General features: G+C 43.4%; 1 protein-coding gene, 1 long non-coding RNA gene and 1 pseudogene across 2 annotated transcripts; all 3 read left to right on the forward strand.

Moving 5' to 3' along the window:
- Positions 1-9,513: 9,513 nt before the first annotated feature.
- LOC139081392 (uncharacterized) lies at positions 9,514-13,059 on the forward strand. The gene is made up of 2 exons (XR_011536465.1): positions 9,514-12,774; positions 12,860-13,059. It is a non-coding gene; the product is annotated as an uncharacterized lncRNA (long non-coding RNA).
- Positions 13,060-20,467: 7,408 nt separating this feature from the next.
- Positions 20,468-32,621, forward strand: LOC103542909 (dual specificity protein phosphatase 5 pseudogene; annotated as a pseudogene).
- Positions 32,622-37,284: 4,663 nt separating this feature from the next.
- On the forward strand, positions 37,285-99,405 carry LOC103544518 (solute carrier family 28 member 3). Its single transcript, XM_070606958.1, has 19 exons — positions 37,285-37,358; positions 37,426-37,696; positions 62,695-62,793; positions 66,871-66,953; positions 70,185-70,276; positions 71,692-71,881; positions 72,973-73,117; positions 74,363-74,476; positions 75,318-75,395; positions 77,463-77,543; positions 78,850-78,930; positions 82,862-82,987; positions 85,091-85,221; positions 87,936-88,104; positions 88,502-88,699; positions 93,152-93,233; positions 93,962-94,060; positions 94,290-94,410; positions 95,177-99,405. Exons 1-19 carry the CDS (start codon positions 37,285-37,287, stop codon positions 95,301-95,303), a joined length of 2,361 nt encoding a protein of 786 aa, XP_070463059.1. The 3' UTR covers positions 95,304-99,405.
- The last annotated feature ends 14,965 nt before the right edge of the window (positions 99,406-114,370 follow it).

Consider the following 114,370-nt stretch of genomic DNA (forward strand, 5'->3'; position numbering starts at 1 on the left):
CAAGGGCAGTGTCAACTCCAAGGGCTCTCGAAGGGTAGAAGGAAGCAGCATCCTGTAGCTTAGGCGCAACTTATAAACCTGGCGTGTGCGTTGGCAAGTAATCAATGAACTCAAGTTTTGAGGGTCATTTTTGCAAGTGTTTCCTGATGTGTGGGGTACCACAGTCTCTATTTTATGACCACATTTGCAGTCACCTACAATTGCACTGCAGAAGAGTTAACATGTGAGTTTATAAACCTTTGGTATTATACACATACTATATCTATCATAATGTTAGTGTTTTCACAGTTTAGCTTCTTTCCTTCCCTTTCAAAGTAATTCCAACAGCAAGTGTGATTAAGTAAATTGTGTCCAAGAATTTTGCTCAGAAAAATACCAACTGCTTACCAAGTGCAAGAGTCAGATAGGTAGTATGAATAGATGAATGAGCTGGGGGGCTGCACCCCTGGAGTTCCTAACTCAGTAGGTCCTGGGGGGAGAGAGCTGGGAATTTGTAGTTTTGACAAGTTCCTGGGTGATGCTCATGCTGCTGGTCCAGAGAACACACTGCTGAGATTGAGATCCACTGCTCCACCTTCTGCACACTGACAGTCTGGATTAGTGTGGAATTCCATAAATGATTCCTGAGTGATGCCAAATTGGTATCTTCTAGAGCTTCCTTAGGGTAGTAGTTACTCTATCAGTTGAGAGGTTAATTGAGCACTAGCACCCACGTGCCCCTGAGGGCATACTCCTGGCATCCAGGCCTGGGAGAGCTGAGGCCTGCAGACAAAGGCAGGGCTTCCTTCTCTCTCTCCCTCCTCTCTCCACTCAGGCTGGACATCACACGGATGGCCAGGTGTGGGTTTTGAGCAGCTCGGTCCTGGGGTGCCACTGGCCTGTCCTAACCTTACTGTTTCCACAGCTAGACCCAGCTCTAAAGTGGAGAGAGGCATCTCAGTCCCAGGTCTGGAGGAAGTGGGGTGGGGAAGGCGTCCTGGAGAGTGTGCTGCTTGCAGTCTTCCATCTCCTTCCCTCCTGAAAGTCCGTGTCATTTTCACCTGCTGGAGACAGAATGGGATTAAAGCCAACAACATAAGACAGAAGGTCACCGCATTCATGGAATCTCAGGCCCTCAGGTTCTGGTCACCACACCCAGTACCACTGGAGGGAACAATCCTTTTGGCCCCTGCAGAGCATGGAGTCCCTGCCCTGACAGACATGCCCATCTGGCTGTCCTTCAAGACAGATCCTGCTCCATGGCGGATAATGAGCAGACTGTGTGTCCAGCCCTGACTCTTACCTTGATGGCGCTAATGCCAAATGGGAACATCCTGGCACCACCCTGGCTCTGGCTCCTGAGCTAGAAGATTTTTCAAGGAATAAGTGGGATGTGGCTAATTAAAAAAACAAAAACTTCCCTTTAAGAAAAACTGTTAAGAGCTTTCCAAGGTAAACAGGGAAGCTACTGGATGTTCTGCTGAAAGAGAATGGGGCATGTTTATTTGTGAGGGTTCATTTTCTTGCTAAATTCCATTGAAAGGCGGATGGAAAGTACATCATCATTTTGTCCTTTACAGAAAGAGATGGCAGACTGGTTTGGGGGGAAGTTATTTCTCTTGAGAGAGGCTATCTGGAACTCTCAATGATGGGAACATTTAAAACTATCCAGAAACTTGGGGTGGGCGGGGGCGAAGCAGCTGGTGTGATACCACAGTGTTTCTGTTGGGAAGGCGCCGCCCTTCTCACTTGAGTGCCTCATTTTAAGAAAGTACAAGCTCATAATTGACCTTTAAACCACCTCCCTCCACCTCTACCCTAAGGAAAGCACAGGGGACATACCGTGTTTTTGTAAGAACACTATTTGTTCTAAACATCGAAAGATAGGGAAAAGAGTCGTGCTTAAGTGGAGGCACTGAATTACGTCATCCCTTGCCCTCCCATCCCCCTTGAGAAAAACAGCTAAGGAACTTGAAGAAAAGTACCATTTCAGGTGGCACAGATTTCCACCAACACCAACAAATCTTCCCTAGGGGAGGAGAACAGATGCCTTGCTCTGGCTCTGTGGGCTGATGAAAAGTTTCTTTAAAGCCAATTCAAGCCACCTTTGGGCCACCAGTCATCCAACTTGTGGATTCTGAGACACTCAGACAAGCTAATCTCTACAGGGGAAGCACTTCTGTCCCCATTCACTCCTGCTCTTGGCCTTTCCACAAGCAGTGAACCACTCCAGGTCCAATCAGGTTCATGAGAAGTAAGGTGGCAGCAAAATCAAATGCTGAAGAGCTGGGCAGGGGTGATGTTGTCCACATTGGCACTGAATATTCCAGAAGCCCCAGCGGTGTGTGTGTGTGTGTGTGTGTGTGTGATGTGAACTAGAACAGAAGAGATGCAAGTCAGCATTAGCTGGTCCTCTGCGCTGATGGGTGGCTGGCCCCCCTAAAGCCATCACAAGCACACTTGATGTAATTTCTTGGTACTTTAATGTTGTAACAGAATGAAATCCAGCGAAAAGTCTTTTTTTCCTGAATTCCTTGAAACAGATCACATAAAACATTTGACGATGGGTCAGAACAGAGGTAACTTTTAGAAGCTTTTAATTAGTTCATTGACTCGAACTCCTCAGGACTGAGTCGGGGAATTAGCTTGCACAACTAAGACCACGGCGTTGCGGAGCGCTACGTGTTAAATGGCCGGGGCACTTGCTTCCTCCAAGTTCAATCCTCCTTAAGGAGATAAACCCAAGGGTTTATGGAAATAGAAAAGGAAAACTAGAAGATGAAGAGAGGGCTTTTAAATTTCCTATAAAATAACTTCAGGGTTAAATAATTATTTTTTAATTTCATTATGGGATAATTTAAACTTACAGAAAATAAACGTATATGCAAGACAAAGCAGTACCCGCCACTGTATTCATCACTGAGCTTCAACAATTATCAGCACATGGCCAATCTTGTCTCATCCGTATCCCCGCTGATTTACTTCCCTCTCGTATTGTTTTGAGGCAAACCTGTAAGTTAAATGTTGACATTCTCTCCCAGGTAAAAACTCCTTTAGGGGTAATCTTTCTTTTTTCTACCAGGACTAGAGATATCCAAAAGCTTAAGAATAGGAAGGAACTTGGAGAGACCAACTGTCCTGGTTACTGTCTTTCTCCCCTTACCCTTTCCCCACCCCAGATCCATTTCCACCATTCTCTGTCCTGCTGGGTACTGGCAGTGTGCCCATTTGTGACTGTATACCCACGCTCACTTCCCTCCCTTGTAAGTGGTGTTTCCCATTGGCCTCTGATTAGTTTCAGACAAGGGGAAACACCTGCAGGAGGTCTGAGGCTGGGAGGAGAGAGAGACTGGGGTATTTATTCCTCCCAGAGCCACAACTCTGCTCCCTCCTTCCATGGTTCTGGAGGGGCTGTGTCCCCACAGCTCCAGTTTCTGTCAGGTGTCCCCTCTTCCACGATTGAGGCTTTTGCTTCAGGCCTGGGGTGTTAAAGCTGCCCCACTGCTGCCTGTCCCTGAGTGCTTCACCATCCCTTGACTCTGACCTCCTGAGTCACTGTAAGAAGTCATGCACCCTGCACCTACCTCAGACATGACAGAAAGCAGATGCTTACGACTCTTGAATGGACCTGATTCCACCCAAGAAAATACTTAAGGAAAATACTTTGCTGCCCTTTCAAGCAAAGAAGTCATCATCACCATCTTTCAAAGTGGTTTCTTTCTCCCCGTCTTCTCAACCCTGTTCCAAGAAAATGCAGATAAGAAAAGAAGTCAGGTAGTTCCTTGTCAGAGTATGATGCCCTTTGTTGGACATATTTTCAAGTAATTGACGTAAAGGAAGAGAGATGGGGAAAGAAATGGTGTGCTCAGGGAAATGAGAAGAAGATTGTTCTTGGGAAGAAGATTTCCCTGGAAAGACACCCTCCTTCATGGGAAAGAGTTTGATTCTTTTTCCTGCAGGCCCAAGGGGTGCTTCTAAGGTGAGAAGCAGCTCCTGTCTCCATCCTGTACCCATGAGCTCTCAACTCCAGGAGACATTGAGGGGCCCCCCCTTGTGATGGGGCAGCCAGGGCAGGCTTCCCGGGTGGGCCCCAGCACATGACACATGAGGCTTCACAGATCTGGCAGCAGCCGTGCTTGTCGATGCATTCTCCTGGGGAGCAAAATCTAATTGTTTACCTCATTTCTCCATGGCAGTGCTGCCTGGGCTCAGTCTGAGAGCAGCCAGATGTCTCTCTGACTAAAAGCAACAGAGGCAATTAGACTTTGGGTGGTGAACATGACATAGTCTACACAGAAATTGAAATACAATGATGTACACCTGAAATTTACATAATGTAATAAACCAATGTTACCTCAATAAAAAATAATAAAAAGAAAGGCAGTTTTTTGTTTGTTTGTTTATGTTTTTGTGAGGAAGATTGGCCCTGAGCTAACATCTGTGTCAATCTTCCTCTATTTTTTGTGGGATGCTGCCGCAGCATGGCTTGACCAGTGGGGCTAGGTCCATACCTGGAATCTGAACCTGTGAGCTCCAGACCGCCAAAGCAGAGTGCATGAACCTAACCATCATGCCACTGGACCAGTCACAGAAAGGCAGTTTTAAAAACTTCAAAATAAAATAAAAGCAATAGAGCCAATGTAGAAGAGATCTTGAAAGGCTCCAGTTGTCAGTCCTAAATCTTGACCTTAAAATAAGAACTGTTCCTCTCCCAAGGGCCTCAGAAGTTGGAACCTCAAAAAGTTATGAGGCAATGACATAATTTTGGATCCAGTCAACATGTGTGACAGATTTCATAAGTAGGGAGAGGCCAAGCAGGGCTTCCCACAGGATCCCTTTACTGAGCTCCTACTGACTTCCCCATTAAAGGCTGAGGGCTCCTGGTCCACAGAGACCCAATTTACGTCCTCGGTTCAAGTCAAGCAACAAGCAGGACCCACCCAGATCTTGTCCCACCACTCTGGGGGATGGTGGTTACTAGTCAAGAACAGGAGTTGGAGCTTGGCTGACATTTGATAGATGTGAGCTGCATCTCACCCTGAAAGAGTGACAATGAAGAGATAGCCAGAGAATTCTTCGTTTGATTGGCAGTTATCTTTCTCAAGGAACAACACATACGTGGCTTTTCCACAGAAGCAAGTCCAGCCTCACAAACTTCTTGTGAACATTTTAAGAAATTATTCCCATGGCAAATGAGATGGAGAGAAGCCAACCTCGTTGAAGGTGATAATCCACTGCCGGATCTCTACTCATTGAATTCAACACCCTACTCATGCTGCACTCATCCTCTCCTCCCATTGTCTTATAAGAAATCAACATGTTTCTTTAGTCTGATCCAAAGATCACCTTTGTCTGGTTTGAAAACTGCTCAGAAAATATAGTTTCAGATTTCAGCAGAGTCACAACCTTCACTTGTCCTCCACCTCACACCCAATTTGCACAGCTCTGGAGGCATCTGAACATTGTCAATCTGAGATCCAGCCAGGGTGGTGAGGTAGCAGTTACTCACCCATGGTTTCATCAAGTGGTCTTACTGAAAATCTGAGATTCATTGCCTGATTTATTATAGTTGCATTGAAAAAAGCCCTGGAAACATAGACTCGACTGGTGAGAAATGGACAAAGTCCACCCCTCTGGCTTTTCCCATAGCTTTACGGAACTAGTACCATTGGGTAAGGTTAATCTTATATACATAAATCTTCCACTTGCTAGCCCCAAACCACAGAAATGAAAATGAGGAGGTGGCTAGAGTTTGTCCTTACATAGCAGAAAAAGCTTTTCATGTAGAGTTATTCTATGTTTTGTTAACTAAAGGGGAAAAGCACATATTAGAGCAATGCACGTATCTAACAGTGGCACACTCTGCACATCCTGGACTCTGCTCTTCTGTGTCTTCCAATTATTGCCACAGTAGAGTGTGACCAGGAATCTGATATGTAATGTTTAGACTGAGACTGTGGTTCTTAGCTCAGGAGTGACTCCCAGGAGCCCACTCCTTGCTCAGCCAAATCAAATGCTACTTAGATGTTTTCAAGAGTTACAGCATGTCCACACTCAGAGTCTCCTTTGTAAGTACAGATGATGCACAGCTAGGGAAAGCAAGGGTTAATCAGATAGTACTGTGAAAATTTTAAGTTCTCTGTATCTCTTGTTTGCCTCCTCATTGGCTTCCCTAAGCCAGCTGGTGGCACTGATACCTTGACCTCATTCTTCCTGGATCTGATCAACTATAATGGCCTCAATTGGCACCCACAAAGTGCCATCTTAGACATAATCATCAGTAGGAATTATCACATCTCCAAGATTTCGAATACCCCCTCCAAACACAACCTTCTTATGCCCCACTATGAGTCTAGCTCACCCCAGGTGGCACCCTAGGCTGCTTGGTCATCTTTTCATTCATCTTTCAAGTTTCCTCTTGCATTCTTCACTTGTGTTAGGCTGACCCTTCCCAAGACCCAAGTCCCACCCACTCTTTCTCAGAGGGTGACCCCACTACCTAATTTGCTGATAAGATACTGAGTTTCCCCAGTGTCCTTTCTCTTGGTGTCAAAATTCCTCTCTATCCTCTAGACTGTTCACTTGTCTTCTGTCTCTGAGGAAGGTCCGTCTCTCCTCTTGGCCATTGTCAACTCTCCATCTAACGCTCTTACTCTTCCCTCAGGATATTTCTCCACCAGTCTCCCTGTCTTCAATATTTTCGTCACATCTCCCGTCACCCTCTGACCTCCAAAATTCTTCCCAACCAAAAACCTTCCCAAGCACTTTCCTTCCCTGAGTGACTCTAAAAACATGCTTTTTCCTCCTACTATTTGGAAACAAAATGGAGAAAACCTCGTGACTTTGAAGCTTGTGTAAGAGAGTCAGCATAGGACAGCTAAACTGTGCATCTCAAGTCTGCATGCTTCTTAACTTTAGAGCAAGCTTTGGCTTTAGAACAGATGAGAATAGAGGGACTGCCAGGATTTTTGTATTTATGTAACACTTGATCCTGGATGCCACTAAAGGATGTTGGTATCTCTGAGGGACCCCAGGCACCTAGTTCAAGCCTTGGAAAGAATAGGTCCCAGATGCAGTGTAGGATTATTTGTCATTCTGATATCTAGAAGGAAAAGGGGTCAGCTGGACCACAAAAGGCTGATATTGTTGCCTGCTATACTCACGTTCAAACTGTTAACATGTTCACCATCAGAGTGCCTTTCTCTATGGAGCGGGTAGAACAGACTGCAGTATTCTGTAGATTGGAAAAAATGGAGGTGCAACAAGCACCTCTGTTAACAACAGCTGGAAACACGAGCAGATTAACCTCCCAGGACACAGACTCTACACTGACTTAGGGAACAATGGTACCAGTCCTACTGAATAGTTCTTTGTGGTACCAGCCCTGATATCAGTTTCCCTACATTAAACCCAGCTTCTGTGGGGTTAAAAGCAAAAGCGCCCATCTCCTTTCCCTGCTTCTTTAGCTACATTCATCTGTAAATATCGGTTTCTTTAACCTTTGTTTCCCTGAGCTTCACAACACAAATAGAAGGTACAACCTGTTAAAGCCAGTTGGCCTCACTGTTGGGCTCACACTAAAGTTTTGGCTAAATACATGTCTTTGAAGTTTACTTACAGGGAAACTGATATCCAGAGAATATCAAGAAACTGAAACTTCCCAGACCCCAACTCCTCAGCTTCCTGGCTCCAGAATCCACCAGCCACCACTGAGCCACACAACCAAGGACCCTCACTTGCAGCTTCCCTCATCTCCCCATCCTCTTTCCTGCAAGCAGCCTCACAAGGCCAAAAGCAGGCTGGCAGGAAGGTGCCAACCAGCAAGGCCACATGCCCCCCCTCCCCTACCTAAAACCCCAAATAAAAACCCCTACCTTTTTCCCTTTGAGGAGGTGGACCTGAGTTTTAGCTCCCATCTCCTCATGTGGCTGCCTTTTGATAATAAAAGCCCCTTTCCTTGCCACATGCCTGGTGTTCCAGTTTTTTATTTTTGGTCCCTCTTATGTGATGGTAAATGAACCTGTGTTTGTGTCTGGTAACACTTGCACCAGGTGCTGTGTAAGTACCTTACACCACTATCTTACTATCTCCATGAAAATCTGTGAGGTTGGTGCGGCTTTAACTCCATTTTACAGATGAGGAAACCAAGACTGCATGAGGGTGGCTTAGCCACTGGGCGGGCTGCCTGAAGTGAGAGACTGTAACTTGAAACAGCTTCCAAATTTCCTCTTCAATTGATGGTAATCTGGAGATTCAGGGAAAATAAGAGAATCTAACAACTAGATAGAGAAAAAGTACTAATAAATTGCTGCTATGGAAATGGGAGAAAGAGATTAAACAAAAGGTAGAAACAAGTGGAAGTTGAATATATCAAGTGAGTCAGTAAAGGTTTTGACGATAACAAGGGGTAACATTTATTGGGTACCTACCATGGACCAAGCACAATTCTAAATGTGTTACATGAATTGCACTGAATTCTTCCAACAACCCTGTGAGAATGGTATAATTTTTGTCCCCATCATACAGACAAAGAACTGAGGTACAGAAGTTAAGTAAGGTTCCTAAGGTCATACAGCTACTAAGTGGAAGGACAGAATCTGAACCCAGACAGCCAGACCCCAGAGCTGTAATATTATTACTTGTAACCAGCAGAGCCTTATAATATTGCTTTAAATCTTTCCATCCCCATGACATGGGAGCTACTGTGCACCCTCTTCTAACATATGAGGGACATGCAGTGTAGAGAGGTTGTGTATTCATCCTGCGATCACATCGTCGGTGGGGGGCAGAATCGGGTACTACATCCTTCCTTCTAGAGCTGTGCTTCCCCTGTGCATGGCGTGGACACTGATCACTGAGGGATGTGAATGGATGCTACCAGAAATAGAAGGATTTCAAGATCAAACATGTTTGGGGAAACTCTGAGTTAAGCAAAATTAAACAGGCTCCCTTTGAGCAGCTTCATAAACCCGAGCGGCAAACTTCCTCATTTTCATTTTATCTAAATCACGTTTAGGTATGTTTGTTGAATTTGAAATCATTGCAAAACCTAGAATGAAGGAATTCTCCGTGTAATGATACAGAAAGACGGTTTTGAGATGAAACAGCATCTAGAGATGAGCTGCGCCTCAGTGTGCACGGAGTGAACCCGTTAAAGAACAAGCCTCCACGTGCACTGTGCACTGGGAAACCGGAGACATGCCCAGAGCTCTGCAGTGACAGCTTCCTGATGGGAGATGGGGGTTTGTTCCAACATTGTGGTGATGTTTGAATTTCTGATTTTCACTTCAGGAATTTGTTTTAAATTGCAAATTGAGATAAAGTGGTTGCAATCCTCTAACACAAACTCTAGTTAAATATGTTTGCAAAGCATGGTGGTAAAGATAATTTCCGAAGGAACAAAAGCCATTTAGGGTCCTGGTCAGGTTACACCTCATGTTCCTGTTCCCTTCTGATGTCTGTCCAGGGACCCTGCTGACTCACATCTGTGCTCAGGTGTAATCGCAGCTGGGATTCTGTTTTCTATTCTGCTTTTTTCACTTAATGGATGTCAAAGAGTCTTCATTCTTTCTGCCTCACTTAGTCTGTGCCTCCTGGTTGGGTACTGAGTATTTCCAAATTATATTGTTACAAAAGTGAGCTATGAACATGTTTGAATATACTCATAGCTTTGTTTTCTCTTGGCTTTGTAAAGGATTTCCTTAGAATTCCCAAGAGTAGGATTCTTGGGTCAAAACCTATAAATTTCTGTGGCTCTTGATTGCCTTTCAAATGGACTGTACTTATACTGCCACCAGTAATATCTGAGTACCACTTTCTCCATTTACTATATAATTGTCTTGATTATGTACTACACATTCATATACTGTATAATTATTTTTGTGAAGATTGCAATAGTCAAATGGTACATCACTGAGGTTTCATTTTGTATTTCTTTCATAACTTGTGACTCAATATTTTCTCTTAAGTATGTTAGCATGTGAAAGGAAGGAGAGTTTGGAAGCAATGATACCAGCTCTGGAGCCAGATTGCCGAGCTCAAAAACTGGGCACCATCGTTTGCCAACTCAGGCTTAAGTAAGCCATTAGCCTCTGCAAGCCTCAGCTTCTTCACTGGTAAAAAAAAAATAAAATAAATTTTAAGCAATTTAGTTCTGACATAATGAGCCCTTAATGAACATTAGCAGTTTATTCATTATTACCGTTTATATTTTCTCTTGTCTAGACTTTGTTCACATCTTTAATTCACAGGTAAAGGTAACATTTTCAGTCCCCCAAATGAGAAACTATAATTCTGGTTTGCTAACAAATACCTAAATACTCTCAATTTAATTCCACGCCAAACATGCATCATACAGAAGAGAATCCTAGCTTCTGGGGGGAAAATACAACCATAAATAATCTGTCTGCTTGATCTCAAGGATTCACAAAATGGTTATTTGCTGAGCCTCTGGGGAAATTATAGGCTTGGTCAATAGAGTTAAAAACTATTCAGGGCACAGCGCATCCATTGTCAGGCTGAAAGGAACTTTGGAGAGCATCTAGTCCTGCTGGAAACACCAGCTCAGAGAACAATCACTAGGTTGTGGGGTGGGGGTGGATTCTGTGGGCCAATAAATTAGTAATAAGAATAAGAAAGTGGTGACTATCAGGATACAGTTGATGGAGAGGGAGGGTCAAGGATGATTCAGAAGTTTCGGGCACACGTAACTGAGTGGAATAGGATGGTGACACCACTTACGGTGTCAGAGTAACACTGGAGGAGGAGCAGGTTGGCACGAGGTGGGGAGGGAAGATGGTCCCATTTCCTCCTGACACCAACCGATTCCGACACCCTTCAATGGGTTCCTACTGCCATGGGGAAAATTCAAAGGAATCATCAAAAAACATCCTGCAAGTAATAAGTGATTATAGCAAGGTTGCAGGATACACGGCGAATATATGAAAGTTAATCACCTTCCTACATGCCAGCAAAAACAAATGGAATTTGAAATTAAAAACATATTACTATTTATATTAGCACCACCAAAAATAAAATACTTAGGTATAAATCTAACAAAATATATTAATTCAAAATGGACTGTGGACCTAAATGTAAAATGCAAAACTATAAAATTCATATAACATGACTTAGGAGAAAATCTAGATGACCTTGGGTATGGTGATGACTTTTCAGATATACTACAAAAGCATGATCCACGAAAGAAACAATTGACAAGATGGACTTCACTAAAATTTAAAGCTTCTGCCCTGTGAAAGATGCTGTCAAGGGAATGAGAAGACAAGCCACAGACTGGGAGAAAATATTTGCAAAAGACACAACTGATAAGAACTGTTATCTAAGATATACAAAGAATTCAAAACCAATAAGAAAATCAAAAACCTGATTCAAATTGGTTAAAAGACCTGAGCAGAGACCTTGCCAAAGATTATATACAGATGGCAAATAAGCCTATGAAAAGGTGCCCCACATCATACGCCATCAGGGAAATGCAAATGGAAACAACAACGAAATGAGCTCCCACTAACCTTCCGTTAAACCCTGGTCCTGAGAAAGACCCAAGGGGCCTCATCCAAAGCCACATTCCCCCCTTGGCCTAAACCCTTCCAGCCTGGAACTTCAGCCCCTAATTCACCTGGCTACGTCCTCCTTATTGTCCAGGTCTCATTGTAAAGACCACTTTCTAGGGAGACCTACCCTGAGTAATCCCCTTCCCAATGTGCATATGTTATTTTATATGTTCATTATTCTGGTAAGACAGAATCTTTGCCTTCTAGGCAGATTACTCAGAAAGAAAGAAAACCTCTTTATAACCTCTTATTAATAATAGACCAATAATCTAGGAAAATTTTGTCATCCTTACAGAGAGAACATCAAATTCTGGTTTTGTATCAGTATAATATTTGATGCTAAAGCTCAAAAAAGCTTCTTGTAAGTGAAACCTTAGGCAGCTTTGACAATGACAAACAAAATTCCCTCTGTGAGAAACTTCTACAACTTTCTACGTCCCTTCTGGATTTTCCTGCGCTTTTCTTTTTCTCTTCCTGGAACAACCAGTCATTTTACTCTAGGGTAAAATTCTTTTCCCTTTCTTAAATACATCCTGATTCATGGCGTACAAAGTTGTTCCTTTCCGGCATATTTCTCCAGGCAGAGTCTCACCCACTGTTATGGGCTGAACTGTGTTCTTCTAAAGTCCACACATGGACGTCCTAACCCCCAGCACCTCAGAGTCTGACTGTAGCTGCAGACAGGCCTTTAAAGAGGTGAGTAAGTTAAACGAGGTCATTGGGGGGCCCTGACCCCATATGACTGGTGCCCTTCTAAGAAGAGGCGATGGGCACAGACACACACAAAGGGAAAACCTGCTGAAGACACAGGGAGAGCACGGCCGTCTACAAGTCAAGGAGAGACATCTCAGAAGAAACCAACCCTGCCGACTCTTCACCTTGGACTTCCAGCCTCCAGAGTTGTGAGAAAATAAAATTCTGTTGTTTAAGCCGCTCAGTCTCTGGTACTTTGTTATGGTAGCCCAGCAACCAACACACTGAGAGGAAACTGAGGCAGATGGTTGTGACTGTCTGCCATCCACCAGGGTACTGTGGCAGACCAGCCAAGGACGACGAGGGATGGGTGGTTTTAAGATCAGTGTAAGTTCTCTGCTCGGAGCCCAGTCCCTTACAGACAAGCCCCCGCCAGGGGATTTGCTAACAGGTTTCTGTTCTGGCCAGAAGGAAAACTCTGAGCTCCGCGGATGTCTGCTGCTGTATAATGCATGCTTCCCAGGCCTTCAAGGTGAGAGTTTTGGGAAACTTCTTAGAAGTGACTAACTCTTCTATTTTTAAAAACAAGGTAACATACCGTGAACTTACTTTCACAGAGTTTTTTAGGTAAATGAAGAAGTCGACGTGTTCTCCATTTCACAGTGAGGGTTGGAAGGTCGCCTGTCAGCTCCTCTGCCCCTCCTTCAGCGTGACCCTGGAGAGGACCTGCTTAGCCTCGGCCCCAAATATGCGCTGGAGTCCACCTTCATTAATTATAGCTCATCCTTCATAATTAAAGGACTGCTTCGAGTCACAAGTTGCTTCTTTTCCATTTGTAATTTAGTTGTGTAACACTAAGAAAAATGTTTTCCCCAAAAACTATGACCTGTCCACAAAGCCAGCTATCCACAGGACTGAAGGTATTGCGTGGGGGGCGCAGGGGTGGGCTCATCCCAGGCGACCTGCAGAGTGCCCAGTGCCCGCTGAAATCTGAGCAGTATTGGCCGTTCCCTCCCTGTAGCCACGCAGGAATGCGGGCCCAGTGTGGCCAGAGCTTCTCTTTTTTTCCCAAAAAGTCTTTATTTTTTAGAAAATGTAAAACCTGATTTTAAATTTTGGCTCATTTTTTCAATTTTTTTTAAAACACAAGGCATCAAATCAAATTGGGTTCACGCATCATCCATTTTCAGATCTCTGTCTTAGAAACTGCTGTACCTGGTGATTACATCCTCAGGTGAATGAAAAATTCTGACCTATGATGAACATACTGTACATTTTTCATGAAATGAGGTGGCGGGAAACAGAAATTGATGCTGTTGAAATCAATCTCTTGTTTCTCAATTTGCGTTTTCTGTATGTGTAAATTATTGCAAGCACATTAAGTAAAGGAGTCTTTTATGGGCCACCAGAGGAATTGTGGCACTATTTTTTAATATTCATGCTAATGAAAAATATATTCAAGGTTCTAGCTCAGGATGGCAAATGCCTAACTCCCCGCCTTTCAAGGGAGTTCCCGAATGGCCATTCCTAGGAATCCGGTGTGTTCCTCTTGGGCCTGTCTGTGTTCTTCCCCACATTGGCTTTGACACAGGAGCATGGCTTAGTGGTGTCGTGTTTCCTTGGTGCAGATCTGTGGCCAGTGCCATGTATGGTTAGACCAGAGTTTCTCAACTTTGGTGCTTTTGACGTCTTTGGCCAGATAATCTTCCATTGTGGGGGTTGTCCTGTGCATTGTAGGATGTGCAGCAGCATCCCTGGCTCTAATGAGACAGCACTACACACCTGTTACAATGGCCAAATCCAAAACACTCACAGCACCAAGTGCTGGTGAGGATGCGGAGCTGCAGGAACTCTTACCCATTGCTGGTGCGAATGTGAAACGGTACAGGAACTTTGGAGGTTTCCTGCAAAACTAAACATACTCTTACCACATGATCCAGCAATCACGCCCCTTGGTATTCATGCAAATGAGTTGAAAACTTATGTCCACACAAAAACCTGCACACGGATGTTTATGGCAGTTTTAGTCACAATCGCCAACACAAGGAAGCAACCAAGCTGCCCTTCAGTCAGTGAATGCATATATCAACTGTGGTATGTTCAGACAGTGGAATATTCTTCAGCACTTAAAAAAAGCTATCAAGTCATGGGGAGGGAATTTAAATGTATATTTCTAAGTGAAAGAAACTAATCTAAAGACTGCCTACTGTATGATTCCAACTATTTGACATCAGGAAAAGGTAAAACCGTGGAGACTATAAAAAGATTAGTGGTTGCCTGGGAGCAGGGGAGAGTGAGGGATGACCAGGCAGAGCACAGAGGGTTTTTAGGGTGATGAAATTGTTCTGTACGATACTATAATGATGGAAACATGCTATTATACATGTGTCAAAATGCATAGAATTTACAATATCAAGAGTGAGCCCTAAGGCAAACTAGACTTTGTATGAAAATGATGTGTCCATGTAGGTTCATCCACTGTAACAAAGGTTCTACTCTGGTGAGAGGTGTTGATAGTGGGGGTCGCTGTGGTGGGCAGGGGCAGCCGGCACATGGGAACTGTGTATTTTCTGCTCAGTTTTGCTGTACACCTAAAACGCCTCTAAAAAAATAATGTGTGTTTAAAAGGAAAAACAGTATTGGCAAAACAGAGCTCACTAGCTAGTTTGGTTATCTAATCCTGCAGAACAAACGACCCAAAACTTAACAACAACATGATTTGTTACTTCTCATGATTCTGTGGGTTGGCTAGGGCTCAGCTGGGTGTTTCTTCTTCTGGGAGCTCAGCTGGAGCCGAAATGTCCAAGACACTTGGGGCCTCTCTTCGTATGGCCCCCTCTCTGACAGGGTGGCTAAGAGCAAGCGTTCAAACTACGTGACATGGGTGCTGCAGATCTCTGTGGGCCCACTCTGATCACACAGCATCGCTTCTGCCTAATTCTATTGGTCAGAATTACAGGTCAAGGCCACTTTAGTAGGGAGGGAAAACAAGTTCCACCTGTCAATAGAAGGAGTAGCAAAGAATTGGTGGCATTTTTAATCCACCACATTATCGTATTATCAGTGATAACTTTTCAATCTAAAACCCCCTACATATACTTTTTTTTCCTCTTCAAAATATAGCTGTAGTCCATGCGGAAAACAGCTTAGCAAATCACAGAAATTTCCCATGCAGCTGTATTCTTTATACATTCGCCTGAAAAAATGGCAGACCCTAAAATTTTTTATCTTAATTGTGAAAAAGGAGAAAGAAAACACCAGTAATTTTAGAGACAAACTAAAATAATTAAATACGTAATTACTTTTGGTAACATTTGCCAATTTTATGATGAGTAAATCCTGCCTTAAAAGGAGTTTTCTGAAAAGAAGTGAAAGCTTATTCCCAGAATCTGAGACGTATTTACTAATTATTGTGAAAATGCTCCAGTGTCTTTAAGGTTTTCTTACCTCTCTCTTCAGAAACTTTTAGCATGTCTTTTTCTCCTATACCATCATTGTACCAAATATATAATTAAAAACATTTTTTTCAGGAGGCTGGCCTGGTGGTCAAGTGGTTGAGTTCACATGCTCTGCTGCAGCAGCCTGGCTTCACAGGTTCGGATCCCAGGTGCAGACCTAGCACTGCTCGTCAAGCCATGCTGTGGTGGCATCCCCCATAAATAGAGAAAGACTGGCTCAGGACCAATCTTCCTCACAAAAAAAGAAACAAAACATTTTTTTAATGGGAAAGAAGTCTGAATTCTTCTGTTGTATAATTCTGACTTTTCTGCTCCATATTATCCTTCCTAATGAAACATATATTCAAAACAAGCTCCAAAAATCATAACTTTCCAAATTAGAACAATGTATTATCAAATACTCTGTGACTGAGGAAAGAGGTGGAATGTGGTGGTCATGCCTCGCAAAGAACCAGATCCAAGTGCACGAAGCAGGGAGCAACCCAGATTTTCTAGAGAGGGTGGAATTCTCCTGCGCCCAGCACAACGCCTGAAGTGAATGTCATTTTCCCGTTTGCGTTTCTAATGCCAAATATCAGTGAAGGAAAAAACAAAGTGGTAATGTGCCACCTTGTGGATGCACGAGGAATGGAATTATTGTAGGGGGAGTTTTTTTGTTTTTTTTGTTGGTGAGAATTTAACATTGTATTTTTATGGGGTTTTTTTCCAATTATGGAAGCAATAATTGTTCTGTGCAAAAAACACAGGAAAAACGTGAAGAAGAGTGGATCCTCAAATATAACTGGAGTATATGAAAAACATTAGTAACTATTCCAATCTTGATTTGGAGTGCACCCTATTGAAGCAGCAAATAAATGAATGAATTTTTCTTAAAAAAACCTGATTTTTTAGGTCAGCTCTTGGCCTCTAGGACTGATCTGACATTAGGATCTGATCTTCCAAAAACATTATTAACGTCCCACTTGGATAGAAGGTCATGCTAACATTTTGTTTACATTCCATACAGGAGGAAAACATTTATTAGTACTACTGATAACTCTCTGGTGCCATGTGTGGTGTGTATTCATTACACAATCAACTCAACAAACATTTCACTATGAGTTATTATGGGATGGTTGGATATAGAAGACCTCAAGATCAGTAAATTCCCAGAAAGGGTGATCTTAGGTCCACTGTCAAAGGCAGAATTCAGAGCTGCATGGCACTCTTAGTATTTCATAGATTCTTCATGTTCTTTTTTTAAAATTGAATATATTTGACATATAACATGTACATTTAAGGTGAACAGTAAATTTAAGGTATACAACATGTTGATTTGATACATTTATATATTGTAACATGATTGTAACATATTTAGCACTCTATCACATCCATAATGACCCCTTCTTTTTAGCAGTTGACATGATTAAGTTCTATTCCATGTTCTTTGGGGTTTAACAAACCCCAGGCTCTAGGTCTGTTTCTTTTTCCGCAAAATGATTGCATTAGACCAGATCAGCAATTTTCAAACTGTCTCCTGCAAGAAATTCCAAAAATACTTGATCCAAATTTCATTGTAAATATTTATTTTATGAATTTAGTTTATACAACAGTATTCTAAAATGTACATTTCCTGAATTTGGTATGTCATAAAAAGTGTATACAGTGATATGAACCAAATCTGGACTTATCAGAGACTTTCAACATGTTAACGTGTTCTCATTGAGTAAATTTATACTGTACAAAGTAAATTTTCTAAGTTTAAACTACAAAATACATTTGTGGTAATATCGCTTTTCTTTCTTTCTATTTTATACTGAGGTTTCCTGTGAGATTTTACATGTCTGTTTTCAAGACTGGAATTCTGAAGACCCTGACACCTCACTCAGCTCATTTGTATTGTAGTGTCATTATAATACATTCTCTGCAGCAGACCAGCAGGTGGTCACAGTAAAAACAGCTAATACTGAGGGCTCACTGTGCATAAGACACTGATTTATCTGCTTTCCATGCATTGACTCTTCAATCCTTCTAATGCTTTACGAGGTGGCCGTTGTTACTACTCCCATCTGATAGTCAGGAAACTGGGCACCAAGAGGTGAACTAATGCCCAAAAGAAGTGGGAAAGGCAGGGTCCCCCTTCTACCTCCTCCTCAGCTCTGTCAGCTCACAGCAGCGTCTTCCTGCTCTGGTTTGAATATTGCACATTCCTGCCTCAGAACTGAGACTAATGGAACTGGCCCCAGCTTGACACCTTTTCCTACCTCCTCTCTGTTTAGCTGATTCACACCCATCCTGAGGGTCCAGCTCAAGTCGCCCCCTTTCCAGAAAGCATCGCCCAGTGTACCTAACTCACAGGGCTCCCCAGTCTCTCTGGTCCACTGTAGCATTGGCTCATACCAGGAGGCCTGTTCATGCAAAGGCCCAGGGATGAGTTAGAGGAATCACAAAAGTTCCTGAGAGAAGTGTGGGTGTGATAAGGAGGGCCCTGTGAAGAATGGTTTAGCTTAGACTTACCCCATGACATAGGCGGCATGCAGAGGCTTTTGGTGTGGCTTGATCAGATTGGCATTTGAGAAAGTTCACTGCAGCATGAAAAATTGATTGGGATTAACTGGGGTCAAATCTAAGGCATGGCAGAACCAAAAGGAGGCTGTAAGAACTGGGTGGGTAACATGTTGGATTCAGTTGTGGAGGGGGAAGAGAGAAGGATTGGGAGAGACTTGGTGACTTTAGATATTGAGGGTGTGAACCCTTATGTCAGACTTACAGGCATAAAAAAAGTTAATCACTCTTGATTGAAATGAGGATAAGTCCTAAATTTCTATCTTCAACTCTGACTTCACTCCAGCTCCATCCTCATAAATCCAGTTGCCGCCTCCTCCTCCACATGAGTGTCCAGTAGGCATCTCACTATCGGCAACACAGAAACAGCCCTGGATTCCATAATTGGTCCTCTCCCAGTCTCCTCCTCAAATCGCCTGAACTCTAGGACTGAGTTGATGCACTCCACTAACTAGAGAATCTGAAATTCTGTAGTCAGTAACCTCAGTAACACAAAAAGTACTAATAAGCCAGATAGTCCCTGGAAAAGGTAATTTGATTCTTCTAACTGAAGAAAGGAACATAATATGATTGGAATAGGTAGGATGTGCCTCTCCAGCAAATTTCCAAACCACAAATATCCCTTAAGCAGTTACTAGGGACTTTTTTTTCCCAGGGCTGAAATTTCAGAAGGTCACTTTGTCTATCCTTTTGAGGTCTACCCTAGGGTGGAACAGATCAGGGTGGGGTGGAGCAGAGTGGAGAATGGAAACAAACAGATCTTTTAAAATGGGTTTAGCCAAGCCCAGCCAGTAGGGCTCATAAGGCATTCTCAAAGGGTATAAGGTGTAGGGGAGCAGAATTCGCCACCCCAGAATATGTCCCTTTGGCTTGATTTTTTTTTTTCTTGCTAGATTAGCAGTTTATTATAAAGGATATAACTCAGGAACAGCCAGATGGAAGAGATGTATAGAGCAAGGCACGTGGGAAAGGTCGTGGAGCTTCCACGCTCTCTCTGGGCATGCCATTCTCCCAACATCTCCACACGTTCACCAACCCAAAGGGCTTGATTATTTTTGAGAACAAAAGACTCATGAAGAAACTTTGACCTTCCCCCTAACTACCTAAAAGAACTTACGATAGAAGACCTGTTCCAGGAAGGCGCTCTCACCACAGACGACTGTAGTGTAACATGAGCTAGCTGTGGGGGACAGGGGAGACCTGGCAAGGCCTCTGATCAAAGTCCTCTCTATGTCCCATTGTCTCTGCAAGGCATGACAAATGTTTGTTTACTAAACATTTGCTTTTCCATCTCCTTGTGAACTGCCTTCCTCCACTTTGAGGTCCCAAAACCACTACTCCCAACATCCTCTTTTATCTTTAGCTGAAGGTGGTATTTAAGGTGGTGGCTTTGGCTATTCTGGTGAGTTACTCAGTTTTCCTAGGTTTCTTCCATGTATACAAGTTATTCAACTTTGTTTGATTTTCTCTTGTTGTTCTATCTCATATCAATTTAATTCTTAGACCAGCATCAATGTAAAATAACCAATATCCATTCTAGAGATAAGAGAGATAAGGTAAGTTTTACTTCAGCCAAATTTAGGATTGTAAACCCTAGAAGGCATTTTCCAGGAAGGAAGAAAGCATTCTGGAGAAGCATGGTTCTCAGTACAGTATCCTACCTCTTTAGAACAAAGAACATACAGTAAACACGCCCAGGATACATATTCATCAAAGTTTCAAAGAGCTATTCAGTGGCAAATTAGCAGGTCAACATGACCCTAATGTTGGGGAAAAGGACTATTAGGGGCGTTACCAATAAGGCGTGACAGATAAGGTGTTACAGATACTGGACTAGGAAGGGAATGCCTTCTCGTCTTAAGAGAATGCATTCTTTAACAGTTAGAGCAGAGGTACAGTGTGTGTTTGACAGGCCATAAATCAGGCCTTTTTAGTTCAAGCCAAATCACTTTGAACCAGAAGTTATTCCATATATCTCAATACATGAAAATATCTTGTCACCGGCCAGAAGAACCTAGAAGGGTAGAGGAAAGTTTCTTTCTCCCCTACAAAGGCATTCTCATAGGTGAGCTGGGGGGCAAACTTGGAGTCTGGCGTCCACTGGACCCACCAAGAGGCAGACGCTGGAGAGGGCAGAGACCATCCTCCGCTCCCACGGTGAGTGCAGAGAACAGAATTTCCTTTCCTTAAATGCGCTTCTTCGTGTAACTCAACAAGCGTGTGATGGCTCATGTTCTGAAGAAGCCCTATGGCCCTATTTGCAAGCTTATCCTTAAAGGTCAGTCTGGTTTGGGATTAATTGTTAACATTGAGCTCATTTAACAAGTGTCTCTTGAGGGGAGGGAAGCTGACATTTATTGAGTACCCACTCCATCCCGGGCACCGTGTGATCTCATTTAATCCTCACAATGAAATGCTGGAGTTCTTGAGACTAATCCTGAACCATTTTCTCCCGTTCATTCTACTTGTCTACTCACATTCCTATATCTAGCTTGACTTCTGAGGGCCACATCAGAACTCGCTCAGATTTTCTTTTCCACTTGTCTGCTTAAAGGTCCCAGGAGAATCTCAAACATTTCCAGGCCTCTCCCTGTCCTGCCCAGCCCTCCCCACCAAACTGCTAATCTTACCTTTTCTGAGTAAATACCTTTATCTTATCTCAGTAAATGACAGCCAAATTATCTTTAAAGGCTCCTTATCTTTTCCAAATTGCCACTGCCCATCCATTCTCCTTTACTGAACACCTCCCAGTGGCTTCCCGGAGTCCTTGGAATAGAATGCGATGGTTTAAGGTGACCCCTCCCATACTTTCACTCTGCCTTCCCGGGCTCTAGCCAGGAAGCCCGGCAGGTTCCAGCTTCCTTCCCACGTCAGGGACTTCATTCCCACCGCAGTCAGAGAGACCGTCCATGAGATTAGTCTGTAAATTTTTTGCAATTTAATACTTTAAAATGAGGCTTTTCCTTTGTTCTTAGTCTCTGACACCTGATAAAAGATGTTTTAATTAGGACACCCTGTTTTAAACCTTGATTTGTATTCGTATACACGCTTCCTCCCAAACATACTCACACAGCAGATAACAGTGCAAACGTTGTTCTGCAATTTGCTTTTTTTTCCTATGTACCTCATCCTTTCTAACTTCTGCTTACCCTCTCATGGTACGAATGCACCATAATTCACCATTTCACCTACAAGCTGTTCAAATGTTTTTCTTTTATTAGTGCTACAGTGAATATCTTTGTACACAGGTCCCTGAGAATTTGTGTGTTTCGGTAAGAAAGATTCGTCCAGGTGTAATGTTGGATCATATGAAACGTGCCTTTTTAAATGTCATTCTCTCTGGCTGCCCTGAACTGAAGTCTAGAACTGAAAGAGGGATTAGAGGGCATGTGGTCCATCGTGCTTTGTAACAGGAGAGAAAATCTTGGTACAAAAATGCCTAGCTGGCAACTGAAGATCGAAACAGGTCTAGGATGGGGAGGAGACTAGAGATGCTGGTTTGGAAGGTCCCTCCGAGGCGATGCTGGGGCTGTGGCTGTGAGTTTCTGAGAAAGACAATATCCAGGGGTGGGAGCAGGAGGAGCACTTGGAATGCAGAGAACTAGGATGGAGCGTGTTCAGGAAAGAGCAGTGCCAGCAGCTGAGCGAGGTGTCGGGGCAAGGACGGAGCATGAGACCTAAGGAAAGACACTTGGGTTTGGCAAGGAGGGTTTTTGGTAGAGTCGTCTGCTCTGAATTCTCAACCAGCACGTGTTCGAAATTTTCAGCACAGAAACAAATACCATTTATTGGCTGTTTACTCCTAAGGTCCTCTAAGCCAACCCTAAGACAGAGGTTAAGGACCCTGGGCACACAGCTGGGAGGAGCTGAAGCTTGTTTTCTGAACTGCAGCACCCCCTGTCTCCCTCCACACATGAAGCCACATGTCTCCCCTGAACTAGTTAGAAGATCTGAACTCAAAGTACGGGGTCGACTGGTCTTCCCCACGCCCTGGGAAGGGCTTCTGGGGTACCCAGGGCCTCAGATCTTTTCCAGATTGCACTCAGGCCCCGCCCATCAGGCCCACCCACACAGGCCATGGCCACAGCCTCCGGGGCATGTGTCTTTCTGATGACGATACTTGTGTTTGAGTGAGTGGGTCAAGAGAACAGCAGTCTGTCTGCGGGGTTAAAGTCTGGACTGCGGTGTCTGCTCAGGCTCGACATTTGACTTCACCACATATTAGCCGGGTAACATGGACCCAGTGACTTGACATCTCTGAGCCTCAGTCTCCTTGTCTGAAAAGAGGGGGAAAGGATAGAACCTGTCCCAGATTTGTTGTGAGGATCGAATGAGGTAGTTTATATGATGAGCTTAGAATGGAAAATGCTCTTCAAGCACCCGGAGGGCAGGGACGAGCCAAGAGGCCGTGGGGCACAGGCGCAGGGCACAGGCCTGTGCCCTGTCTGTCTGGGTTTGAACCGGCTCTCACACAAAACTAGTGAGCTGATTCCTCTGTACTTGAGCGGCCTCATCTGTGAGGTGGGATGCTGACCAGCACCGCAGACTGCTGTGAGCATCGGTGGCGTTTAGAGCAGAGCCTGGCACACAGTCAGCACCACGCGAGCGTCTGCTCTTATCCACCATCCTCTCTCCGCCCGTCAGGATTGTGTCTGGTGCCAGGTGGGTGCCCTGTTTGCTCAAACGCATGATGAGTTATCTTTAAGAATTACTGGAAAATGTCTTCTTTGCAGTTCACTATTTTGCATATTCATTCAAGAAACTTACTGAATTCTTAACAGCAGCAACAGCTAGTACCACCTCCCACTGACGAGGACTTCTGGAGTTCTCTGCCTAGTGCTAGGGTGTGAGGAGGAAATTTTGAAAAGACAGTCTTCGCCTTCAAGGATTTCATGGACCAGCAGAGGAAATAAGGAAGGAGGAGGATGACAGCAAAGTGCATTTAGCCCTGGGCGCCACACCACTTCACTGTCTCGTTCAATCCTCACAGCCGTGAGTGAGTCCCGACACAAACAGAGGAATAGATGATACAAACAAAAGTAAACAGGGCAATCCCCACACGAGACTTAAAATTCCCCATACAGCCCCTTCACTCCCTTTGGGAGTGGAAAGCTTTGGATGCCCAGACCCCTGTGTCTAGGTGTTCTTTTTGTTCCAATTATTAACCTCGCTTTGGTTCTCTATACATAGAGCAAATGTACTGCCTGTGAGGGTCATTTAAGGATGGAGAGCTTCCCTCTAGTGTAAAATGGAAAGGCAGTATAAGGGACTGTGAAACTTGGAGGTGTGTACCGAGGTGGGTGTCCTAGGAGGTAAGTGGATGCCAGGAGTCTGGCCTATGTCACCCAGGGAAGCCAGAAAGACATCACAGAGGAGGCAGCCCTTGGGAGGAGACACTCCAAGGGTGAGGGAGGCTTTGCCTGATGGATTGCATGTGGAGAATGAAGGGGAGGCAAGGGCGTGAGGATGATATTCCACACAGAAAAATCACATGTGCAGTGCAGCGTGGGAAAGCCTAGTGTGACCTGGAGAATGAATGAAAGATAATGGGATCTGGTGGGAAAGGACCAAGGTCTTACCTACCTGGTTTAGGTGTGTTTTTTTTTTTTCTGTGAGCAATGGGGAGCCATTGAAGAATATTGAGCAGGGGAGTGACATGATTAAATGTCCATGTGTGAAATACTTTTTGGGCAGTTACATGATGACGAACTAGAAGAATAAGAACTAGAGGCAAGAAGTTGGCAAGGAAGCTGTGGTTATGGTTTAGGTGGGAAGAGGTGAGTGTCTGAACTGGTCAGACACTGAAGAAATAGAAAGGAAGCCGGGGATGGAGAGGTGAAAACTGGGATTGGTTGGGTGTAAGACGTGAGAGTTAATTACCAAGCTAAGCTCTCCACCAAAGTTCTGACTTGGGAAGCAGGGTGGATGGTGATACCACGATGCCACATAGAGATGAAAGAAAACAGGAATGGGAACCTGTCTGGGGAGTTTCGGTTTTAGTCACACTGAGTTGGAGGTGCCCGTGGGGCAGCCAGGTGGAGCTGTCCAGTGGGCACTTTCCAGATGTGGGTGTGGAGCACCTGCCTTCCACAAACTTGGATTTTATTTCTGTCTTTTCCTCATTCCCTCCTCCCTCTCTCCACTGTGCTTATGGGGTCATGGATTCTTAAGAATGGTGATGAAAGCTCAAGACCCTTTCTTCGGAAAACGCATGTGGACACGTGTATAAGAAAACCTCTGTCCTCCCCCTGGATTTCTCCTTTACTCTCACACGACTACCATATTCACAGCACTTCTGACACCGGATGGGGGGGCTTCCCCACACCAAGCGACTCTGCGACACTAGGTGGGTGTCCTACAATTTAACTCAATTCTGACACTATCTACCTGAAGACAGCACCAGATCCCATAGGATAAGGGCTCAGTCTCACAAGACTGTCCCCCTCCCACTTCAGATGCCAACCACAAGTCCAGGTGGTCACCTGTGCTTCTGACTGATCAGGTATAAATCAGAGGTCCCCATAACCCCCTCCTCAGGTTCAGTTAGTTTGCTAGAAGGCTCACAGAGCTCAGGAAAACAGTTTGCTTACTGTTCACCAGTTTCTTATAGGAGTATATGATAAAGAATGCAGGCGAATATCCAGATGGAAGAGATGTTTAGGGCAAGGTATGTGGAAAGAGATGCGGAGTCTCCACGCTGTCCCCAGGCACACCACTCTCCCAACATCTCCAAGTATTCACCAACCCAAAAGCTCTCTGAACCCTGTACTGTTGGGATTTTTGCGGAGGCGTCCTCATGTAGGCATGATCAATCCTTGACTCCATTTCCAGCCTTTCTCCCCTCCCTGGAGAATGGGGAGGTGGTGCTGAAAATTCCAGGCTGCTAACCATGACTTGGTCTTTCTGGTGACCAACCCCCATCCAGGAGCCATCCAGGAGCCCACCAGAGTTGCCTCATTGGAACAAAAGATGCTCCTGGTGCTCTTATCACTAGGAAATTAGGGCTTCAGGAGCTCTGCGCCAGGAGCAAGGAGTAAGACCAAATATGTATTTCCTATTATAAGTCACAATATCACAACATGCACATGAAATGTTTGCTTAATTTCAGGAGATACTATTCAGGGACCTTAACTGAGAAACTAAGTCTCACAGGCTGGTAGAGTAAGAGGAAGCCCTGGGGACATTGACACTCCCAGGGTGAGTGGAAAAAAGAGGAGCCACAAAGGCCACTCAGAGGGAGTGGCCGAGGGAGAAGGAGCACCAGGAAGGGGTGGCTTGAATCCAAGGAGGGCCAGGATTCAGTTTCAGAATAAGGACTGCCCAGGGTTTATAGATTTGCAATAGAAGGAGTGCTGGCAACCTCAGTGGGTGAAGGTTCTGTAGGGTGATCAGGCATGAATTGCTAGGAAGTGACCTGCAGATGACGAAGTAGACTTAGGGGGTGTAGCCTCTTCTCTCAGTCAGGGTCTAGTTAGATCTGGGGTCATTCTTCACAGACCAGCATTGAGCGCCCTGCACGCTGTAACTGCTTCTACCACTGACAATTAGCCAGTAACTGATATTTATTTAGACAAAGTCTCTTTAGAAATGAAAGTCAGGTTTGAAATTAGAATACTTCGAAGAAAGAATGAGGTCTGAGAGCACAGTGAGTGGAGAAGAAAACAAAAGGTACAGAAGATCCAATTTACCAAGAATGATAACTTAGTCTCTGCGGATTCATGAATTTTTTTCCTTTAAAGACTAAAATCTGATTTATTCTCCTATTTCACATATGAAATCAGAAATTAATAAACTTGTGGTGGGAAAAGTCATTTCCCTTAGAGGTAATGCACAAATCAGATATTATTCCCTCTTGGCAAAGGTGGCAGAAATGCATTTGTTTTATAAACTGAGCTAAAGGAGATAAAAAACTATTACTCAACTTTAAGATATGCACGCATTTAAATAATCCCCCTCTACAGTGAGACTAATTCAGTGTACATGTGGGTAGCAAAGGTTATAACTGAAAGATGGATGATTGGGCAGCAAGGAAATGATTAAAAAAAAGAAAAGAAAAGGTTTTATTGTACAGAAGGGTGTGAAAATAGCCTAGTGTCTTGCTTCTTGGAATTCATGCTCCCTGTACATAAATTACTATTCTTCCTAGAACTACAAGGAAAGGCCCTTTTGTTTCTGGAACGCCACTGAGCAGACTCAAGCTGATGCTTTGGGCGTCCAGGCTGCAGGGCTTCCCTCCACTTCTCAGTCATGGTCTCAGACGCACGGTGACCTCCATGCACCAGGCCCACTTCAAGGCCTGATCAAGACTGTGAGATCTCTATGCAGTCACAAAGTCCTATGAATCTTTTTTTTGTTGATTAATATGCAATTGCTTATAATTACGTTCTTGCTTATAAGAGCAATAACAGCTAACCTTCCATAGCTCGTTCTGTGTGCCAAGCATTAGTCTGCATGCTTTCCATGTGAACTCACTCAATCTCTATAGCACGAAAAAAGAGGGGTTGGCTGAGTCATTGCCCAGCGTCACACAGCTAATCAGTGACGACGGAGCTAGAACTGAGCCCAGGTAATCTGTTCTCAACCGCTATCACCTTGTTCTAATCCATATACTCACTGCACAGAACGCCCAAGAGTGAAACAATAAACAACCACGTTCCCACCAGCCCGAACTGACAGTTAACATTCCAATCCAATTTGCATTATGACATTTCTTTAACAGATCCAAGTAGTACATGCAGATAAACAACTCTGTCGTCAAGGACCCTGGGCCACCAACGCAGCCTTCCTTCTCTTGCTTTAAAGAGGCAAGCACCGTCACGAATTTAGTTCATATTCTTCCAATCTGATTTGTAGTGATGCCACAGGCACTTACACATAAAACGTTCCCCTTTATTGTTACCTGATTGTTAACCGTCTCCTGTTTAAGGGACACTAGACTGCTACTCCTTCCTCCCCTAAAAAATCCTGCACTTGTTTACTGTGCTTGAAATACCACTCCATGAACCAAGGATTGAAATAAAGCCTACACTGAGATCCAGGGATGGATGGGGTTCCGTCTGGAGAAGAGGCTGTAATGCTGAGGCCGGGCTGTGTGGAAGAACATCCAGGTGGGACAGCGGAGAAGCAAGGAGTGCATCTACAGATGTCTAAAGAGCTGGAATTCCGTCTCTGCCCCCAGGGCTGCCTTAACCATAGACTACCCCATCTCAGGTGACCGCATCCATACAGGAGCTCAAGGCAAAATCATTGACCTGGTCTTCGGTTCTGTTTCTTGCATTCCAAGTAGATCAGTAGATTGAGTAGATTCCAAGAGATCTTTCTTTGTTTTGTTCACTGATGACTTCCAAATGCCTGGCTCATGATCGGCTCTTAGTAAATATTTGTTTGGGAGCTGGAGATGCCCAAGCCTTCAGGGCAGACAGCCTGGGTTGGGTCGTCTGGCTCCAGCAGGTTCTGCCTGTGTGCCCAGGGCAAGGTGTTTAACTTCTGAGGCTCGTGGGCTGTTTTGGTCCTGGACAGGGTAGGCACTCCATCATAATTCACTGGGTGTGTCAACTCTGTACCAGGCACTTCTGCCCATCTCTTGCCAAGGCTGTGCTAAGCATAGTCTCCTCCCCCTGCTTCCTTCCCCACCCCACTCTGGAGCACCTGAGGTTCTCTGCCTTAATAGGCTCCTTTGTGTTAAGCCATGCCCATTTAGAGGGAACAAAGAGAGGCAGGGCTGGCAATCAGAATTTTCTGCTTACTTCCTGTGACCAACGCAGCAAAGGGAGTGTTGTGGGGAAAACCCAACCTGCTGTGTAGAGCGACATATATTACCCAGACTTACATCAGGCCTCTCACCCACACTCCAAAACGGCTTTGGAGTTTCCCCAGCTCGGTCTTGTTGGAGACAAGCAAATATACCCATCTTACAGGCTGCAGACCTAAGCCCCATGTTTAATAAGACCAATCAATATCCAAGCTGATAACTCAGTGAGGATTTTTGAACAATTAAACCAATGTTTGCCAAACCCTGACTATGAGTCAGGCGCTGTTGTAGGTGTTGGGGATGCAAAAAGGAACAAAACCAAGATCTCTGCCTTCCTGGAGCTTCCCGCCCAGCAGGGGAAGCCGGCCATCCATGCGGCCAATAAGTGCGTTGCACTGCTTCACAAGGGGTTCTGTGCCAAGGAATTTTTATTCTGGAATAAGAATTATGATCATAAAAAAATTAAAAGATTTAGCAAGCAAATATTTGTTCACTAAATCCCGGAAGGAGTAGAATCAGGGCAGCCATGAGTTTATTTTGGAAAACTTAAGAAAAATAAGGTCAGTGTGCTGCACACTGAGTGGGGGAACCATCACACTTTATTTTATACACATTGTGACCCAGAGTTTTAGAACACGGTCATGCTGAATAAGCCCTCCTATCTGGTCTGTAGCCCCTTTCTTCCCCATATGCCACACATCTGAGGTGAGCTCCCCGCTGCGCACCTCTCTTCCAGGCTCATGCTGATGAAACTGAGGGTCAGAGCCCTTGGCTGATGCGGTCAGGTCCTGCCGGTGGATTAACGATGGGAGAGTCTGAGCCTGGGTTCTGACACCTTAATGGGTTCTCAAATCATCCCCTGCTGGAAGTCTAGAATCTCATGGGCTGGACTGGGGTGGGGGCATGAAGGGACATATATAGATATGTCTATATATAGTATTCATTTATTCAGGAAATAATTATTTACGATAATAATAATAGTTAATTTATTGAGTATTGTAAGTGCCAGCCCTGGTCCAACAATTTCACACATGTTCTTATTAGATCCTCACAAAACCATAAGAAGTCTAAGAAACTGAGGCTCTGAGAGTTTACTGCTTAAGATCCCAACCTAGAAGCCCGGGGCTTAGGGTTAGAACCAGGTAGTCTAGCTGCAGACCAAAATGCACAGATACAAAGCCAGAAGTGAGAGTATGTCCCGCACATCATCCCACGCGAGAAGCTCGTGACACCTGGTGGAGCCCCTGAAAGCAAATTCTCTGTTGGGATTGGGATTGTTCTGCTGTTTCACTGCTCCCTGGGCCAGTAGGACGTCTGTGTGCCGGAACTTGGGCTCCACCCAACGTCCAGCATCCCACCAACCGTCCACTCAGTAATTCAACACCAACTGATCGTGCTTGCTCAAGGGGTCTCCAGATCATGCTTTTTGAAATCTATCGTTCTTTTTATATTTGCTGCTGGCATTGTTACACAGAGTAAAGCTCCTCATCAGCTGGGGCTATTTGGTTACTTTGAAATGTAATTTCAATATAAATGCTCACTTTTCCCTTAACTATTTTCACAGTAAGAATTAAGCCTGCTTAAATGTCAATAAATACGAGGGTTTTTTCCAGAGTTTTCTTTCTTAGGCATCATTAAGGACTCATGAGTTTTCATAGATTTGATGTTTTCAATCCACTATAAACATGGATTGGTCTCTCTCTCTCTTTTTTTTGGTGAGGAAGATTAGCCCTAACATCTATGCCAATCTTTCTCCATTCTGTATGTGGGACACTGCCACAGCGTAGCTTGACGGTGTGTAGGTCCATGCCCTGGATCTGCACCCACGAACCCCAGGCCGCCAAAGCAGAGTGAGCACATGAACCCAACCACCATGCCACCAGGCTAGCCCCTAAACATTGTTTTCTCTGATGTTAAAATTGCTTCTACTTTTGGGGCCAGCCTGGTGACGTAGCAGTTAAGTGCACACGTTCTGCTTCGGCGGCCTGGGGTTCGCTGGTTCGGATCCTGCATGCGGACATATGCACCACTTGTCAAGCCATGCTGTGGCAGGCATCCCCTAAAAAAATGGGCATCCCACATAAAATGGAGGAAATGAGCTTGGATGTTCACATAAAATAGAAGAAATGAGCACAGATGTTAGCTCAGGTCCAGTCTTCCTCAGCAAAAAGAGGAGGATTGGCAGCAGATGTTAGCTCAGGGCTAATATTCTTCAAAAAAAAAAAAATTTGCCTCAACTTTGATTACTTTTGAAGCCCTTTTCAGATCACTCCTGTAGATGCAACCTCAGTGAGGTGTGAAAACGTCCTTGTTTCTAGCACAAGGATTCCTAGGTGCAAGTGTCAGGTTTCTTTTAGGCGGATGGTCTTCAAAAGCCGAGACCTGTGCCTCCAGAGCTCCTGTATAGCTCCTCTCCAAGCTGCCTCCTGGCCAGGCCCCTTCCTGGACACAAGGATTCTATGGTGCACAAAACAGTGTCCTCAACTAGACGTGGGCTGGCAGAAGGACTCGGTGGTCTGGGACAACCCTGCTGAGGAGCTGAGACCCGAGCAGTGAGAAAGAACCAGTCCAGGGATCAGTTCAAGTTCAAGTACAAATGCTCCAAGGCCAGAGCAGAGTCTGGAGGGCCTGGAAGGTTTGTGAGCAAGGAAGAGAGGGGGACAAGATGAGGTGACAGCAGGCATTCTGCCCTGTTCCTCCACTAACAGAGAACAATGGCAAACAATATCTCAATATTGCAATCCTCATAAGAGGAAGCTGAGAATAGGATTTCTTTCTTATTTTTAGCAATTAAAATTTAGTTTAAGTGAATGAATGGAAGTTACCTGGAAGGATTAGTTTTGATAAGTTTTGAATCCTGCTAATGAATGCTAACATAGCAAATGATAAGTAACAAACTAATGTCAACAGAAAAACTCAATAACAGGGGCTGGCCCCGTGGCCGAGTGGTTAAGTTCGCGCGCTCCGCTGCACGCGGCCCAGTGTTTCGTTGGTTCGAATCCTGGGCGCGGACATGGCACTGCTCATCAGACCACGCTGAGGCAGCGTCCCACATGCCACAACTAGAAGGACCCACAACGAAGAATACACAACTATGTACCGGGGGGCTTTGGGGAGAAAAAGGAAAAAATAAAATCTTTAAAAAAAAAAAAGAAAAACTCAATAACAGGTTTTCTTGCTTAATTTTGCCTAGTTTTGTGTATGCATGATTATGATTGTTACATCGTATATGTAGGACATATTCCTTTTCTGCTCATAAATAGCTTCTAGAACAGGAGATTAAGCAAAATTAAATATCCAAATTTACCAGTCAAATAATGCTACAACTTCCAGATGTTCCAGCACCTGGTTTAAGAGCCCTGACACTATCTCATCTTTCCACCGATGTATGAAACAACTGGGTACAGACGGGTGGGGCTGAAAATGGAAGTGAGTTCAAGATGTGATTTACACATTTACTTTTAGAGTTAAACAGATAATTTTAAGGACAACTTAAAACATTTGGGGTTCATCCCTAAATTCCTTAAATTTATTGTCACTGATCATTACCTGGCATCTCTATAATTTTGAGCCATATGCTTGACCTAGTATTGACAGATCTTACCATTTTATGGGCATGTTATGTAAGAAGAAAGCCCTAAATCAAAAATTTTATCCCACATCAATAGCAGCATTTTTGTTGTTGTTGTTGTTATATAAATCCTTCCCAACTCTGAACTGAGATAATAAAATTCGCATGGAATCTGTGTTAAAACCACATGGGGGGAAATATGTTGGATAATATATGGTATCAGAGACTTCAAAAATGTAAATTAGGGCTTCTGAGGTGTGAGTAGCCCAGTCAACTGCCACAGCCCTAGGGGTCAAAGCGGGTTAGGAGACCTTCTACTGGGAATCTCCTGAGTGTTGCTTGGATGTAAAACCCATTTCACAAGAGAAGATCCAAATGAAAAAGCCCTCATTAGCCAATGTGGGAAACCAGTACTCAACATCAGCTACAGGCTGGCTTATGAGTAGGGTGGCCCAGATGAAATCTTTCTATGCCTCAACTTTAAGTGCCCACCATGCATGCAAGTGCAAGATCCTTGCCAACCTGTACATCACGGTCCTGCTGACTCACAGTGGACCTCTTGAGGCCTGCATGGCCCACTTGCACTGCAAATGGATCCCCATGGAAGACAGCCACGCAACTGACATTAGCTCCCACTTTCAATAAGCAATAGACTTCAATGACTGTGTCAGGGGAAAGGGAGGCAGGTCCTGGTCCTCTGTGAGACTGGGATCCCCCGCTGACCCTCCACCTGCATGGCTTACATCACGAAGACCAAGCAGTTGGCCTGAAGGAGGCCTTGGACTGCATTGAGCAGAGGGGTGTGATCTCACCCAACTTTGACTTCACGGGCCAGCTCCTGCAGTGTGAATCTGACATGCTCCATGCCCACCCCCGGGCTCCCTTCTGCCAAGGGATGCAGCCGGCTCTTCATTTACAGCGTACTTGCGGCCACTTGGCCCTGACGTGCAGGGTCTTACTGCACATGCCCTGCCTCCCTGCTGGCACCAGTGCCCACGCACTCCACAGTCTCAGAGCTCAGCAGGAGCCCCAAGACCATGGCCACATCCTGCTAAAACCAGGATAGGGAAACCAGCCCAGCCCCCTGGGATGTTTTTTAAGACTCTGGACATTTCCTAGTTGTGCAAGACTTCACTCTGTCCCTCAGCCCCAGAGGGATAGGGAGTGGTCACCAGGCTTGCAGGCAAACTTCAGACTGACCTCAGGGACACGTTCACTTGACCGAAAGAAGGTGAAGCCATTATGAGAGCACAGCGTGTGTAACTCCTGTACTTCCAGACCCCCTGCTCTCTCAGGAATACCCAGTCCTTGCACTTCAAAGTTCGCCTTTTCATTTCAAGTGTAAGGCAATAAAAACCTGCAGCAACCAGGGAGAAAGCAGTTGTTCGGCCAGGCGAAAAGGCAGCTACGAAGCCAACTCATTTTGAAGCAAGCACAATTTCTACCTTATTTTCTTAACCTTGGCAGCCTCAGTTTCTGTCGCTGTTGCTTGAGGGCATAAGCTAATCACCATCCTGTCAGGAAAGTAATGCTACAGGGTTTGTGGGGACACAATATACATGCCGATTTGAACCCTCAAATGTTTTTGGGATTCCCTCTTGGGCCCAGTGGAAGCAGTTGGTTGAAGCAGTAAGACATTGACTCTCAGTTTCCTTTTCACCGTGCATTCTTCCCTGACTTTGGACTTGGGCATGATTCTTATTCATAAAGCTTTCTCATTACATGTCTCCTCAAAACGACTCTTGTATCATTTTGAAAGGAGCTTTTTAGGTCATAGACCAAAAATCAGCCCTTTGAGGTGATGGCAGTGGATACCAGGAGAGAAGGACACCTGCTATGTATTCTGGGTCAGTGGCACTGAAAATGCTCATTCCCCCAGCTTATTGTCCTTGTCTGTCTCTTGTGACACTTGTTTTCTTCCCTGTCCCTGTGGGTTGTCCTTCAAGCTATTGACCTCTGGGATTTGCAGATTTCACAATGTGGCGCTACTTCTTTTTTGTCTGTAGGTTATTTCTCCAGAGGAAAAGCCAATAATTTCCTAAAATTCATGTGAATGTGAAGAAAAGCAATATGTTATTGGTGGTTGTTTTTACTGTGTTTTATAGTGCAAAATATAGGATATAGTACAAAATATAGAAAAGTTGCAAGAATAACATAAAAACTCCCATAACTTAATCAGATTCACCATTAACATATTGCTTCACTTGCTTTATCTATCATACTCATACATTTACAGGTTGCTTTTTCATTGAACCATTTGGGAATAAATTGTAGACATTGTACCTGTTTATTCCTAAATACTCCAATGTCTATTACTTGAGGACGTTTTCTTACATAACCACAGTATGATTATCAAATGAGGAAATTTAACATGAGTACATTACTGTGAGCAAAATTCAAATTTGATCAATTGTCCCTATATTGTCCTTTATAATAAACATTTCCCTTGGTCCAGGACCCACCCCACGATGACGTGTTGCATTTATTCATCATGTAATCTTTGGTATCTTGTAATCTGGAATAGTCTCTCTGCTTTCATTGTCTTTCATGACCTTAACAATTTTGAAGAACACAGGCCAGTTATTTTGTAAAATGTCCCTCAGTTGGTTCTAATGTCTTTATGATTAGATTCAGGTTACGCATTTCGGGCAGGAATACTGTGAAGAGATCTTGTGTCCTCCTCAGTGCATCACATCAGGAGGCACATGCTGTCACTTTGTCCCATTCTTGGTGACCATTTGGTTAAGATGATGTCTTCCAGGTTTCCTCATTACAAAGTTTCTGTTATTCTTTTTCTTTGATTAACATGAAATTTGGGGGAAGACACTGAGAGGCTATGTAAGCGTCCTTCTCCTCATCAAATTTTTCCAGCTGCTAGTTTTAGCATGCATTCATGATTCTTGCCATCATGGTCACAGAATAGTGAAGGAAACATATTTGAGTGTTCCCTTTTCCAGAGATTGCAGTATTTTTTCCAGTGGCTGCCTTCTTTAGCTGATCATCCAAAACCAACCACCATCCCCTCATGAATCGTGTCCTATTTTCTCACCCATGAAAAGAGACAGAGAGTCTTTCCCACACAGAATGACCAGCACTGTGGTGCTTAGGAAGCAATGTCCACATGTTCAAACCTTGGGCTGGGTCCGTGGACCTTTAACTCACACCAGATTAACTCACCTCATCACACCAGACGAATGCAGGTGGCACTAACGCTGACCCCTGTTATGGGTAAGAACTGGGGAAAATTTATATACAGACCCAACCCGATATGAAACTGTTTTTTTGTAGACCTCTCACATGGCAGCCTTTTTCTCTGAACACTGCAAACAGATCATAAAAAATTAAAAGGGAAGATTTTTATCTCTGGAAATCTCATTTTCCCAGACTCTAGAAGGGGCTTCCTGGAAAGCCTTTGTTCGTCCACAAATAGTATGTTGCTGTTACCACAACCCAGGCCAAAGTCAGCGCTTTTTCTTCACTCCCTTCACCAACCTTCTCTGACTAGATACAGCAATAACGTACTTCCAGACACTTACTGAGCCCTAAAAGTCTACTCTGGGTTCTCTTTTTGGGGAGCTGCTGGGATTTCCCCTGGAATCTTGAGTGTACGCATTCTGCCCACACATGCCAGACTCTTTCCAGGCAGCACCTCATTTAACCCTCAAGCAGGATCCTTGTCAGACAGGTGCAACTATTAACCTCATTTTGCAGGAAACAACAGATACTTAGAGGGATAACTGGTAAGTAACTTGCCTAAGGTTCTAGCTAGTTAGTGTTAGTGAGTGGCAAAGCCTGGATTGGAAGCTGGACTGAGTCCAGAGCCTGCACTCTTAACTGCTACCTTATACTCATCCAAGACAAACCCAGGATCTTCTTGGCAGGGCCAGGAGGAGGCTGAGCTAGGCAAGGTGCCTAGGGAGCAAACTTTAAGGAGGTCCTCACTCTCAGGAGCTAACCCTGCACTTGCACGACACTGAGAGCGGGTGCCCCCTTAAAATTTGCGCCTTAGGCTCTTTGCTTACTTCACCATCCTCCCAGCCCCGGTTATGAGGAGGGCTGGCCGGTGTGAACTGGCCTCCCTAACAACTCAGTGAGACTCACACATGTTCCTGGGATACATGGGAATATAGAGATTTCTGTTCGCTCCCTTTGGTCAATGGACAAACTATTCATCCTTGAGCCTACTCTGTTCCAAGCACTCTGCTAGGAACGGGAGAGAGCAGAGACTAGGATGGGGACAGTCCCTGCCCTCCTGCAGCCTGCAGGTTTAAGCATTCCTTTCCAATGGAATCAATATGGCAGGCCAATACTTGGGCCTTCTTAAGAATCACCTCACCTAAGCAGTGGCACATTTTTTGAGGATTTCACAGTACACAGAGGGGTCAAATTCTGCTGTCCTGACAACCACGTTGTGTCATTCATTTTATTCAAAGGGGGCCCTTTTGCATTTACTTTGCCTGTGGTTTGCTTTCCCCATTAACAGAATGAGCGCTTTGGGTACTAACTCAGTTGTGCTTCCCCGGGGCTTTATTTCTTTCTAGAACTTAGCACTTGACAGGACTAAGTTTCAGAGGCGTGGGCTCAAATTATGGCTCTGCCTCTTACTACTTGTGTTCTTGGAAAAGTCACTCTGTCTCCCTGGGCCTCAGGTGCTTCACCTGTGAAATGGGGATATTAATTCCTCATTTTCAGAGTTGTAGTGAAGATGACATGGAAAAAACAAAAGCACCTAGCAGGACATGTCTGTGCTAGTTCTCTGCCCTTCTTTGTTTATTGGTCGACCCTTGTGCCAAAGTCGTCCTTCCCAGGGGTCTGACTAACATGATGCAGACACTCTGAACAATCTTAAATCACAGCTAGGTGTTGTCCAGGCGGCAGACTCTGTGGCCGGTCTTTGACCCCATTCTTAGGTTGGGCTGTATATAAGTCGGCAGGCTGGGTTCAGCTCTCGAGCGGTAGTTTGCTGCAGTAAGTGGTGGAGCCAGGCCTTGAATCCAGGCAGTGTGGTTCCAGCAAGCGCTTAACCATGTACATATGTGTACATGGCTGTACCAGGAGAGTCACAGTATCATGCTCTTTATAGGAAACTCAGCAATGTTTAAACAAGAAAATAACAACCACCCATAAAACCACAACCCAGAAATAACCACTAGTAAATTTGATATTTTCTTCCATTCTTTTGTCCACTATATGCAGTATTCAATCTATTCTGGTTTTTCACCATCTTAAGTATTTTCCACATTTCCACACAGGTCACCCAATTATAATAATTAATAGACACATAACAGTTCATTTGAAACTTACTGGGGAAATTGCTATCTTGAAGAACTCTACAGCTACTAATTTCATAAAGCAAAGAAGCCTTTTATTAAGTGAGCACTTGGTCACCCCTCACTTCTCTGCCACATATTTGCAATTCTAGAAGTTCAATTGTTAAAAGGGATCTGGTTTGCAGACAGGGATGTAGTAAAAAGGCTTTGGAACCCACCAGACCTGAATTTGACTTCTCATTGTCCCTTTGTTAGCCAAATGGGCCTGAGCAAATTGTTGACGTTCCCACGCCTCAGTTTTCCTTGTTCTGAAGATGAACCACGACCACCATATCTAAAGCACGGAGCACATACCTAGCACGGAAGGTGGTCGCTTGGTGGCAGCCGGCCCTGACCTTCCCGGCCACCCCCCACCCCAACTCCTAGGCTCCAACACCACCCACAGGAAATGGACTGTTTCACTCCTGACTGTAGAGAAAGCGTCCTTTTCTGTTTTGTGCGGTACAAGAATTTCTGCCTGAAGTAAGCATGGGCAGGCAACTGGGGACAATGAGAAAGCTCAAGGAGGTGGGTGGACCTGAACTGGAAGGCTCCACCCTGTCCCCACCACTCCCACCCCGCCCAGACCAGGGGATTATTGTCGAAGTTCCGAACTGAAGCAGCGCCCAGCTTCCCCAGCAGCAGGTGGCATTCTGACACCAGCAGAGGCTGTGTTCATTTTCGCAGGTGCAGGACACCTCCAGACCAGACGTCTGAAAAGATTTCAGCGCCCAGACAAATCCACGAGCAGCACAGAGGCCGTGGAGCTGGAGAACACGACAACCCTCGGAGCGCAGGGCTGCAGCAACCCTGGCTACCAGGTGAGCAGGAGTTTCACCTCATGTTTAAGACCAAGCAAGTGGGAATCATGCTCTTTCCTTGCCTCCTTGTCAAGTTCCTTAACTAAAGCAGTGGGGCTGTTGGAACACAATAAGGTTTTAGTGACACTCTTTAAGCCTATTATTTGTTCTTCTTGGGTTGACAAACCTGAAAAGTCTCTTTTAATGGAAGCTGTTTTGATCCCTGACTTGCCCTGTCATTTAGAAACAAGATTGTCTTCCCCTTCTTTTGTTTCGGGCTCACGGGCTCCCCCCGGGATAAGGTATTCACCTGCAGACATTTTCCCTAAGAACCAGTGGGAAAGGATCGGGGGATCCAGACCCTCAGGGACCGTCTCTTAAACCAGGCCCCGGAGCCTTGTCAGATGGTGGCCTGTGTGCCTGCACCTGTGCAGCTGGGTTGTGCAAACCAGTCTCACATCTTCAACCAAAAGTCGCTGAGTGACTAACGCTACTTGGGCGAGGGCTGGTGCCACAGGGCTCCAGAAGGAGTGCTGACACCAGGAAACACTGGCTGTTCCGACTGGGTCTGGGCTGGGATTTTTCAGGGCTGTTCCTGGGTGTGCTTCCTTTCCTGAGCTGACACTCAACATGGGAGCCCGCATGAGCAGATGTCAGCAACGCCTTGGGAGTCAGGTCACTAACCAGATAAAATAAACTTTTAGGCACTAGCAAAGAAAGACAAAAGGAAGGTAAAGGGGCTTTGACACGAGTCCTGAGTCTTCTACCCATGAGTTATTATGACTTCTTTGAACCTCAGTTCAGTTGTCTGCACAATGGTCCCAGTGATGCTCATCCCACAGGTTATTAGCATATAGAAGGAACAATTTTTCTTTTACCCTCTTAGATTCAGTGCGTGGGGTCTTGAATTAAAATGACATATGATATGTTAACAGGAGAAAAACGTACAAATTGTATTAATATTTCTAATTTTACCTGGATGGGACTTCACAGAAAAAAAGCTAAAAGCCCAAAGAAGCAGTAAGACACAGGCCTTATATACCATTAACAAAAGATGATAAATTGTGGAGAAGCGACTAGACAAAGGAAAGGGCGGTTGGGCTTTTAGAGCAAATAAACTGTGGGAAAGTGACTAGGAAATATTTGGGGAAAACTAATGGAAGGTAAGGTTTGTTAGTGAGGTTTGTTTATGCAGTCTGATCTTGGCATCATCTCTGTCTCTGGTGATAAGGGTTTTTCGCCTCTTTCTGGTATGGGAGAAATTTGTGCCCTGTTTTTAGGCAGATAGAGGAAGAACACAGAGCTTTCTGTGTCTTCTTTTTCTCAACTGCCTTCAGCTCAAAATAATTCTTATGCCAAAGTGGCATATTTGGGTGTGGCATGTCCTGATCCCCTTCATAAGGGTTAAATGAGAAAAATGCACGAAGCGGAGGGCCTGTTATGATTCAAGAGAGTGGGAAGGATGGGACGGGATAAAGAATCAGATTGAACAGGGCAGTAAGATGAAGGCATCTGCAGTGGAGAAGGCGCCCTGTCACCAGCGCCTGGCTGCTCAGAGTCAGTGAGGAGGACACGCACCTACCAACCGTGGCCCTGCTTTCTATCCCTCACTCTCTTCTAACAAAGCAGAGCATCTCCAGGCCTCGGGGTGCAGAGCAGGGCACGTCAGAGCCAGCAGAGTCCACACACCAACGCCAAGGAGCGGCGGCCAGGTTATTTCTTCCAATGCTTGCTTTTCAACAAGCATTTCCAGAGACGTGTATTTACTCAGCAGAATCATTAACTGCTCCCCAGATAAGGCCACCTCTGGGAAGAGACTCCAATTCAAGGAGGAATAATACAGTATTCTTGCCCTCCAGGAGCAGGACAGGAAGAAATAAATAAGCAATTGTAATATAATGTGATGTAAAACAAAATGAAAACAAAATGATGCGGGAGGTTGGTACCCAGTACATGGTAAATAATTATGTGGGTGGAGCTGGGCCAGCTGGGGAGCCTGTGACGGTGTCACAGAGGGAGAGAGGCCACCTGTTAGGACTTAGAGGAGGGCCAGGAATTTCCCAGCTGAAGAGGAAGGATGTCAGCAGAGCATTCAAGCAGAGAACTGTCTGCACAGGCCCAGGGGCCTAAAAGAGCATGTGTCCAGGATGGAGAAGACGTGGAGGTGGCACTGGGGAGCAGGGAAAAGGGGTAGACTGGCACCAGATCACATGGCCCCCTGTGTGCTAAGGCATTTGAGAAGGAATCCATCAAAATCTACCCTATCCGAGATTATTATTGAGTACTCTACCAGCTCCACTGAAGGTGGACATAAATGGAAAGAGAATTGGGTGTGGTTGGGACACCTGTTAGGAAGCTGGTCTAATCTGAACTGGGTTAGAGGCGGTGGAAACGGACGCTGGGTGGAAGTACTAACACTGCTGAGAGGCCCCCTCGACGTGGGATCAGCAGGAGTCAGGGTGAGGGAGGAAGAGCTGCTCTGCTTATGAATATTTCTCTTTTCTCCTCAGTAAGGAGGAGAATAATATCCCATCTTGGGGTTGAGAGAATTAAATGAGTTAACATATGTTAAGAAAAAAAAAGCAAGTAATATCTGCTAAAATAAAAGAGCGCTGCCGTAGTTCATTTGGGCTGCTGTAACCAAGCACGACAGACTGGGTGGCTCATATTTGGAAACTGATTTCCCACAGTTCTAGAGGCTGGGACGCCCAAGATCATGGTGCCGGCACATTCGGTGTCTGGTGGGACCCACTTCCTCATAGACAACCATCTTCTCACTGTGACCTGACATCGCAGAAGGGACAAGGAAGCACTGCGGCGGTCTTTTTAATAAGGGTACTAATACCATTGATGAGGGCTCCACCCTGTTGGCCATCACCTCCCAAAGGCCCCACCTCCTAATACCATCACGTGGGCATTAGATTTTCAAATAGGCATTTTGGGGGCACAGGAATATTCAGACCATAGCAAGTTCCTAGTGCATGGTGTGAACATGGTAATGGTAGCTCTTGGTGCTGGGGCAGGTTAAAGAGGGTGATAAGAACATTTCCAGCTTGAGACATCAGCTTGGAAGTGATTCCCCTTATTTATTTATTTATTTATTTATTTAGAGGAAGATTAGCCCTGCGCTAACTGCTGCCAATCCTCCTCTTTTCGCTGAGGAAGACTGGCCCTGAGCTAACATCCATGCCCATCTTCCTCTACTTTATATGTGAGACACCTACCACAGCATGGCATGTCAAGCGGTGCCATGTCCGCACCCGGCATCCGAACCGGCAAACCACGGGCCACTGAAGTGGAACTGCGAACTTAACCACTGTGCCACTGGGCAGCCCCATGATTCCCCTTATTTAGATAGGAAATCCACAAATTGGGCTGGAGCAAGGAAGAGAATGAGTTCATTTTGAGGCCTGTTGGTCGAAACTAAGGTGATTCTGAGCATCTAGATAAAGGTGGAGATGAAACAGGAAGCTTATGCATATCTGCATCTGGAGCCTGGGAGGGACGTCATCCATCTGGGAGCTGTTAGCACAGAGACGGGCCGAGGGTGTGGATGAGACCACGGGGAGGGAAAGCCAGGAAGCACCAGTGTTTAAGGGGCAGGAAGGTGAGAAAAGTCAGAGGATGAAGCAGAGAGACCACAGGGAGAGAAAGAGGAGCAGAACCGGGAGAGGGAAGGGTCCGGAGAACTAACTACAGGGTCAACAGCAAAGCCTCCTCCGTGGAACCGAGGAGCCCACAGAATGAGGCAAGTTCATCTGATTTGTCAACTAGGAGGTGACTGGTGACCCCGGGGTGTGGGGAAGGAGGGGGGTGTTCGTGTTATGAGCAAGAGTTAAGAGACTGGGGAAAATGAGGGCAGAAAGGACTCTCCTCTGGCAGAGAGGAGAAGGGGGAAGAGAGACGGGCTCGGGCAGGCAAGATCAGGAATGTAGGCAGGGGGCTGTTTTATTTTTATTTTAATGTTTTTCTTGTGAAACATAACATACAGAAAACCACATAAAACCAAATATACAACTTATTATAAAGTGCCACCCAGGTCAAGAAACAGGACACTGTCATCCCGTAGCTCGGAGGACGCCCCAACCCTGCACAGTCTGTCCCCACTGCCTCCCTCCCCCAGGGCAGCACCCGCCCCACTTTGTGGTGAATCCCTGCTTGCTTCACACCTTTGCTTCCAGCTGTGAATCCTCAAGCACCACCTTTGCCTGTTTTGAACTTTATCTAAGTAGAAACTTACAAGAAAAATTCTTTGCTTATCGTGAAATATTTATATGGAATTAGGCCAGATGAATCTTTGTGCATCTGGTTCCTTTGCTCAGCTTTGTGTTTCTGAGACTCAGCCCGGCGTTGCATGTCACTACAGTTCCTCCGCTTTCGTTGATACACAGCATTTTCCTTAAATATTACACAATTTATCTATTTCACTGTTAGTGGACATTTGGTTGGTCAAGTTTGCAGCTTTGGGGGAGCTTCTACCAACAACACAGCTGTGAACAGACACTCTTTACGTGTCTCCTGGTGCACATGTAACGAATTCAGTCTACAGTCATACTTAGGAGTGGAATTGCTGGGTCATTGGGAATGCGCATATATTTTCGACTTTAGAAGTAATGACTAAGTGGTTTTACCAATTTACACTCCCATCAGCAGTGTGAGTTCCTGTTACTCCATAGCCTCACCAATATTTATCTGGCTTTTTAATCTCAGTCATTCTTGTAGGTGTAGACTAGTGCATCATTGAGGTTTGATTTTAATTTTAATTTAATTGTTGGCCATTAGATGCTCACTCTATGAAATACCTGTTCATGTCTCCTGCCCATTTTTTCTACTGGATTTTGTCTTTTTCTTGTTGATTTAAAAGAGTTCTTTGTTCGGAATACAACCCTTTCTCAGTTTAATGGTTTACAAATGGCTTCTACCACTCTGAAGCTGTCTTTCACTCTCTAATATCTTGATGAACAAAAGTTAATTATGTTGTGGTCCCATTTCTCAGTTGTTTCTGTTTTACACATGCTGCTTATGAAATCTTTTCCCACACTGCAAGATCATAGAGACACCCTCTCATAGTTTCTGAAAGCTTGTTCTTTCCCTCTACCTTAAGCCCTCCAGCCCCTCATGAAATTGATTTTTATGTAGTTTAAGATAGATTTGAAGGTTTTTCTTTTTCTACATGGACATCCGATTATTTCAGCATCACTTGTTCTAAAAACCATCTTTCCCCACTCGACCAATACCACAATTGTCAAATGTCCATATTTGGGGTAAGTCTTTTTAGAATAGGGCAATTGAAAGATTTTTCCAAACTCAAAGGAGGAGGGGAAAGGATTCAGAGAAGAGGGAGAGATGAAAGTTGACCAAAGGAGAGGTCTGATCAAGCTCAGAATTTCTAAGGGTAAAAATTCAGGCAATTTTGAAAGAACATTTTTACTAAAGGATGTCCCTTAGAATCCCAATTCAAGTTCCCTCCTGCCCGTGAGTTTGCATTGCTCTTGCCACAGGTGGCCCTCAGAGGCACAGAGCCTGTGCTTAATCTGAAGGCAGTTGGGTGGGACCCACTTATGAAAGTCTTGAGATGGGAGTAGACAGGAAATGACTCTACCTCTGCACACACAGAGGAAGGCTGACCCACTGCGTGAATTGCCTAGGAAGCCAGTCAGGTTGGGAGAGTTCGTTGAATGTAGGTCAAAATTTGGGGGGTTATGTAGGTGTAGAACATTGATGCAGACTTCTAACCCAGATACTTTGAAGATAAAAGTTCTGAGGTTGGAAGTAATTATGCAAAGTAAAGAAGAAGAGAATTGTTTCTCCAACACACTAGTCAGGAAGCCAACATGACTCACACTCGGGTTATTGAGTAGGTTTTCACATGGTCAGGACCAGCTTCGCTGGAGCTATCGAGATGCTTTTTCTTACCCACAAGTGAATTAAAACGTAGAAAACACATGACAATAATTTGCTTTTGTGAAAGAGGTTTAAAAAAATACATTTTCTACTCTTTCCCCAAATCTGTATGATGACACTTAGACTTTCTTATTTCTAGGGGGAAACAGCCCAAATGACTGTAACCTGTGTCACTTCCACTACATCTCAGAGGGGAAGGATTTAGGACTTTCTTTTCTTTTTTCTTTTTCTTGTGAGGAAGATTAATCCTGAGCTAACATCTATTGCCAATCTTCCTCTTTTTTTGCTTGAAGAAGATTAGCCCTGGGCCAACAACCGTGCCAATCTTTCTCCAATTCATATGTGGGTCACCCCACAGCTGACAAGTGGTGCAGGTCCACGACCGGGATCTGAACCAGCAAACCCAGGCCGCCAAAGTGGAATACACTGAACTTAACCACTATGCCACGAGGACGGCCTGGGATTTCATTTTTTCCCTCATTCAATCATTCCTGAAATGGTTCCCTTTAAAAAAGAGGAACCACTTACTAATCAGTGGTTAAGGCATTGATAGGAAAACAGGAAATCACTACTAATGTGGATAAACATAGATATTTGCTGAGGGCTAAGGCAGGACTGTCTAATAGAAATATAGCACATCCAAATTAATTTAAAATTTTTCTATAAGTCCACTAAAAATATAAAATGAAACAGGTGTTAGTAATTTTAACAATATATTTTATTTAACATAATATATTGAGGATATCATTACAACACGTAATCGCTATAAAAATTATTAATGAGATATTTTGCATTCTTCATACTGTCTTTAAAATCTAGTGTGTTTTACACTTAGAGTACATGCCAATTTTAATGCTAAATTTTTATCAGACGTATTTGATTTGTATTTGGATTTCTTAAAGTTTATAATTGAAAAAGTCAGTTCATACCCAAGTTTCAAAGTTACTTAAATGTTTTCCAATAAATGAACCTAGTGTCCATTTTTAAATTTAAATTTGTTGAAATTAAATAAAACTAGCATTCAGGGCCTCACTTGCACTGATCACATTCCAGGTACTTAGTAGCCACAGCTGGCTCAAGACTATGGTACTGGATGGATCAGGAAAGATTCACGCTTTTGGTTTTGGAGGACACAACACACAAAATCCGATGATCTGCGTCGTTCAAGGACTTGATCACTCAGTCACAAGGTTAGACGTCAAGTAAGATCCTGAGATTTGTTTCTGTGAGATCAGTAATAATATGACCTCTTTCATTCCTGATTTTAGTAATTTGTCTTTTCTTTCCCTTGGTCTTTTGTCTGGAATTTTCTTTGTTGGGAGGTTTATTGTTACTAATTCAATCTCCTTTGTTATAAGTCTGAGATTTCTATTTCTTCTTGAGTCAGTTTAGGTAATTTGTACATTTCTAGGAAGATACCCATGTCATCTAGGTTATCTAATTTGTTGGCATACAGTTGTTCATAGTATTTTCTTAATGTCTTTATTTTTGTAAGGTTGGTCATAATGGCTCCATTTTCATTCCCAATTTTAGTTGTCTTTTTTCTCTTTTTTTCTTTGTCAGTCCAACTAAAGATTTGTCAATTTTGTTCTTTCCAAGAACCAATTTTTTGTTTCATTGATTTTCTCCACTGTTTTTCTAGTCTCTATTTAATTCATCTCTACTCTAATTTTTATTATTTCCTTTCTTCTTCTAGCTTCAGTTTAGTTTGCTGTTTTTCTAGTTTTTTTACAGTGGAAGGTTAGGTTATGATTTAAGATCTTTCTCCTTTAATAATATAAGCAATTACAGCTATAAATTTGTCTCTAAGTGCTGCTTTAGCTTCATTCCATAAATGTTGGTATTTTATGTTTTTACTTCCATTCTTATCAAATTATTTCTTAATTTCTCTTTTGATTTTTTCCTTAATCTATTGATTATTTAGGAATATGTTTTTTCAATTTTCACATATTTTATAAATTTCCCAAGTTTTCTTCTGTTATTCGTTTCTAGTTTCATTCCATTGTAGTTGAAGAAGATACTTTGTGTGATTTCAATCTTTTAAAATTTATTGATACTTGTTTTGGCCTAATATATGGTCTAGCCTGAGAACGTGCCATGTGCACTTGAGGAGAACGTGTATCACACTGCTGCTGGTGGAGTGTTCTGTATGTGTCTGTTGGGCCTGGTTGGTGCGTAGCCTTGTCCAATTCCTCTGCTGCCTTACTGATCATCTCTGGTTGTTCTATCCTTATTGAAAGTGGCGTACTGAAGTCTCCATTGAATATTGAATTGAGTAGAGTATTGAATTCTGTCAGTTTTTGCTTCATGTATTTTGAAGCTGTTTTTAGGTGAAAATATGTTTATAATATTAGACCTTTTTGATGAATTGACCATTATAAAAGTCACTTTGTCTCTGGTAACAATTTTTGTCTTAAAGTTATTTTGTCTGATATTATAGCCACTCAAACTCTCCTTGATTATTATTTGCATGAGGTATTTTTCCTATTCTTTTCTTTCAATCTATTCAGGACATTCAATCTAAAGTGTGTCTCTTGTAGACAGCATATACAATCATACACCACATAACGACGCTTCAGTCAGTGAGGGACCACATAAACAATAGTGGTCTCATAAGCTTAGTACCATATAACCTAGGTGTATGGTAGGTTATATCATCTAGGTTTGTGTAAGTACATTCTATGATGTTTGCACAAATGATGAAATTGCCCAACACATTTCTCAGAATGTATCCACATCATTAAATTATACACAACTGTAGTTGGATTGTGTTTTTTATCCGTTCTGCTGATCTCTGGCTTTTAATTGAAAGCTTCAATCCATTTTACTTAATGTAATCACTGATAAGGTAGAATTTACATCTGCTATTTTGCAATTTGTTTTTTATATATCTCATGTCTTTTTTCCCTTCAATTCCTCCATTGCTTCCTTCTTTGGTGTTAAATAGATATTGTCTAATATACCAGTTTAATTCTTCTGTTGTTTCCCTTAGTATATATTTTTTAAGATATTTTCTTGGAGGGTGTCCTAGGGATTAAAATTAACATCACAGTTTATAAATATCTAGTTAGGACTAATCCCAACTTAATTTCAGTAATATACAAAAACAGTATAGCTCCATTCCCTCCCCCTCATTTATGCTATTGTCATACAAATTACAAATTACATCTTTGTACATTATAAGCCCATCAACATAGTTTTATAATTATTGCTTTAGGCAATTGTACTTTAAATCAGATCAAAGAAAGAGGTTATAAATAAAAATAGATTGTATTTACCTGTGTAGTTGCATTTACTGGTGTTCTTTATTTCTTAATGTGGATTTCAGTTACTGTATGGTGTTCTTTCATTAGAGCCTAAAGGGCAATTTTAGTATTTCTTGTAGGGAAGATTTGTTAGGAGTGAAGTCTGTTTTTGTGTATCTTGTAATATCTTATAATTTTTAAAGTTTAGTTTTGCTAAATATAAAATTCTTGATTGACAGTCTTTTTTTTTCCATCTATGTCATCTCATTGCCTTCTGGTCTCCATGGTTTCTGATAAGAAATCAGCTAATCTCTTTGAGGATTGCTTGTATGTGAGTTTCCTCTCTTTTGCTGCTTTCGAGATTATCTCTTTGTCTTTGGCTTTCAACAGTTTGATTATGATGTGTTTAGGTATGGATCTCTTTGAGTTTATCCTACTTGGAACTTAGTAAGCTTCTTGATGCTTTTCGTTCATTAACTGGGGAGTTGTCAAACATTATTTCTTTAAATATTCTTCTTCCTCTTTCTTTCTCCTCCTTCTGAGACTGCCACTCTGCATATATTGATGTCACATAGGTCTCTCAGGCTCTGAATCTGTTTGTTTGTATTCTCTTTGTGATAAGACATTATTATTCTCATGCTTTCCTTTGGTTCTTTGTATGTGGTATCCTTTAGCTTTTTGAACATATTTAAGACAGTTGATTCAAAAGTGTGGTCTAATAAACCCAACATCTAGGCTTCCTCATGGACAGTTAGTTTTGACTGCTTTTTTTCAATGTATGGACCATTCTTTTGCATTTCTTTGCATATATGACAATTTTTTGTTGAAAATTGGACATTTTAAATAATGCGGCAACGCTGGAAAACAAGTATCTTCTTTCTTCCCCAAGATTTGCTGCTGCTGCTATTGTTGTCACTGTCTGTTTAGTTACTTAACTGAACTAATTCTATGTAGTCTGTATATTTTGTCATGTGTGGCCACTAAAGTCTCTGCTCAGTTAGCTAAATGATCAGCTAAGGATTACCCATAAATTTTCAAATGCCTGGAACCAATAAGTCTCCGAGTCTTTGCTGAGGGCTCTGTGTGCACGCTGGGGCCTTGCCTTCAGTGTTCAAGCAGGAAGTTTACAGCTCTATGTTCACCTTTAACTCCTGCTTCTGTTGAGTCTCAAGATCAGCCAGAGAGAGAGCTTTGGTCCTTGTCAGATCTTTCCCATCGTGAACACAACCCTGGCACATGCTTGGGCTTCTAGACTCCCAGGAATGTCAAAGCTTTTCAAAGCCCCTATGGTTATCTCATTCCCCAGCTTTTCCTTTAAATTTTTGCCTAGCTTGTTTTCTCCAACTGTTATCACAACCTCAGGCAGCTGCCTATGCTAAACAATTGCCCCCTGGAAAATAGTACTGCATGACATCTGAGTCACATTAAATAAAGACAAGATTTGAGAGTGAGATTTTCTAAGGACCTGAAAGACAGGTCAAATAATGGCAGTTATCTGTGCCTTGGACTTTGAGAGAATGCAAACCTCATTTTGCCCACTCCATAGGTTGTTAGGCTGCTCGTTTTCGTTGGGATTGCAGAGTTGTTGTTTTTCAAGGCTAGCATGAGTCTGAGGAGAGGGGAAAAGGACTAGGGAATTAGGATGCCACAAAGCTTGCTATTCTCAGATTCAATTGTTTTATTGGAAACAAATAACACTCTCAGGATTATTGCAATACTGCTTAATTTCCAGAGTTCTGAAAAAGATATTTTGACAATTTTACCACTGTTCTTGGTGCTTTGATGAAGGAGAGGAGTTTTAGAGGTCTCTATTTCCCCATTCCTGCTCATGTCACCAACAACCTTATATTTAAACAGCAAAGTCATGCATGTCATAAGGGAGTATGTGTATGATCAAGTGATGAATGGTGTTGGCCACATCTCTGGTTTCAGGGAAGTGAAAGTACCCCAGGCTGGAATGCATCAGATGATCAGTCATGATTAGAGCAAGGACTGAGGTTTGAGGCTGTCAGCCACCACCGTTGCCTTTACCAAAACTGGGGGAAGCATTCAGGCATCCAATGGTCACAGGAAAAGGAAAGGAGAAGAGGGAGATTAGATTCTATCTTTTTCTACCATGAGTCTCCCAAGAGAGATGCCCTCCTGATACCAAGAGGCTTCTTCTGAGGCTCTACATGTTGACTGCATGTAGTAAGACTTGGTCTCTTATCCATCTCTGGTCCTTCATGGATTTCTTTATAGATGTCATGTCAGTTATGACTAGAATTCCCTGACCAGCCATGGGAACACCAGTTTCAGTTGACTCACAAGGCTATGTGTTCTGAAAACACATCCCCAACCTTCAGAGTGTAGGCTGCAGAGGTTTTCAGAAAAATACTCTTATCTCAGTTAGGACAGAACCAAGACTTGTTACCATGCTCTAGCCATTTATTTATTTGTTTGTTTTCACTACTGATTATAAAACTTCCACCCCACAGTCCCTCAATTTAGAATGAGGGTGGTGGCACCTGCTGACCCATCTTATCCAGGCAGTGTTGATGTTGATGAGACCTGGCCCTGGATGCTAGCTAAACTGTTATTTGTCAAATTGAAAAACAAAATCAAAGTTGGGAGCATTTGGAATTTTATACAGAAAAGAGAATTGTGAGTATGAACCCTAAATCTCAATCGTGCCACAGAAGTATGGAACTCTGTCTTCAGATCGCACGTATAGGCAGACATAGTGCAGCATGATTTCCACTCAAAGAGAGGATCCCTATTTGGAGGCAGCTAATTCCACTACACACATGGGCTAAGGTGTTCGACTCAGAAGCCACTTATAGCCTTGGTGTGCCTAATCTTTCTTTGTTTTTCCTTTGAAAAAGAGTTTTAAAAAAGATGGTATATAAAGGTTCTGGTCACTAATTCCAGTGTGTGTGTATGTGTCTAGGGGGCTGGTTTTCTCACAAATTCAAGCCATTCTCCAACACCAGCTGGGTATCTTACAGTTCACCAAAATTCGGACACTATCTATCTGCAGATAGTGTCAAATCCCACAGGTTAAGGGCTCCATCCTACAAGACTACCCTCTCCCACCCACCCACCCCCAACTTCAAATACCAGTTGCAAGTCCAGGTTATCATTTGTACTTCTCACTGACTGGCTATAGATTTGATGTTCCAACAACCCCCTCCTTGGGATTGACTGATTTGCTAGAATAGCTCACAGAACTCAGAGAAACATTTACTTATTAGGATACCAGTTTGTTATGAAAAGATAGAACTCAGGAACCACATTACCAGTTTGTTATGAAAAGATAGAACTCAGGAGCAGCCAGATGAAAGAGATGCATAAGGAACGTTGTGGGAAGGGGCACGGAGTTTCCATGATCTCTCCAGGTGGGCCACTCTCCTGAAATCTCCACCTCTCAGCAACCCGGAAGCTCTTCAAACCCCCTCCTTTTGGGGTTTTATGGAGGCTTCATTACATGGGCATGATGGATTAAATCATTGGTCATTGGTGATTCAACTCAATCTTCAGACCCTCTCCCCTCCTAGAAGGTCAGGATGGCACTTAAAGTTTCAACCTCTAATCACATGGTTGTGTCCCCTGGCAACCAGCTCCCATCCTTAGGTTACCTGAGTGCTTTCCCAAAGTCACCTCATTAATGTAACAAAAGACATCTTTATTACACTCATCACTAAGAAAATTCTGATGGTTTTCGGAGCTCCATGCCAGAAAAGGAAAGAAGACCAAATATATATTTACTACAAATTAAGTATCACAGTATGCATGTTTTGTGCCCTTGGGAGGTAAATAGAGAGACAGATTTCTTATGAAAATCCTGTGAGTCACATGGTTAAGGAGCCTCCTGCGGGTGTTCAGGAACAAAGTAGATGATTACCAGGAATGATTAAGTTGGGAAACAGGGAAAAGTAGCTGAAGACTTCTCAATGTTCCTTCCAATCCCCTGGTTCTATAAATTCAAGGCTTTGTTTGCTCCAAGAGTCAAAACTCTTTGACATAAAGCGTGACATTTATTGATTCAATAAAAATTTATTGAGCTCTGGGGCTGGCCCCGTGGCCGAGTGGTTAAGTTCGCGCGCTCCGCTGCAGGCGGCCCAGTGTTTCGTCGGTTCGAATCCTGGGCGCGGACATGGCACTGCTCGTCAGACCACGCTGAGGCAGCGTCCCACATGCCACAACTAGAGGAACCCACAACGAAGAATACACAACTATGTACCGGGGGGCTTTGGGGAGAAAAAGGAAAAAATAAAATCTTTAAAGAAAAAAAAAAATTTATTGAGCTCTGACATGGGGCAAGGCATTATGCTAGGAGCTGGAAACACAGCTACTCTTTGGTTAAGATTAGTTAACAATGGCAAACGAGCACAACACAATTTGTAAAATTGCTGTTCATGACAGAAGGTGATCTCATCTAGACTGAGAATTGGGGAGTATTTTCCAGATGTTCCAAATGAATACTTACAGACTTTCATTTCTTTACTCACTCATTCCCAAATATATATCGAGCACCTATTCTGTGCTAGGTGGAAGGAGTATATTCAGTAGGGCACAAAGGATATAATTTCCCAAGCTACCGTGTCAAGAACTACTTTTTTCCATGTTACACTATGTGAAGTCAAGGCCCTGAATGCAGAGGCATGAGCAGGGAGACAGAAAGGTGGTAAAGAGAGGCAGATGGGAATAGAGGCCAGTTCTGATTTACCTCAAGGCTCTTTGCTAATTTCAAAATCCTGGTCCCAAGAATCCAAAACCAATGATAAGTTTAGGTTTAAAACTAAATTTCTATACTCTGTGGACTCAGGAACATTCTGTAATAAACTAGCCAGCCAGGTTATAAGGAGTTGTAACTAATGTAATGGTATAAACTTCTCCATGAAATGAGATCAGAAAGCAACCCGTTAATGTGAGGCAAGCTCTGTGCACCATGAGAAAGTGTCAGTCATAGTCCAAAAGGGCCAAGACAGACATACATATCTGCTCCCCTTCCAGACCATCCAGTTGCCTTATTCTCCTGAACGGCTCAAATTTGGGAGCACACAACACTCCAATACAGTTGTGCAGTTGTCCACTAATGGGTCCCACTTCCTTGTCAGTGTCCCTCCCCTTCAGTTATACCACTTTACAACTTTGCTAGCTTTTAAAAGATTCTTATTTTTCTAATTAAATTTATTTCATCCTAAATTTCTCATCCACCCAAGTCCATTGGTTCAGAAACATTTGCAAGGAGGAAGCTGGTTACAGAACACTGCTCTAACTTGTGCAGCCAGGGAAGCTTGAAAAAAAATTGCCTAAACAAGGGCCAGACCCACGCAGATTAAGTAAATGGGGGCAAAGGTCTAGTTACACGCTATGTTGGATCCAGGAAGGAAGGGATAGAGAAACAAAGACACACACAAAGCCAACAAAAGACATTTCTAGGAGACAGCAAAGGGTAAGCTTCCTGTTGGCCCAGATGGCAACTTCCTTGTTCCCCTGCAAAGCATGAGATCTTCAGGTCAGAGAAGAGGGAAGAAAGAAGTAGAGGAGGAAGAATTGACAAAGCACAGGTGGGAGTAAGAGATAGTCCACAATGATCCAAGTCCTGACTCTACTCTATGCGGCCTTGACCTTGGCTGGAGATGACAAGGGCTTCTTGTTAGGGAGGAAGTGGGAGAGGGAGGAAAGGGATGAGCTTCTGAAAAGAGCCAGACTCGGGTGGGGAGTGACAATAGACACAGATGATGAGGCCACATACTGGATCATTATGAAGACGGCAAAACAGATTCTTTGGGTGAAAAGTTGAGGTTTCAGAGCCAGACTGCCAGGCCCACCGTTCAGGCAAGTTACCTAATTCTGCACCCTTTTCTCCATCCAAAAGTAGAGACTAATACCCTGCATCATAGGACTGTTGAGAGATTAAACTGAAGCTTCAGCACCTAGCATTTGCTCAAGTGTCAGCAACTGTCAATCAAACCATTTAGTTGGGGGATGCTATGTTGGTGCAGACCAAACCCAAATTTGAAATTTGGGTGTGAAGTCCACCTCTTCTAATAGAAAATACTGGAATCCACTGATGGAAAAATTATGAGAGATGCCAACCTGTAGCTTTGAATTGTTACCATGTCAGCCAAATGTAAAACTCAAGTCCTTTAGGTCCCTGCCAGACTGGGGCCACTTGGCTCCCAACATCTATGTCACTTCACAGGATTTCATGAAGTTATTTTCAAACATTCAGGTTCATTCTGATCCACTTCTTATGTAGTCAAACATTTCTTAAAAAATGTTTATAATTCTGTAAATTTATTCCATGCATTTCTAATTAACTTACATTCATTTAGCACGCTTTGGAAACAAATGCTTGATGGCCAAGGTGATTTTAGAAATCACCAAAAAGCAACTTTTTTCTGAATGTGAGCAAATGCAAATGCCTAAGACATAACGATGTTGCCTCTTTTAGTGTTTCACCATCAACTGCTCTGGCATAAAATAGTTCAGTTCATAGTAAGGCTAATATTTATGGAAATGACCATAACTCTCCAAATAGCACAAGAGTAAGGTAGGTACAACCAACCCAGGCTTCATCTTGCAGGTGATTCAAGACGTGTTTTATGCTTTGGCATAAAACACATCTTTACATGAACAGGGCTGGAGTGTGGCTAAAGCATGGATCAAATGTAGACTTGAGGTCAATGTCACTGAACTTGCAAGAAGGTCCCAAATGATGATACTCACTGTACAAGCCAATGATGGCAAAAGCAAAATGGGATTTTGAATAGCATAGGGGCTATTCAAGATGATACAACATGATGAAGTTGTAAGATGAAGGTATCATTAATGATTTCTAATATCTCTTGACACCTCCTGTGTCTCTCCCTTCTTATTTCCATTTTTCTCCTTCTTATTCCGTCTTACTCCAATAACAGACTTTAAGAAAGAGCTGAAGCCATGTTTCCTGCTCTTAATTTTAGAAGTAAATCATTTAGTGATTTGTCTATACAAATTGCTTCACAGACAGCTGTTATATTCTTCATATCTTTTTGTATGCATAAATATTAGATGGTGTATAATGTTTCTTAACTTAATCTTTGTCTGAAGATCAGAAGCTCTACAGGAAAAAGACTCCCCACTGCTGGCCTGGTGGGCCAATGGTGAAAGCATTATTATGATCAAAAAACAATCTATAGTCATTTTGCAGTCTGAATTTTGACCTCTTCAGACAGACTGAAGATTTGCCCACTAAAAATAAAGCAGAGAAGGAAATGGGACTAAGGAGAATCTTTGATTTTAGTTTTGATTGATAGATTCAGAAGATTATATCCTTGTTTCTTTATGTTTTTCTCAACTATAGGAAGACGTTTTGCTGGTAAGAGTATTTTCAGTGCTCCCAGGACTAAATGGGTTACATCTTTGAAATTTCAGACACAGCCAAGTTCATTCCAGTTATAGCACTTTCACCTTTTTAATAGTCTGTATCATGACTATAATTAAATAACCAATTGTATAATTTATGGCTGACAGGTTTTCTTCTAAACTCCCTGAGAACAAGCAGCATATATGCAATGTCAGCAACCAACACAGTGTCTCTAGCCCACAGTAGGTGCACAATAAATACTTGTTAGAGGAATGAATGAGAATGTCTGGGATGGAGCCCCAAGGAAGTATTCTTAACATTAAGAGTTTAGTGAAAAGGCTGATAAGGGTACAGGAAAGGGAGAAGAAGTCCGGGTGGTGGGAAGAAACTAGACAAGCGTGATATCACAGAAGTCAGGGATCAGAATATATCTTAAGAAGGAAGAGGTCCACTGTGTATGATGAAAACTGGATTTAGAGACCTGGAAACCATAGATGACTTTGGCAAGGGTGATTTCCATGGAGTGGTAGAAGTGGAAGCCATAGTGGAATGGGTTGAAGAGTGAATATGAGGCAAGAAATGCAGCCAGTGTCTTAGTCCATCCAGGCTGCTATAACAAATCACCACAGGCGATTGGCTTATAAATGACAGAAATTTATTACTCACAGTTCTGAAAGCTAGAAGTCCAAGATCAAGGTGCCAGCATGGTCACAGTCTAGTGAGGGCCCTCTTCCCAGTTGATAGCCAGCCCATTCTCGCTGTCTCTTCACATGGTTGAAGGGGCTAGGGATTTTCGTGGGGTCTCTTTTATGAGGGCACTAATTCCATTCATGGGGCTCCACCTTCATGACCTAGTTACCTCCCCAATGCCCCACCTCCTAATACCATCAGCTTGGGGGTTAGAATTTCAGCATAATGAATTTGGGGGGACACAAACATTCAGGCAATAGCAACCAGTAAGTGTAGATAGAAGATTGGTTTTTAATGGGAGGAGAAAGGACGCTTATCTATGAATTCTTGGCTTCAGGGCAATGAAAAATTGATAAAGACGCAAATCTTCAAGAATCAAGCGAAGGAGTGGTTGAGTAAGGTGTGTTGGGGGAAGCACAGGGCATGGTGCCCGGCCCAGAGTCAGGAGTCCAGGTGCTGCCATATTGCTTTCAGGATTAGCTTCTCCATGGGTGTCTTGAGACTTCCGGTCTTCCCTCTCTCAAATATATAGTAGAAGTTCTTCTGGGAGGGTCTTCCTCTATTCAGGCAAATCAGCCTAAGTCAAGGAAAGGCAAGAAACAATAACAGGACATTAGAACCAGAATGAAATAATCACACAATATCAAACTCAAATTATCAACACAAATATCAAAAGCTACCATAAGAGTGAAAGGCAACCGAGCAGGAGAGGGGCAGTGATGTCTTGGAATGTGTGATTCTACATGTACATGACTTTTAGCCCCGGGATCTGGAAACTGCACCTAAAAAGGACATTTTAAAAGATACTTCAGCGCATTTGGAGAAATTGAACTCCACCATTGGTCCTGACTTGGTTGGGGTTGTGATGAGCAGACCGCTTCATTATCAAAGTAGGTTTGTCTCTTTCTAATTAGTAGGTAACCTGGGCGGTGATATTTCCAGGCTATGTGAATATTCAGTTCCCCAACACATTTCACCCAATGGTTTTAGCATCCATTGAGGACCCTTTTCTGAATCAATTGTACTTTGGGAGCTGCAAAATGATGATTTTCATTTCTTTAACATTCCTTACCTCACATTCTTCCTAAAAGAATAGATTTCTCTTTTATTCTTCTTTTTCTCTCTGAGTATCATTATGGACTAACATTCTCTTTTACTCATTCTTTTATAATCAATTACCAACATTATTTTTTTCTTTGAACACTTTATTATGAAAATTTTCAAACAGACAGAAAAGTTGAAAGAATTTCATGGTGAACACCTATACACCACCACCTACATCCTGTAGTAATATTTTACTACACTTGCTTTCTCACACATTTATTCCTCTGTTCTACCCTCTATCCACCCACCAATCCATCTCATTTTGTGACACAAGTAAGTTTCAGACGTTATTCATGTTTTTGACTTTTTCGTGCTCAATTTGTCCCAATCTTGGCTAGTGACCCTAGAATTCTTTTTGACAAAAGTTGAATTTATACGTTGGATATAACCACCCCAGACAATATATGAAGTAGGCATTTGCATAAAATTGAGACCTTAGTTTAGCATATTAATGCTTTTAATTAGGTTCCTGCTTTCAGAGCCAACAGATTGCCAGAATCAGAAGTGGGGCCAAGCGTTGGCCTTCGTGGCAGCTGCATCTTACAGCCTAGATGGAGTGGGGCCTCCAAGTGGACATGTCATGCAGCAACCACTGATGTCCAGCCTACATGAGCCTGTCTATTCTGGCACCAGAATTAACGTTGGAAGCTAATCTGCATTTCATCTTCTAAATATAACCCAGGACTCTGATGAATTCTGAAGAAAACATGACCACTTTTAGAAAAATCATATGACATCAGCCTCAGAGGCAATTAAAATTGCAAGATGCTTAAACATCACCCATCTGCTGTTTATTTCAAGAACCTATATGAACACCATGCTAAGGCCTATATTCTTGGCTATTATTTTATTTTCCCCACTAATAGATTTACTGGATGATAATATGAATGGATCCAGAAGTAAAACCAAGATATCCAATTTCAAATAAGAAAAAAGGTCCATACTCTCAGATGTATCCATTTATAGTTGCTTCATAACTAAGAGATACATTCTTGTGGGGGAGGGGCAGGGGAGCATGGCCTGAGGGGGTAAGGGGCACTTCGTTCCACAGACCAAGAGGAGGCGGAGCTGCTTGTTTGAAATGGACGTGAAAGATGCAAAAGGACCCTCACTGCATGGAGTTAACACATGCAAGTAGTAAAAAGAATTCTTAGCTGTTGCAAATATCTCAAATGTAATTTACACCCATGGCATTGAAATTAAGGTAGTTAGAACTTCCCACTGGACTTTGTCTGGCATTGTGTGTGTGTTTTTAATGTGTTAATAAAGATGCATATATGTTATTTTATCACAAATTAATTTTAATCTTTTAATAACTGTATTTTGATATAATTGATTTCCTTTTAATCATATATATTTAATTTTATGTATTTTAAAAGATTCTGAAAGGGTCCATAGGCTCCACCAGTTGTCCTGCTTTAGGACCATTCCCAGAAGCTCCACGCGGCTTCCTTCACAGAGGAGAACGTAATCACAGCCGCAGGGCGGTTTGGAAATGTGCCTTTATTCTGGGAAATCTTACGTTCTGCTAAAATTCAGGGCTCTCTTTCTAAAGGAAACGAGGAAGAAGAGACACTGGGGACAGCTAACAGTCTTGGCCACAGTATGTTTTCTATTTGGGTAAAGAGTTCAACAGATGTTCACTAAATTCATGTTATTTATCTTGGTCTTCCTCATCCTTTCTCTTGCCCACTTGATCTGTCGCAGACCTAAAGCTTCCCTCAGCCTCTTTCCAAATGTGTCTCTAGGTATTTCTCTCGTGTTTCCTTTATGTTCATCTATGCCGTTTGTCTGTAGAGAGCCCTGCTTCTCGGAGTGTGAGATTGTGTCCTGACCACCGCCTCTTTTTGGATGTGTTTGTTGCTTTTCTGGTCCTGTATTCGGGTTGGTTGAGATCGTGACCACCGCAGGTTTACCCGTCTGAGTCATCTTCAGTCAAGGGCTGTGCTGTTGTCGCTCCATCTGACTCCATCAAATCCACTGTTGATTTGCCAGATGTGCTCGTCTGTTCCTGGCTCCTCTCACCATATTTCATGTTGTGCTTTTTAAAAGTCTTTCCCCTGTGTGGTTTGCATGTTCTTCATTTTTGTTTGGTTTCCTCTGAAGACTTGTATTGTTTTGTTTTAATTGTTCCGTTTATAACCAGATCAAGATTATGAGTGGTAATCACAAAATTTTTTTCTTCCCTTCTCTTCCACCACCTGATTTTAGCTGAATGTGTATCTTTGAGCGTTTACCTTTCTATCTTCAACACTATTACTTACAATCTCTTTCAGCTCCTAGAAGTTGGAAGATAAGGAAACTGGTCTACTTACTCTACCTTCCACATTCTCTCTTCCTTCTCCTTCAAGTACCTTTCCAATTATCCTTTCTACATTGTCAGGGGTTATGTTTACAATTTGTTCTGGAATCAGAATTCCTGGAGTTGTTTTAGATTTAAATTATTGAATAGATTCAACACACACTGTCACTGCTTTTGCCCTAATTTCTCCATTTGTCATTTGTTTGGCTGAAGTTCCTCCTCGAGCTTCCTCAAGCAAGCTCGCTGGAGAAACCACATTCTAGGAGGACTTGCGTGCTCACTTTATTTTGTGAATCTGATGTGTACGAACTTCCTCTCACTTTTCTCCTCCAGGCACAGAGCTCGGCCTCTTTCCCCTTTCCCTCACATCCTGGACTTAGAGGTTCCCTTTGCCTCTGGCTCACAAGGATCCTAAGGGGAGAAGATCATCAGTGTTCTGTAGCCCTGACTCCCTGTACCCAATTCAAAGCCCCTTCAGAGCCCTCAGGGCGACAGAGAATTGTGCCAGGGAAGTGTGACAGTGAGCCTCAAGCTGACCAGGTGGTTCCCTCCCACAGCACTGCTCCTCTTCACTCTCGGTCTATAAGCCCACCCAGGCCAGCCGGAAAAGCAGGAACACCCCAGGGAGGAACGGTCTAGCCAGCAGCCACAACTCACATTCAGGATTCCTTAAACCCAGGCCTGGAGGCAGAAGTTACAGGAGCAGGAGGATCGGGGCCATGGGAAGCTCAAAGACTTCAGGAATGCCGCCTCTGAAAATGCAATCACTCCAAGGCAAAGCCCATGCAATCTGGAGGAAAACATTGTAGAGAAATGGCCTTAAAAGAATCTGACATTTGCAGATTATAAAGTAAAAAAAAGCAAAAAGGAGGGAGAGAGGAATGATGTCAAGCAGTTGAAGAGATCAGATTCACGAAACAGAGGTTCACTTTTCACCAGCCAAATTTCAACAACAGAGAACAAAGTGACTGCAAATTCTCCAGAACAAGCAAGCGAGTAGTAAAGTAAACCATGCAACAACAGAGAGGTCAATGAGCTCTCACTATGTGTGGCCCTGGAACAGCCCCACAGCCCCATGAGGAAGGTGAGGAATCCTACATTCCCATGAAGAAGGGCATGAGGCCTCGAGAAATTAAGGCTGGATTTGAACGCGGGTAGGACCATGTAACCCAAGCTTTTCGTCACAGTGGAGCACCAAATAATATAGATAATTTATCAATATTCCAAAAAGCAGTCACCTCAGGTTTATGATGAGCTCTTCCTATGGCCTATTTCTGTTGCACTTTGGAATTTTAAGTTACTGTTTGAGGCAGTTGCTCTGGTCTAGTCCCATCCTGTGCCCAGAGAAATGGATACAGAAAGATCATTGAAGAAGCTCAGAAAAACAGAAAGTGGAGATGTATTTCTGACACCTTGATTTAGGTACCGAAGTCTTAGAATATTAGAACACAAGGGAACTGTCTTGGAGAAGTAGAGAAAGCTGTCCTGTACTGTGGTCTCTACTCAGCTGCAGAGTCACTGTTTTAGCTGCTTCTATAATCAGCTCAACAGCCCCTAGGAATGCGTTTCCCATCCTTTCAGAAACGGTTATTGAGCACTTCATGCCTGGCACTGTGCTATGCAGAGAATGGGGGACAGAGTCTCTGGCTTCTCGGCTTAGAGTCCAGTGGGTGTAAATCTACAATAGAGATTTACACAGTCCCCAGTACAACTGACATCATCACATGCCCTCTTTTGTCACAGGCGTTGGGACTCTGACATCTGTGGCGACATTTCAGGCGTCACCCTTCTCACAGTGCACCACATTGACTGCTTCTAGGAAGACTGTGTGAGTGTCAGGCTCTAGAACCAGTTAAAGGTCTTCACAGCGACTCCTCGGGGTCCTTGTCAACATCACATTTGCCTGCTGGACAAGTCCCGTCTTCCCATAAACCTACACGATCTCCGTCCAACCAAAGGTCAGGAGGGAAGTCTCCTGGGGGTGAAGGTGCCTGTTCTGGCCCCAGGCCTCAAAGCCAGGCTGTGGCCCCTCAGCAAGGCCAGTCCCACAGTCAGAGCACGCCAGTCAGAGCAGTTTCTACAAAGATGGAAGAAGGGCTCCCCTGGCACAGTGATGTTGAGTCTGCAGCAGAGAAAGCCTGGCCACAAAAGCTGAGACATGGAAGCCACATGTTGCCATCAGGGCCACAAGGGGAGGGAGAGACAGAGTGAGTGGTACAGACACAATTGGAAGAACAAACATCAGACTAATCATGGAGACAAGACGTGTCCACAGATGCAGGCGTGCCCACTCATGTTATTTAAAGGATAGCCTCTACCTAAAACCAGTTATTGGGTGGGAGGGCCAGTATTCTGGCTTCAGAAATGACCACCAGAGCCCAAATAGAGTTTAAAAGTGGCCACAAGCATTTCAGGAATCTCTCACCACCTCTGTCATTTCTACTCTTGTCTTTTAATATCTAGAATTCAAATCAGGTATGCTTCATTGAAAGGGAGTTTAACCTTTAGGTGCACTACTATGCGCTTAGACACTCCCAAGGCCAGAGGGTCTTGGCCCAAGGGCCAAACACCACAGGCACGATGCAGTCTGTGGTTGAAAGGTCCGAGTTCAGATCCCATCTCAGCCATTCCCGGTTGTGCAGCTCAGTCAAGAGATTACTTACCTTTGCCTTAGTTTCTTAATCTGTAAAATGGAGATCACAGTACCCACCTCACAGGCCTCTTAGGGTCAAACACAGAATTTTTAAAGGGTTTAACCCAGTGTCTTGTACCTACTAAATATTATATCAATCCAGGTGAAATAATAGCAAAATCCAAAAATAGCAAAAGAGGAGTCTGTTTCCTGCAGATACAAGTCAGGCAGTAGGAAGGAGAGAGCTGGAGGGGAAGCACTGCTCAAGGTTTTCAGGACTCAAGTGCCCCCAGCTCACCACTCTGACATCAGCAGGACCAGGCCCTTGTGCTCATGGCCCAGCTGGGACCCTCCACACACCAGGCTGCAGGATGGAGGAAAGGAGGAGAGGGACAAAGAGCACCGACCAGCCGTCTCCTCAGGAGCGTCCCTGAGCTGCCCCACTCAGGGCTCCACTTCCACTTACATTTCATTACACATGTAATTAGGGACCCTGAGGACTAGCCACTTCAGCTACCTGTGTCCTGTTTTTCTACCAATTTACTCTGCATTTTATTGTTGACTTTTTATTAAGGATATTTTCAGCATCCATGAAAGTAAGACTAGTAAATGAGTCTCTAAGCATCCATGAGCCAGCTTCAGCAATTAGCAACACTTTGTCATCTTTCCATACTGTACATATTGTCCCTCCCTGCCATATCTGTATACCAAGTTCCTAGAGGTCTTACACTGCTGTACCAGTTAGTGCAAAATTAAAATCACTATGGTTCATTAATTCCACAGTAATTGTTAGTGTCTGCCACGTGCAAGGAACTGTGCTAAAGCAAGATGTAAACAACTGTAACACAAAAGGGCAGTTTGGCAACAAGACATTTATACACAAATCATGAGTGTGCTCGAAGTTAGATTTTATTCACACTTACACACTCTTGTCTTTCAATAAATGGAAAATGCAACACAAGTTGGAACTGTAATTTTGTCTAGATCCTTGGGGCCAGTCAGAGACCTAAAGTTAAAATCAAGTCATATTCTTGTTCTTTTTTCAAAGACAAGGTCACAGCTGACAGAGCTAGCAGGGGACATTTCCTGAAAAGAGATAGGGACCCACTTGACACCATGTGTCTATCTGTTGCCATATAAAAAGTATCTTATAAAAAGGAAAGCTGGGATGAGATGGGAGAAGAATTGGATCCCCCTCCAAAAGAAGTTAAAAGAGAAATGATCCAGGCGTTTGTCACATCTGGAAACAGCAGCTGGGGGTCAGCACACCCCTCCCAGAGCACACCTCACTCAGTTCCTCAAAGTAAAACCAGCCTCACAAGAGGAGGCATTTCCCCTGTGCTCATACTACCAGAGACTGCTTTAAACCAAACACAGCACATTTTAACACACCATAAATCCAACACCTAAGAATAAAATTACTGGCCTAGGGTTTACTATATTTTGTTTTATTTTATCAGTTGAAAGCCTGTGTGATGTGATGGAAAGGAGACTGGAAACCTGCCCCCTGGTCGCAGCAGTGCTGATTAGAAAGTCCCATGGTCTGGACGAGGGCACTTGTCCTCCTTGCTCTCTGCCTCAAGCTGGACCACACCAATCTTTCTATCAGAACAAAACAAAACAAAAATCATCTGTATGTCTTCATGAGCCAAGATTCACTGGTTCTTTCTTTAACCAGCCAACTCATCTAAACTCCTCGTCTTTGCCGTCCCACTCCTCAGAAGTTTTCTAGGTGTCACTCATTGAAAAAAACATTTGTTTTTTGGTTCTGACATTTTATTTTTGTAATCTGTCCTTTTTTCTTAGAATGAAGAAGACTTTCGTGAAAACCAGAACACATCAGGAAACGACAGCTCACTGAGGAGCAGAGCTGTGCAGAGCAGAGGGCACGGAAAGGCCAAACAGGTATGGGAGGAGGGCGGTGAGTGAATCCGTTACCGTGGGAACCGCTGTGCAATAAGCACCTGAGAGCTACAGGGACAGAAAGCATGGCGCTCAGCTGGCACTGGGAGGAATGAATTAAATCGTCATTAGAGTGTGTAAGGCAGAGTCATGAGGAAAACACACAGGCCTGAACAAAGATTTTGTGTTTACACACCTGTCCTCAGAGTTCTCCAATGGGGAGGGTACGCAGGCTTCCTCTGACACCTCACTATTACGAATCCCAAGCTCCATCCTAAGGCCGAAGGCACTGTCTTAACAAAAGCATCTCAGTTTTAAGGTAAATGAGGCAGATGAGAAAGGTTCTAAGACATGTTCTAAAACTGTCCATCACGCCCTAGGGTTCCTCAGTGACACCTAAGTTTACAGAGCAGGCTGAGGCGTTCTTTCACAACGCCACTTTTATTTTTTTTATATATTGAATTCTGGGTGGAATCTCCTTTGAAGAAAGCATTCTGCTGCTAAAAAGCAAACAAATTATCCACGCAGCTCATCCTTTTTTTTTTTTAAGTAATTCTGGGTGCCTACTCTTGAGCTATTTATTGGGAGAGTTTTCATATGATAAAAAAGAATAACTTGTTTGAAGTAGAAAATTTGGAAAATTATTGCAGTGAAATTTGGAAGACAAAAAAATGACCTGTAATTCCAGAAAAAACTTAGCGCCTACCATCTTGGAATATGGCCTTTCAATGCAAATATACAACCACACGCACATGTTACCTATATTGGGATCATGTTATACACATTATTACTATCTATTTCACTTAATATAGTTTAAAAAGCGTCCATTTCACTAAATATTATTCAAGAGAAAAAGAGAAAACAATGCTTCTGTCCACACAAAACCTGCACATGGATGTTTATAGCAGCTTTACTCATAGTTGCCAAAACTTGGAAGCAACCAAGACATCCTTCAGTAGTTGAGTGATAAATGAACTGTGGTACATCCAGGCAATGGAATATTCTTCAGCACTAAAAACAAATGAGCTGTCAAGTCATGAAAAGACATGGGGGAACATTAAATGTGTATTACTAAGTAAAAGAAGCCACCTGAAATGGCTACACACTGTATGATTCCAACTATACAACATTCTGGAAAAGGCAAAACTGTGGAGATGGTAAAAAGACCAGTGGTTACCAAGAGAAGAGGGAGGGATGACTAAGCGGAGTGCAGAGGACTTTTAGGGCAGTGAAACTACCCTTTGTGATGCTATAATGGTGGATACATGTCATTAAACGTTTGTCCAAACCCATAGAATGTACGACACCAAGAGTGAACCCTAATGTAAACTGTGGGCTTTGGATGATAATGATGTGTCAATGTAGGTTCATCAATTGCAATAAATGTACCAATCTAGTGGGAGACATTGATAATGGGGGAGGGGGGGTGGGGTGGTGACTATGCATGTGTGAGGGCAGTGGATATATGGGAAATCTCTTTTCCACTCAGTTTTGCTGTGAACGTAAAACTGCTCTAAAAAAGAAAGTCTTCTTTTTGTTTGTTTAATATTGTTTCACAAAAAAATCAAAAACAAAAATTAGATACTTTACTATCATAAACGGAAGCATGAAGACTGAGGAGCAGCTGCTGGATTTGGCAACAGTGGTCCTTGGGTGACCTTGGCAGAAGCCGTCTCCGTGGAAGCCCCATCACAGGGGGCTGAGGGAGCAGGATGTGAGGGAGCGGGTCACGAAAAGTAAAGGCAACTCTTTCAGGTGGTCTGGCTGTGAAGGGAAGGAGGGGCCAGATGTCCATGACTGTGGGGTCAAGAAGGGGGTGTTGTTGTTGTTGTTTTGTTTTGTTTTAAAGATGAGAATGTTGGGAAAAAAGAAAAGAAAACAATAATAACGTTAGAAATTCCATAGATAGTAGGTAACTTGGTAATTTCTCTGTAAGAAAATAATAATTATGATCATTTATATCAAAAATTTACCAGGGCTGGCTCCGTGGCCCAGTGGTTAAGTTTGTGCACTCCGCTGCAGCGGCCCAGGGTTCGGATTCTGGGCGCAGACATGGCACCGCTCATCAGGCCATGTTGAGGCGGCGTCCCACATCCCACAACTAAAGGGACCTGCAACTAAGATATACAACTATGTACGGGGGGTTTGGGGAGATAAAGCAGAAAAAAAAAAAATTTACCAAACTTTGACTATTGACCAAGCTAAATGTTCAGGAAAAAATGAATAAGACTTGTGTTCACCCCCGACCTTAGCAGCTGCAGCTTGGACTCAGCTGGTCTCTCTTGCAATTGTCACCTCGCCTTCCTAGTTCCCAAGGCCCAGGGAGAAAATGAAGGCTGTCTAAGTCAGAAGTATAATGGAGTTTGGCATCGAAGGGCTATGTCATCTTTGAGGATCCCTTCAGCTCAGAGACATACTAGTGACTCATTTCTTAATTTTTATTGAGGTACAGAGAATCAAAGGCCTCATGGGATATGACAGAAAACTAAAGCTGAAATTTGGCATTATACCTCTTAGAGCATGTTCAAAACTGCTCCACATCCACATACTTCCTCCCCACGTCCCCTCGCCATTGCTTACAATAGCTGGACCTAAGGGAGACATTATTGCAGAATGGAGGGAGGGAGGAAATCCTCTATGCCATCCCAAGAGTACTATGGATAATGGATATTTAGGAGCTCAAACAGTATCTGGAAATTTGTCCATGAAAGATGGTCCAGGTATCCACTTCACTCAGTTAATCAGAGCAAGGGCTAGCAGAGTAAGGGAAATAGTTCCCTTTAGCCTGACTGATAGCAGAACTCTAGTTCCCAAGGGGAGTTTATTAGCTCTTGAAGATACCAAGGCTTAGGCTGCCAGGAAAATAAAACCAGCCTTGGTCTCTGCAGAAGAGGAAGAAATTTTCCTCTACTCTTCTAGGTTCTTCTGGCAGGTCTAAGAATTAAATTGGCATGAGACAGATGAGCAGGAGAAAAATCTGACGAAGTTTAATAACATGCATACATGAGAGAAACCCAGGAAAACTGAGTAACTTGCCAAAATGGCCAAAGCTGCCACCTCAAATAGCATCTTCAGTTAAAGACAAAAGAAGATGTTAGGGGTGAGGAAAGTCAGGGACTTCAAAGGGAAGGAAGGCAATTCACAGGTAGGTGAAAAGAAGCAAATATTTGGAAAACAAGTGTTCATTTGGCCATGCAGAAACAGAAGAACACAGAGGGAGCCCAACAAACAGGCTTTTCTAGGTTCCTCCCCGTGTATCATCTAGTTCATATTATGCCAAGGTGATAGCTTCCTGAGACAGGTATTCTTATCTGAATTATTTTAGGCAGTTAAGGAGGAGGTAACAAGAAAAACTTTCTGAGTTTTTTGTTTCTTAAAAATAGTCAGCCTAGGGCCTGGCCCAGTGGAGCAGCGGTTAAGTTCGCACGTTCTGCTTTGGTGGCCCAGGGTTCACTGGTTCGGATCCCGGGTGCACACATGGCACCACTTGGCAAGCCATGCTGTGGCAGGCCTCCCACATATAAAGTAGAGGAAGATGGGTACGGATGTTAGCTCAAGGTCAGTCTTCTTCAGCAAAAAGAGGAGGATTGGCAACAGATGTTAGCTCAGGGCTAATCTTCCTCAAAAAAAAAAACAAGTCAGCCTAAAATAATTCTCATGTTGAAGAGACACATTTTGGGGTGGCAAATATTGCTCCCCTTCATCTCAGTCCTTTGGAAACTGGGGCTGGCAGAGTATAAACAGAGATTTACACAGTTAGCACCTGCCTGAAAACAGAGCAGTGGTTGAATGATTACGGTAAAGGCAAGAGCAAAATACAGAGGTATGAGCCTGTTCCTAAGGAAAAGGAGATAATACCAACGGCTCCTTTGGAAATAAAGGAAGAGATGTGTGATCTGGATTTTTTGTGACAAGGGGAAAAAAATATCTCTGCAGTAGATGGTAGGAGCCATCTTCTTGCATAATGATTTAAAAGGGCCTTTTAAAAGTTCTTTGCCAAAATTCTGAGCAAAAGAGTTCAGGGCCCATTATGCCCAAGATTCTCATTATTCCATCTCTGCTCCACTGTTTTATTTCCAGGATGAAGAGCAGGTCACCATTGAGCTGGATTCTCCAAGAAACAAAGAAGATGCAAAGGATGACCAAGAGACACATCCAAAAGGGTACAGGTTTCAACAGAGAAATAACCACACCTACCTCCTAAACAGAGTGGTTGTTTTATCCTCATCTAATTTTTTTTGAAGGGTTTCTTTTTGTTGTTGCTGTTGAGGAATATTGGCCCTAAGCTAACATCTGTTGCCAATATGCCTCTTTTTCTTCCCTCCCCAAAGCCCCAGTACATAGCTGCATATCCTAGTTGTAGGTCATTCTAATTTTTCTACCTGGGTCGCCGCCACAGCATGGCTTGATGAGTGATGTGTAGGTCCATGCCCAGGATCTGAACTGGCAAACCCCTTGCCACTGAAGCAGAGTGCACAACCGTAACCACTCCGCCATCATATATGGGGCTGGCCCCACATCTTCATCTAATTTTTAACATTTATTATGATTTATCAGAGATGGTCACCATCACCAATCCCCCCTCCCCACTACTCACCCAACACCATTTTCAGAAAAATTAATGGAGCTCTAGGATAATCAACACGGTAAATTCAAACTGCTGATGCCCTGGAACCCAATATCCAGACAATCTTCTAATTAAAGGTGTAAATTACCAACTAATTACTGCAGTCCATACAAAGTAGTTAATTCACCTTCCCAGTGTCAATCAATAAGCAATTGTTTTCTCAAAACCCAATCCATTCTAAATCCCGACAAACTTGCTCTTAGTGCCCTGAAGGTATTCCAGGTCCTGATCACCCATTAGGTGAGAGAGGCAAATTATTGTCTTTAGTTTTTGGATGAGGAAAGTGAAGCTCAGAGAAGTGACTTTACCCAAGGTTAGTCAGCTAGAGTGGAACAAAGCTAACTTACAACTTCGGCTTCTGATTCCTAGTCCAAGACTGTCTGGTACTCTATCATAACACTGAAGTATTTGTCAATATTCTAAACTCCTATTTAAATTTGATTTAATTCCTAAGTCTCTGAGGAACTTTGTTTTTATGTATCGGAAGATATCTCTGGAGTTGGTCAGAATTAGGATTGAACTTTCTTATCACACATACACCATCAAGAATATTTACCACCTCAGGGGCTGACCCCGTGGCTGAGTGGTTAAGTTCGCACGCTCCACTTCGGTGGCCCAGGGTTTCACCGGTTCGGATCCTGGGCGCAGACATGGCACTGCTCATCAGGCCACATTGAGGCGGCACCTCACATAGCAGAACTGGAAGGACCTACAAGTAGAATATACATTTATGTACTGGCGGGCTTTGGGGAGAAGAAAAAGAAAGACTGGCAACAGATGTTAGCTCAGGGCCAATCTTTAAAAGAAAAAAAAAAAGAATATTTACTACTTCAGAAAGTTGAGCTTAGTTTCATCCTTCACTTTACTTTCTGAGTCTCTGACGCTGGGGGCTGAGAGATTCTCTTGGGTGGTCAGAGGCACTCAGGTTTCACCAATGTCAACGGGATAGAAACAACCCCCAGGAGACTGGGAGGTGTTCAGCCTAGAAAACCAAATGGCTAAGCGTCTATTTCTAGCTATTTTATTTTATGCAGTGTCAGCTTGCTGTAATGTACACACATTCCCTGCAATTAAGAAATCTGATACATCCACCCTAAAGCAGGTGGACGCGCCCTATTAAATGTTGCCCTCACCACTGCTACTTGTTAACACTATGTCCATGACTGAGGATAATGCATCACCAGCCTTTCCTAAATTAGACCATGAAAAACTTAGTCTTTACACATTTATATTCCTTCAATGTCTTCTAGAACAGTGTTTCTAATTCTCAGTACAGATTCACACATGATAATGACAAAAGTTTCATGAACTATATCTACCATCACTCTGTGTGTGATACACTCTGAGATGTCCTCTTCTCCCTTTTAATGAGGGTTATCATGCCCTGTGTGACTTCACAACCCACTACAGGGTCCCAACCCACAGCTGTCAAATACTGTTCCAGAAAAGCAATGTACACTCCCATTGCATGCATCCAGTAATTCGACAAATGCCTGTCAAGCATCCTCAGTGTCCCAGATGCTGATGCTGTAGGGCTCACAGACATCCATTTTCCAGGAAGTTGTAGTCAGTCAAGGCTCCATAAGAAAACACAATCAGAGAAGACAGTCGGAAGAAAGCGCAGAGGATGCCTCTGCCTGAGCAGATGCAAGAAGCCTTCATAGAAGCAAAGGACTGAGCTGTGCCCTGAAACCTGAAGGGAGCTGAGACCTGGACATGTGGGCCTGACTGTGGGAAGGAGGGGACTGGAGGCCTTAACAAAGGGGAGGGGCAGTCCCAGCTAGGGCCAGGGTCCTGTGCGGTCCTGGAGATTGGGAATCTTCCTATACTGGACGAGAAGTGCTTGTTTTAGAAATGCTGTCCAGTGGCTTGTTTTAGAAATGCTGTCCAGCCTCAAGCAGAAGGAGAGGCTTCAGTTAGGTGCATCATTGAGGAAAGAGGCACCTGCAGGGAAGCCAGTTCTCAGAGCAGGTGTGGAGGGGACCGGGAGCATCCCAGGAGAAGTAGAGGACAACAGTTGTGGGTACGGCCATGTGGCCTCTTCACACTCACTTATGGGTGGACACCTTCCTCCCCAGACGAAGTGATCAGATGCAAACATTGCTCCCACACCACCTACCACCCCATAATAAATCTCCAGACAGAAACAAAGACATGCCAAAAATTCCAGAACTTTCTGAGAAAGCTATATTACAACATACTGGTTAATAGCTCTCAGATGCACAAAATCCTACTTTACATTTCAAGCACCCAGTGAAGTCTGTCAGCCTCCCACTAAAAAGTATGGTGAGCGAGGACAGGGAACCACCCTCTTAGCCAAACTTTGTCGAACCAGAAGGGATGACAGTTCATTGGATTTTTATTTTTTTTAAAATCAACATTTAATGACAGTGGCTTAAAAGCTAATGGAGGCCCTCATAGTCCAGTGACAAACACCCTCGTCCTATGATTTATTTTCAGCTTTTGGTTAGTTCTCCGTCTCCCCTGCTCCATTTCCAGGAGCACGTTTTCTCATCTCTGTAACCCCTCAAGGGCTGGCACATGCAGTTCAGCAAATCCCATCCATTCAGCAAAGGCAGATCCAAGCCACGGCTGCTTTTAGTCTAAAATGAAAGGAGTTTCCCGTTTCTATATTGTAGAACACACACTCATGAGTTTGATCGTTTGCTTGCTTGATGTACAAAGCCCCATCCACCCTTAGCTGCCAGTTTAGTTCATGATTTTGGTGTTGACTTCTGCCTGCATTTTTGCTTTTGTCTTCTTACAGGTATCTGGAAAGGAAGTATGGTATGATTCGGGATTTTTATCAAAAACACAAAACCACCTTTCGGTACATCTTCTGGGGCATCTTATTAGCAGGTAAATAACAAAGGGGATAGAATCGAGTGTCTCTTTCTGTGGATCCTCAAAATATGAGGTTTCTGTGGAAAGAAAATAAGTCTCCCCCCTGCCCTGGACCTCACGGAATCATCCAGAGAGGGAGAGAATCAACCAGGAAGCCCCCGAGTGGGTTGTCTCAGCGTGGGACACCTGTGCAGAGCGGTTCCCTGTCCAGTTTTTGTACCAGCAGCTAACTTTTTAGGTCCCCTACTCCTGTGGCCTTTGTGACCATGGTGTGGATTTGAGGGTTGGCTCATCACATCCAGGTAAGTGGAAAACATGACAGTAATCACAAGGCAGAGACCTAATGGCAGGGGAAATATAAGCAATTAATACTCTACGTAAACACAACACGAAGAGGAGCCTGGGGTCAGGGAGCCCGCTCCCCTTGCCTGAAGGCGGGACCACACTGTCCTCACAGATGAGTAGGTCTCCAGTTTTGTTCCCTCCCAAGCAAAGAGCTCTGTAGCCCATTTTAAAGAGCACTCCTGTCTCTAAGATGGGACCCTCCCACCCAAGTCCAGAGACGTTAAGCCAAGACTGCTGTACCCCGAGGTCAGTGGGTCTGCTGGCGGTCACACTGCAGGAACAGGGAACAGCCATAAACTTTCTGTGTTCCTGGCCAGATGGTGTCTCAGGCTTTACACGTCATATGACAAAACCCACATAACTCTGCCTTATGGGACAAAAGTGCACAGACAGTGTGGCTGTGTTCCCATGAGACTTTATTTGTAGAAGACAAATACAAACATACGAATACAGCTGTACTGGCCACCTACAAAGCACGTGGCAGCCAGATTTAACCTCGGACCATGTTTGCTGACCTTTAGCAGGAAACCCTGTTGTTCTTATCCTACAACCTCTTCTTCAAAAGCAGCCCCCTTGGTAATTGCCGCACCCCTTCCCCTTTCCTGTAGAGATCCCAGGACACTTAGAGATTGTTGGTGGGCCTGTTTTCTTACTCAAGCTTAGGCCAAATCTGAGCTGCAAACCAGGAGAATCAATACCTTTAGTCAGTGGTGGCTTCAACTCCTGGCCTTTCTCTGATGGAAGCTCGCCTGCCGAGTCTGAATGCCAGAAAAAAGTGGGTAGTACTGAGTGAGAGGCCCAGTGATGAAGCATCAGGATTCGAGCACTCAGAAGGTTCTATGAGAGAAAAAGACCTAGCACGCTGTCCTCCTAGCGTTCATGGTGAGACTTTTAGGACTTGCCTGGAAAAACATCAGAAGCCCCCAAAATCCACTACTTATAATCAGAGGAGCCCACAGCCCTATCACAACCACTCCCACCTTCAATGCTCCCTTGCCTGAACCTCCCCTTTGCTGAGCCGATTGGTGCTGTGGCTGGTCTCCAGCTGGTGCTGATGGGCCCCATCTGTGTCTGCTTCCCGGCAGGTTACCTGGCTGTGGTGATCGCCGCGTGTGCCCTCAACTTTCACCGAGCCCTTCCTCTCTTCGTGATCACCGTGGCTGCCATCTTCTTTGTGGTCTGGGATCACTTTATGGCCAAATATGAGCATCGAATCGAAGAGCTCCTGTCTCCTGGCAGAAGGTTTCTGGACAGCCATTGGTTCTGGCTGAAGTGGTAAATGCAGTTGGTTCTCTTACTGCTGTTGAGAGCGATCTTTGTCCTTTTGAACACTCTTCCAAAACTGTGTTCTGAAATTGCTTCCTCATTTATGGGATATTGAAGCTAGAGACAACCTAGGGAATAATCTGCTAAAATGCCTTCCTTTTACAAACAGGAAATCAAGGCCTGGATAAGGTGAGGACTCGTTTGAAATGTGTTCAAATGTCCCTACAAACTGCCTTAATTGCAAGTTCCACTAAGTGATAAGATGTTGTCCAAAGGATGGGATGGTTCTCACTTGGGGAGGTGACCCTCTCCTCTAGGCATGAAGCTGGCCTCTTTGGGAGGAAGGGTCTGTGAATTACTAAAGCCAACCCTCTCCTACAGGAGCCGGTGGCCTGCAGGTGACCACTCAGGGTGTTTCTCGCAGCCTCTCTCTGTGGGACCTCCTCTCCCACCAGGTGGCCCTGCTGGGTAGGACCCAGGGCCCATTCTCCCCAGCATGGCCCACCTGGGATCTACCAGGAACCTTCACACATCCTTGGCCTAATAAACCAGGATTGTGCAATCCCAACACAGCACCCTTTCTGGTTCTGCCATCCAAGCCATGAGTCAGCCTTGTCAGGCCCACCTGCTTTCCCAGGGAGTTGAATCTACCGTAAAGTCCGACTTGGCTCTCTGGGGCTCTGGTGAGGTCCCCCAACTGCAGAGAATGCATTTCAAGTTCTCCCTTAAATGGAAGAAGGTAACGCCTCTCTCATCTTCCAAAATGGAGGTGAGACTCCCTGTAGATCTCTCAAAGAAATCACCAGACTTCTCTCCAAACATCCTTTCTTCTCTCCGACCCCTTTAGATGTTCTTGAAGGGCCCAAGGGCTGTGGAATGAGGGGGACACATTGCTTAATGTTTTGTCTATTTCCCTTTATAGCCACAACAAAAGAGGGTCTGTTGCAGTTTCTAGAAGCATAACTTCTGGCACCAGAGCCTGTTACTCTTAATATTTTTTGTTTGTTAGTTTAAGCCTGATTAAGATTTTCAAGTTAGCACTTGAATGCTACAAACAATGCCATGAATACAACAAACAGGCCCCTTTCTGGTTCTCTCAGGGTGATTTGGAGCTCTCTGATCCTGGGAGTTATTTTCTGGCTGATCTTTGACACCGCCAAACTGGGCCAACGGCAGCTGGTGTCCTTTGGTGGGCTCATAATGTACGTTATCCTGATGTTTCTATTTTCCAAGCACCCAACCAAAGTAAGTATCAAATTGATGCTTTTTGGGTTTTTCCCTCTTTTTTCTCATGTGTAAATTGCTCTAAATAATGAGTGCAAGAGAATTTAACTTATTCAGTATTTTTCTTACCTTGCTATGATATTTTGAGTGCCTAGGGGGCGCTTCTACTTTCATAGAACTGTCACTTTCTCATTGTTTATTCTCAGTAATTTTCTAGTTACACAATCAGTGAGATGTTCTGTGTTGTTAAGTCCAACTTCTACTTGTGTCCCCTCCTCTCCCCATCAAACACACATTCAAAGAAAACTCATCCATTTTGATACAGATTTCCCCCGACCAGTAAATAATCTAATATTCTACCATGAGATTCTGCAGTGCATCAAATTTCCATTTGCAATTTTGGCTATTTCACTCCAAAACTTTGTCCTTAAACAGTTTTGTTCACATTAAATTCCCTTCTCATCCTTGTTCTGTCAGTCAGTAACCCAATACATGGGCAGGAATTCTGAAACATCAGTTGTTCACAAATGATTCATAATGGCAAATCCTGGAAGATTTTACTGTCTAAAAGGTTGACCCCTCAAAAGAAGGCATGAGTCAGAGACCAAAGTCACCTAATATGATCCAAATTCTTTGCCCTGTGAACATCTCTGCTGTGTTCTATGCCTCCAATCCCATAGTTCTTTGCAGGCCACTCTTCTCTGCACAAAAAATGAAAGCAGCTGAATGTCCATGACTCTGCTCTCCCTGGGTCTGCGTTAGAGATAATTGGCTGCTTTACAGTGAAATGCAAGCCCCTAGAGAGGGTGGAATTTCTTTCACTTAATTCACTTACAGTTTGTCAGATCAACAAACCTAGGACACACGGAGAAGTCATGTTCTGCCTCTCCATCTTCTAGACAGGGCATATAATTATATGTATTGAATATTGACAGCATGACCATCAAGGCTAGATCCTTCCTCCTTATGGCCCTGGTAAGACTACTCTTTGGGTCTAAGTTGTTTTATCATGACATAATGATTACATACTCCCCTGAGACTGAAGGCTTCAAACTCAGGTTTAGAAAGAGGGAATACCACCCTGAGATTTCTGCATATTAGCCTATCAAGGGACTCTCTGCTCATGACTGCTTGGGCCTCCCAGAGAAGGTGGGTCACAGGCCACATGTGAGAAGCTTCTGAGGAAACAGTGATCCTCTGGGCGTTTATGCTGAGGTCAGCATTCACCCTCTAATAAGATACGTCTCTCTCCATCTTTCCGCATAGGTTCGCTGGAGGCCTGTCTTTTGGGGAATTGGGTTACAGTTTCTTCTTGGGCTCATAATACTAAGGACTGGCCCTGGACTTATGGCTTTTCAGTGGTTGGGCAAACAAGTTCAGGTAAGTTGGGTTCAAAAGAACATCTTACTTTTATAGTGCTTTCAACATTTGAATATGATATGTCAGAAATAGGTTTATTTATCTCCATGAGTTGACCCAAATTGTAACTTCATAGCATGAGTTAGACAAATAATTTTATGTGGAAAATGTTAATCTGTCCAGGTTATTGATATTATTGTTGCCCCTCACCCATACCATCCACTACATCTCTTCCCTATCCCGATTGCCCCCTTCATCCTGCCCAAGGGGTGTCACACTTCTAAGACGGTTCCACAAACAGAGAGACAGACTCTTTTTGCATCTAGTGGTCAGCAGTGCCACCTATGTGCCATCTATTTCTTCTGGAGCAAATTGCCACACCTAAGTTACTCTTCATCACCCTAGAGTCAGATTGAATGTTAGAAATGCTGGATGGGGGCCGGACTGTGGTGCAGTGGTTAAGTGTGCATGTTCAGCTTCAGTGACCCAGGGTTCGCCAGTTCGGATCCTGGGTGCAGACATGGCACCGCTTGGCATGCCATGCTGTGTAGGCATCCCACATATAAAGTAGAGGAAGATGGGCATGGATGTAGAGGAAGATGGGCACAGATATTAGCTCAGGGCTAATCTTCCTAAAAAAAAAAAAAAGAAAGAAAGGCTGGAAAGTCTGTGCACAGTCATAGTTGAAAAATACACTTCCGTTCCACCCACTCAAGGGAGAAAAGCTGAGAAAATTAACTCTCCAAGTCTATCCAACAAGTTTGCTGGGTCCTCACCCTCTGCAGAGGCTGGTGGGTCCTGGGGACAGTAACCACTGCCTCAGGGGTTATAATGATCTGCTCTTGTCCTTTCTTTAACTCAGACCTTCCTGGAGCACACTGACGCTGGTGCTTCCTTTGTCTTTGGTGAGAAATACACAGACCACTTCTTTGCATTTAAGGTAAAGTCAAACCCTTTTCTATGGAGCCATGTCCTTTTCAGTAACTTCTCAGTCTTGGTAGATGTTCAGATAGGACCCAACTACCAGAAACCAGGCGTACAGCTGCTGGGCACGTCATAGGTGCACAGCACACCACTGTCCTTTCTCATTGCAATTTTATCTGAAGTCAGTGGGTTGCAAATGTTTTGCTTTGTTACTATAGCATTAAGGGAAACATGTAGAGGGGTCAGAAATATTGGAATACCTTTGGGGGGCTTGTAGCGTGGTCTGAGATACTTATGAAAAATCATACAGGGCAACAGTATCTGAGATTTCAGGGAAAAGATCATTAGGTACCTGGCCATGAACAGGCATATGGCCACCAACGGCTGCTAGGTCCAGGATCGGTGACAGATCTGCGCTTAGCCAACCCTCAGTCCCAGGCCAACCAGGACAGCTGGTCGTCCACATCAGCCTCTGTCCTTCCAGAACCATCCTCGTGCTAAACCGTTCCCATTTTCCTTCAGCACAGCCTTTGCCTAGGGAGGCCTGGGGGCTGGGCCTTCTCCCAGCCAAAGAGGGATGTTATTTTACAGGAGAAAGGCAGCCTGGCCCCATGCCCGGGCCTCATCAATTGCCTCTCTGGGCTCCCACAAGCCCCAGGAAGTCACTGTCCTCTGGGAAGTCCCTACAGATGCCTGGTAACAGTCAGAAAGATGCATTTGGCTTTTTCTTCAGCTTTCCTTTTTTTGGTGTATCATTGTTCCTACACTTCTAAACTGTCTTCTCACTTAGAGACTCCAGATTTACCTCCAAATTACCCCCATTTCAGTTAGGCCAACTGTTAGGCTGGATATTTTTTCAAACTGCTGATTTGATGCTTTGGTGCTGAGATAACTAAGCCATCTCTGAAAGGTCAAGTGTTTACAAATTGAGATGGAAATATACTCATATAGTGATCTGAATCCAGAATTGGAAAAAATAAAGTCACAAAGAAGGCGCGACTTGCTGCCCAGACTGCACCAGTGTCTCAGCCCTCCCACCCACTCTCCCCAGGGCAGTAGCCTCCATCCTGTCTGCCAGCACAGAATCCCTGTGGGCACATTTGAGAGATGAGCCCCTTCGACTCCCTGACACTTTCAGGAAGGCTCTGCCCACCCATTAAAGCCAACAAAAGCATGTAATTGCGTGGGCTCTGAATGATGGCGCAGAATGTCTTGTAATATAAAGTATTAATAGAGTTTCCTAAATTGGATCCTGTACAAATTGTCCTAGTGATTCTGAGCCTCTGGTCACAGCTTGTCCTTGGCAATTTAGCTGGGGAGCAGAGGGGAAGGGGTGTGGAGGGGTAGGGGTGGGGAGGGACTGAGACCACAGCTCTGTGTGGTTTCTGCAGGGGAGACACGGCTCCCTGTAGACGCTGCATTGAAGGCACACAAAGAGCCTCAGGAAAATAGGATCTAGGAAAGGACAACCTTTATGAACACAGAAGTAAGCTAGTTTCCAAAGTTTAATCTTTTCTTAGTGATTATAAAGTCTGTAAGTAAAATAATTTTCATTCTAAAAGCTCAAAGAGTGGATGCTTCCTCCATAGGAGGCACTGTGTGTGAGGACCTACTATGCTCTGTCTGATCTGTGCAGCCACTTTGAATAAGGATGAGGTTGCTCACGCTTAATCTTGACCCGGGTTACTCTGCTAATAAGTGCTGAAGCTCATGACTGTTTAATATCAGAACAAGGACATCTGCCAGTGGCCTTCAGTTTAATGGGCCTAATTATTACAAATTCCCCCAAAACTTCATTCCTTCTCTGAGACACTAAAGGAAGAAAAGATCATTATAGTAGAGGGAAAAAATAATGTCAAGTTTCCGATGAAATATACTCAAGATTATCCAAGCAAATTAGGATAAGAGACAGTGGATGCAGCAGCTGCCTGATAAAAGTGTTGTTTCGTTCAAGAGGAGTTTCCAGTATTTTTATGACATTTCAGAGGAGGAAAAGGAGGTAGAAAGAAGGAGACTAATCTGAAACCTACTAATCCTCCTGAGGGCAACGTTAGCCCACGATTGCTTCCATCTCCTCCCCCAGGTCCTGCCAATCGTGGTTTTCTTCAGCGCGGTCATGTCCATGCTCTACTACCTAGGACTGATGCAGTGGATCATTAGAAAGGTACGGGACCAGAGGGATGGGTGACAGCTGTAGAGCTGATTCTCTCAGGGACTAAGTCCTAAATACATTTTATTTAGCGTTTTCCAAAGTGCGGTTCTCTTCGTACCAAGTTCCACCCCGGCTCCCAAGATATTCTACACGCGTCCCTAGAGGGAGGTTTATCTCAGGGACTTCTGACAGGGCTGTGACTTGCAACCCCCTGATATCTTCATGAAACCTTAGCAATTTCTTCTTTAGCCACAGAATTGACTCCCACAGGTCCCACACCTGCTGGGGAAAACAGCACTGTCCTCCATCTGTCCTGTGCCTTATGCAGTCACTGCTTATCTGCAGGAGGTTCCAAAAGGGGGCACTCTGGTCTGGAAGCTGCTAGGGAATCAGAGCAAGAAGGGGAAGCTGCTTTTCACTCCTGAGGGAGTTTTATAAGCACACTAATCTAAAAAAAAGTTAATCTCATTCCTGCTGGCCCAGCAACTGTCAGTCCTACAGTGACATGTTAGACCAGAAATCTATGAAATGTGTAAGCTGGTTTGAACACACACAGGGTTTGGGCACAGCCCAGCCCTCCTTTGATCCCTGTCAATAAATAAAATATATATAGAGAGAGAACCAGAATACTGGCAGAATTCAGCATCAGCAAGAGCATCAGGGCCCACAATTTTCTGATTGTTGATTTAAACATTCAGAATTACTGTGCTCATGTCTAAGGAGAAAGAATGCCACAGGAAGTCCCCATTCTGAGGTGGGCACCAGAGTCTCCATGTGGAAGGGCCACCGCGAAAGTAGGACCATAAACCGTGTTTGATTGAATGTTAAACAGGAAAAGCCAGATGTCAACTACACACCACTACTTATTAGCTGGGTGGTTTTTGACAAAACAGCTAAACTGTTCTGTGCCTCAGTTTCCACTTCTATCAAATGGGCATAATTATAGGACCTCCCTCAAAGGGTTATTGTCTGGATTAAAGTGTTACTCAGATCAAGGGCTCAAAACTGCCTGGAATGCAGTAAGCCTGCCATGACTGTCAGCAATTATTATAGCTTATGACTCGTCCACAACATTTCAGAGGAAATTCATTCACATGATGTTGAAAGTATGTACAATGACTCAGACTTACCCCTCCAATAGGAGGGTGTGATTGGCCTGCTCTAAGGACTAGGTAAGATGTCCTCACAGTTAGCACATTGCTGGCCTGCCTACAGTTGTTGAAGGCCTCTGCGTTTTCCTCCAAAGATTTTATCCCTACTCTGAAGCTTTGTGTATATAAATAGCTCTTCACTGACTTTGTCCCTTGTCCCCTTTTAGGTTGGATGGCTCATGCTGGTTACTGTGGGATCATCTCCTATTGAATCTGTGGTTGCTGCTGGCAATATATTCATCGGGCAAGTAAGTTGTAATATCAAAAAATAAAACAACAAAAAACACTTGCTAAAATCTACAGTCTTTCCAGAAGGTGGAATAAAAAAATATGATGGCTTTATTTCTTTTAATGTAGAGGGAAGAGTGTCAAAATAAGGACCCCTGAACATTGACAAAGTCTAGATTCCAGAGAAAGTAAAAGAGAGACAGAGAGAGAGAGAGAGCCCTTCCAAGAGTGTTAGTGCATTAATGTCGCATTGGGGTTCTGGAAATTTTTTTTTTTAACTTACAAATTCTTTTTATTTAGCATTATTAAGAGATTTGCATGATATGGGTGGCAGTTTGAGTCTGTCTCCTGAGAGCTAAAGTTGTTGCAAAATAATTTAGACACAATGAGCTTTTATTAACCCTTTGTTAGATAAATAACTTGTAAATATTTTTTCCCAATTAGTGGGCTGTTTTTTTGTTTCAATCCTATTTTCCCTTGCCTTGAAGAAGCTCTTTAGTCTGATGAAGTCCTATTTGTTTATTCTTTCTATTGTTTCCCTCGTCTGAGGAGTTATGGTGTCCGAAAAGATTCATTTGAAACTGATGTCAAAGAGTGTACTGCCTATCTTCTCTTCTAGAAGGCATTGTTTCAGGCCTAATCTTTAGGTCTTTGATCCATTTCGAGCTTATTTTTGTGAATGGTGAAAAAGAATGGTCAATTTTCATTCTTTTACATGTGGCTTTCCAGTTTTCCCAGCACCGTTTGTTGAAGAGACTTTCTTTTCTCCGTTGTAGGCCCTCAGCTCCTTTGTCGAAGATTAGCTGTCCATAGATGTGTGGTTTTATTTCTGGACTTTCAATTCTGTTCCATTGATCTGTGCACCTGTTTTTGTACCAGTACCATGCTGTTTTGATTACTGTAGCTTTGTAGTATGCTTTGAAGTCAGGGATTGTCATGCCTCCGGCTTTGTTCTTCTTTCTCAGGATTGCTTTAGAAATTCGGGGTCTTTTGTTGCCCCATATGAATTTTAGGATTCTTAGTTCAATTTCTGTAAAGAATGTCATTGGGATTTTGATTGGGATAGCATTGAATCTGTAGATTGCTTTAGGTAGTATGGACATTTTAACTATGTTTATTCTTCCAGTCCATGTGCATGGAATGTCTTTCCATCTCTTAATGTCGTCATCAATTTCTTTCAGGAAAGTCTTGTAGTTTTCGTTGTATAGATCTTTCACTTCCTTGGTTAAATTTATCCCAAAGTATTTTATTCTTTTTGTTGTGATTGTGAATGGGATTGAGTTCTTGAGTTCTTTTTCTGTTAGTTCATTGTGTAGAAATGCTACTGATTTATGTACGTTGATTTTATACCCTGCAACTTTCCTATTGCTATTGATTGTTTCCAATAGTTTTCCTATGGATTCTTTGGGGTTTTCTAAATATAAGATCATGTTGTCTGCAAACAGTGAGAGTTTTACTTCTTCATTGCCTATTTGGATTCCTTTTATTTCTTTTTCCTGCCGAATTGCTCTGGCCAACACCTCCAGTACTATGTTGAATAAGAGTGGTGAAAGTGGGCACCCTCATCTTGTTCCTGTTCTCAGAGGGATGGGTTTCAGTTTTTGTCCATTGAGTATGATGTTGGCAGTGGGTTTGTCATATATGGCTTTTATTATGTTGAGGTACTTTCCTTCTATACCCATTTTATTGAGGGTTTTTATCATAAATGGGTTTTGGATCTTGTTGAATGCTTTCTCTGCATCTATTGAGATGATCATGTGGTTTTTGTTTCTCATTTTGTTAATGTAGTGAATCATGTTGATTGACTTCCAGATGTTGAACCATCCCTGTGTCCCTGGTATAAATCCCACTTGATCATGGTGTATAATCTTTTTGATGTATTGCTGTATTCGGTTTGCCAAAATTTTGTTGAGGATTTTTGCATCTATGTTCATCAGTGATATTGGCCTGTAGTTTTCCTTCTTTGTGTTGTCCTTGTCAGGTTTGGGGATCAGGGTGATGTTGGCTTCGTAGAATGTGTTAGGGAGTGCTCAATCTTCCTCAATTTTCTGGAATAGTTTGAGAAGGATAGGTATTAAATCTTCTTTGAATGTTTGGTAGAATTCTCCAGAGAAGCCGTCTGGTCCTGGACTCTTATTTTTGGGGAGGTTTTTGATTACTGTTTCTATTTCTTTACTTGTTATTGGTCTATTCAGATTCTCTATTTCTTCCTGATTCAGTTTGGGGAGGTTGTAAGAGTCTAGGAATTTATCCATTTCTTCTAGGTGGGGTTCTGGAAATTTGATGGAGAGGACAAAAGATTGAGGCATTTTGTCAAAGCATCAGACTTTTCATGCAGAGATTCTCAACCAATCTTTTCTGAACTTATAGAATTGTTGAGGCCTCTGGCTCACCCTTCAGAGGCGAGCAGCTCATTCACTCATATGGAGTTCACCACTATCTTGAGCCTGCAAACCCGTAGCAGGCAGCCGAACCTGCTGTAGTGTAAGGCTGGGGCGATGAAAGAGACCAGGAAAGGCTCCCACCTACAACCATGCAACTGTATAAATACCTGAATTCATTCTTAACTTGTCTGAACTGGCCAACAGTCTGTCTTTGCTGAGCCTGAGGAACAATGCTGACAAGTAAAAGCGTTTTCATGATCATCCATGGTTAAATGCTCTTTTGCCTGAAGTCCATTTAAGCAAAGAAATGTGATGCAAAAGGAGTGTCTCTCAAAATAGTGGCATTCCTAAGGGGCGGATGAGTGAGAAATAGTCATAATCATCCTCCCACTCTGCACATGGAGTTCCAGGCAGAATGGAGTCACATAGCAAGGAAACCAAGTGTGAGTGCTCGCTAGCATGGCTGCCCAAGGAAGTTGGATTTGAAGCAAAAATAGTCACCCAGAAAAACACATGGCCCCGGATCCCAGGCTTACGACTGCTCCAGGCAGCTGAGCCTTCTACTCGGCCAGCCCAGCTTGCTAACCTGGAGCAAGGGCTTCAGAGCAGGGCCCATGCTTCCTTCCCTAGGAGTTCAAATTATTATAATTACAGTCATAAGATCTCTCTGGACTAATTAGGGCACCATCTTGAGTTGATTCCTCCTACCTTCGGGGTAAGAGGGCTCATGTACTGAATTTCTATTCAGTCCATAAATTGACGCTCAACACATTCACTCTTACAGAACATTTAGAAATAATAGGGGAAAATTGTAAAATTGCACACATGCTCAATTTGATACCTAATATGCTAAAGTTCAGCTATTATTTATGAAGAGCCCCAGGCTGCAGGCCACCTGCACTACTTGAGGGGACTCAAGCCTTTACAACTACAGGCTATCTGATTCCTTTCCACCCAAGGGCAAGAAGGGGTCTCTGATTCTCAATTAGGGAAAAGCCTCTGGGTACCTGTCCTCGCTATTTGTTTTATGCTTGTGTGTCTGTTTCCCTGTAGTATCAGCAAAGAGGTTTAAGGTCTGTCGAGATGAAGCTGGAAGATGGGAAGTCACAGAGGCTGGGAATCACCAGTTCTCAAGGCCAGGCCACTGGGCAGAGTTACTTGGCCAATGGTGTTCCAACCTTAGAAAAGTGTCCCCAGCCAGCAGAGTCCAGTCCAGGCTAAGTGGGGGCTGTGTGATTAGCGCCCTGCAAACTTTACTCATGATTCAGTATGCACACTCACCTAGAGTTCAAATGACGCAGACAGCTAGGGTGTAGGCTTTCAAATTCCAGCATGCATCAGAACCACCTGGAAAGCTGTTAAAACAGGATTGCTGGCTCCACCCCCAGAGTTTCTGATTCAGTAAGTCTGAGAATTTGCATGTCTAAGGAGTTCCCAGGTGATGCTGATGGAGCTGGTCTGAGGTCCTCTCTTAGAAATACTGTTTTAGAGGATGGAATTTTGAGTAGATTGGCATACCCTCCTAAGACTTGAAAGGGAACACAATCTGCTCACTCTCTGTTTCCAGACGGAGTCTCCACTGCTGGTCCGGCCGTATTTACCACACGTCACCAGGTCCGAACTGCATGCAATCATGACTGCTGGGTTCTCTACCATCGCTGGAAGTGTCTTAGGCGCATACATTTCTTTTGGGGTAAGAATATTTGCGGATCAATTTATGGAAAATACAACCTCCTCTTTCTTTGCTATTGTTATTTCTTTTTTTCTTTACCATTGCTGCCGGATAAGGAGGCCAAAAGAGAGTCGTTTTTGCTGGATGGCTGGTCACAGTTCCTTTGGCATTTGAATGGAGTCCCCAAAGGAGCTTTGGGGCTTCACTTTTATATCGCTGGCACCTAAAAGTGAATCCTATCCAACCACAGCAGAATACATCATATTATGAGGCTACTTTGGCTGAAAATATAAATCTGTACAAAAACAACCTATTACACTAGTAAAGGCAATCTAAACCAGAGGTCAACAAAGAATGACCCATGGGCCAATTCTAGATCACTCCTCTTTACTTTTAACTGAATTTATACTGAAAACCAGCTAGTCCTATTTGTTTCTCTATGGCAGCTTTCATGCTAGAGAGTTGAGAAGTTGTGGCTCCAAAAACCCAAAAATATTTACTCTCTGGCCCTTTACAGAAACAGTTATCTGACCCTGACCTCCAGCAGTGGTTCTCAAACCTTACTACACGTTAGAATCACCTGGGAGACTTTAAAAGCCCCAATACCCAGGCCCATCCCCCAGAGTAATTAAACCAGAACCTCTTAGGATGAGACCCAGGCATCAGTATTTTTTTTTAACTCCTCAGATTCCAATGTACAGCCCATTGAGAGCTGGTGGTCAATAGCATAGGGATGGAGAGCCTTATGGTAACTGGCGCATGTGCCCCAAGTACAGAGCTGACAAGCCACACATAGATGCCACCCCCATGGGAGAAATGGGATCAACAGCAGCCCTGTGACCCAGGTGACTGGGCGTTCTTACAAGATAGGCGAGTTTCACTCCAGGACTTCATCTGTTTCTTGGAAGCCGATCAGCAGGAAGAAGGAAGAGGAAAAGGGTGAAGGAGACCTCAGGAACAGCACTGTCACTGGATGCCCAGATGGTCCACTCTGCCACCACTGTGGGAATAGCACTGTCACTGGATCCCCAGATGATCCACTCTGCCACCACTGTGGGAATAGCACTGTCACTGGATCCCCAGATGATCCACTCTGCCACCACTGTGGGAATAGCACTGTCACTGGATCCCCAGATGATCCACTCTGCCACCACTGTGGGAATAGCTCTGTCACTGGATCCCCAGATGATCCCCTCTGCCACCACTGTGGGAACGCTGCCTGCAGAAATGTGCTGGGTGGAATGGGAGTGGGGAGAGGGTGCTGATTCTGGAATTCTGAAAAGATAGGGAAGAGGATCCAGAAACAATAAGGATGTGGGGAGGGGAGGGGAAAGAGTTTAAGTAGACCTGCAGTGAGGAGAGCAGAGATGCTCACAGATCACAGGAACTCGGCAGAAATGAGTATTACAACGTAAAGGCACAAACTTTCAGAAAAGCACAAGGAAGACAAGAGGGTTGTATCCATGCCCGCAGCCCCGGACATCCCCATCTAAATTGATGATGTAATGAAATATGGGATTTAGGGACTATTTGAAAATTCCAAAGGACAACAGAGAGGTGGAGGGATCTGTGAAAGCTCCTGCAGCACAGGATTAATTCTCTTTTGAAATGATCGGACTGGGGTGGGCTCTGTGGCCAAGTGGTTAAGTTCACACGCTCCGCTGTGGCGGCCCAGGGTTCGGATCCTGGGCGCGGACATGGTACCGCTCGTCAGGCCACGTTGAGGTGGCATCCCACATCCCACAACTAGAAGGACCTGCAACTAAGATATACAACTGTGTACAGGGGCGGTTTGGGGAGATAAAGCAGAAAAAAAAAAAAATGGCAACAGTTGTTAGCCCAGGTGCCAATCAAAAAAAAAAAAAAAAAGAAATGATCCGACTTTGGTTTTGTGCCTCTCTCCAGGGATGTGGTCAATTCACACAAATTACTCCCTCCTCCCTCTGAGTCTTATGTGATGCCAGCTTGGCTCCCTGAGCTCCTCCAAGCCTCCAAAGAAACACTGTTTTCTGGCATAGATGCAGTTCCTGCCCTTTCTCTTCCCTAGCGAGGCTTTTGGGCCATTCTTCCTGTACGCAACAGACAAGCTAAACCTAAGTTGCCTTCTTTCTCCTAAAATCACAGATTTCACCCACCCACTTATTAACTGCTTCAGTTATGTCAGCGCCTGCGTCATTGGCTATGGCTAAACTCCTTTGGCCTGAGACAGAAACACCTAAAATAACCCTGAAGAATGCCATGGAAATGGAAATGGGGTAAGTGAGATTCGTTCACCTCACTAATGACTATACAAGCTGTGGGCACGGGGCGGGGGCAGTGAATGGGTCCACATTCAAAGAACAGCAAAATTTGACAAAGAGCACAGTGAATTATGGTATTAAAGTGAATTTAATATCTCACTGACTGTTAGACTTCACTCCAGAAAATCTTGTTCAACCCTTGAAAACCTTTTTGTTTTCACTGACGTATAGTTGACATACAGTATTAGTTTCTGGTGTACAACATAGTGATTCGATATTTACATACATTACGAAATGATGACCACAACAAGTCTAGTAACCGTCTGTCACCATACAAAATTATTACCCTGTTATTGACTGTATTCCTTATGCTGTACATCCCCGTGACTTCTTTATGCCTGGAAATTTGTACCTCTTAATCTCCATCTATTTTGCCCGTCCCCCACGCTCCTCCCCTCGAGTGACCGCCAGTTTGTTCTCTATATGGGTTTGTTTGTTTTGTTATGTTTGCTCATTTGTTTTGTTTTTCAGATTCCACATATAAGTGAAATCGCACAGTATCTGTCTTTCTCTGTCTGACTTATTTCACTTAGCATAACGCCCTCTAGGTCCATCATTGTTGTTGCAAATGGCAAGATTTTTTTTTCTGGCTGAGTAGTAGTCCATTGTAAATCTATACCACAACTTCTTTTTCCATTTATTGATCTATGGAAACTTAGGTTGCTTCCACATCTTGGGTATTGTAACTTATGCTGCAATGAACACAGGGGTGCATATATCTTTTTGAATTAATGTTCTCATTTTTTTTGAAGAAATACTCACAGGTAGAATTGCTGTGGCATATGGTAGTTCTATTTTTAAGTTTTGGAGGAATCTCTCTACTGTTTTCCATAGTAGCTGCACCAATTTATATTCCCACCAACACTGTATGAGAGTTCCCTTTTTTTCACATTCTCACCAACACTTGTTATTTCTTGTCTTTTTGGTAATAACCATTCTAACAGATGTGAGGTGATATTCATGGTGTCTTTGATTTGCATTTCCCTGATGATTAGTGATGTTGAGCATCTTTCACGTGTTTGTTGACCATTTGTATGTCTTTGGAAAAATGTCTGTTCAGATCATCTGCCCATTTTTTAATTGGATTTTTTGTTCATATCCTATTAAGTTGTGTAAGTTCTCTTTATATATTTTGTGTATTAATCTCTTATCTGATATATCATCTGCAGATATTTTCTCCCATTCAGTAGGTTGCCTTTTCGTTTTGTTGATAGTTTCCTTCATTGTGAAAAAGCTTTTTGGTTTGATGTAATTCCATTTTTTTCCCATTATTTTTGCTTTTGCTGCCTTTGCCTGAGGAGACAGGTCCATAAAAATATTGCTAAGACCAATGTCTAAGAGCTGGCTGCCTATGTTTTCTTCTAGGAGTTTTATGGTTTCAGGTCTTACATTTAAGTCTTTAATTCATTTTGAGTTTATTTTTGTGTATAGTGTAAGAAAGTGGCCTTGTTTCATTCTTTTGCATGTAGCTGTCTAGTTTTCCCAACACCTTTTATTGAAGAGACTATCTTTTCCCGATTGTATATTCTTGCCTCCTTCGTCATAGATTAATTGACCATGTAAGCAGGGGTTTATTTCTGGGCTCTCTATTCTGTTCCATTGATCTCCGTGTCTGTTTTTGTGCCAGTGCCATGCTGTTTTGATTACTATAGATTTGTAGTATTGTTTGAAATCAGGGAGTGTGATGCCTCCAGCTTTGTTTTTCTTTCTCAAGATTGCTTTGGCTGATAACCTTTCTAAATACCTGAATATTATTACATTTCCTTGACTTCAGTGTAGATATTTTAAATATATTGTAGTGTTCATTGAGCTTTGATTTAGGACTGTTGCAAAGCCATAGGGTGACCATTTCTGGAAGTCTCTTGTGTGATAGGAAAAGAAGCTGTGATATAGGTATCTTTAACCCCTCTCCAGTTCATTTTCTTTTGCTGTAAAGACTAAGGGATTTAGGATGTTCAAAAGCATTTCATTAAATAACAGAATCCATCAACCAATATGTTTCTGAGATTCACCCCTTGTTTGTATGTGGGTAAAGTCATAACCATGAATGAAAAAGCAAGTTGTCAAAGAAAATGTATATATGGAATATGTGTGATTCCACTTATAAAGTTAGCAGATGTGTGAACCTACACAGCATATTATTTAGGGATGAAGACATATAGGGAAATTGAAAAGAAAGGGAATGAGAAGCAACTTCTAGGGAGCCAGTTACCTCAGATTAAAGAGGATGAGATTAAGGAAGGGCACTGAGGGGGAGGGGGCCCAAAGGTGAGGGTGACCTTCCATTTCTTAGGTGATGGATGTTCAGACCTTCCTTGAATTATTATTGCTTATTCCATGAATATTTTATAAATATTCTCTGGTAGCTACTTTTAATTAGATATAATTTTTGAAGCCTATAATATTTTATCTTTTCCCAACTTTTTAGTTATAAATGTCCCCAAATTAAAAGAGTAGTATAACAGACACCCATATGCCCATCACCTACACTCAGTAATTATAAATCCCATCATGATTTCATGGAATCCAGGTGAGGATTTTGACCAAGGCGTGGGCCTGAGAGTTTGTCTCTCCATCCGAATGAGCTCTGATTTCCCCATATCTACACCTGTGATGTCCATCTGCTGACAGCTCCTTGGTAATTCTGCCATTGCTATTTTTTGATAAAGTGATTCAAGGAATCTCCTAGAAGCAGCATCACAGGGAGCATCCGCATCCATCTCCCTGGTGGCAAACATCGCTGTGAATCTGATTGCCTTCCTGGCCCTGTTGTCTTTTGCGAATGCAGCCCTGTCCTGGTTTGGAAACATGTTTGACTACCCACAGCTGAGTTTCGAGGTATATTCTATCACGTTTCTCCTCCATTTTGTTTCTGCCCATCTTTGTTTAAAAATAAAATAGGTTTGTGAATTGCCTTCCCTAACTGCCTCCAGTACACTCGTACACAAGCACAAACCTCTCATGTATCCCCTATCTTCACACAGCTCTTTCTCTGTCTCCTGTCACCCTGCGTCCACCAACATACCATCATTCTCTCCATCCCAAGAATCCAGGTCACTTCATGTGACTGTTCCCAAGCTTGACTTCTAATGAACGAAGATGGACGAGGGCATGTGAAGGGATTTCTGTGTCTACAGGAGACAGAGGGGGTGGGAACAATCTCATCATGTGGGTGAGGCAGAAGAATGGGAGCAAATCTCTACTCTAATAAAGTATCTATTTTTGGTTTTTGTAGATAATATGCTCCTACATCTTCATGCCCTTTTCCTTCATGATGGGAGTGGACTGGCAAGACAGCTTTATGGTTGCCAAACTCATAGGTTATAAGACTTTCTTCAATGAATTTGTGGCTTATGAGCACCTCTCAAAATTGGTGCATTTAAGGAAAGAGGCTGGACCCAAATTTGTGGATGGTGTCCAGCAATATATATCGGTGAGTAAATATTTTGGTTTTTCAGTGCACTTCTTTACCACATATATACACCCATCAAATGGTTACTAGTGACTCTGATTGTCAGGCCACACAGTTGGGATAAATCAGAGAATAAAACAGACCCCAAATCCCAGAGTTCATGTAGCTCATAATGAACACAGCACCTCATAATTCTCAGTTACATTGAATTAATCATTGTAAGTGTGTGTGTGTGTGTGTGTGTGTTTAGAAGCACAGCTAATCTTTACCACTGTGATCATTTACTGTTGGGCACTGTGGATCCAAACCCGGAGTCATATGAGCTTGGACTGGAATCAATCCATCAACAATATTGAGTGCCTTCTGTGTGCAACATACCCAGGAACTGAGGCCACAGCATTGAACAAGTGATGAGGCCTCTGCCCTCGTGGGGCTCAGAGTCTAATGATCAGGAAGCTCTCTTCCTTTCAGCTTAAGGAATTCTATGGACTCTGAGAAACTGCCTAAATGCAACCTAGTGCCTGGACATCCTAACAAAGTAGTGAGACATAATCGCTGCTCTCCACGTAGATGAGGGAAGAGAAGCAGCACAGGGTCTGTGGTCTGAACCTTTGAGACAAGCGCCCTAGAACTATGTCAGGACTTCAGGTCAATAGCCTGCAAGGAGATGCTCATGTCCTCTTGGCCTTGGATGGGATAAGGGAGCTCGGGTGAGGCTCTTCCTTGGGCCGTATTTGCAGCTGAGTCTCCAGCTTCTATTTTCCTACAGAACAGAATTGTCACACACACAAACTCCCAGGGAAATGGTAAACATTTCTGACCACCACCATTACTCCTGGAAACAATCCATGTGGAATTAATGTCCTAGGTACATATTGGACTATAAAATCAAAGGGGAGGGAAAACATGCTGCCCAAGCTTCTGAGATGGCCCACCTCTGAACAGCCCCCACTCTCCAGCCTCCCAAAGACCAAACATGCACATTTACTCCCACGTGTTACACAAAATAACAGCACACCCCAGGAGAGTGTTGATTTGTATGTTCTAATCAGGGCATTTGACCCATGCGTCTGATGTGCACAGTGGCTCTGTAGGTCTCCTGTTTCTCAAATGTTCATTCTTCAGCTGACCACACAGTGGGACTTGGCCAAATGTCCTCATTGTCTGGAGGCCACCACAAAGCAGCTTGCTTCCCTGCCAAAAGTAAACCGTGGGCTCAATTAAGTGAAATGTTTTTCATTCCCAGCTGCCAGTTGCCAGGAGAAAGTACTTTTGTTAATGAGCAAAGCAAGCTCACAGGTCTGGCAGTGCTGAGCAGGTTTGTGAGCAGGTTAGTAAGAGGAGAGAGACAGGCCAGTAGAGCTGACTTGGGTTGGGGGTGGGCACGCCCAGGGGCAGGTGCACAGAGGACATTTAGGAATATGACCTCAATGGCTTCTGTTATTGTTGTCTCACAATGGGAAAAGCATTTTGTTTTCCCAATTTCTTATTTCTAATCAACAAAATGGGGATGAGTCCCTGCAATTTCTGTTGACCAACAAAGAATTGGAGGCGGTGTCCCAGTAGTCTCCTGGAAAAGGTACCACATGACTGAAGTGTAAGATCTGGGTCCATAGGCAAAAACCCCGTGTTATCCATTGAATTGGGCCACTGCTGACTTCTATCTGAGGTAAGAGGTCAGAACGTGTATGTCGTACTTTATATTACTCCATTTTCTCTTTCTTAATGATAGTACTTTGCATGTTTGTTTGTTTGTTTACATGCAATACATTTCATGGCACAGAATTCAAAAGGTAGAAAAAGGTGTAGAGGGAAAAGTGAGTCATCCTCCCTATTTCTCTGGCACTAGCTCCTCTCCCTGTGCCATATTATGCTTGCTGCTCTTAGCCTGGGTCTTTTCTCTTAATAACAACTCAAATGCATTTCTGTACCAGTGCCTGTGACACCGTATTCTATGTGCAAGCACACCATAATCTATTTTAGCCAGTCCCCTGTTGATGAGCACTCTTATCGACTTTTTGCTTTTGGAAGTAGTGCTACAGTGACCGTCCCTGTACATATGGCATCTTTGCTCATGTGCAAGGAGAGCTGTAGGATGCTCTCTTAATTTCCTACAGCACTTCTTACCACCATGTAGTCTTGCACATTTCTGGGCAAAGACAAAGAGGAATCATCCCAGCCTCCTTTCCCTCTTCTTATAAAACCCTACGTGGCCCCATCTGTGTGCGCCCTCCGCAGATCCCCAGAAGGAGAAAGAGGACTCTCGAGCACTTCACGCCCTCTCCCTCCCGATGGTCCCCTAAAAAGTTGCCTGTTTTTGAAGCCAATTGAACTAAATGAAAAGCACTAGACAGAGCAGGGGACGAGGATGAGCTATTCCAGAAACAGTGGACTGCTCAAATACTTGAAATATTTTCCAAAGGAGTTCTCAGAAACCATTGAAAGAAGAGGGACCTTATCAACAGAAACTTACTGTGACCACTTGACTCTTGAATGTGGGCTTTAAAAATCCAGTTAGTAAAAGAAAAAAAAAGGCACCTCCAGTTTTGAATGTAGCATTGACCAGGTTTTTCCCTTGAACCAAATCATAGAATTTTCAGGATTTTGGGGGAAAATAATTGTTGCCTCAATTGTGAGGTTGCCTTTGCCAGATTGGGTATACCTCCAGTGAACAGTGAAGTACCCTGGCTCTTCCAAGCCTCTGTAGTCAGTCCCTCAGCCTGAGAAAGAACAATCTGCCCTGAGCAGCACCTCTTGCCTTCAGAGTAGAGGCAGAGGGCCACGCTCACACTTGGACGAATTCACCTTCCATCCTCTCACAGCCCTGTGAGAGGACAGTCCGTTCTCCTGCTTCCAAGGGGCACCTCATGTTCCTATGGGCTAGTCAGAGCTGAGGAGCAAAGAAAGGCAAGCACACCCCACGGCCAGAAGGAAAGGGACTCCTGTGATAGCTGTGAGCTTCCATTGTACAGGGGGCCAGCCCCGTTACCCAGTGGTTGAGTTCGTGCACTCTGCTTTAGTGGCCCAGGGTTTTGCTGGTTTGGATCCTGGGCATAGACATGGCACCGCTCATTAGGCCATGCTGAGGCAGCATCCCACATAGCACAACCAGAGGGACCTACATGTAGAATATACAACTATGTCCTGGGGGGCTTTGAAGAAGAAGAAGAAGGAAAAAGAAAGATTAGATATTAGCTCAGGTGCCAATCTTAAAATATAATTATAATAATAATTCATTTTACATTATATCATTTTTACTCAAGTATAATTTACATATAAAAAAGGCTCACTTTTGGTGGACATGTGAGTTTTGACAAATGTTTCACCTGTGTAACCACGACCACGATCAGATATAGAACATTTCCATCTCACCTGGAAAATCTTCCTCATGGCCAGTTGTCGTCAACAGCCCCCACCCCCACCCCACCCCAGTCCCACCCAGGCGGCCACTGATCTTTCTTTCACCATAGATTATCTGTGCTTCTTCTAGAATTTCCTATGAATGGCCTCACTTACCATTCATGTTGTTGCATGTATTAGTTCTTTTACTTTTTATTGCATAGTAGTATTCTCTTTTATGGATATCCACAATTTGTGTATCCATTTGCCTGTTGAAGAACATTTGGGTCATTTCCAGAGTGGGACTATTAGGAGTAAAGCTGCTGTAAATATTCATGGAAAGCATTTGTGGGCATAGGTCTTTATTTCTCCTGGGAAAATTCCTGGGAGTGGACTTCTGGGTCATGCGGGCAGTGGATGGTAACTTGAGAAGAAGCTGTCAAGTTTGTGTTTTACGAACGGGCTGTCAGTTTACACTCTCACCAAAAATGTACCAGAGTTCAAATTTCTCCATGTTCTTGCCAATACTTCGTATTGCCCAAGTTTATAGCTATTTTAGTGGATGTGTAATGGTATCTCATTGTTTGAACTTGCATTTCCCTGGTGACAAACACTGTCAAACATCACCTCATGTGCTTGTTGGCCATTTGCATGTCTTTTGTGAAATCCCTTCATTTATTAGTCACTTTTCTTATTATTGAGTTATAACAGTTCTTCATGCATTCTGAATAAGTCTTTGTCAAATAAGTGTAATGTGAATATTTTCTGGGAATAATTTTGTATTTTCAGCAGCTGGTCCTGTGCCTGGCACATTGTAGCACATTCAATGTGACCAGGCCACACTGAATATTAAAAGTTGTCATTAAGCAGAAAGTAGCATTTGTAGAGGCCAAGATTACCAATTCCAAGTCCTTTGTAGAGAGTCTCTGAATCCACACAGTCCCTTTCTCTCCATCCAAATTCAAGGGGAAATGGAAAAAAGAGTCTAGGAAGCAACAGGTGTTTGACACCGTGCACTGTGCACTTATTTGCCAGTATTGATTCTATCATCAGAATAGGAAGCCCAGTTAGGATGTCAGATTTACTAACTTGGTCACACCGTGTATGCATCTGTGTCTTTATGCTTATTTACAGATTCGTTCTGAGACAATCGCTACTTACGCTCTCTGTGGCTTTGCCAATTTCGGTTCCCTAGGAATAGTGATCGGTGGACTAAGTAAGTGAAAAGAATATTCTTCAACAGCAGATGTGCTGTAAACATGCTTCAGATCTGCATGTTGCTCTGTAAGGTTATTCGTGTCGGGAAAAGAAGGCCCTGCAAGAGCAGTAAATCCGTTGGGGTCTATTTGTTATCCCTGCTCTGCAGTGTAGTTTCCCTGTGTAGACCCAAGCTAACATCGGGAAGAATTTGCCCAAATGCACAGGTGCCTCTCCAGCCAGGGATGACACAAGGCTTTCACTTCACGTGCCAATTCCAATAGACTTATAACAGCCACGTGGAGAAGGATTCTGAGGTCCAATGGAAGTTAAGTGGGAAAACGCTGTGATTAGTGAGTGATGTCTGCCATGGGCACAGACGTGGATGGTGACAGATGAGTTGCAGATGTTTGGGATCCTCCCTTGCGATGCATTTGCCTTCCTGTGCCCTCAACATGCTGTGTGCACCCTTTGGATGAAACTTAGGATGTTTTTCTTCTGTAGAGAATGGAAGCCTCTGGGCCTGTAGGTGTGGACACTCTTCTTTTCCTGCCACACCAGGGAACTTCTCTGGATGTGAAACTCATCGCTAAGCTCATGAATCTTAGATTTCCAAGCTAAGTTTAAAAAAAGGGAAAGTCAGCTGATCTGAGACTCCAGCCCCAGAACAATGCTCAGAGGCTGGGAATTTGGAATTCTAATCAATAAGCCTCAACATTAACCTCATATCTGCTTCCATGTTTCCAGCATCCATGGCTCCTTCCAGGAAGCGTGACATTGCCTCAGGGGCAGTGAGAGCTCTGATTGCGGGGACCGTCGCCTGCTTCATGACCGCCTGCATCGCAGGTACTGCTTCCGTTCTTTGTGTCCTGTGTCCCTGTGCCCACAGCTCTCAGGGGTCCGTGCCTCTAACCTGTACATGCAGCATATGCTGTGCAGAGAGCTGAGAGGCAGGGCCGTGTTAAGCATGTCGTGAAGTGAAATGTATGGAGCGTGGTGGAGAAGCTGAGAACAGAAGGAGACTTCAGTGACCTCGTGAATTAATAAAATCCGTGGTGCTCTGTCCCACTTCTAGGCATCCTCTCCAGCACTCCTGTAGACATCAACTGCCATCACACATTAGAGAACGCCTTCGCCTCCAGCTTATCTCAAAACACAACCGATATGGTGTCCTGTTGCCAGAGCCTACTGAGCAGGTATTGTATTTGCTATAACCTCTTTATATCCATCATTAATTTAAAAATCAGACCTAAAGAACTCTTCTACTTATTTTTAAACTTCATAACTCTTACTTTATTTAAATATAAGAAGATCTGTGGCAATTCTAACCACCTTTCATTTTGACGTTTCTCAGCTAAGACTGGGACCCATAGCCATCTAGTGTCACTCAAGCATTTCACACGCCCCCGCTGTGTTAGGCACTTGGTGTGAATTAGCTCGCTCACACCTTGCAGACACTGTGTAAGTTAGGCACTGTTGCTTTTTTAAGTGTTATATAAAATCAGGGCTTGGGGACACGCTGGTACTAGTTACTAGGTGCTGCCTCCCTTTCAAGGGGATCAAGCAATGCAGGCTGTCCTGACAACACGGTGATGGTGACGGGCCATGGTGGATGAGGGGCTGCCAGTGCCCCATGCCGGCCACCCCCTCCCTGTTCAGTTTCTATTTGCAAAATCAATATCCCCACCCCATCTGCCCTTCTTAATGTGCAAGTGTTTTATAAGGATTAGTTCTATCCTTTCTTTGTTTATTCTGGAGGAAATAGGTGGAGTCCTTGAGGCCAAACAGGCTTTGAGAGTCAAAACTATTTCTTCGGTGCCTCTTTCCTTAACCCACTGTAACCTGAGTGTGAGGGGGAAAATGAGCATCCTGTCCTGTGCTATTTTTAACTGTCATCTTCTGCTCATCTGTCCTTCCCATCTTCTAAATCTCAGCTAACTGTTTCATTCTACTTTCTACCAGCACTGTTGCCGTGGGTCCCGGGGAGGTCATCCCAGGAGGGAACCACAGCCTGTCTTCTTTGAAGACCTGCTGTGAATTGCTGAAGCCATCAACACTGAACTGCACTTGGATCCCTGACGAACTCTGAGCTCAGCCACTTCTCCAACAGAACTCTAAGTACAGATGCTGAACTTTCTGCTTTGGGGAGAAAAGAAAAATCTATTCTCCACAGATTGGTACTTCCATCATGGAGTCAGCTTTACCTGGAAAGAAGAAAAACAGGAGTGAACCCTTCAGATCTAGAGCAACTTCCTCCCCTCCTCAGCCCCTTCCCCGCTGAGAACTACTATAGTGTCCCCAAGTGAGGTGTTGTCTCCAGTCCCCAAAATGTCTTCTGACCTTAGAATTTCAGGACATTTAACCAGCATTCAGGTATAAATGATGGCTCACAACAACTGGGCTGTGACTCAGCCATACTCAGTGTGAGTCTGTAAGTAATCCAGAGTGACCCACTTTAAAATCATCTCATGCGAGGTCTCTGCTTTCACCCTGGCTGAGCTGAAACAGCCTAAACATGAATCTCAGGTGGAGGAGGACCAGTCACATAGCACCCGCTCATCATCTGCCCTGAGGAAGTCCCACAGAAATCAGGAGTCCTTCAGGAGAGCGCCTAGACCATTCCAAAGCTAGGTTTTAAATCCCATGTATCTTAGAGTTATTCGAGTCAGCTTATGCTGAACTGTGCTGCAGTAACAAATAATTCAAAAACCTTGGTGGCTTACAAGTTTATTTTTCAATCATATTTTGTGTTTAACGAGGGCCAATTTTGGCCATACTCCATGTTGTCTTCATTTCCAGGACCCAGGCTAAAGGAGCAGACCCTATGTGGGGCACGTTGGTCTTACAGGAGAGGAAAAAGAAAGATGAAGACCACGTGACGGCTCTTAAAACTTCTGCTAGGAAGTGACACCCTTCACTTCCACCACCTTCCATTATCCAAGGATAGTCATGTGACAAGCATGAGTCAGTGGCCATAGAAGATATATCCTGTCGTAGGGAGGGATAGCGAATATTTTGAAGAAATAATATGATGTACCACATGGGTACATAATATCCATGTCTGCCTTCGAGGAGTCAACCTGTTATAGAGCATAACTGTAAGCCTATTCATGTGCAAATTTGATTACGTTCCTGGTTACAAGACTGGAAAATGGTGCTACTCTTTAGTCAAAAAACCATGTAAGGACCACTTGAAGAACAAAATTAAGTCCTGATTGAGATCTGAAAACCTTCCATTGATACTTCCATTGACCAGGAGAGCATCAGCATCAAACTTGCTTGATGGATGTCAAACAAGAACCTTCCACAGACAATGGTGGGGTGCTCTTTACTGAAATGCTCATCATCATTGCCGTTAACAGCATAAAGACCACATTTTCTGAGAAAACACACACACAATGACTGGATTAAAGGGGGATGCACACAAAAGAAAGAATGTGAAAAATGTTTTGGAATACCTGAATTAATTTATATGTTTTCCTTTTTGTTCATGCACAAGAGTAATTTTTTTAATCCATGTGTAAACTGTTGGTTGTTTTTTTTGTTTGTTTGTTTTTTTGGTGGTGGTGGTGGTGAAGGAGGAAGCTAAATGCCCAAAGGACTCAATCTCTGAAGTACAATGTACTAGAATATTTCTACTTACTGATCATTTGTATCAAATTTTTCTTGGAGGGGCCGGCCCCATGGCCGAGTTGTTAAGTTCACACACTCCGATTCGGCAGCCTGGGGTTTCGCTGGTTCAGATCCCGGGCGCAGACATGGCACCGCTCATCAGGCCATGTTGAGGCAGCGTCCCACATGCCACAACTAGAAAGACCCACAACTAAAATATACAACTAGCTACTTGGGGGACTTTGAGAGAAAAAGCAGAAAAGAATTTTTTTTCTTGGAGCTCTTTATGTCCATTCAGTATTTAGACTTTGTTTTAGGAAAATGTATTTACCTGTCTTTCCCTCCGTTCTCAGTGTCTGGTGTCAGCCTTCATAAAAGCCTGTGGCACAGTGTGTCAGGGATGCCAGTCATTCACATGTTGGATCTCCTTTGTCTGTTATCGCTATTAGTTTTCTAACTTTTTTTTCTCCTTTTAACTCTGCATTTTTCTACTCTGTTTTATTCCTAAGAATCTCTTTCTGAGAGACTCTCTTTGCTGTTTGTAGTGGGCCTCTCTGGCCAACTAATTTTCAAATTCTGCCTGTTGCCATAACTATTCCTTGGATGTTTGTAGCTCTGCTCTGAGCTCTTTTTTTTATTTCAAAGAAATCTTAATTACCACCCTTTGTTGTTGTTTTCTTCTTTTTCAAATTCAAAAAGTAATATCCATTTGTAATAAAAAGTGATGATATTACACACACACACATCTTTCTCTCCACACTGTTCACCTCAGCTGTCTTTCCAGTACCACACCCTTGAGATTATTAAAAATTAACCAGCATACGCACTGTGTTAAACACATATAAGAATATGGGGAATTTGTTGTTTCTACACAAATAGAATGAGCCTCTTTACATAAGACCTTCAACTTCTTTTCACTTGGCAATATAATTTGGAAATTCCTACAAGTTATTATACATAGTTCTAGCTCTGACCTTCCCTTCCTGCTAGTGTGTGTGTGTGTACATGCACGCACGTATATGCATGCACAATTCTACACAAATGAGACAATATACATGCTGGGGATGGGAGGGAGAGAGACATTTTATTGTCTTTCTACTTTCTTCCCTCCTCCTCTCTCCTGCCCCTGGCCCCCCACACACAGGTAACCCAGGTTAAACAACTTGATGCTTTTTAACATCACTATACTTTTTCCTGTCCTTTTTGTCATGTTCAGGTCGTATTTTACAAACATGTCCATCTATTGAGGATTGGGATGGTAGTTTTACAATATAGATCTTCCTTGACTTACAATGGTGTTATATCCTGATAAACCCATTGTTAGTTGAAAATATCATGTCAAAATTGCATTTAATGCTCCTAACCTACTAAACATTATAACAGCCCAGCCTACCTTAAACATACTCAGAACACTTACATTAGCCTAAAGTCAGGAAAACTCACCTAACACAAACCCTATTTTATAATAAAGTGTTGACTATCTCATGTAATTTGTTGAATACTGTACCGAAAGTGAGGAACAGAGTGGTTTATGGGTGCAGAATGGTCGTACGTGTATCGGTGGTTTACCCTCGTGATCGTGGGGCTGACTGGGAGCTGCCGCTGCCCAGCGTCACGAGAGAGTGTCGTACCGTATAGAGTATTGCTAGCCCTGGAAAAGCTTAAGATTCAAAGTACAGTTTCTACTGAAAGCATATCGCTTCCACACCATTGTAAAGTCAAAAATCATAAGTGGAACAATCGTTCAGTTGGCAACCGTCTGCCCTGGGATTACTCACATTTCTATGCAGTTTACTTTTCTTCTGTAACAATTCTGTGTGGATAGTCAAGTCCCCTGGCAAAACTTTCAAAGTCTTCATAACAGCCCATGACGTGTATGTATATGTATGAACCGGTCCTCTAGGCACAAGCATCCACTTTCTTTCCAGTTTGTTTTTGTTTTGCTTTTGGGCTCCTTTGAACAGTTTTTGTCCATTTGCTGTACATATTGCTGCTTTTATTTTCTTTAGCAGTGCTGTCTGATGGAAATATAGTACAAGTTGCATGTAAATTTAAAATTATCTAGTAGCTACATTAAAAAACTTCAGAGAAACTAGTAAAGTTGATTTTAACAGTATATTTAACCCAATATATCCTAGATATTATTTTGATGAGATATTTTACATTCTATTTATTGAATTAAGTGGTTAAAATCTAATGTATATTTTATACCTAAAGCATTTCTTGAGACACTAAATTTTCATTGGCAATACTTGATCCACATTTAGATTTCATAAAATTTGTAGTTGAAAAGTACATTTACATACCCAGGTTGTTCCAAACATGCTTAAGAGTTTTCCAGTGGAAACTTCTATTTCCAACTGAAATGAGTATCATTTTTAAATTAAAGTTTTATGTTCTCAGTTCCATATATGAAAGAGTTCCATATTTCAAGTATCAGTGGCTACCATATTGGACAGTGAAATTTGATAGAATAATCATTCTAGGTGAATTTGTAGGTGAATTAAAGTGTATGTATATTTGGTATTAATATATGTTGCCAGATTGCTTTTTAGAAAAATATATTTTCTTAATTTTCATCTGCTTTGTGATATAACCTTTCAGATGTGTTTTATTCATCCACCTCTGTGTGTATGTCTGATATTTTTAATGCAACATGTTCACATAAGTCCCATGCTGATTTCTTTCTTCAATATTGTCCATCCTTGAGCCGAGGATGGGGTTACTATTCCTGAGCCATATGAGAAAAGATAGTAAGGGTAAGGACCAGTTGAGTGAGCTGGTGAGCACTTTAGGGTTGTCGCCTCCAGAACCTTCTCAATCCTCTGTGAATGCTGTGAGTGGCTCTGGGCTGGCTGGAAATTTCCCTCCTCCCAGTGAAACCACTTGACGGAGGTTTTTGGTGGTGGTGATGTCTTCACTCTTCTCTAGCAGACACAGAAGGTGGAGGGCTGTTTGCTCCCCCGAGTTCATCCTCCACCCACCCGCCCATCGTCTCCTAGGATGGCAAAGATGGAGTGTGCATGTGTTTCCTGTGTGTTTGCTTGGGTGTTATCTGAGGTCATCAGGGCTGACAGCAGGTTGCTGAGCATCTATGCACCCCGACCATGTTTAAAGCCAAGGCTGTGACATCTATTTTGAAGAATTCTGTACTTTGTCTAGTCTGCCCATGAAATTTGAAGCCCCCAGCCTTCTCTCTGTGTCTATATTCACACTGGTACAGTTTCCACTAATCTGAAAACCCTTTTTCAAACACAGCATTATGGGTCCAGATACGAATTTTTCCAAATTTCAATGAAGAAGGAAGTTTCTTTACTGCTTCTGTTCTCCTTGTTGTTCTCCACTGGTTTGCAAAAGGAGAGGGAGGTGGAAATGGCATTTCTCTCCCCAATCCAGAAACCATGGTTATAAACAAATTCGCTGACCCTGCAGGCCTTAGGGTCTCAGCCAAGAATAGACTGGAGTCATGGGATGTGGAGAATTTTCTTTGATTTTTTTTCCATTGGTCAAATCAGCACATCCACACAGTTCGATCTGAGTGAGAAGGTCTCTGTAACTACACAGATCACCAACATGCATCCATTTTGCAAATGCCTCCAACTAATGGCTCCTCTATTTCTGTAGTCTAACTAGGCTGGTAGGCCACTGTAAAGAGCTGAAGACGCGGACTTGCCCAGTGAGGCCGACTTCCAATCACAGAGCAATTCCGAATCAGGCACGCTCATGAGGAAGGTGCTGCAGGACAGTGTGCCGGGAAGGGGTAAACTACCCGAGTGCACTGGAGCAGGGGAAGGGAGGCAACCACGCATGTTTAAACAGGCAGGAGCACAGGATTTAAGGAAGGAATGCCTGGTACAGGGGCACCACGGGGAGCTAATGAGCCATATGGTCCTGAGAAAAGCTACTTTTTACAGCTTGTTACTTTAACAATGAAAACAAACAAAAAAAACCCTTTCTTTCAAGCTAAAGCAAAAAGAATGTATTTACCCATTCTTTTTCTAGCTCTAAAGACAACACAAGCTTATGATAATAATTATCCTTTCCTTTACATTACAAAGGCACTGTGACTGCCCCCTGGATGTAGGGGGACTGCTTTCAACCCTGCTCATTAGTGGGCTACTTGGCAATTTCATTTCAAGAGACTCTAGAGCGTAAATAAAGAGTCTGCACCAAGCCAGCTCTCTTACCCATTATGCCTTTTGTAAAATGCAAAGACAGTGACTGATTTTAGGGATCAGCCTGTAGCTGTGGAACAGAGAAAAGCCCTCAGATGACAACCTTGAAATGTGGTCCTCGGGCAACTGACACCCAAATGCTTTACCATGAGAAACTAGTATTAGGAAAAAACTGATGTCTTACAAGCCATGTCAACATGGAGAATCAGCCCTACATCTTCCGTGCTCTGGGCATGCTTCTGGAATATTCATGAAATAAGAGGATAGTAGAACCCTGGGTCATTCAGAAATGCTTCAGCTCCTCTCACCCCCCCAGTCATGTAGAGCCACCAAACCCATGGCTAACAGCAGAGCTGGGGCAGAGTCCCTGGGTCTAATCTGAATCCCTTCAACTGCAGAGCGCCTCCCTCCTTCTCGTAATTGTCCATACATCTGTCTCACCGCTAGACTACTAATTCCTGTGTGTCTCCAGTACCTAGGATCTGGCATCTGGTAGACATTCGGTAACTGTTTACTCAATGAATGGATGAGTGAATATTGCAATATGGCCAGCCTTCACACAAGCAGAAATAGTTACTTAGTTCACTGTTAAAAACTTTTTAAAAATCTCATCTAAAATGCACACTCATAATAAAAATTGCAAATGATATCTAAGCGTATAATTGAGAAAATGGAAATTTCCTCGCTCGTCAATCTCATTCCCCGTAGTTGGCCACTGTTAACACTTTGGCGCCACTATTAATTTTTCCCTCCATCTTATAAACAATACACTAAGCTACAGCTATCAAGCTGGAGTGGATGAGTCTTCTTTCCAGCCCAATGCCTCAATCACTTCCACCTTCCATTTCTTGGCAACCTCAGGCACGTGATTTTGCTTGTCTATAACATTAACTGTGTTATACAGTGATCAGCAAACACAATTCCAGAGACTTGCCTTCCTGATCGTCTATGAAGCCAGCCTGCAGTTTAGTAGTATTGTCTACACTGAAGCTAAATGGAATCTTTAAAAGCATCCCAACATCCGACATAAATGGGCATATTTTAAATAACCAGAATTTTATGCTTATATGAACAATTGTCCTATAACATTTGGAAAAGCTCTTAACAGGAAACAGAAGACCACAAGCTGGTGGCTACTTCTGGCAGGTGTGGAAGTATAACTCAGCAGTTAAGAGTCCAGCTCTGTTGCTGAACTGTTAATGTTCAAATTCTCGCCCTAAACATCAGCTCCATCACCTTAGATATTTATGCAACCTGTCTGTGCCTCAGACTCCCCATCTGTAAAATGCAAATAAGCATATCTCCTCTCCTATATTTTTGTGAGAATTAAATAAGTTAAATCATGTAGAGCACGTGGAAGAACTCCTCACAGAGAAAGACTGCAACACACACTCTGCATTGAGGCTTAATTTATACACAGTAAATGCACAGATTTTAACTATACAGCTTGATGAGTTTTGACAAATGTCCACACCCATGTGACCATCACCCCAATCAAGCTGCAGCACATTCCCATCATTTTAGGAAGTCCCCTGCGCCCTTCCCAGGCTATCTCACCCCCATCCTCCCACGTAATCCTGATTGACTTTCTTTCCCCAGAGATCAGTTCAGATAAATGGTTCGGAGAGAACTTCATAGAAATGGAGTCACACGTGCTTTCTTGTCTCACGATCTTCTCACTCAGCGCAATGTGTTTAAGTTTTATCCAGTAGGTCGTTCTGTTTATATTGCTGAGTATTATCCCATTGTATGAAGAAACCACCATTTATGAGTCCATTCTACTCTTGAAGGACTTTTAGAGTATGTTCAGTTTTTGCAGAATATTTGTTTTTGAAAGAAGCTTCTATTTGACACCATTGTTTGGGTGTTTCGGAATATTTCGAGCTTTGGAAATATAAACTGGATCGTGAAGAAGGCGTGGTGCCCTCATGGGGGCTGCTACTTACCGCCCTTTCTCTCCCTCGTCATCTTGCCGAGTCTCTTTACTTACATGTTGTTCTTCACAGGGATTGTCAAGATCACTGGCTTCAGGCCACAAACTGGAAGATCAGTGATGCCAGAGCCTCAAAGGGAACACCAGGCCACTCTCGGTTGAATAGCACGTTGATGAGCCTGCTCCCACACGCTACATAATGGTCCTTTCACTGTGCTGCGTTCTGAGAAAATCACTTGGCTTTTCTAAGTCTCCAATAAAAAAGAGTTACATTAGCATTTGACCCCACAGGGCTATAGAGGAGGAACATGAGTTAAAAGAATACAAGAAATGCAAAAAGAACACTTTGTAGTTTGAACACAGTGTAGGAAAGCCTGATGTGCATGCAAGGTGAGCTCTGATCATAACAGACTTGCAAGGTCTAGAAGCATCCTCAGCTGGGAACTTTGTTACTTAGGAGCTACAATAAATTTAACCCCATTTACGGGAAAGGTTGGCTAGTTCTTAAAAGCACTTGCGCATAGCAAAGACCCTAATTTTCATCCCCCCTCTTACCACTAACATGCTTGAGGGGAATTTTACTGAGGTTATAGGTTTTTACAAGTGTCTCTCCTCAGGTGGATGGCATAGACACAGTCCAGACATCAATAGTGAGGAACAGGGCAGACCCAGAGAGCTTCCCCAGCAACTGACCAGAGCCCGCGTGGGCCTCGGAGGACAAGGCAGGGGTCCAGGTTCTGGAGGAGGCTCCCTGTGTTGGCTGGTGAGATTGTACCGGGACAGGCGCTCAGAGGCGTTCTTGTCTCTACCCTTCTGGTAACAGCTTTTATAAGATGCTTCACTGCAAAGGTAATCAGTCGTATTTGTTGTAGAAAAATATGCGTAATCTTGAAAAAATAAAAACTTTACCCATATCCCCTCACAAAAATATGAGCGCTAACAATCTGTGGTGTGTAGCTATTCAATGTGTGTGTGTGCACGCGTGTGTGTATAACACATTTAAAATGAGGTGACTATTGTGATTTACTTTGAGGCCAGCTTTTCCCCCCTTAATATATCATGAACACGTTTGCATGTTGTTAACTATTCTTCTGCATCATCATGTTTAAGCAGCTGCTGAGCGTCCCGTGTGTGACTGTACCATAATTTATCCCGTCTCCTATGGTTGGCTGTTATGGACATTTCCCATTTTTCATGATTATTAACACATTGCAATAAACTTTCTTGCAGCCAAATCTTTACACAAATTCACGATTAGTTCCTTGTAAAATAGACAAAAATGTTAGAGACACATAGAGATTTATCTCCCAACAGAATGTTTCCTATCTTATGCTAAGCCTCAGGGCAAAGCCTATGATCCATCTTTGAATGGACATTTCTCCAGCACAAAGCCAGTCTACCTATGATCAAACTCCTAGATTCTGCTGGCCATCAAGAAGGTGGTTAAAACACAACAGCAAGCCTTGGCTTGTGTGGGATTTCATATACTTGCTTTGTAAAAACCCTTGGTGCATGACATATCAGGTTATCTTCATCTGCTTAAAGATGCATTGTCTAGTTCCAGAGTTGAAACTAAAATGATTTCTCTATTTCTTCAGTGGGCTTTTATCCTGCCCACACAGATTCATTGATATGAATAAAACAAAGGTAAGTCTGAATGCTTAGACCCAGTCCAGGAGGAAAGAAGTCCTAGTCCACGGAGAATCAGAAAGTATGGCCCCCATCAGCACAGTTGGATACAGGGCGCGCTGACAGCGGGGGAAGGGTGAGCACTGCATGGGCCCCTGAGGAACTGAGTCCGTTCATCCCATCAAGGGAGGGCCAGTAATTTCATCAGCAAAAGCAGGATCCAGAATTGTGTGTCCCATCTCCTCAGGTTGCCCAGGAGAGCAGCCATGTGTTTGAAACCGGCAAACAGCCATTGATGATTAAGTTTCTAGGTACTAAAGTTTTTTCCTTTTTGTAATCACTGATTGTAGCTTTTAGCTGTTTAACCCACCCATTGTTAACTGTGCTGTTTAGGCAATGTGCTATCTGACTCCCACTAGTTTTCCACAGATAACATCTCCCTGGAGCCTGGGTCACCAAGGTAATGGGTGTTTGAGCTGTTTTTCAGGAATTAGAACTCCTTGTCCACTTCAGGCTGGTTAAGACCACAAACTCATCAACCAGGCCCACACAGATATCCGATAAGTGACCTTTTGACATCAGGAAGCTAAAAACTCCACCCTCAGATCATGCTAACCCTGCTATTTTGTGAACATGGGTCCTATGAAGAGGCATGAAGACTGACTATGCTTGGTCACATCATCAATTACCTCACCTCTCCTCACCTCCAATCACCTCTCTCCACATCTCAGACCACTTGCCCCCTATCCCATAAATATCCCTGAGTCTCTACTTTTGGGGAAGCAGATGTGAGGCTTGTGCTCTCGCTTCTTCACATGGCTGCCTTGTCAGTAAACTCTTTCTCTGCTGCAATCTCATCATCTCGGTGTTTGGCTTTCTGGGCTGTGGGCAAAAATGAACCTGGTTCCATGACAGGTTCCCCTTTGTGGGGAGAGGGGCTCAACTCCCTATACTCATGGTTCACAAATGGCAGCCTACTGTACACTGTTCTGTATCTGGGCTCTTTTTCACTTAATAGTATATTCTAGGGCTTTTTCTAAATCACTACATAAAGACTTCATTCTTCTGTACATATCATATGGATTTACAATAGTTTATTTTGTACTCTTCTATTTATGTTGTGTCCCATGTTTTGTAAAACAAACAAAACAATTGCTGTAGTAAATAGCCTCTACCTATGTCGCTGCAGACACGTGTGAGCATACTTGTAGGAGAGATTTCTAGAAATGGAATTGCTGAAACGTGGGCCATGTACATTTATGATTTTGGAAGATGTTAAAAAATTGTCCATCATGGAGATTTGACTGATTGATATTCTCACTAGCCAAACACAGTGCACTGTTTCACTAAACTTTTGGATTTCACAAATGCAAAGGAAATGGTCTCTCAGTGTTGCTGTAATTCTCATTTCTCTTGTTTAACGAGGCTGAGGATTCTTCTGTGTGTTTAAGAGCCATGTGCATTCTTCTTCTAGGAATCGTCTCTTCCTATCCTTCATTTCTCTGTTGGGTAAGTCGTCTTTTCCTCAGACATTTGTAGGGGCCATTTTTCTATTGGGGAGCATAACATTTTGTCTGTGATAAGAATTGAAAATATTTTACCCATATTGTCATTGTGTCTTTACTTTTTTGTAGCGGTTTTTTGCCATATAGAAGCTGTCCCAACATCACCTGTTGAATACTGGTAATTTCTGTTTTCCTCATTTATGTGAGATGCCACTTTTATCACATAATAAAGCCTCATGTATTGGGGTGTATGTGGACTTTCTGTTGTGTTATCTGTCTGTCTACTGAGGATCAATTGGTTGATCTTGAGGAGATCAAAGTGTGCTACTCCAAAAAAATGCCACTTGGGTGTAAGGACTGTTTTGAGCTGAAAGCACTTAGCTCTCTGCCCTCCCCCTTACTCACTGGAGATGACTCATCAAAGGAGAAGGCACCAACTGGAGTCTGTATGACACACCTTACTGCGTAATTCTCTTCCTAAAGTTTCTCCCACATATTTACTTTACCACAATTTAGTGTCTCTAGGATACTGAAAGCACAATTACTGCCAATTTGCTTCCTACAATTTACCCTTTTCCTTTGTCTAATTGTGTCTAAGTCACAATTTATCAATCTTTGTTAAAACGGCATGTAAGCCCCCGGGTCTAATCACTTCTTTGAGTTTTTACTTCTTTCTTGTGAAGTTCCCATATACATGCAAAATAAACCTTTTCTCTGTTATTCTGTCTCTTATCAGTTTAATTTGTGGGTCCCAGTCAGGAACCTAAGAGGGTAGAGAAAAATATCCTTTCCCTCCCCAACAGTCTCTAAAATGGAGATTATAATATCTACTCCAGAGAATGAGCCTTAAGAATTAAATGAATGTGGCATGTTTGGCTCATAAATTTCAGCAATTATGATGAAGAGAAGGAGAATACTGCCGACTTCACTCTTGGGCAAAGAAATGCAGGTACCCAGAGGGTTCACAGATAATGACAGCTCAAGGATTAGCCTTTCCATTACCCTCTGAACTAACGACTTCTCTACATGCAGAAAGTGATGTTCTCAATGATTTTCATAATGGATTTGAGATGATCTTAGTGATTTTTTCACTAACCCAGTTTGAAAGGGAATCTCTGGGCTGTTATTCCCCTGAAACTGGCCTGCGGAGGCGAAATGTCAGATCAGAGCAGACTTGAACTCCAGTTTAGCCGCTTGCCTCTGAGCCTCTGTTTCCTTCCCATCAGAAGAGGGATAATCCTGCCTCCTCCTCCTTCTGACAGGTAACGAGATGGTAACATCACAACAGTGGCCAGCACTGCGCCTGTGACGTAATGTGTGTTCTAAATGTTAGCTACTTTCATTGTTATCATCACCACATTCTTTGTTGTAATCATTAAAGACGATGGCTTCGGGTGGCTGAGGACAAATAAAAGGAGCGTAATAAACACCAGAATTGGAAGGAAAGAAAGAGGGAAATAACAATCAGAATATTAAAACCAAAGGTATCCAGAAAAATGAGATGTATTCATGGAGGGACAGAGGGACACACAGATGGACAGCATGTGATAAAGCAGATAAAATAAAATGCTGACAGTAGAATCTAAGCAGTGTGTTTCTCTCGAGTTTGTTGTGTATGTTTGAAAATTTTTTATAGTAAAATGTTGGGGAAAACTGAAGGCTACCAGCCCACTCTCCTAACCCTCATTTTACCGTAACCCCCATAGACACTCACAGACGAAGGAGGATGGATTTTCCTGTCTTGATGTTTCTGTAGAGTGAGGACCTCGTAACTCCCCTCCAGGCAGAAACATCAAGCTGTCTCTGTGACTGGGAGTCACTCCCCTCCCCTCAGATCCGTGCTTCTTATTTCCTGTTGGTCCAGCTGACAGCTCCAACTGACACATGTGCCACCAATATCACTCAGGTCCCAGGAGCCCCCATCATTCTCTTTCTCTCAGGCCCCAACTCCCCGAGTCCACACAGCTTCCCACCCAGAAAACCACAGAGAAGTCAGGGCCTGGGACTGAAGCCCTGTTTCCAGGCACTTGGAACTCGGAAGACAATCACAGCTTCTCCTGTCGCCATGACACAGGCGACCCTGTAGGGGGGCCAGCCTGGACACTGACGGATGGGGACCAGTGTGCGCTGGTTGCCATGGTGAGCGGGGACATAAGGGTAGTTTCTCCAGGCCCCTGGTGCCTGGCATGTCAGGTGCACCAAGCTGCCAGACAGCTAAAAGGCCTCCTCAAATCCTTAACATTTAGGCAGGAAGGCAGCTGTGCACTATTGGCCGGAGGTCCTGCTTCACAAAAGCGAGTGATGGGGAGGAGACTGCCGGACCCTCAGAAACCTGGAAAATTAAGTATTCAAAGCAAACTCTGTAGTTCTTTTGAAATAACTTGTTCATGTTCTTCTTCACAAGAAAGTTTAACTCCATTTTGAAATGTTTATCTTTGGGCAATCAGCATCCTCTAGTCCAGTATCTGTCAAAATGCTGTTCCCTGAGCTATGGAATCAGAATCTCGGGGGTGGGGCCCAGGTCACTGCAGTTTCAACCACGTCCCTAAGGTCCTGGGCAAACTGAAGTTTGAAAGTACAGCTCTAGTGGAGCTATAGAACTATAAAGTCTCCTGACAAACCGTTCTAGCCAGTACCTCCCAGCCTTCTCTCTATTCCGGGTCTTTTTGTCACATCCTTCCATCCCTGTGGCACCTCAAGAGCCGCATTCTTTGAGAGAGGTTTGTCTACCAAGCAAATTGCATTCACTGAATAATAATGATTTTCCCCTCTTTATCAAAAATTTATGTAATGCCCAACCTGATTGGCAGAGAGAAGCAGTATTAAGATGTTGCATTGATAGAAAATTCACTTCAAATCAAGGAAAGTGGATCCGCCCTCAAAGCCTCCGCCCCGGCGAGTGTATGTTGCTCCTCAGGCTTCAGAGATGCAGAGCTCGAGCTCACCACAACCACCTCTGAGCATCCCAAGGTGGGACTGGTTAAGACCTCCGTGGCATCAGAGCCCGTTCTGAGATTCAGACTCGTGTTAAACAGAATGAATAACAAGATCCATCCTGCTTCAAAGAATATACACTTATTTATTCCTTCATTTACTTATAATCACCCCTCCCCCAGTATGGACAGAATTTAAAATAGTTCACAAAGTTCCATAAAATAATCTAAATTACAAATAGATGTACCACAGCCTGCTACTTGTTTCCAAATGGCCCATCTCCCCTTCCTCTACAGTATTAAGACTCCTCATTTTTAGCTAAAATACATAGCTACTCACATTTGTAAGCCATCCTCATAGCTAGGTGTAGTCATGTGAGTAAGGTCTGGTCAATGGGATGTAAATGGAAGTTGTATATGCAACTTATAAGAAGTAATTTTCAAAGAGAGGCTTGGTTATGTCCCTCTTCTCTCCCATTCTTCTTCCTGGTGACTTGAATGCAGACATGATGGTGAGAGCTCAAGCAGCCATCTTGCACCATGAGCTGGAAGCTGTGTGTTGAGGATGGCAGAGGAACACATTAGAAGTCTGGGTTCCTGATGACCACGGAGCTGCCATTCCAAAATGGGACCACCTACCTAGAATTTTACCTGAGAGAAAATGAAGCCTCTATCTGGTTTAAGCCACTGGTATTCTGGGTTTTCCACTCCTCATAGCCAAACCTAATCCATACAACTAATGTAAGTGAGAAAAAAAAAGATACAAATATACAGAGTCAGTAATAAACTTAACACAAAAATATATAGAATAAAATCATATATTTGCTATGAATAAGTTGCAAATTTAGCTTCAAGCTTTCTAGTGGTTAATGCTACAGTAAAAATTTTAAGGACACAATTTGTAGTGTCATACGATTTGTTTTTTTTAACTGCCCAAGTGAAACACATCTGTTCCGGATGCTAAGAACAAATTAATTTATCCTGAGTCTTCATAAAGAGGACATCCATGATGTAATGCAATTAACAACAACTGCAACGACTTCCTTACAGTACAAACAATGGGTTTCACGATGTTCTTCAATATAGGCAGGGAGAGGGGCTGGACCTGTGGCCGAGTGGTTAAGTTCGCGTGCTCTGCTTCAGTGGCCCAGGGTTTCACTGGTTGGGATCCTGGGCATGGACCTAGCACCACTCATGAAGCCATGCTGAGGTGGCGTCCCATAAAGCATAACTAGAAGGACCTACAACTATGTACTTGGGGGCTTTGGGGAGAAGAAAAACAAAAAAGAGGAACATTGGAAACAGATGTTAGCTCAGGGCCAATCTTTAAAAAAAAAAATAATATATATATATATATATATATATATGTAGGCTTGGAGAATCAGAGTGTTGATGATTTGAAATTGTCTTGTCTACTAGTTTAATGTACAGTTATGTGCCACATAATGACGTTTAGGTCAACAACAAATCTCATATACAATGGTAGTTCCATGAGATTATAATGGAGCTAAAAACTTCCTGTTGCCTGCTGACATCATAGCTGTCATAACATCATAATGCAAAGCCTTACTCACGTGTTTGTGGTGATGCTGTTGTAAACAAACTTACTGCACTGCCAGTTGTATAAAAATATAGCACATACAATTACAGTTATGTGCCACACAACAATGTTTCAGTCAGTGATGGACCACATGTGTGATAGCGGTCCCATAATATTAGCACCATATGACCGAGGTGTGTAGTAGGCTACACCATCTAGGTTTGTGTAAGTACCTCTACGATGTTCGCACGACAACAAAATCAACTAAAGACACATTTCTCAGAACGTATCCCCGTCGTTGAGTGACCCATGGCTGTGGTCCACTGATTGACTGCTTCCTTTCCCATCCTCACACACACTAGTTAGGCAGGACTTAGAGCGGCAACTGGTTCAAGAATAAGAAGATAGTTTAAAAACTCAAATTGCTATACACTGAACCCATATCCAACTTGTCCACCACCAGCACCAACACCATCCACGAGAAATGAGTCGAATTCACCCGTTCTCGCTTTCACCAGCCCATTCAACCTTTCTTTTTAGGACTTGTTTTCTCCTTCAATACATCCTTGAAGTTATTTGAATTTACATTTTATAAGTTATTTCAAACCTATTAAAAATTGTCGTGTGTATGTTGTGTGTATGTGTGTGCACTGGGGGAGGAACTCAGTGTTTGATTTTTCCACTTCTAGTCCCTACATATCTCCGAATATACAATACAGGTAGACAGCGAATAAAATTCAACTATGTAAGACACCTATTTACCCATAAAACACAGGGAGCAAAAATATAAGTATTTAACATATAGGTCATGTGTCCCAGCTGTGAACACCAAGTGGTGAATGTCAGCAATTTATATCTCACAGAGGAAACCCCAGTGGTTTCCAGCACAGTATTCCTGTGCCGGGGCAGCAAGGCAGGCACCCCTGAAGCCACAGGAACACGTAGTCAGAATCCCTAGTGAGATGCTTACCGATGGGTCCTCATGCCTGCACCGTTGATTCTATAGCATTTCAAGCAGGATCTCGCCCTCCACAGACTTGCTGATCAACCCTGGGTCTCTTTCTGGATTTACCCTATTGAAGGGACCATTTGTGAGAGCAGTGCGTGGGAAATGAGTGGTGAATGTGCGCTGCCTAAACCAGAGGATTACATATTTGCATCCAACATGGTCCCTTATAATTTATAGCTGGGTTTTGTTTGTTTCCCTGAAACCCAGTATTGGCTTTGATAAAACAAGGATACATTGTTTTTTGTTTGGCTGTTTCTACCCCAAACATTAGTTATTTTCATGATGCAAATACTGCACTTACTTTGTAAAATACAGATGAGGATATGCCTTCGGGAGACCCAGTCATTCCGAGTAACTCAAGTCTCACTGACACAGGACACAACATGAAGTCCTCTTTATCCCTTAGAGAGGGTCACTGAACACCTCTTCTTCTCCCTTTAATTTAAATTAACCTTCCCATTTACCTAACTGCAGACCAAAGTCTCAACACTTTATCACTCTGGTCTAGCTGTTGCCCCTCAATGGTCCAAAGTCATCTTTTCTTTATATACGGAATTCACAAATTCCATATATGTCCACAAATAGGATCTCTAATTAGGATCAGCTGCATTTGAAACTGTGCAGCAAATGGGAAAATGAGAAGATTAGAGAACATCATTAATAGCAATGCAAATAACCCTTAAATCAATCTGGATATGTCTCTCCAAGAAGTTGCTCTTCTCTTCCATTTAGGAAATAGAAAATTTTGGCCTGCCATTGGCAATAATCTCAACAGCACGCATAATGATGGTAATAATGGTATTTTTTAAAAATGTCAACCCACACCAGGGTAGATCGTTCTACCGTGTATCACCTGAGTGCCCTTGATTAGCTACTCTGAACCTCAGAAATCTACAAAATGAGGATAAAAATAGTACCTACCACATCCAGACGCTGTGATAAGCAGTAACAGACATGTGGTAACCTGGGTAAAACGCTGTTAGTGGAGGACAGAGGGGCGAGTCTATCTTCCCAAGGATGAACAGTTTAATCTGCAGACCCAGGAAGAACCTGGGGCTTACCTGAGGCAAGAATTGATTTAGGAGCAGAACCAAGATCGCACATTGCCAGCACTTAACCTTTCCCATTTCTGCCAGCCCCTCAGCAGGAGAGCGCTCTGAAAGAATGAGAGGATTGCTGACTCTCCTTTGCAGCTGGGATGCAACACAAACATTTGATGATCAATGGAAGACTCTGTAAATAATGAACAGAACCCACAGAACTGTGCTTGGACTCCCGAAGCCTGGAAAAGCCTGCCACGTGTTGCTTCTCCGCTCAGGCTCAGTCTAGGGTGGCCTGTGCACCTAGGGACAATGCACAACACTGAAGTACACAATTGGCCACAAGGGGGCAGGAGGTCACCAGCAAGGATGCTCAAGCCCAAACTTCATGCTGGAGCAAATCAGGCCAGGGCGCTGATGATGTCTGACGCTGAGACCACAAACTGAGACATTCCTACCAATCCTAAACCTAAGTTAGTGCCCAAAGTTCTGCAGATGCCATTCCTCTGCCTACCGCTCTCTGTCTCTTATTCAAGACAGTGAAATGGGCACCTCCTCAATCTTCACACACCAAAGGGAACCTCAAGGTGAGCACAAGCTTATTCGAACACAATGACTACTTCTGTTTGCATGAATCCCAATTTTCAAATGTAGAAAGAAATCGAGAAGCTTTAGGTGTTTAGGGAACAGCCTCGAGAATTCCCAGAACCCTCTTACTATAATATTTTCTTATAAAAATTAAAATATCTGAAAAGAGTAGTTAAATCTAAATTATTTCTATATAACTCAATTACTGTAATCATTTTAAAACCTGGATTTTCTGACCAACCTAGGTGTTTCTGAGCTGTCTTCTTTCACTCTCTACAAAAGTGAATGTTTAAGGATTATAGAATAATTTAAATAATAGCCTAATGATATACAAAGTTTTGCAGGAACATGTATTGTTTTAGGGTCAATGGTAATGGGAGATCAGCTACTTTCATGCCCTCATTTTCCCGAGGAAGAAACTAGTATCGCCAGGAGTTAATGAACTTTCCCAAGGTAACACAGAGAATCACTTCAGAACTGAGACCTGAACTTTTGTTATCTGACTTTCAGGATAGTTTGAACTAATGTTGATCTTTTATTTAACTGTGTCAGGAAAGTCTTGATTTTCCTCTACCCTATAGAATAGAAAAACCACTAACTGGGAGAGAAATACCAGTCCAGTGCCGTGCCATGTGACTCTGGCAGCTCAGCGGACTCTGCATGAGAGAGTCAGCAGAGGTTAGGACAAAACTGTCTGAAAAGCACCGTGACTACTAGGATAGTAAAGCCCCCAAAGTAAAAAATAAAAATCCCAAACGGTGATCCAGGGGAAGTCTCTCTAGAACCTGGAACAGAACCTGGCAGGACACAGCCACTCAACTGCGACAGGAGACTGAATGAGACTCAGGCAAAAGAACAAAATACCTCTCCCGGGACTCTGGAGACCCTGAGCGCCGTCTCACAAGGTGTGACTGTCACGTAAGGTGTCTGATTTTAAGGAGACACAACCAGAGCTCACACATCCCAGTGAGCCCCGTGGGCCCCAAAGCAGCCACTTTGGGAAGCTGCCTGTTCGTCCGAGATGCTGCAGCAGCTCCAACATTCACTCTTCTCCTGGGCTCGCCTTCAGAGCTTCAGCATGTTCTGCCAAATATCGACCGTGGGTGTAGACCTTGGTCACATGAGGGTAGAGTTGTGTCTGGAAAGCCTCCAGCATCAACTCTCAGCAATAAGGTGGGTGGTCAAGGCAGAT

This window comes from Equus przewalskii, unplaced genomic scaffold (assembly GCF_037783145.1).
Source record: "Equus przewalskii isolate Varuska unplaced genomic scaffold, EquPr2 contig_R1908, whole genome shotgun sequence".
NCBI lineage: Eukaryota > Metazoa > Chordata > Mammalia > Perissodactyla > Equidae > Equus > Equus przewalskii.

What these genes read in the sequence shown, in the direction of transcription:
- LOC103544518 (XM_070606958.1), top strand. Translation starts at nt 37,285, where the DNA reads ATGGACTGTTTCACTCCTGACTGTAGAGAAAGCGTCCTTTTCTGTTTT. An exon ending in TACAAGAATTTCTGCCTGAA is followed by an intron (nt 37,359 to 37,425) that starts GTAAGCATGGGC and finishes CTGAACTGGAAG; the next exon opens with GCTCCACCCTGTCCCCACCA. An exon ending in TTTCCAAGCACCCAACCAAA is followed by an intron (nt 73,118 to 74,362) that starts GTAAGTATCAAA and finishes CTTTCCGCATAG; the next exon opens with GTTCGCTGGAGGCCTGTCTT.